This window comes from Falco rusticolus, chromosome 7 (genome assembly GCF_015220075.1).
Source record: "Falco rusticolus isolate bFalRus1 chromosome 7, bFalRus1.pri, whole genome shotgun sequence".
Classification (NCBI taxonomy): Eukaryota; Metazoa; Chordata; class Aves; order Falconiformes; family Falconidae; genus Falco; species Falco rusticolus.
This window is the reverse complement of record NC_051193.1, coordinates 5,024,503-5,168,312: the sequence shown is the minus strand read 5'-3', so window position 1 is coordinate 5,168,312 and position 143,810 is coordinate 5,024,503. Positions and strand designations below refer to the sequence as shown.

At 44.1% G+C, this 143,810-nt stretch overlaps 1 protein-coding gene across 3 annotated transcripts; it reads left to right on the top strand.

Annotated features, from left to right (window-relative positions):
• Nucleotides 1-61,652: 61,652 nt before the first annotated feature.
• On the top strand, nucleotides 61,653-141,511 carry SMAD3 (SMAD family member 3). 3 transcript variants are annotated; one of them, XM_037393390.1, is made up of 10 exons: nucleotides 111,211-111,225; nucleotides 111,946-112,036; nucleotides 118,572-118,765; nucleotides 119,621-119,755; nucleotides 120,446-120,520; nucleotides 122,339-122,389; nucleotides 129,016-129,228; nucleotides 130,604-130,741; nucleotides 133,087-133,231; nucleotides 136,542-136,665. In XM_037393390.1, exons 3-10 carry the CDS (start codon nucleotides 118,681-118,683, stop codon nucleotides 136,663-136,665), a joined length of 966 nt encoding a protein of 321 aa, XP_037249287.1. In that variant the 5' UTR covers nucleotides 111,211-111,225; nucleotides 111,946-112,036; nucleotides 118,572-118,680. The 3 variants fall into 3 exon arrangements, with proteins under 3 accessions (XP_037249285.1, XP_037249286.1, XP_037249287.1); XM_037393388.1 differs by lacking the exons at nucleotides 111,211-111,225; nucleotides 111,946-112,036 and adding an exon at nucleotides 61,653-61,858 and having other exon boundaries at nucleotides 136,542-141,511; XM_037393389.1 differs by lacking the exon at nucleotides 111,946-112,036 and having other exon boundaries at nucleotides 111,162-111,225.
• Nucleotides 141,512-143,810: the final 2,299 nt, after the last annotated feature.

Below are 143,810 nucleotides of genomic sequence, written 5' to 3'. Positions count from 1 at the left end.
CTCCTGAGCAGAGGAACCCTTCCCAACCCTCCACACTGATACTTCCCAGGTCGAGCTTAGCCACGATGTGGCCTGGATGGCAAGAATTGCCCCTTAAAAAGGAAAAGTGAGCAAATGGCAGCCAGGACCAAGGGGGAGATGCCCAGAACCGCTGTCAGCAGCATCAGGGAGCTCATTTCATCTCCAAGCAAAAAGGAGCTGCAATTAGCTTTGCATAAAAGATTGCTCTGAGGGGGGAAAACTTACTAATTAATTTGATTTTCGTTTGGAAAAGGGGCGGTGGTTTGAGAACTGAAATTGCCTGATTATTGCCAGCACATAAATTTATCCTAGAAATGTGGCTGCAGTTTATCCTAATCATATTCAACTTTAGGCAATGAAAATACTTCTTGCTATTTGTTTTGGCTTCTCTTGCTGTTACAGCGTCTGCAAAAATATGTCATGCGTGAAATGCTCCCCTATAGTTTGACAAGTTATTCCTTATGCTCACTAATTTTTCATTAAGAAAAATGACAGAAACACCAGATACCCAGTAAGGTCTCCATAATAGCTGTGCATCAAGATTAAAGACTGAGAAGTGTGGGTTTGCTGGAATTGCTTCGCCTCCATTATTTTAGTGTATTTGTTAAAAAGAAAGTCTCCCGACCCGTTCCTGCACTTCTCGGCTATGACAGCTGGAATTTTGCCTCTGTAAAACATGCACGATAGGTTGTAATGTATAGTTTGTACAAGGCAAAGCTGCTGGCGAGCCTGAGCTGTTACAGGCATGTTCAGCCAAAAACTGCCTCTAGCTGGCTTTGGGTGCTGCTGGTGGTTGAAGGGGGGCAATTAGTGTTATTATAGCAGAAAGCGCTGGTTCCAACCAAAACAAAGGGGTTGGTGGATTAGGCAGTCTAGAAAAAGTTGAACACAGACAGTCTCTGCCCCAGCTCCAAATAACTTCTTGACCGAGGTCGTGCGCTGGGTGCAAGGGACCACAAGGTACCCAGGCAGGTTGCCGGGGGATGCAGGCAGAGGATGGTCCACGCCAATGTCTTAAGGAAGAGCAGGAGCGATGCTCTAAAGGTTCAATTCGAGGCTGAGGCCTCCACGGATACGTTCTCTAAATTCCTGCAAGACCTGGGGAGGTCTGAGGTGGGCAGAGGACCCAGAGTGTTGATGAGATGATGGAAGTGAGAGGGAGGATTTAGGCATGTGAAGATCCCAGGAGCTGAGGCTGGATAAACCGCTGCGAGAAAGTAGGTCAGGTGTTTTGAGTGCGATAAATGGTGCTTTTAACAATGACCAGTGTTATAACCCGCTGGAAAGAATGTCACTGAGCAGCGAGCACGTGGGGTTTGATGCAGTGGTGGCAAACAGCAAGGCAGGTCCCTCTGCAGAAAGGGAACGTGCAGCAATGAAGTAGCTGGTATTTTGGGGTATCTTTAAGGCTGCATTGCACATTGGCCTCCGTACCCCTACCACCCTCTGCCTAGTACAGTCAGCTTCCTAAAGCACAGGGAAATCTTTTATAAAACCCATTAAACGTGATTTTAGAACCCAAGCGCGCCGCTTAACTGAGCAGTGTCTGACAGATGGTTTGAAGCTCCTACAACGAAGCAGCAGTAGTTGAGAAAATCGGTGTTTGGGTACCCGAAGTAGCTGTCCCCCCGTACAGAGCAGCACGTGCCTTAAAGCACGGAGCAAACTTGGAGATGCGGCTGCAGAGGGCTGTGTACCAGCTTCCCGGACGGCTTGCGAGAACTGGGGCGGGGGGTTGTGTGTGAGGCTTTGCACAGAGTCATTTACATGGTAATTAATAGCGTCTGTGCATGCGGAGGAGCGAGGGCGGGTGTCTCCCCAGGGAGCTGCCTCGTCCCTGTGCGCTCGCGGGGAGCCCTCATCCCCAAGAGCAGGGAAGGAAGCGAAGCCCCCGAATAGCTTCATTTCCTCAAGGACTTTCCCAAACAGATGGGATAAAATTGCTATAAAAAAAGGAATCCCAAGACAGAAAAATATAATGAGCTATGGGCAAGGGGAAAAATAAATGCTGAGGGATATTTATGCAGCGTGGGGAGTAGATAGATCAAATCAGAAATTCCAATTAAGTCCATAATTTATTTCAACGGAAATAATAAAATTAGAGATGGGCCCAAGTGGAAAAATTCAGACTGGGGTCCCGATCCAAACGGCGTGTTTGGGCAAGGTTCGTGTCTGGCAGCCTCCATCCTGACAGAACGGGGAGCACAGACCTGCACCCAGTGGCAGGCCTTCCAGAAGTTACGCTGGAACCTGGTTAGATAGAGTAACAGGCATTTGGAAGCCATCGTACATGGTAGATATTGTGAGACAGAGTCATTTTTAAAAAATATATAAATATCCCCCAGCATAAAATTTGCAAGAAGGAAGGATACATGATGCAAAGACAAATATATACATTGGATACAAGGAGAAGGGTTGGTTTCCTAATGCATTGACTAGAAAAAGAGGTATTTATCAGACCTAACAGCAATTGCAGTCATTGCTGAAAAGTCCTGCTGGCAAAAATGAAAAATCCCCTTGATCTTTCTCTTCTTTAATCTAGCTAACTGGACTGGAGTCCTGGCAAAAGCAGATGTGCATCCTTGCTAGGGAACCAAGGCAGACTCCAAAGAGGGTTTGGGAGAGACAGAGAAATGTGTTTTGGGTTTTTTTCCCTGTGTGTCCAGGTGTCTGCAGCCACAGGGCACAGCTGGTACATGGGTACACTGGCACTGGTTTGTGATGGGAAGCTGCAGTTGTGAAGCTGTGGCCAAGGAGCTGCCCTGCTTGCTGCAGAATCGCTCTTTGTGGTACCCGTCTGCCCCACTTTAATTCAGCATCAGAATCACTGCGAGTGGCGCAGACACAAACATTTCCCCAAGCTCGAAGAGGGGTAGGGGCTGGACAAATTTTTTTGACACCCCCCCAACAGCAAGTGACAGAATCCCTTGAAACACAAAGGAATGACGAAGACAGATCGTTGTCTTCAGCTCTCGCGTTCCAGCAGCCCGTGGCGAGCCCGAGGAGGACACAGCAGTAATCAATCATCTGCAAAGTGCATGAACTGGGGCTCCTCCACCTTGAGACCCGATCAAGAAATAGCACGTAACACCCTGCCCAAACAGCCCTGATTAAGCAAGTGGGAATTAGCACTGGGGAATGCTTGGGACAAAGAACGAGCAGTTCCCCTTTCACATGGTTTGGCTCATGGTGCGAGGAATTAAAAGGCTGGTAAAAGCCACTGCAGGTTTATAAAAGGATGAGAGTGCAGCGCTTTTAATCCCATTTCAGCAGGGCTCCGCGTTGCAAATAGTTACTTATTATAAAAAAATTCTCAGTGCTTGACCTGAAATTACTCGGGGTTTGGTGCATGGCTCCGTCACTGCTGGGAGTAGCATCTGGGCAGCGGCCCCAGCGGCACGCAGCTGGTCCCGGTACCCTGCGCGTGGCCAGGTGGTGATTGGGGCATCCCCACTGCCTTTGACACCCGTACCGGTACCGCCGATATGGCAGTCTGGAGGAATTACAAGGGAAAAGCTTCATTTTCTCCTGTAAGAGTGACACCTTGGTGGCTAACTCTGCAGCTTGCATTAAAAATAATAATAATAGGTAGCAAGGAGTGGGTCTGTATGGTTTCTTTCTGCCTGGGGTGCTCACTGAGCATCTGTACCTGGGTGTGTGTTATGATGCTGTCTGGGATCCTCATCCCATGACTTCTGTGCTCTGAGTGGATGGGGCAGAGGGATCGCACCACTGCGGATGCAACCAGGGTCACCGAAGCATCAACAGTAGCAGCCCAAACTCTTCTGCAGGCCACCAGGTCAACCCCGCACGGCCAGCCCTGCCCACGCTGCCGCCCCAGCTGCTGGGCTTTCGTTTCAAAGCTTCACATCTCCTCGGGAGGCTGGTGTTAGCATTTCATTTTAGCCTTCCAAGTGCTATACATCCACAGCTTGTGAGTCATGTTTTCCACCCCCTATTATTTAACATCGCGCTTTCAGCCAACATATTTTATGGACCGAAGTTGTCGTGATTAGAAATGTATGTTTTCAATAATGACAATGTACTTTCTCTCTCTCTACCCCATTCAAACCCTCAATTTACAAAATGGAGAAAAGTATTTTAAACATGTAGATCAAAATTACACACCAGCTTAAATGTGTCACTTCTTGGCACCACCGTCTCATTTCTCAGCCAAGACTTGCAACTAAGATTTTTGCTCCTCTGTTTTATTGATTTCTATTTTCTTTCCAAGAGCACAAATAGCCACTTAGCAAAAAAAAAAAATAAAAAAAAAATTAACCCCTAACCAGTTTTGCCATCTGCTTTCTTGGGGGTTGTTTTTTGTGCTAATCCACAGTGTTTCCCAGTGCCAGTGGCTGCTCATTGACCATGTGAAGTTTCTCGGCTGCTCTAGATTGTCTCAGGTCCTTCACCTTTGGCTGAGACCAGCTGATGGCTGCTCCACCTGAGGTGTCCTTCAGCAGTCATGGGTTTTTCCAGGTGCAGATATGGGTTTCTTAAATGGAAAGGTCTGAATCCCCTGTAAATGGAGGCTAATTTATAGCCTAGCATCTTATTTCAAAGGACCTCTGAGTTTCTCAGATGTTGTAGCCTTCTATGCAGCATGTAACTAAAAGGGGGATCGTAGCCGCAAACATGAATGGCTGCATTTGCAGCTGGGAAAAGAAAAAAAAAAGAGAGACTATGAAACAGTATTTTGCACTGTATTTGTGCAAGGCTGTTGCAATGGGAAGATCCCACCAGGCAAAGGGGGTTGAGATGTTGAGGTTGGAAATGGAGTTAGTTCAGTGACATGGTGCGCAGAGAACATACGTTTTTGTCTCCCGGCACATGCAATATAAAACACAACCCCGTTGTGCCGTTAAGGGGGGTTCCAGGCTTCTCTGCTGTATTTTGAACTCTGTGGCCTCAGGTACTAAATATGTGTGTACGCACACTCACACTCATTGCTGTCCCAGACTAGGAATAAACCAAAACAGAGAAACTGCATCCTCGGTTGAGTTCAGTTACCAAAGCTGTGCTGGAGCCGCCTGGTTAAACCTGAGCAAGGGCTTTGAGCAGCAAGAACAAAGGGGACAGTGTTTGTCCTCCTGGGTTTGCATCTCTGGGTGGCTGCAGGGCATGATTTGGGGACATCCAGGAGTATGGGGGTTGTCCCCTGCACATGCCTGACGCCAGCAGAGCAGACCTGAGCTGCCCTTTCACAGCACAGCTGGAAACAGTGGTCCTTACCCTGCAAACCAGTGAGCAAATCTTCTCTTCCACATCTCCGCGGTGACAGCTGCACACACTTCCCAGGCTGATGGTATATGACAGGTCTGATGTGAGCAAGGATTTTCATTTACACTATGTAGCAGTTAGCAACAGATGGAACCATAAGATCAATATATAGTCCAAATAATTAAGAATCGTGTTTTTAATTGTGCCTTTTCAACAAGCATTTCAAATGCTCCTTAAATCAGCCACGCGGTTGTTGATATAGGGAACAGTTGCAATATATTGCGTTTTGAAAGACGTATTGAAACTGCAGAGACTGATCTAAACTAGACGAGCGAGTGCCTTGTGAAAGGGTTTTTGCAGCTCCGGGGGGTCACTGCAAACCATCACTGTGCAGATGGGTTGTGATACCCAAGAGATTAACCTGGCCAGTAAAGTAAAGCACAATTGATTTTAGCCTTTTGAAGGCTTTGGGATTTATCCTTCAAAATGCTATGCTTTCAGATGAATCAAACTGTTTTAAACTCTCATAGTTCCCGTCTGAGAACATAGTTCTCGTCTGGTATTTGGGTAAACTGAGGCACGCAGGTGCTATGGGCCAGGGTAAGTGAGGGGAGCAGGAGCACTGGGCTCTCCTTGCATCCTTCTGCTTTGCTCAAGCGTTTGACCTAGTAGGACTAAAAGCCTTCCCAAAAGCGATGTTATTTAGCAAGCGTTACAGCACAGTACGATCCAAGCAGCCTGGTTTCAAACTCAGATGAGCTGGGTGTTCCCTAACATCAGTGTTCTTGCTTGAAAAGCTGAAATGAAAGATTTTGCACCCTTTGGAAAAATTATCCTATTTGGCTATTCTTTTAGGCACTTAACCAAAGTAACTGGCTGAAGGTCAAACCTGATGAAGTGGTGGCTTGGAAGCTATGCTGTCACCTGCCGCCCTCTCCCAGACGCGCAGCAGGATGCTCAGATAGGCAAAATCCTCACTTGCCTCTGGGAAGGGGCTGTGACCCCCAGCTGCAAGTAGCCTGGTGCCAGTGCTTGCATGAGTGGTGGGAAAGGTGCTTTTATTGGGGAAGGCTGGAAAAACATTCCCCTTAGCAGCTGGGGCCATTGCCCCCCAGCAGCCTTCTGCATGATGCTGCTCTGATGCTGCGCTCCTGTGCATTAAAGGTGTTGATTTGGGGAGAGTAGGTGCCATGCAGCTATCATAAAACCATGGAATGGTTTGGGTTGGAAGGGACCTTTAAAGGTTATCTAGCCCACCCCCCCTGCAATGAACAGGGACACCCCAGCTTCCCACCAGCACCGTATGGACCTTGAGACCAGCCAGGCATAGTTGTGATGGTCAGCAGAGCCCAGGGTGCTGTGGGAAGCGCTGCAGCTCTGCGCTGCCTTTGCAAACGCAGGGGAAGATGAAGTCATGCCTCCTGTATTTTGTATTTTTGGATGTGTCTTAGAAGGTCATTTGGTGTCTTCTCTTGTTCTAAGGGGTTTCAGCATCACAGCAAGGTGCTTTTGGGGTTGTTTCCATTCACTAATGTAATTTTGGGAGGTCATTTGTTTATCCTCTGGTTGGAACAGAACAGAAAGCCACATCCAGATACAGCCAGTGCAGATGACGTGCCTGGGTTTGCCACCGGCCCTGTGGGTCAGGTCCCCTGGGACCCTTGGCCGTGCCACCCGGCCAGGCTCAGCCCCAGCTCCAGCCCTGCCCTGTGGGTGCTCGCAGGCTCAGAGGGCCGTGCCTCCATCATCAGGGGATGGAGGGGGGATCAAGGGAGGCATCCAAGCTTCACCATCCCCAGCACCTACCGGTGTGAGTCGGACCACGAGCACTGCCTGCGCGTGGTTACTCCCCAGCTTAATTTATATTAAAAGTGGCCACATCATTCAAGCAATCTCCACGCTCTTCTGTTTGTGCAGGTAATGATGATATAGACTCATTTATGCAAGATTATCCTTTTATCACATTTCCAGACTCATTTATGAGGCTCATGTTTTTCCCCCAAGGGCATCATCAAGTGAGTTAAGTTGTACTATTTGCCTCCCGCAGTGAACTGGCAGGAGCCTACTTCATTGACTGATGAGGGCTGCTGCCTTCGCCAAATAGGGTCTGTGTGATGGATATTTTACTTGTGAATATTATAGCTGGAAATTAGCATGTTTATTGAGGTAGAATGCGTTTGTTTACATTCTGCTACCCATGGTATTACCTTTTATGACCTGAGTTATTTAGCTGAAGATAAGCATAAGTGCTTCCCATCTGGGGGAGGGGAGAGAGGAAAAAAAAAATTAATGAACTACTAGATATCAAATTATTCCTTAAGTAAGTGACAGAGACACCTCGCTGGGAGCTGCCCCAGTCCCCTCACCTGGGCTGGACCAGCTCGAGCACAGAGGGGTGGGAGGGAGCGACGCGGCTCGGTTTTACCTACAACTTTAGCTATTTTTGCCAATCCGGAAGGAGTCTTTCCAGGGAGGAAACCATCCCATCTCTCTTGAAGCATCCAACAGTAATTGGATACCCACTAGTGGGGATGGCAGGTGGGAAGAGCTCGGGATCCGAGCCCGCCCCACAGGGCAGCCCCTGCAGTCTTCCCCTTTCCAGGTTTGTTCACCATCCCATTGCCTTGACTGCATGGTGAGAGCCAGGGCAGAGCTTGGCTAAAAGATTAGGAGAAGACCGATTAACTTCATAGTCTTAAGTTGACAGCAGCTTAATGAACCGTTCACAGCTGTTGAAAGGTTAAAAAATAAAAAAGGTTAAAAAAACCAGTGTGGCTTTCAGCATTACAGAAGCACACACAGCACAGCGTGGTGGGTTTGTGCCATGCCTGCAGCTATGGGCAGGTAGATGCCATCTTTCCCCATTTGTTTCTACTTTTAATTTTTCTTGTGGATGCCATCGATCCTTTTTGGCATCGCCTACCTCCGCAAGGTCTGACCAGCACACAGGCGTGACTCTTATTCCCTCCATGATGTGTGATTGCTCCTCCACGATGATGATGGCAGTTCATTGATGAGTGACAAACTCCCATGGGATGCTTAGGGCTGCAGGGAGCCTGACCAGCACTTTTCAGAGAGGCTGTGCTTTCCCTAGCAAGGGAAAGCTTTGACCTATGAGATAACATATAAAGTTACCCTGATTGTGTCAAATTTTCCTTAAAAGAGTCATTCTTTACCTACTTAAAATGACGATGGTACGTTCATTATGTGAATTACCTGGATGCAGAGCCGACTGCCATCTGATGCAATGCAGCCCTGCAGTCAGTTGGGTCTGGAAAATAACACAAAATAACTACAAAATGGATGTTGAGAAACGTGCTTAAATCCATACATCAAATGCTTGGGAACACATGGTTTAGTGGTGGACTTGGCAGTGCTAGGTTAACGGTTGGACTCAGTGATCTTAAAGGCCTTTTCCAACCTAAACAATTCTGTGATTCTGTGTTCTCTCCATATTCAGAAATGCCTCTGTGGAGTAGGGGATTTGCCTGGGCAAATAGGGGACTGGGTGCGGGACTGGGCACCGTGCTCTTGGGCAGGAGCTGTTTGTGGAATTACAGACACAGCCTGTCCTGTAGCCTGTGTCACGACTTAGTTTCATTTTAAAAGGTGCCTGCCAAGCTCTCTTCTACTTGGTGCACATCTGCAGACAAAAACGTGTTTTATATCAAGTCAAAAGCATGCTCTTTTCCTCTTTCAGCAAGATTTGGCTCTAAATTTTACGGCCTTTAAATATATATTATCACATGTGAGCAAAAGAGAAGGGAATTAGTGTCGTGTCAGCCAGAGAGCAAAGACGAGGCTTCAGCGATGGGCAGTGCCAGTGCCAAAGCTCCCACTGTGCCAGCTCATGGAGGACAAATGGGGGCTGGGAAATCCTCCTGCTGCCCAGAGTCTCATGAGCCTTTCCCTGGGCTGCCCTGGGCTGTGGGTTGAGACTGAACTGGCGCCCACATCCCCATCTCCATGCAGCGGGCATGGGCCCCTGCGTGTGGGTGATGCGGTGGCCTCGAAGAACCTGCAGCTGGCACCAGCAATGCCACCGCTTCGTCTGCAAGAAGTGACACCTTGGGAGCGCCACGATAGCGTTACCCCATCAGCATCTGCCTATCTTGCTTTGCTTACCATGTTAATTTGCTGCTGCGTGACTCTCCAGGGTGAAATGGAGACAAATATGACTTCACTGTTACAATAACTAGTAATAAAAAATATGATTGCCAATATCTGGGAGGCACGCACTTGTGAGTTGTAAGATGAAGTGAATTAACAGCTTGAAAAATTGTTGGCCCTGCTAGAAAGCAAAGCTGTAAATGTTGGGATTATTTCCCCTGTGACACTGCTGTCAGCAGGGGATGGTGCAAGTGGGGATGTTCTCTGGCCCCCACAAGAAATCATTTCCCTTTTCCCTCGGCCGTGCAAAGCCCGTCGTCACAGGCGTCTGTGGGGCTTGGTTGGCATGCTTAACGTATGGCATGATGCATTTTGCACAGGGATAGCTGTGCGTGTGTAGATCTGCTTTTACTGGTCAGGTGTGGGAGCATCCCTGGGCCACGCATGCATGACAGTGGCCACAGCGGGTTTGTACCCATAAAGTCATTTCTTCGTGACCTCTTCCCCAGCTGTCAGGCCAACACGATGATTTATCCTGGGTCTGTGCCTCTTCCTGCTCTGCAAAAGAGCTCTCGATGCTCTCATTATCCACGTTGACTTCCCCTCCTCATCCTGCTTTTGGCCTTTAAGATATCATGATGTAATAAATTCTTGGGGCTAATTGTGCGTTATGTAGCAAATATCCAAAGCAAACAGTTCGCCCAATGGGCTAAAATACATTTGCCTGAAGCGTTCGTTGAGCAATTATGAATAACCTACAAGTTTTAAAAACAGCCTCTTTGTGGATAATTTGAATGTTTGCTGCAAAGTGCAGCATTTGCTGAATTAATGAGTTGTTACAGATATTTCACTGAGCTCTGGTGGCACTGCCTGCTGCTGCATGAAGGGGTTTTTTTCTTCCATTGCACCTGTACTATTTCAGTGACATGCAATGCTTAATTTCTGCAAATTACTCCTGCTAGAGCAATATGAAATACAACTAACTTGGGGGAAGGAGAGGTATACTTTAATTAAATCACCTTGCAATTAGTCCTTGAGTGATGAGATAAGGTGTTTTATCTCTGTGCAAGTGGTACCAAACCACCAAGGAGATGCACGGAGAGGGAATTCCAGAATTGGACATCACAGTCAGATGAGTTGTTCAACCATCTGAGATTTCTTAAAAGCGGCCAGCCAGCTATTTGGGCATTACTTTTGCTGTTTGCTTGGGACCATCCATATTTACAGCATTAGAACAACCGACTCAAAATCAATATTTTCTGGAAGTGCCTTTAGGCCTAAGGACTGTGGCAAAATACACAGACAAATTAAAATACACCATTGGTCAGATACTTTGTGATGAGCAGGATGCGCAACATTGCATCCCTTGTGTATAGATACAGGACCTGGTCCTTTGCCATCTCCTCAGCTGTGGGAGGCTGGCTCCGCTCCTCTGCGCTCTGCAGCGCTTTTGGGGACCATTGCTTGGGGAGCACAGAGTGAGAGGCTATTTGCACTAAATGTGGGTGCGATGGTCCCATTTGTACCTTCTATGGTGACACTTGCACCCTCAGAAGTCAGAGATATAGGCACCATCTGAAGCATCTCCAAGGGGGGATAGAGATTTCACCATCCACTCCCCTTTGGATTCTTTCCTGGAGAAAGAGATGAATGGCTGAATGCTTCTGAATATTTAATTCCCCCAGCAGCATTTAGCATGGTGTAACATTTTCTTAATGATTTATTGCCCCTAGTGTTTTAGACAGACGAAATATGTTTGCAGTCTGTCCTGCCTGACACTGGAAACCTGGGCTGGTGTATTGACCCCTCCAAAAGAGACAAACATCTTGTTTGAAGCCATCTAAGAGCCCCTCGGGAAGCAAATGGGAATTCCTCTATGCCTGCAGTCTAAGTGTTTGTGGCTGTTTGTGCAACCCAGGACCAAGCCCTGCGTGCTCCTGCAGCACAGCAGAGTCATTATGTACATCCGAGGCCGAGAGGCGTCTCATACGCGAGCACTGCGCCAACCTCTGCGCCTGGGCGTTGGACCGAGTTCAGCCGAGGTCCAAGAAGTCCATTTCATTGACTCTGGCAATTGCTCGGTCTGGCCTGTCATACAGATGGAGTCATCTTTCCGCTGTCAGGTCGTGCTCAGGGAAACTTGGTTTCAAGGAGAAGAGCAGGCAGTGGCACTGGAGAGGTCTGTCCCAAATTGAAGAGCAAGCGTTGAACAAGAGTATGCACGGGATAAACCTATCCTTCAGATCACTGTTGTCCAGCTATAAGAAAAATAAATTTAGTCAAAAAAAAAAGAAACACCACCAAACCCTAAGTGCAGTTTAGTAGCAGGATTTGGAATAAAATCATCAAAAGCAAGGAAATTCAAAGTGGCAGCAGCAATTTCTCCCTCTCCTCTCAGCAGACCTAAGTATTACAAGAACCAGTGGGATGCAATCTGGGGACCTGCACAGGGGTAGTTTCATGCAAAATGTAATTTCTTTGAAGTTTAGAAAACTGCATGTGTAATAACATAGCATCGAGTTATTTCCTCTGTGAAGCCAATAGCTAGCGCGCTCATGAGTACACGTATACGTACAATGGAGACAACAATAAGCAAAGAGTCCAGCTTGAATTTAGATTTTTGGTTTGTATTAGGTTGCATAACAACCTTAATGTTACTTAAATGTAGGTGTTTTGTGTGTGGGTGCACGCGCCTATGTGTGTATGTGCATTAATAGCAATTTGTGATAGATGCCTTTGGGGCCCACACATTCAATAAGAAAAAAGGAGTTTTTATGGGAGATAACATAACTGTTTGCAATTTGGCTATTCATTGTATCTTTGGCATTTTATGTACCGCATTAGCTGAGGCAATTTCATGCATATGGATATAATGCATTAAGTAGAAGCATTTAAATATAGTGAAACTAATTTTATGATGATTAGTTGAAGGAAAACATTGCATTCGTATCATCTATATAGGAGCCAATTTGCATGAAAATGCCCAAAGTTGCTATGCCAACATTTTCTGTGTTGTCGGTCGGGGTCGTCTCTGTGTCAAGACTTTGTATTAAAAATCGGTCTCCAGTGCCCATGTCTTTTAATTCATTGCAAGCTGTAGGCCATTTGCTCACAAAGCGCTTGCAGTAAAACAAATGAATAGCTAAAATACTCATTTGCATGATTCCCATTTGAAAACGATTCCCCTGAAATTAAGGAAGCGTGTTACTCGGTTGTGAAGATGGATGGGCAGATGAGCCATGCAATTAATATTTTTCGGCATTCTCTTTTAAAGCCCTCCTAAGACTAAAAGCAACACATGCTGCCTTCCAGACAAATTGGGTCCCGCAACAGTTCCAGGGCTGCCATGGCAGCAGCTTGTTCCCACTCTCTCCCCTTTATTGTCTCACTTACATTATGCAGTAATTAAAACTATTTACCATTCCTACTTATCTGCCATCTGCTGCCATTGAAGTTTCCTCTTCTTTATAAAGCCATCTTAAGCAGCAACAAGAAAAGTAACGGATTCAAGGACAGGCAGGGGGAGGGAGAAAATTCTCCTGCTTTTTACTAATAGGTAGCGGACCAGGACGAGGGTTGAGTATTATAAACGACTGGGTACTTCCGTGTAGCGTGGCATTTTCTGCGATTTACAACCCAGCCACTGTGGTAAGGAGGACAAGCATGGGCACACGACAGAGGGAAATAGGTACAACAGATGTATATAGTGCTATAGGCGCACCGATGGGATACTCCTCTATTTACACCGGGGCGAGTGGGAAGGAGGATTGTGCTGATGGTTTCGTTCGCTCCTGAGCCAAGTCATGGGGAATGAATGAAAGATTTTGATTTGAACGGACACTGGTTTCGAAGAACAGATGAGTTTGAGCAGACCCTTGAATGGGACCTCAGTTCAGGCTGGGTTAAATCCTGTGGGATGCACAAATTGCACTCAGGCGTGGATGTTAGGCAGAGGCAGAACTTCATGTCAATGCATCGGAGAAATGGGGATGAAAATACCCAGAGATCTCCAGCCAAACGATGGTGCTTGCAGGTCTTACTATGGAAAATACGGTTAGTGCTCATGGCCTGAAGAGTGCTTAAATCATCCCGGGTGCTGGCGGGACGGGAAGCGATGACAGCCAGGTAAACGGAGCCTGCGGGGGACTCCGGAGAGCCCAGCCCCGAAGGCAGATTTAGGGAGGGCAAGACGTACCCCAGCAGGGCTGTTATACACTCAAATGGGCCAATAAAACAGCTCCCAGTGTGCTGTTGGTAATAAAAAGTGAAGAAGCCGGCAATTACTGTCGCCCTCGTGGCATAACTCATGCTCCATATTATTTACAGTGACTCTAAAATTTTAAAAATCCAGTTAGCTTAATTGCCTTTTCTACTGCACGGGCATCAGTGAGGGAGGGCGGCACGAGCCGGCTGCTCCGGCTGCAGAACCCATGGACGGCTCCCAGGGACCCGCTTGCCCCGTGCTGCGTCTGGAAGGGGTAGTTGGTAGCAATCCATAGAAACATCCAACTTTGCTGGGTAACTGCTAAAAAGCAGTTTCGGTAGTATATCCTCCTTTATTAAAACTCCGGCAGTCTGAGTTACTGCTGCATAAACCCAGCCATGGCACAAAGGACTCTGGCGGAGTTGGGTTTTTTCTTAGAAAGCTGTGGCAGTTTCATTAGTTTTCCATCGTTTGACTACAATTGATTTTTCTCAGTATTTTTTTTTTAATATATAAACACTCAGTTCCATGTTTCAGCTATTTTTCATGAGAGTCTGTGTTTTTGCCACCATCTCCTGGCCTGAGTAAAAAGTCAAAGAAAAGAAAGATGAGAAAATGTTTAGTTTTGGGTTTTGGTGTTTTTTTTAACCCCGAAGTCTTAAACATCAGTGATGATGGTGTAAAGCATCATCCAAAAAACTCTGGCAGAAATATTCCCAAACCTATAAAACTATGCAACACAGAGCAAATTACATGTTCACGTTACAAACAATGCTGGCAAAGAGCTGGCTGTTCGCTGGGGTGGCTTATTCTGTTTTACAGATATTTCATTCTCCCCACATCTGGAAGGATTTAATGGTTAGGTGAGAAACAGCATCCAGTTTTTCAGCACTTTGTGCAATTTCTCAAATACAGTGGAAAGCCCCATGTTCAAAAGGACAGTCATTTTCCAATCCATTGAATTCTTTTGTTAACGTGCAAATACTTTTCATTCCTTGTGAAGTACAGTAGAGCAGGCATTGTTGCACCAAATTATTTACAGACACACAGCTGAAACCTAAAAACACAGGCTCTTTCTAGTCTTTTTTTCATAACCACAGTGGGCTTCTCCCCAGATCAAACACCCTTCAAACACAGGGAGGCTGGAGCATCTCACATGCATCCCAGTCCGTTCCCGCAGGATGGGACCACCCTGCTCTCCCATCATGATATTTCTGCATGGTGCAGAAACATCATCCAGATATGGCTGATATCAGTGGGAGGGTGCAAATTGGCCCCAGAGTGGCGTAATTAGCTTTTTGCTTGGTGCTGGGCTCCTTACAGCCCCCAAGCAGCCGTGGTGCAGTTGGGTTCCTAGAGGTGCCCAGCCATTGTCACCCCTTGAGTGAAGCATCTCTTGCAGCACTGGAAAACTATCAAATATTCCCTTCGTCCAAAGTTGAAAAACTGGCTGAGGTTCTTTTTACACCATACAGCACTCCCATCCCTTTTAGTAAATGATTTTGCATCACAACCCTGCAAAAAAAATTACCATAGAGATCCCATTTAAGGCAAGGAAAAAAAAAATGTAAAAGGAAATATTTTAGGTAGGAGTTGAACAGCAAATGCTTTTTGGTCTCTGTGGGGAGTAATGATCCACAACAAGGACACAATTCTATATGCATGTAATATTATCACATGCTTCAAAAAGCTTTTAAATCACATAAATGCAGTTATGGACCATTGTACAAAATAAACATTCCACTTGTGTTTAGGCTGTTTTTAGTTCTTTGATCTAAAGGGATGCTTGCAGATTTTATTGCTTTGTAAATTAAAGCAGCTTTGATTTGATTGAACTAAATTAATAAGACTTCTGCCTTGTTGCAAGATAACAGCTACAGTATATTTTGGCTGCACTGCACATAAGAAAACTGCAGTCTGTAACAATTCCACTGAAGCTTCATGGAGGATTTCAATACCTATTTTAATTAAAACAAAAGCCTATGTAGCACTAATGCGTTCCTTAAAGAGAAAAAACTTAAAGTGTCCTTTTAAATCTATTTTAATATGTCTTAAGGACTAGAAGATAAATGGCAGGAGAAGGGGGCTCTGACAAGGTACTTTTTCACTGTCTTTTGAATTTTCTTCTTGCATGTCTAAGGCATGTCTCCTTTTAAATAATAAATCTCGCATGGAAAAGCAAGCGGCTTTCAGGTGTCCTCTCAGGCGCTGAACAATGGCAGAGCTCTCAACCCCCACTCAAGGACCACAAAAATCATCCACGTCCATGGGCAGAGCTGGTGATGGGTTCAGCCCCCAGGACCACCCCACAGGGCTCCACTGTCAGGTCGGCTCCCACCGTGCTGGCAAGGTCCTCAGCCCGTTAGCCAACGTGTAATTACACTTTCCTAGCTAATACCTCATCTGTGGCTCTTTTTAGATCTGGGGCCTCTTGGGGTGGCTGTGCATCGCTGGGAGAAAGGGGAGCCCTGACCCAGCTGTCTTTTCGATGCCCTGAAGAGACTCCAATAGTTCACAGCAGGGCCTGTGACGGGCAGTTGTGGGACGAGGCTGTTTTAAACCTGCTGATGGTTCTAAATGTTTGTTGCTTGTGGGTCTCGGTGGCTTTTTTTTTCCCCTTGAGCAGACTTGGGAAGTTTGAAACCAGCAACGGTTTTTACTTAATTCCATTTACCAAAAATCCTTAAACAAGAGCAGCTTATTGAAATCTGTAACAATAAAAAGCCAGCAAGTGCCAAAAAAATGGAGCTGCCTCATCCCGACCGCAGGGGCACTGTGGGAGGAGCGGGAGAGCTGCTTCCAACAGGGAAACACAAGGGGCACAGGGGCTGTGCCCCTCCACCAGCAGCTCCCTGGCAGGAGCCAGGGCATCCCCGCATCTAGTAGGGTCCCTGGGCACAACCGCAGCCAGATCTCGAGCTACAGCTCTCCCTGCACATCTCCAGGGCTCCAGAATGGGAACAGCCAAAGCAAGTGTAGGAGCAACATCTCCCTCAAAACCTTCCTCTCCGCATCCCTCCAGCCCCTGGTTCAATGCTGCTGCATAAAGCAGACCCACAGTGTGGTGCCGAAACTACGCCGGGGTTTCTGCCCTGGCTGAGCAGGGATCTGGACAATGTAGGACAGCAGGGCTTCTTTGCATCCACTGTTTGTCCTGCAGTTTGTCTCCTTCAAATAGAAAAGAAAAAAAAGAAAATGTTTTAGCTGCAGGCACTGCAAACTTTGCCTGGAGTCAAGAGATCAGCAAACACGTCAAAGGGACAGGGTTTGCTCGTTGACCACCATGTGCTTGTGGGCTTCATCCCTTTTGTCCCAGAAGTTCAGATTCATCTGATCTTCTCTCTCTCACCATGACGGTGGATCTGCCTCACACAATAGTGCTGGGAGATTCTGGGATCCTTCCCAGTGCCTTGCTAGCTGGGTTGGAGGGACAGATGCTGACCCAACCTTTGCATGAGCAGGTGACCCGTGGTCCTGCGGCTGAGACCTGGCTCAGCATCCCAGCCCCTGACATGCTGCAAGCTCAGTGGCAGGATGAAAAAATTCCCCCAGGCTGATCTCCCCCAACAGCAGCCCCGGCTCCCCATGCTTCCCCTCCTTCTTACCCTTTTCATAAATAATTTTAATATAGTACAGAGTGGCTCAAAACAGGAAACTCTGCTGTTTTAGTTTGGTCTGGAGTCAATTTTCCTAATCCCTGTGGTGGAGTTGCTAAGTTACCCTATCCCAAGGCCCTCACTGCTGTTTTCATGTGGAAAAAAAAAATTAAAAAAAAAATATCTGTTCTTCACTAAAGTACTGGGGTTTGAAAAAGCCGTGGCTCATTACTGCGTGAAAGGTCCAGCACGCTGGGCATTTACAGCGCTGTCATTTAGAAATCGCATTTCCCGCAGCTGAAATCCGGCCAGCAAAAAGCAAAGTCTTTGCTGGCTTCGCCGAGGTCAGGCGGGTCAGACATGAGATGAAATGAAAGACAAACAGTGGCCGTGGAAAGCTTTCACTGCCATCTCCTCCGGCGTAATGAGCCCTGGCTGCGCGCTTGGACAGAGGCCAAACATTCATTTACCACAAATCTTCTGTAAATGATTACATTACCTTACATTAGTTTCTGTAGTACCCCCAACTGTTCCTTCCAAAGCAAGTTAAGCAGAAGCAAAGCTGCCACTTCCCTGTAATTATTCTCCCTCGGCCAACAGGCCACGTTCCTCCTGTCCCCCCTGCCCGGAATGGAGAAGGGACAAACCTGCCTTCCCGTGGTGGCTCGTTGGATGCTGTCACCTCGGATGAAGGAACAGTGGTACCCACCACGGACAGGGGAGCGTGATGAGCACAGATGCAGCCAGAGGCGCAGAAGCTCCCTGGCACCGCAGCTGGGGACACAGGCAGATGCCCGATGTTGCTTCATGACCGTGGGTGACGGTTTGCACTTATGCTCCTGGGTATCTCCTTCACTGCTGGAGGTCCATTGGGTTGAAATCTGGACCTCAGCAAGCGTGACCTTGACTCATGCCAAGGGAGACTGTGGCATTTCTGGTCCTGCTGCAGTCCAAGCAGCGTGTAAAGCCAGTGCTTTGGATCAGATAACTCTCTGGCTTGCAAGTAAGTGTCATCCCAGAATCCAACATGTTTTAGAGAAGCTTCGTATCTCCCTAAGCAATTCCTCTTTCCTCCCACTCTACCCCCTGCTTTCCCTAAAGTAGGCTAAAGCAAAAATGCTTGACATAACCCCTCATCTTTACCCACACTGATATCCTCTGCTCATTTGTTGAAGCCGCATTTGAATTCTGGGGGCTACTTCTTAAAATTCACCCATATGCACATGGGTGATGAAAGAACAACGGGGCCGTTACAGCCTGGTGTAAACTCACAGTCTGCTGGTGTGAACTAGTTTTCCCAGATGGGAGTGACAACCACGTGGTGATTTCTCCCCTCTCCAGTGCTCCTCGGATGACAAATTCCTGTGGCTTGCAATACGGGGCCAGTTTATTTATTTTTTCCAGTCCTACATGTGCAGCCCATGTTGCAAAGAGGCAGCGCGATCCCTATCCCGTCAGCTTTCCATTTCTCCGAGGCACAGGAAACAGCATCGCCTCACTGGCCAAGACCTACAGTTATGCTGGAGGCTGCTGTTGGGGGAGCACGCTGCTCAAAAAGTCCTTGCAAAGATGCTGTGAGATGAGCAGCAACAAAAAAACACAAAAACAAAACCAAAAACAAACCAAAAAAAACAACCCTGGGAGTTAAACCCTGCTTAAGTTAAGCCAGGGAGCACCGGCGCTTTCTGACATTCCCAGGTGTGCTCCCCTGCACACCCCTCCCCATGTCCTCCCTCCCTCTTTCAGCCTTTTCCCAAGGCCTTCTGCAAAACTGCCATTTGTTATCGATTTCATTTAAGCTGCAGCAGTTTGTTATTATTATTAATTCCAGGCACATTTTTAATAGCACCAATAGGTTGAAAGAGAGTAATGCTCTCATTTGCACACCCTTTCTTCAGGCTGGCTGTAGCTGATTTAAGTGCATGCATCTCCACAGCACAAGAACAAATGGGAAAGGAAGATATAGGCTGTTAACAGTATTTTTAAAGTGTTGGAGTATGAGTGTGAGGGAGTGAGGCAATACCAGGAGGTGTTTAATTATCATCCTGTACCAGCTCGGGGTGTTAAAAAGGACTGAGTTTGTGCTAGACTGGCAGGCTTTTGCAATATCACCCTAAAGGCAATTTCCCTAATTGCCAAATACTGTCCTAAAGCGTTGCAATTTGGCCACAAGTTAGCAACTTGCTCTTGAATTTGTCCTTGTGCTGAAACGCATAGGCTTCATCCCATGGACAAGTGATGGAGAGAGTGTTTCCATTCCTCATAGTTACATCTGTTATCTCACCGCTGAAGTTTTGTCTCTGCTCCGATGCAGAGGATTTTCCCAGGAAGGGAGAATGCATTTGTTGGTGTGAATTTTGGAGTAAATAGCTCCTGATGTGTGCTTGGCAAGCATTGGCTTGCATGGAGACAATGTGCAAAGTACAAGTGTGCCCTTGGGGCTCCTGCCCTTAAACCAGCGGGATTTTTCTCTGTCAGCATCACCCCCTTCACCTCCTGGAGTGCAGGAGCCTCCGGCCAGGGACAAGGGAAGGTCACTGCTTGCCATGAAAGACCTTGCACAGGGCAGGAGCCGTTTCCAAGTCCCCACGGGTGATGCAGAGCCACAGCCGTGCATCCTCCCGATGCCATCATTGCCATTGCTTCTGGGCATGCAACTCCGCTGTCCCCCAGGCTGGCGAACCGGGAGCCCTCTGGGTCTGCTGTAGATTAAAACAATCAGATTAACAGTGGGACATAAGATGTGCGTAGGAAAAACCCAATTTTAAGGCATCACAAAGGGGCCCTGGTTTGAACCAAAGCTTCTGCTACCAGAAGTTTGCCTTTTGTTTGATCTATTTTGCACATCCCTATTAAATAACTAATTATTTAACATCTTTTAAAGCTTTGCTATATATTACAGCAGGCAGGACACAAATGGCTGCTTTCAATAATATAAAAGCCCATTAGCTTCATTTACTGTTAATGTTAAAATAAACATGAGGCAATTTAGATATACTATTCCAATTTCACGGAAACTTTGATGTTTTTCTTCTCCACTCACATAATTAAGGGAAAAAACTACTAATGATATTAAGTTTGTACAGTGTTAATGACAGAAACAAGCTGCAGTAGAAATTGCAGCCATTAATATGGAAAAATAAAATATTTAACACAGGAGATAAATGAAAGCAATTTTAATAAAGTAAAATGAAGAAAATTAATTTTAGAAACTTTCAGCATTCTTAAAATGCTATCGGTTTATGACACATCTCGTGTATTTTTCTGGTTGGGATTACTTATAGGTGGTATGGAAATTTATCATTATTACTTTTAACACCTACCTGGTTTCTTTTTCTACTGCCCATTGTTTTCTCTGAAGGCCAAATTCTGCCCCGATTTACACCCCACAGTCTGACAGCAGCTAAAGGTCGGCTTATCCCTATGAGATGCTTTATCGCAAGGTTTTTTGGGAGGCAGGAGCCCTTTAAGCACCTCAAACACCTAAACGCCACGCCAGGATGCAGGATGGCACTATCCCATCTGATGGGGCTTTATGGTTGCTCATCCCAGGCGTCATCAGCAGCTTTCCAGCACGGATGTGCGGTGTTGGAAGGCAGCAGCAGCGCTGTGTGGAGGGTCTATGCCCCTTGGGGGGGTTGCGGTTGGGAGTCAAGTGATGCTGTGGTAGCGCTGGGTGGGTTGAGGGCTGAGTATCAGTAATGCAGAAAGCAGCTAATAGGGCTCTGCTGCAGGTGGATCTGGACTGAGATCCACGATATGGTGCAAATTTGAGTCCTCAGAGCAACCTGGAGCTTGAAGAGGAACAAAAGAGTCTGTAGCAAGGTAGGTTAGAGCAGAGATAGCCCAGCGGGTCTGGTAGCTGAGCACCAACCTGTGCTGGTGTACCCACGGGAGCCCTGGGGCTCTGCTGTGGTGGAGATGAGACCCGTGAGGAACATCTCACAGGTTCTCCATTAAACGTGCTTCCCCCCGGAGAGAGGCAGGGAGGGCTCGTACCCAAGGAGAGAGCCTCTTGCTACGTGGCTCCGCAGCCCAGTCCCCAGCATCTCGCTCGCTTCGGAGCCCCTCAGCGGCTACAGCAAGTCCCTTCCCTATGAAAATTCCCCCGTTTCCAAAGCTCAAGGAAGGATGACTGGCATCCACTTAATATTTCAACCTCTCTGGTGCCTCTTCCACACCACCAGCTCCATCATGCTAACATGTGGCAGCCTTTTGCAGCAAACCATTTTTAGAAACAACGCAGTGATTTATTTTATTCTGATGCATTTATTTACAGGAAATGATTAATTAAATGAATTCTTTTCCTCGCCATTAATTGTTCTGCAGACAACCCGAAGAGATAATCATCACATGCTGACAATCACTTGCCATCAATTATCCACACGCCACTGCTGTCAATGAATGACAGCCCCTACCTGGTGGGAGAGTCACTGCTGGTGCCGCTGAGGCATTTCGCCAGTAATGTATAACGGGGGAGGATATTAGACGCTATTTTCAGACAGGCTGAGAGATTGATATGCAAGCCAAAGGGAAATGCATTAAACTATTTAACTGCCTGGAAATCCAGCGTAATGAACATCCAAAGGTATCTTATTACTAGGTCACTGTAGCTTGCCTTTATTTATTTGTTAGCATTTAAATTTTGTTCAAATTAGTTCTTGTGTTGGAAACACTCTTGCTGCCAGGGTAGGTCCCGCTCTCGCTCTGCTGAGGGCCATGGCTGAAGACCCTCCCTCCTCCGTTTGCACAGGTCACTGCAGCAGGGGGTGGAAGGGAGAGGGATGGGGGTGGCAGACCCTGAGCACCGGCGGGTCGAGGACGATGGCAGCACTTGCGTGGGCAAAGGGTGGTGGCACTTGGGTGGGTGTGCGTGAGCAAGTCCCTGCCTCTGAGCGCAGTCGCCCCTTGAAGCTGCACTGCCCAAGATGCTGCGTTTGATGCTGGGGCAGCATCCGCGGTGCTGCGGCTCAGGGCTTACAGCAAAGACGTGCTAGGCAGTGTGATCCTAGCGCCCAGGTAGTATTTCTTATTGCCACTCAGGGCTGGCAGGAGGAAAGAAAGCGTCCTGTTTCCCCATGCTGTCACATCCCCATCAAAGGCTCCACGTGCCCAGCTGGGGCTCGTTGAATTTGTCTTGCTGGTGCTGCCCACCACTGCCTCTAGCATCGCACCTGTTAGATGTTTCAGAAAGAAAACCAAAACTTTTCTCCCTCAGCCATCCAGGGCTGTGCGGCACCCTGGCTGGGCGAGGGGATACTGGGGACACTGGTGGCCTCCAGCTCTCCCCAAACCTCCCACAGCTGGGAAGAGCATCCAGTAAGCAAAGTTTGTCTGAAACCGGACCAATGTGCTCAACAATGACTGAGCTGCTTAAACATGCCAGAAGGACATTAAATTGAATGTATTCAGTGCTAAGAATTATGGTATCTTTAGAACTTAAAGTGTATAATTAAATTATAGCATCTGAGATTGGAATTGCTTTTTCACTTGTAGGGGAAAAAAATAAGACGTTTTAATAACATGTCATAAGTTTTACAGTTATTGGATTTTCAAATTGTTTACAAAAGCAATATTGTTAAATTGCATAGTTGGGGTTTTTTTTTCTTAAGTCTTTTGATAAAAAGAATAAACTAACAATAATGTTCCCAGGAGGTAAAACAAAATTGCATTTCACTTTTGTTATTTGTTTAATTATCCATTCAGCCAGTCAGTATATAAAACTCATTTTCAGCAGATTCGTTCTGAAAGTCTCTGGCTCCAGCTGTAACTGCAAAGAGCATTCGACTTTTATTTAACATTAATAAACCAAGGCAAAGCCTGGTGGTGCCGGTGCTGCCAGCACCTTGCCTGCAATTCCAGCAGCCCGTAACAGGGACACGGGTGGGAGGAGACATCAGGCTCGTGATTCCCAATTTTTAGGAGTGGGGCGGGGGGGGGGGGGGGGGGGGAGGGGAACTCTGGGCCATAGTGTCCTGTTTATTTTAAATAAGGAACCACTGGGACTCCTTCCTAAAAATCAACAGTCCCCCATGGCCTAATACCAGCGCAGTTTTACAAACCACGGTGTCAATTAAAGCTGGGTAAATCTTGAGCAGTTTGAAGGGGTTTGTGAACTCCCTGGCTGTTGTTTCTTGTAAGTCTGGTGGGGTATTTTTCCTGGCTGTTTCTCCCCGTTGTTGGTGGGAGAAGGGAGCCTGTCCAGCAGCAGGCAGGTCCCCCGTGCCATAACCTGGGCGAGGTTCGCGTTTGACAGGTGACTTGGCGCGATGGTAAGACAGGAGCTGGTCCCATGGCTGGTTTGGTTGGTTGTGTCTTGGTTTTCAGGAGATTTAATCAATGGATTTAATCGATAGCTTTCTGCCTCCATCAAAATTCTGGCATTTCTATGCAACCGTCCCTAGCCAAGTGTGTATTTTTAGCAAAGGTAGTTTCCATAGCTTTTAAACCCATGATTTCCTTGACAAGGAGAGGTTTTGCATAGCAGGAAACCTACCAAAGCCCTCAGTAACCACCCTGTGTAGATGCTACAGGATTACTACACACTGCATGATACTTCTGTAGATGCTTTCTCTTCTTCTTTTTCAGCATCTTATTCCAAAGGCTGATCTCTGCTGTGCTTGAAGCACCAATGCTGATACGCAAGATCACCTTCCAACCTCACACGATACCAGAGAGCTGTTTTCAGGCAGCAGCAGGATCCTAATTGTTCCCAGTAGCTTTGCAGGACACCCCACTGGAATGAGCTTGCTCTTTTGGACTTCCTGCCACATAACCCCCACCCCGAGCAGTGCTGAGCTGGAGGCTGGGGCGGGAAAAAAAAAGAAACAGGTTATAAAGAGGCATAAAACGGAGCCACCTTCCTTCACTGCCCTCAGCCAGAGGGATGCAACAGAAGAAGAAAGTATTTCATTCTTCTGGATGACCAGCCTGCTCCTCCTGACAAAGTGCATTGGCTGTTAAATGCTTACCCAACAGTGAGAGGGAGGTTATTAAGAACAGTGAATTCCTTCCATAAGTTCTCAAGTCATAAAGATGTTTGACTCCTCATTTGCACGTTTTGCTCAGAATCAATCAAAGCGGAAAAGCTTGAGGATAAAAATCAATAAAGGAAAACAAGTCTGTGCAAGGCATGGGAAGACATACAGCTACAGATGCGTAGGTGCGAGGCAGTCATTTAGTCATTGCTAATAGACGGGAAGATCATAATTCTGAATTGATCAGATGCTGCCTAAGCTGATGCAACTCAGCGGCTCCAGAAGTCCTGGTCTGGAAGATCTCGCAAAGGGATGCTTGGATTAGCTGCACCGTTCCCAGCCCACTCGGCTGCAGGTATTGGCAGGTATATTTATAGCACAGGGGAAAAGCAAAATGAGACTTGCTCTGGGTTAAATACCTAATAAACCAGAACTTTGCTAATAAGTGCTCTCACTACTCCAGTAGATATTCGTTGCCCACTCCATCTTGCACGGTATGGATTCAGAGGCTGTCACCGCACCCGTGCGTGACCCACAGCCTGCTCCTCCTCTGAAAACTGTTCTGTCAGCTGATGGCGAGCTTTGCCTTCCACCAGAGCACCACAGGACATTAATTAATCCTCCCAACACCCTTATGGGCTGAAACCAGCTCTGTCCAAAAGTCCCAGTGGGGAAACTGAGGCACAGGGAAAGTGAAGCATCTCAGTCTCATCCAGAGGATGGAGAAGACCTGGTTGCTCTTGAGACTCACCATGAGAGGAGATCAGAAATGTGCACCACAGCTGTTCCCTGCAGGTTGCACATTTTTTGCAGGGTGGTCCCAGGCATGAAGCACTGCTGTTGTAGGATGAGACACGAGTCTTCCTGCCCAAGGCTGCCCTCGAAGGCACAGATTTGACATTCCCAGTAAGTATTTCTGGATGAAACTTAGCTTGAATGTCGGAGGGAAGCCTATGGACCCATATTTATTTTGGAAGGCGTGCAATAGGATAAACCAGATCCATACCACTTGTGTGTACCCTCCATGGAATTTTGTGGCAGGGCTGTGGGCCAGACTGTGCTCTGATTCCTCCCTGGGTAACTCTGCTGCTGGATGGCACCATCCCTGCAGTTCCTTGAAACAAATTACACTTTGAGGATAATTTCTGGAAGATCGGCCCTTAACCTGAATGGGAAGAAGCTTTCAGCACCCAGGAGTCCACAAAAAAAGCCACCTCTGCTGCACGGCTCCAGCAGGGACCCCGCAACTGGAGAATGGAATACCCACCAGCTTCCAGCACTGGAAATTTTGAAGACCAGGTCGGGAAAACGTGTCCAGGAGAGTTTAGACAGGGCTGAGCCCTGGGGCAAAGGAGGTGGTAGGTGACCAGGCAAGGTCCTCCCAGGCCTGAGCCCCTTCCTCGCTGCAGGGTGCTGCCCAGAAAGGGGCTTTGCAGGTTCCCAGGTACCTTGGGCTTCTCCTCTGCCCTGCAGCCAAAAAAAGGAAAGGAAAACCAAATTTCTTGGTAACAGCTGTGTTTCCTTAACAAACAAATGTTCACTTAAAACATCCAGGATGACGAGTTGACAGTAATGAAGTAACATCTGTCCAATCAGTGCACTTTTTGGCAGCTCCGGAGCCTCCGAGTGAATGTTCCCTAATGTTCACCAGACACTCGCAGCACCTGCTCTTCACCCCCAGCCTCGTACCACTGCCTCCAAATGCAGAACAGATGTGAGGGCTGAGATAAAAAGCTTCCCCAAACAATCTATCAGTTTAATAGCATTGATCAAACAAAACAATCTCGGAACATCACTTGTTTTGCTCCGGGCACCTTGCATGTTGCTGGGGCATGAACCCTGCCGTTAACCCTTGCAGGGATGCCAGGAGGGAGGATGGGGCTCTTGGGACCTGGCAGGGCTCATGAATGGTGCCTATTACAGACTATAGCTAGCTCTGGGACTGCAGCACTTATGGACGTGTGAGAGTCACTACAACAGTCTGCTGTGAGTAATAGAGGGGCAGAAAGACCATCGAAAGCTCCAGCGTGGCTCTGAGCCTGCTAGCGGCTGAGAAAATGCAGAGCAAGGACACGTCGAGAGAGGCCTTTCCCATGGAGGCAGGGGAATGTTGTTGGCATTGCACATGGTGCTGGGGAGACCTGGCATATCCAGTGCAATTCTGGTTGCTCGTGCCCAAGACCAGTGAAACCAGCACAGAAGGGCAGCTTGGACACATGGGCAGCTGCGCAGTTCATCTCCTGAGAGGCAGCTTGTCCTGTCTGGCCCAGTGCAGGTAAGATCAGGGGTGTAAGGCTGTGCTTTGCAGATCTGGAGGGAGGGAAGGAGCTATCTACGGTGTATGACTGCTACTGCCTGGCTGTCTGCATCATGTGCTGTGTGGGCAAAGCAAAGTGTTCACCTTGGCTGCCTGCGTTTGGCTTCTTGGCTCATGCCTGCTCCACTTCACTCTGTACCAACCATTTTTTTACACCCGAATTCAATCCATAAACACACACTGAGAGTGCATGAGCCATGAACCCAGAGCCAGGGCGGTTGTCCTCCCCATGGCCAGCCATGCATGGCATCAGCACCAACCCCCTGTCTCCTGTATGGTCCCATTTTTTGGCACATGAGCCGGCATGGGCCAGTCTCCACGCGGGCAGCCAGCCTGCCTGGGCAAGTGGCACTTCAGGGTTGTTTGTTTTCTGTTTAATTAGCTCAGCTCCAGCCTCAGCTCAGAGGTCAGCAGGTCCCAGCCCTGAAAGATGCTGCCATTGCTGGTTTGTTGCTATTCAGTTCTCAAAAGCCTCTTTCATCCCTTTGGCTCAGCGCACTAAACCCCCCCTGAGAGGGGTCCCTCTGGGCTGTCCTCCTCTTTAATGGGGCTGTGTTTATAGGCCTGCAGAGTGACAAAAAGAGCAGCTAATCTCCTTGCTTCTTCCTCTGGTCTCGTCTTGAAAGGTAAGAGCAACCTTGTGCTCCTTCTGAATGGGGGATGTGTGAAAGAGCTTCAAGTGTGATGCTGAGAGGGCCCCAAGGACATGCCATGGGACACCCTGTCCCTGGGATGGAGCTGGTCCCATTTGCCCAAGCCCCATGGCATGGCACAGCACCACCAACGTGGAGCATCGGGGCGGGGGGCTGAGCAGGGCATGGCCAGAGCTGGTATAAAAACGTGTCCCACATTGATTGCAGCGCAGGTTAAGTAAGTGGAAGCCTTATTAGTCATAAAAGATGTGATATGGAAACACTTAAGGCGACCACTCAGATAGAAAGAGCCAATTTAGAAATCTATTAGGTGCAAAAAGCACAACATATGTGGTGCAATAAGGGAGAGCGATGCAATCACCAAAGCATATGGACACCTTCCCATGTCTAAACCTATCTATTAGCTTGGCGTATCAGCTCCTGCGAGCGCTGTCGCTCAGGGTTATTAATGTGCTGTCTGAGCACTTGCAGGGAACAGCCACCGGCTCTTCTCAGGGTCACAGCCCCAGCTCACATCTCTAACCAGCCTGGCCCCAAACTCCAGAGGGGTGGCTGAGGTCAGAGAGCTCTCGGGCACTGCTTGCTGCTGGCTGGCACAGGCTGATTTCCCTGCCACATGCGCCGAGGGTGACCCAGCCACCAGTACAGGCTGAATGGCATCTGTGCGCTTCGGGAGCCGTCCCCCAGGCACCTGCGGGTGGGCAAGACTGAGCTGCTCCGCGCGGTTTTCCAGAGATTGGCCTGCAAAATGGTAACAGCAGCTGTAGCCAGTGGGTTGTTGTACCCACCAGCCACTCACACTGTGTTATTGGGCCTCTTTTATTTACTGGGCTGTGAGAAATAGAGGTTGACACAGATACCTGGTGATACAGGCTCTGTCCAGCAATTAGATGGGATCCCTTCCTGCAGTCCCAGTGCCGGGGGGCAGAGGGATGGTGCTGTCTTTGGGGGGAACATGCGCTCCAAAGTCTTTCCAATCCTGTAATCTGCTGCCTGTGATGGGACTTGGCAGCGCAGCACAACACAAACACATCCAGGAGCATGAGAACAGCAGAGCCCACAGCCACAGCACGTCAGTCCACTGCATCGTTCTGTGCAGTTGATGGCCCTGGCTGCCTAGAAGGGCTCTAATCTGGAAATAAACTGCTGCTGCCTGCTGCAGCAGCTGCTGGGAAGGGCTGTACACAAGCGTCCACCACACTAGGGCCAGAAGCCTCCCACTGCTGTGCTGCCCCAGGGCTGCCTCTGCAGCGGCATCTCAGCCCCGCTTGCTTTCGGGGTGGTGGGTGCAGCCCAGGAGGCAGCCAGCTGCAGGGACCCCGCCGCAGGTCAGCATTGCCCCTGGCCCACCCCTCCCCAGGCCACCAAGCAGTGCTCCTGGTTGTCCTGCCCCGCAGCACTGTGCAGGGTCAGCGAGCAGCGTCAGCTGTGGGTGCTGGAGAAGCACCCAACTGGACCCACAGCTGGGAGACATGGGTCCCCAGAAAAGCAGGGAGCAGGAGAGGTGCTTTTCATCTTGCAGGGGCTCATGCCCAGGCAGAAGCATGCACAGGTGGGGGCAGAGACCCCACATCATGGACTTGGGGTCAGGGAAATGCCCAGAAGGGCTTTGCACAGTGGGCTGTGCACTGCACCATGTAGTATATGCTGTGTAATGTGTGCTGTGCAACATGTGCTGTACGGCGTGTGCTGTGCACCATGTACTTTGCACTGTGTACTGTATGCTTTGCACTGTGCAGCGTGTGCTGTGCACTATGCAGCATGTACTTTGCACTGTGCTTGTGCGCTGTGCAGCATGTGCTTTGCACTGTGTGCCATGTGCTTTGCACTGCAGCATGTGCTGTGCGGCGTGTGCTCTACACTGTGTAGCGTGTGCTTTGCACTGTGCAGCGTGTAATGTGCGGCGTGTGCTTTGCACTGTGCGGTGTGTGCTCTACACTGTGTAAAACGTGCTTTGTGTTGTGCAGCGCATGTTTTGCACTGTGCAGCGTCCTTTACGCTGTGCAGCGTGTGCTGTGCGGCATGTACTTTTCACTGTGCTTGTGTGCTGTGCAGCATGTGTTGTGCGGCGTGTGCTGTGCACTGCGCAGCATGTGCTTTGCTCTGTGCAGTTTGTGCTGTGCAGCGTGTACTTTGCACTATGCTTGTGCGCTGTGCACCGTGCAGCACGTACCGTGTGCAGCGTGCGCGGTGCCGCGAGCGCCCTGCGCTGCCCGAAAATGCCACCAGAGGGCGCCCGCGCACCGAGCACGGTGCCGGCACGGGCAGGACCGGCCGGGCTGCTGCAGGCTCGGGCGCTGCGGTCACCGGGGGGGGGGGGGGGGGGCTGGCAGCATCAGGTCGATTTGAGTACCTGGAGGGATGCGGTGGCTTGGAAGCGTTTGGTGTGAGTTGGTGTCACTTCACACGTTGGAATACGGTCTAGGAGCAGAAAATGAAGTATTTTCTTGTTACGTAGAAGATACTTCAAGACGTTGTGCTTTGAATGCAATCTTTTCAGGTAGTACTTGGTGCTGAGGTCCTTCCTCTAAGGAAAGCGAGACATCTCCTCTGGCCCTTTCCTACAATAACTATTTCTCATTATTTATATAATCTATCTATTTATAAAATCTATCTTTTTTTAAAAGAAAATGTAATTGTCACTCTAATTTGAGCTCTGCTCCCCAGATTAATCTTCCCACCAATTAAATATTTTTGTAGCTTTTTTTTTTTTTTCCTTCTTTTTCAGTTTTAACAAATAACCCACCAGTAATTTGGCATATCCTCATGCAGAGTCACTTCATGGAGTTCGTGGAGTTCCTGAGTTCCCGTGTGCGGTGCAGAGGCTGGCTGCAGAGCAGGACTCATCCTGCTGCCCTGGCTCCTCTCTAACCGCCATCTTCCTGCTCACGGCTCCTTCTAACAAACATAATAGCTTATTTAAACCTGAGCAACTCATAAAGTGAAACACATGAATTAGAGGCCATAGCATTAATGAATACAATTGTCCTTTAAAAGCCATTGCAGCCACACGGGTTTATTCCAGCTGAGGGTCTGGCTCAGAGCACATGTGTGGAGATACCGCAGTATCTTTTGGGCTGGAAGGAAATTTAATATCAAAGTAAAATATCCTGCCAAAACCTTCTGAGATTTTGCGATAGAGATTGCCTTCCCCAGGCTGACTGCGGAGCATGGCAGGGCACCCTGCCTCTCCCCTGCCTGCAGTGATTAGATCTATTCTGAGGACTAAAAGCTGAATTTGTTGTCCCATTAACACAAAGCGAAGATGAATTAGCAAAGGTGGAAGGTGAAAGGTCTGTCTGCAGGCTCGCCTGGAGTCAAATAGAGGGGTCTCAGCTCATTTTGCATGAAGCGCAGCAAACTAAAGGCTCAGCCTTGGGGCTTATGGCCATTGAGTTTATGTATATTGATTTCACACCTTCACTCATTTGCTTCAGCTTTCCATAGTGCTTTCATGCGGACAAATTTAAGGCCCAGCAGAGAAGGAACATCCTTAGCTGGAAAAATCAACTGTGGCAAATTCGCGATAAAAGTCAATCTTCCATGCACCTTTGTTTTACTATGTGTTGTAAGAGATTAGACATTTATTTTATCCAGCTGGATTTTCACCCTGAGCACGCTGAGCTTTCCCTTGGTATGGATGAAACGGGAGGGAGGTTGCTGTGCTTTGCTCTCCTGCGAGCCCAGCCCAGCCGGCAGCCTCCCCAGAGCATGCTGAAAGTACAGACCCTTCTGAGAGGATGCTGGGGAGGAGGCAGGGGGTGTTTTGTTCTTTTGAGGCAAATTGCAAGGGGCTGTGGTTTCCAATTGACTTTAATTTTAGGAAAATCTAATTAGCCATGTAGGCACACTTTGCTGAAGTGGGTGATATTGGTCCAATGTCGCAGCAATGAGGGGGTCGCCTCTCCCCCCATTTCTGGTGCTGTTTCCAGAGCTGTGGCCCTTTTCCTTTCCAGTTCGGTTGGATCTGAGCATCCCTGGAGCTCTCCACTGTGAACACCAGCTCATAGCTAGTTTACTCGTTCTTCCTGTCTTATGCTGCAACCTGAAACAAGTCATAGCTCTTAACACAGAACAAAATAAAGTCTATTCCTGCATCCCCTCCAGTCTCCATCCTCTTTCTCCACACCAAAGAAGCTAAATCCAGTTTATTAATTTGGCAAATGCACTTCAGGGCACTTCTGACATCAAAACTGAGATGGTTTGATCGGCACTGGTGCGGTCCTGGGCATATTTTGCAAGAAGCACCTCTCAACACTGAAAGCTGCAGGTCCCAAGGTGGGTGCTGCGGGCGTGAGCTGGGTCCTGTCTTCGGGGAAAAGCATTTACCTGCCCTTGCAGAGGGACCCGCTCCTTCTGCAGGAGAGCTAGGGACCACCCTCGGCTTTGCTGGGCGTTCATCCTGCTGAATGCGTGCAGCTGCAGCGTGCAAGGCATGGAGCTCAAGCTGGCTGAGGCATCTCTGTCCAGCGCTGTTGTTTGGATTAAGCAGCACCGCTCCCAGCTGCAGCCTGTTTGATCTTTTCCCAGGATTGAGGAGATAAGAGTAAGATTATCATGGAGTTAGGAAATCCTCCCTGCTTGCCGGAGCTGAGGGTGAGGCGAGCGCTCTGCGCAGGGTTGGTTTTCTCACAGTCCCGTAAATCAGTATTACAGGCTGCTCTGTCCCCGGTGCAGAGCAGGAGAGGAGGGTCAGCGGAGCAGGTTTTAATCCTGGATCTCCTCTGAGAGCCGCAATTGTGCACCGGAGAGGCAGAGCTTGGTCCAGGTCTGGGGCTGTGTGTGCCAGCATGGGAGCTGGGCCGCTCTGCTGTGTGCTTTCACTTATAATTGGCAATTAAGAACAGAGAAGGTCATGGAAAAATGCCTACAGAGTCATCATGCCTTCACCCACAACAAATACAGCTGGGCAGAAAGGGAGAAGGAAGAGGTGACTAAGGGGGGAAGGAGGTCAGTTAATCCAGAGTAAGGAATGACCAGGCTGGCACCGCGGTGAGCCCCGTAGGGGATGCAGTAGAGCATCCTTCTCATTCACAAGCATCAGCACTGGGGATAGCTATAGGGAAAGTGACCAAAACTCTTTCTTCAGACATTACATGGGCTTTGTTATATGTATCCCACAAAAATGTGCTTTAATCCTGGAGTAATGGGGGAGAAAGTCTGTGGTTTCATCCCTAGCATCTAGACAAGGGATTAAAAAAAAAAAAACCAACCCCAATCTCCACGTACCCATAACTGGCTAATTTTATTAGGCAGGGCTGCAGGAACAGGGTGGCCTCGTTAGGGGTGATTCATGCTCGCCGGGGCAGTAGGCATTCCTTGTTAAAGGTGTCTTTCCCTCAATCTGCTTTGTCGCTGTGTGAGTAACAGGGAACCTCGGCTCTCTGTTATTAATATGCCATCGGACCATATGTTCTCAGCCTCAGCCCATATGTATTTTTGAAAAGAACCACCTGTGAGTAATTCTGCCTCCTCAGAGTAGTGAGTAAAATCTGCTTCGGTGTGTGCGTGCGCCGCACGGGGAAGGGGGGCTTCAGGCTTTTCCTGAATTTGTAGGAATGTCACTGTCTTTGGGTCCTCCTTGTTGCGGCTCAGGGGTTACCCTGGCCCCAGTGCCATCAGTCGTGCCACCACAGCCACCTCACTTCTGCAGGCACCAGCCCCAAAGAAGAGTCTGCTGCTGTTTTCCAGGCAATTGATGGTTCTGTTCGTCTCAGGTTATTTTAACAGCTGTCGTGAGCGGTTCAGTTAGGAGCTGGTATTTCAGCCGGCACTGAGGCGCTGCCAGTGAGTCACCTCCACTGCCAAGGACGAAACACAGACCTGCTCGGGGATGCCAAGGACAAAAGGATGACCTGCTCGGGGATGCTGGCAGTGCTCAGTCACCCCAAATAGGCAGACGTGTCTGCCTCACCCTCGTCATAGGCTCCCTTTTTTTCCCCTGTACTTCATTTTTGAAGGATCTTGGATGGACCAAGGCCCTTTTTGGAGCTGTCGGAGTCTCTCATCCACTGCAGCCCCGGGATGTGCTGCCGAAGGCTGTCCCAAGACAGCTATGACTCCCATTTTCAGAGGGCACCAGTGCAGAGGGTTAAATCTCAGCCCCTCTGAGCTGATGGGGATAGTGCACTCCCAGCCCCAGCCGGGAAGCAGGAGCAAGGCAGAGCCATTTGGAGGGGCAGCTGTCACTCAGAAAGAAACCACCTTTTTGGTTTTGGGGGCGCTAACACATTTAGCAGCAGCAATCACGGGCCAGTGAAAGTCTGGAAGTAGCTATTGTTTGCAGATGCAGGAGAAAATGTTTGCTAAACACGTTATGAATCAGTGTTTGAATGGATTGAAACCACATGCTTGTGTGGCTGATGTGTATATTTTTTCATGGTAAAATGTTAATGAAAAACTTTCGGGCAAGCCAGTTCCAGTAAGCAATATAGCCCGTGTCTGTGCAGTGCTAGGAATGCAGGAGAAAGAGGGGCAGATTTACTGCTCCATCAGAGTAAAAAAAAAAAAAAGTGCTGTACAAGAAAGTGTGAATACAACAGAAGAGTTGTTTTGCATCCCTTTCATGCCTCACTCGTGCTATCCTCACTCTCCTGGCACACACGTGGCGAATTATCCCAGCACCTGGGATAATTAATGTCACTTCCAGGGTATTGCGGAGAGAAGTCTGTGCATGTGGAAAGCCAGCACCTTGGATCACTCCCCTCTGTCTGAGCAGGCTGGCTGGAACTCACAGAGACTTTTTTTCCCCTTGCAGACGGAAAATATTCCTCAGTGGAGCCTCAGTATTTGACTGACAAAACAATAATATTCACTTTGAGCGTGTCAGGCAGCCAGGTAAACAGAGGCTTTGCTGGCATCGCCAGGGATGCGCTGACGCCGACTCCTGGCCCCAACTGAAGGCTTCGAAGCACAGCGTGATGCTTTCCAACACGAGCCCTTAGCAAGCGGGGTTGCACCTGAAGATTTACACCTTGCCTGGAGTGCAAGGAGTGAGCAGGACAAGAGTGCCTTGCTGAAACCACGCTGTAGCCAGTGCCCAGGTATTTTTCCATTACAGTGTGCGTGGGCTAAAACCACCTGAACTTCACACCTCGGCTTTTCCTGGTGCTGGAAATTTGGGTCTAGAAAAAAAAAACAAACCAAAAACATGCTTTTGGGCAAGTTGTTAGATTTCAGTGCTCACTGCAGCTGACGAATGGAGCTGTTCAGAAACGCCCACTGCAAAGCCCCTCTCTCTGGGGATAGAGGGGCCCTGGATCTGCTCCCGGCACGCAGCCCCGGTTCGATGGAGGAACACCTTGGCCAGGGGGTCACCCTCAGCGTACAGACAGCAACAGCACCGGCAGGCAGCAAGCTCCCAGGCACCCACCAAAGGCCATTCTGAGCAGGAATAAGGCCAATTGCTGCTTCTCTGTGTCATCCAGGGCACTGAGTCAGCACAGTCCTTCAGCGTATGCTTAACATCAAGCCCATTCAAGATCCAGTTAAGTACATTTACTTATTTTAGTGCCTAGATGTGGCTCAGACACCAGATACTTTTGCAGTATGTGCTTATTCGCTTTCTGGACTGCTTTCCTTTCTGTATCACTCAGGCAGCAAGTGCTTGCTCATCCCCATTCTGCTTCAGCTGTGGAGTTTCACTCTTGTTTTGAAGAAAAATTAGGAAGTTGTAAACTCTGCAAATAGACTGTGCATGTGTGGTGCGAGAGGTTCATTTGTTTAAAAGAAAGAAAGAAAAAGAGCCCCATGCAACTCAGCAAGTGGAAAGGAGGGAAATAATCTGAGTGAAGATGCATTTCAGACCCACCAGTGTTACATATTGCATGCTGCGGTCTGGAAGAAGAAGGGGTTTATCAGATCCTTTACCTTTCTTTTATCTCCTGGCGTTGCAGTGGCACGTGCTCACAAGGGAACTCACTGCAGTGGCTAGCAGCACCTTTTCCCAATCCTGGCATTATACTTCTGGTCTCAAACGAAGCTTCAGACTCACTGAGGTCTTGTCCTCACTAGTAGCTTCCAGTGTGTGGTACCAGCAAACCATCCCGTGAGATGGAAAGGGTTTGTACTGGTGAGGGAGGTGTTTCCCTATGTGAGAATACCGTAAGGTATGGCACCAAAGTCTTCCTTGGCCTGGCGGCAGTAGGTGTGGGGCTTTGGCTGGTCCATACATGTGGTGAAAAGCCATACTCCTAAGCAGGGAAGCTGTGGAAGGGAAAGTTTCCAGAGCAGACCTGGCCTTTGTTTACGAATCATTTGAATCATCCATTTAATGTAATGCAGAAGGATTAACCCACTACAGATTTTTGAAAGGAAGCTTTAGAAAGATCACTCTCCTACATCGTAGGAGGTTTTTTTAGAGCAATGACTCAATTTAATCTTTCTGGAAGCTATTGTTTAAGCCTGTTAAATTCCAGAGGATTTCTCATGGGGTTGAGGATGAGAGAGAGGTAGACAGAGAGCTGATGACCAACACTGACTATTCCAGCTGCTGTTTTCTGTTCAAGGACTCTCTTTAGTAGGGGTAATCTTAAATGTCATGCCCGAACAAGAAACAGAGATATTTCAAGGTCCCCTTTCCTGGTGATCTCATGTCTACACCAGGGAAACCTTAATTATAAATCATAGTAACACCAACAGGGATGTATCATAGCCATCCCTGCAGCCCCTCCTTGCAGCCGGAGCCCCGTTCCCAGCTTGTCCTCCCTATCTGCTCCCTCCTCAGACGATGTTTACAGCAGCCTCCCAGCACTGGCCATCAGAGCAAAGGGAGGAGCGGGGTTTTGGCTTTAGGGATTAGGACCAAAAATAAAACCCTCTGCTGCAAGCCACGCAGCGCTTGGAATCTTGAGAAACACTCCCGCCCAAACACGCAGACGGGCTTCCTTGGGTGGAAAATTAGAGATGGGTATTGGAGCAGGCGTGGGCGGCAGGTCGCGTATATAGAATGTGCAGAAACCGATGCTGCCTTGACACAGACATGTCCGGGACTCAAATAACCAGTGACTTACACTGGTGTAAGCGAGAGCAGATCCTGATGGGCTGCCCAAGCCTAGGTAGTTCAGGAGGAAGCCCTGAAGTCACCAGGGATGACCGTGTGTGGGTGCGGAAGCTGGGCCAGTGCTGCTCAGTTGAAGATTTCCACCAGTATTTGATTTTCAAACTGAGTTAGTTCAGATGTCTTCAAAGCAGAAGCTTTGATTCTGCTCTTTCTTGAACTGGTCTAAGAAAAGAAGGAGTCCCCTGAAGTTAATGAGTAGCTGCTGCAGATCATGCGTCCCGGTGGTCCTACTTGGTGCACTTACATTTCCAAGATAAGCCTCGAGCCACTGCCCCCACCTCAAAGGGACAGTTTTGTGAAAAGGCTTAAAATGCTAGATTGCTGCCAGGCACAGCTGTCACTAACCAGGCTGGTTAGTCACAACTTCATCCTGGCACCGTCACGACAAAGTGTGTGAGTACTGCCTCTTACCGCCCCGCAGCACCTGTGTTTAACAGGGCTGGTCTAAGTCAGAGGAGGTTCAGTCGGTGGTAACTAGGGTTTGGAAGCCAGAAAGGAATCGGTGCCAGGCAGTTATCTGTTTATTCTTTCTCACAGTGTGACTTAAAACATCCTGTCTGGATAGTTTTGCATAAAATTAATCCAATTTCATTCCATACTGCTGAATACATTGGATTAATTCTTTAACCTTAATTATTAATCTTAGCCCACCGATCTGTTCCTATACAAAATGCAGCTGGAGGTTTAGAGGACTGAGTGGGAAATCAAGGAGCAAACTAGCGGTGTGTTTGTATAGGTTAAGATTGAAACTGTGGAAGAAAGGCTTCTCAGCTAGGACTGGCCAGCAGGCAGCTGTGTGCCAGTGCTGGAACCCTTTTGCCAGAAACTCTAAGCCTCATGGATCTAAAAATCTCCTGATCTTGCAAAACTATGTCTCTAAAATTAATGAATCACTTACATTCACCGTGCACGAGCAGCACGGCTGTTCCTCTGATCGGGGCAGCTCCAGCACAGCCAGGCAGTGTTTTTTCCACCCGTGATTCAGATACTCACCTGCAGAATGGGTGGGTGTACCATGCCCTGAACTACTGTGTCTCCAGGTGGGTACTGACCCCAGGACCACTGTGTTGGCTGATCTGCTTTTTCATATTTTGAAGTTTTTCCTAGAGACACTGTTCAGGCAGCTATGAAGCCCCTCACTGCCTGCAGGGCCAAACATCTCCCATAGCCTCAGGTAGGCTCGTGCAGTGTGTAGCCCAACTAGGGCCAACCTCTTGTCTCCAAAGATAATTTTCCCATTAATGATATGGATACCTATCGTTTTGGCTCTGGCTTCTGGCCTTTGTTACCTATGCTTGAAAATGCCTGGTACTACAAGACCATTTTGTGTCACCAGCTTAACAGGTAACACCAGGCTCTGGTGTGTCTCTCCATTCAGATGTGTCCCCAAGACTTTGCTCCTGCATCTAACTCTTCTGGTACACTAGGAAATACCTATGGCTTTTGAAAGCCCATAGGGTGAATCTCCAAATTCATATTTGCAGAAAAACATTAATGTTTGCATGTGGTGTCAGAACAAGATAAGTGCCTTTGCAATTAAGAAACAGCTGTTGCTGGCAGTCTGCCCCAACCAGTCTCAACAAGGAGCAAGACAGGTAGCCCGCTTTCATCAGACCCTGGAATCCCTTTCAAACCACCCCAGCATATTCACACCGCGAGAAAATAAAATAAGCATTTTTATTAGCCTGTAGGAATGGCACATTGGTTTGGGTCCAAAACACAAGATTAAGTTGTTCTGAGACATAATGCGCTGCGGCGAGGACAGCATGTTTCCACAAACAACACCTGGCAGAAAGAATTAAAAACAATGCTGAAATCACGCCAATCTAAAGATTTTCTGAAGTTGATAGCGATGCGAAACGAGGACAGGTGTGGCCATATTTTCAAAATCGCCCAGAGCCAGTGTTTCAGGAACTTGGCAGCAACTGGCAGGGCCAGATTTTCTAAGGAGGTCAGCATCCAAGATGCGAAGCTCGCTTGAAAGCCTGTCCCATTATATCTAGCAGAGAAATACATACCTTGAGGGTGTCACAAATGTTTCCGCACTGCACCAAATGCAAGGAGACCTGAGACCCTTCTCCAGACCCCTGGACACAGCCTGGCCATGCTAACTACCTCTCCTACTGCCATTCAGAAGTGAATGAGGAATCCCTTGGATTTATCTGGCAGCTTGTGGCTTGAAAGCAGCTACTGTCGTTTTTCAAATACAGTCTGTGCAATTCCCTTCCTTTTGCTTTCTCTCCTTACCTCTTCTCTTTCACTCTTGATTTTTTCTGTAGTTGGCTGTAATTTGCAAAGCATTATGATTTGCTGTTGTGATTCATTAATCGTATTATAGCAGGGAGCGTTCCCAGCGTGGTGCTGGGAGCTGTACAGACACCTCCGTCTGTCCTGCTTTCCCTGCCCAGGGCTGGGGCAGGGTGGAAGCAAGCCAGCTCCTCTGGGCCAGAGCGGGATGCTCCCCCCGCCTGCCAGGGCTGATGCTCTGTATGAAGAGGTGTCTCCAAACCATCTCTGTCTGGCCTCGGGAGAGGTGGGAGTTGGATCTCAGCTCCTGGCATGCTTCATACTGGGCTGAACCAAACCCAGACAGGGACACCCATAAAGTTGGGGAAAGTCTGGTTCTGAACTCTGTGGCTTGGACTCCTCTTTAATTACAGGTCACTGGTAAAGCCGGTTGGAAAATGTTATATATATTCTCTGCAAAAATGGTTGTTCAGTTAAAAAATTTTCACATATTTCATTCCTTGATTATTCTATCTTTTTAATGAGGCCTCACATCAATTTAGGTGTCGTTTTTTTCTTTAGCTTCCATTTTTCCATTAGAAGAGCAGATTAAGTGATAGAAAATCAAAACCTTTCCTTATGTGCAGTTTTGTCCAAAACCTAGGAAAATTCCAACCAAAACAAAGAAGTACTTCAGCCAAGAGCCATTTTTGTCAATGAAGTGCTCAGTGAAAAACAAAATTGAAACCAGCCCTGGTCACAAAGCTGAACTGGCTGCCACCGCATCCACGAAGTGCTGTGGGAAGAAGTTACCCAAGCGCTCACCCACCCGCTGCTCCCTAGCCCGATACCCAGGGCTGTTGTCCTCTGCTGAGAAACCCCACCGCCCAGCTGGAGGTGGCACAAGCTCTGCTGACCCACCAGCTTGTGCCTCTGTGTGGTATCTCTGCTCCTTCCTTGTCTTCAGGGCTGGAGAAAGCCGTATTTGCTGCAAATGCAGTGTCTGTGCACAGTGTGCAAGCCGTGCCGTGCTCGGGAGGATGATCCAAGCAGGCAGATGTTCCCGGGAAGTGCAGGGTGTGGAAAGAGAATTTCTGCAGCACGTCAGTGGAAAAAAATAAAATAAAATAAAAAATAATGAAGGCCAAGTGTCTTAAGCAATGGTGCTTCCTGCAGAGGCAAACAACAGTGAGGACAGCCACCTTTGGGAATTGATGATGTAGAAGTGCTCTTCTACCGGAGGAGGAAGCGAGGAAGTGGGAGGAAGCAAGTCAGCAAGAAAGGCCAACGCTTCTGAGCGGCGTGACCCACATCCCATTGAAGTTCGCATTTTATTATTAGAATCATTATTATTTGTACTGTGGTAGCATCAAGTGGCCCCAACTGGAAGAGAGCCTCATTGTGCTAGGCACTAAACAAACACAGAAGAAGAGACACTCCCTTCCCCATGGGATTTGCTGGCAGAGAAGACACACAGAGGGCTGCAGAGGACAGGAAATTATCCTTTACTGGCATTCATCGTAAATATAACGGCACTTCTGTGCTAATGAGACTGTCTCCCACTACCCTTATTCCCATCTAGGGCCTGATCCAAAACCTGGTGGAGTCAGTGGAAACGTGGACTCGAGCACAGCACAAACCAACACGTTTATTATGCTCCCTTCCTGTATGTCTGTCCACACAGCTCCTAAACATGCAAGAATTCTGGTTTCCAACCACCACTGGCTGAATAAAGATGCAGCCTCAAGGCAGAGGAGAGATGAAGAGATATGCTTACACTCCTCCCAGAGCTGGTAAATCTAATTCTGGGTTTATCAGCCTTGATTAAGTCCTTCTAAAGATTGACCCAGGAGGGAAAAGCTAACTATGCAGCTGGGCAGAGACCACGCACAAGGATCACAAGTCTCTCTGATTCCCCTGGCCTTCAGCTTTGTAAGCTGGAGATTACTACAGCAACCTCAGAAGGGAAACCCAAGATAGATCCAAGGTTGACAGGTCTCCCTGTCATCCCTGGATTAAGGTCACTTGCTTTAAAAATTATTTATTTCCACATTCAACATTTTGTATCTAAGTGGCTGTGAATCACTGCGTACATCTCCAGGGAAAGTAGGGCAGGAAAGTATATTCTCCAGGGACCCAAATACCAAAAGACAGCCCTTGTGCTGCCAGATACGTGACAAATAATACTTCTGAATTACACTGTTTTTTCTCCTTCTGTTTTATTCAACTGACTAGTACCATTAGTTCAAGTCTGGCAGGTGATGATCACTTCGAAATCCATTTGAAATGAAGGGAGCGGTGGAAGAAACTTGGAATCACAGAGTTGCAGTGGACAGTGCTCTACGTGAGGCATCACTCTCTGCTTCAAAGGCAAGGTCCAAAACCTTACAGTGGGTCATAGTAGGCATACCCATATGCAGTCTGCTCAGGGACTGACACACAAGACTCTATATTCCCAATGCTTTTGCTGAGCCTGACAAAAAGTCTTTGCACAACTCAGCTGAAAAAAAGCTCCTGCTCCAACACAGCTCCCTCTGCAACACGTGGGAGTTCTGCCATTTGCCATGGGTGTGATCAAGGCTGTTGTTGATGGAGGTGGAACAGAGCTACTCCAGTCCCAAGCAGAAAAAATCGAATGTGGTGCTAGTGAACTCCAACCTGTGTCGCTGCATTGCTGATTGAGAAGCTGTGAGTCTTTTCGTTCATGTGTCTGGTGAGCAGCAGTGTGCTGTTGGGGCTTGCTGGCATAGTAGAGCAAGGACTCCAGCCTTAATCTGGTGTTAAGATGAGTGTGGATGCACATTCCCACTGTCCATGCAGGACTGTTATTTGACTCCAGCTTGTGAGCCCAGTTTCAGACACAAGCAACCCACCACCTGCTCTCCCCAGCATACAGGTCTGTGGCGCAGAAGAAAAACCCTACCACCACAGTGCCAAGCCTGAGCCACAGCCGTGGGGTCTGTGCTGGAAGAGGTCAGTGAACAGTATTTAATCGGTCACTGGGAGAGCTGCATCATCTGGCAGATGCTCCCCTAAGTCTTTAGGGATGTTCTAGCAAGGGCTGAGACCAGGCAGCTCCCCGCAGCCTTCCCAGAAGTGGCACGGGTGTCTACCTGCTGGTGTCCCAAGAAAGGTGACATGAGTGCAGGCGAGCACAGCAGCTTCTGCCCGTTTGTGGTGGCTCTGAGAACAGGAAACTCTCTAGACAATTGTTCGGAGAGGTGTGGGCAGGGAACCATTTGTGGGCAGAGACCAAAAGCCAAAAAATCCTTTCCAGCCCAAAGTGACCTCTAACCCTCTTCATTGTGCACAAGGTATCTACCTCCTCTCTGACTTGAACGATGCTTTTTTTTCACAGGAAGACTTATTTTGGTACTCGAGCATCAAAATCAAGCACTGAAATGGTGACAAACTCAAGTACTCAAAAGGTAGGAAATGCCACTAACAAAGAATGATGCTCACTGAATCTACTTGAATGTATATGTGCTCTTGTGTTACGATGTTGTCTTCTACTGTATGACTATGCACAATTTTCCTCGTAGGGCTCTGTCTCCTTCCATGTACAAACTTGCTTAGTGAACCATTATTCAACCTCTTGTTCTTTCTTGTTGTGCAATGTGGGGACCCATGCCTTATTTGCTGCAGACTCGTCAAATCCTGCTATGAAGACAGAATTATTCATTTCCTTATGAGCTCTCTTAGGGCACTGATGACAAGTGTTGGCAAATGTATTTTTCACCATTCCCCTGTGAGATGTGGGGGTGGCATTATGCTTGGTTTATAGATGACATTTGAGGCAGAGAGAAATCAAGTTCAAGAGTATTCACCAACTCTGATTTTGGACACACTATGTCTGTGATCGTAGTCCCGTGCAGCACTGCAGCTTCTCGAAGCCCAGCTGTCTTCAGGTCCAGTCAGGAGCCAGGAACACAGCGAATGAAGAATGTACATTTAGTGACCATCTGGGAATATTTTATGTAAGTGACTTGCCTAATTCTGCTCAACAATTCTGTGGCAGAGGCACAGATTTTACAGGTATTTTTTCCAGGTTGGTTATCAGCTGCATTAAAGGGTTCTCCTTCTAGTTTCCTCCTTAATTTGGTACATGCTTCCCACCTCCTGCAACAAGTGGTGTAGGGGCCCACCAGGTGACAGCCTCCATCCCTTGCAATCCTAATTCACCCCTTAATAGGGTCTTGCCTGTCTGCTGATAGAAACTGAGGGGAAAACAAGGATGTGGTAATACAATCTGTAATAGATGGTTTTGTGGGGGCCACAGTAGAATGACACAGACAGATCATCGGGTCTGTGTCTTCTCTGGTTCCTTCCACAACTCCTACTCATTTCCAGTTCTGTCTTCCTCCCCACTCCCCTTCTGCACATATCTCCTGTTCCGTCCTCTAATGCATAGCCAAGATCTCTGCCCTCTCTCCTCTCCTGCACTGGCATCAATTCCCAGTTTAATTGACCAAACTTTATTCTGCAAGATCATGACAGCTTCCAGCTCCTCTCCACATGTAGCACACGAGGCCACTGGACCTGCATCGCCCGCAGCACCCACGAGCTGTGGTGGCAAACTAGGTCTGCCAGACCAGGCCATCCACAGAGCACAAGTGGATGCTTATCCAGCAGGTCCCTTCTGAGCCTTCCCAAACTGCAGTGCTTCGTAGTTTTGTAACTTGGGCAAATTTGAGTGGGTTTTGAGGGGTTTTTTTCCCCAAAAATACTCCCCTTCCCTTGCCAAATTTCCACTTTCTCTTCTGGACAGAAAGGATGTTTCTCAGAGGAAAATTCAACAGAGTTATTGTAAGAAAGGCAAAATAACCTATTTTACTCTGTCCTCATTTCAGAAATGGCTGAATTGTTTCACTTCATTTCATTTAAATCAAAAAAGCAAATAAAAGCTCAAGGCAAACCAGACCATGGCAAGCCTTTGACATGAAATTTTCAACCCAAGTGACAAAAGTTTGGCAAAGGTTTCAGCAAGCCTTAGCATCGAGGCCGAGCTGTAGCATCAACTGTAATAGCTGCATTTTACTCAAGGAGACTGTAGTGACCTCATGCTGTTTTGCAACTAAAGAAAGTGAGACGAGACGGTGATATTAAAGGTATTAAACCATTGAAGATTGCAGAGGCGGTAATCTTTGGTTCAAAGAGTTTGCATGCTCTTGTGGTGTCAGGTAAAGACGGTTGAAGACAGGGCTGAGCACTGCATCCATCAGCAGGGAGACCACCATCCCTGGAGGGCTGTCCTTCACAGTGGCTGTGCTGAGATTCTCAGGGAGAAAGCTTGACCAAGTCTTCGTAGCTCTTTCATTTTTTATGGTGGATTTCTGGGTGTGGCAGTAGTTACAACAAAAACTGAATCACTCCCATGTATCTTCAATAAATACAAAGGCTTTAAAGGGGAAAGCTCTTTTGCAAGAGCAGGGATGACTTGAGTCAGGGACCCATGAGATGCAATGGAAGTCAGGGCAGAGGGTACATTATATCTGAAGTTTTAACCTGGTGGATGGAGCCATGGCAAGGGGAGCATTCCAATAAAGTACGATCCATCTGGCTTATCCAGGTGACCCTTTCTGAAACCAGCCTCAGGTGCAGGAGGGGAGGGGTGGTTCCTTAAAACTCTGATAGGGACCTACTTACTGTTCAAGACAGCCAGCGATGAACTTTGGCTGTGTGAACCTGCGTAAATCAGAGATCAATCAGGACACAAAATTCAGATGTGATAAGCAGGCAAAGGGTCTCTAGCTTCAGGATTTACCAGCATGGGCCTGAATTCATCACCAAGGCCTAAAGCAATGACTCTTTTTTCTAATGGCAGATGCTAATGACAGAAATCCTTGATCCCGCAGGTTCCAAAAAAATGGAATAAACCTTTCAAGGCTATTCTGTGCTCTTCTCTTGATGTTAATACATGTTGCTTCGTTCAGCTTTGCATCAGCACAGCTCTTCCCCCATGGCACCTGCTTTGGGACAGGTAGCATTAGTGTCCAGCAGTTCTTTTTAAGTGCTGTATGGTTAAGGAAATTTTCACAAGTGGCCATATATTGCTTACAAACTTTTCCTCTAAAAAGTCTTCTGTTTAGAGAACAGAGTAACAACCATCCCTTAATATAATATATTTAAACATCATGATAAAAATCCTCTCTGGAGAATCTGACAACACACTATTCCACCAGCATTATAATGGATGGTTTTCTTCTTTTAAATGCCTTGCCATTAAAGTTTAACGAGCAATACTTACTTTCATTCTAAACTTATTTTTCTCCTTGACAGATTGGATACTTAGTTTGGATTTGTTAACACAGCTAGTCATAAAAATGTCTGCTTCGAAGAAACTGATAGATACTGTCTTTAGGAAATTGGACTTTGATGCCTTATTTGATTTCCATGGCAAAATAAGTTCATATTTTCTTGTTTGGAAGAAATGAACATGAAGTGCTATACAGAGCAAGCTAATAAGCTCATGCCCCTTTTTATTTGCCTGGAATTTAAGTTTATATCAAGCATAACAGATTGTGTAGCTCAGAAATGTCCTAACTCAGGACTGTACCTTTTAACAATAGGGGAGCTGATTTGCAGAATTTCTGGTCTAGTTTTAGATGTTTGCAGGACTTTCCACCTTCTAATCCTTTACTTTAAAAATATGTAGTGGTACAAGGAGTAAGTAGAAATGAAATTGCAACTAAGGCTCACATTTTTATGTAGAGGTTATTTATGGCATCACATATCTTAACCAAGTGTCTGGTAAATGTTCTTGGTAGTGTTTCCAGTTCTCACGGTTTTACTTTGACTCTCACAATATTCATATTTCTCTTAACCTTTCGGTTTCCTTCCAAAAATGATTTCTGTCCTTAAATTTGGAAAGGGAAGATTCAGCTTGTGAATTCTCATGCTCCAAGACAAGTATACATTTATTTTTGAACCATAAAACAAAACAAGCTGCAAGGAAGGAGAGATGAGTCTGACTCATGATTCTTCTTACATTCTTTTTGTCCTTCCTCTGATATACTTAGGCTCTCTTAGAACAGTCTCTGTGATCTTGCCAAGCTTTGTGCTTCAAGAACAAACATTTGAGGAAAAATCGCCTTGACCCCCTTAGTGCTTTGGTGCCTAATGGGTTAGTATGTTGTCAAGAGTTGCAGTAGAGAAACAAAGTGAGTGATTCAAAGACTTGCAAAAAATTTCACAGGGAAAAAATGCTGAGCAAGGACATTCAGAATTTCTTTAGCATCATTTTCTTACAACAGCTGCCATCATTACCTTCTTCCCCAAAGCCGAGCTATAGCACCTACTGATGAGCCTTTTCCTAGCTCAGACAAGGGCAACAGGCAACTGCTTGATATCTGAAGACAGTAAGATCCGCTGGAAAAGAAAAGAACACACCACAAATAGATCATCTACACAAATACAACATCGCAGCAAACATTTCCTAATTTACTGCAATGCCAGAAGATGATTCACCCCAGTGTTCCTGTTGCATAATCTTCCCCACAGCTCAGGAGAGTGAAACTAGAAAACCAAAGGTCTCACTGGGCTTTCAGTGGCATTTATGTTTAGACTGAACTTTCAGTTAGGAAACTGTGAGTTTTTCTCTCATGACAAAGGAGGGGGAACTGATATAGTAAGGTGTTGTTTCAGAAATGATAAACTACTGAGTGTACCAGATTGCCATCTCCCTTGGCCTGGCGTAAACCCCAAACCAGACCACAGGCTTCATGTGCCCTTCCTGAATTTCACACAGGTCTCATTGCAATGACATTCTGGCCCATTCAGCCTGCCTGGTCCCTGGGAGATCACAGCTGGACCCTGAGAGCTGTAAAACCCCTCCAGATAAACATGCCAGGGTCCCTCAGGGCTGGGTTGTCAGGGTGGAAGGTATCGTGGGGGATCCCCCGCCACGGACCTTTCAGCAGGAGGTCTGGAAACTCCAGGCACATGTTTGCTCTGCCCAAGCATCGTGCACATGGTAGGTCTAACGCTTTCCAAAAGCACCAGGCTTGCCGCACGCCTGCAGGATCTCCCAGGCATGCAGGGAGCCCCGGGCATAAGCACAGCTGCCAACTGCCTGTGTAGTCACTGGGGAAATTCCACCCCGGCAGCCACTTGCCAGAGAGAATGGGGAGAAGGGAGTAAGACAGCAGCAAGCAGCAAGGATCACTGCTTCAGAGCCTCTAAGAGGTGTCGTGCATATACAGCTATGTACTTTAGGGGCCCTATCTACTTTTTTATTGCTTAAAATCAAGTAAAATCAAGTCACGTGAATTAGTGAATGCTGCACATCTTCAAAGGAATGTCAGGCTGAAGACTACATTCTTGTTAGGCTATGTTGTCTTGGGTTAGTGACTGGGTGCCAGGCATTTTTCTGTGCTGATTTGGTGAATATTGTTTCAGAAGAGCCAGCGTGAGCAGCATGTGAGCCCTCCACACCTCAGCAACTTTTTGCTCTCTGTTACACCAGAGTGAACCAGGTTAGTTCCTCCTTCAGGGCAGCATTACTACAGGCGATGTAATTTCTTCCCCTGTCTGCTGAGAGTAGAAAAATTTCCTTTATTCAGAGAGGGGGAAAAAAAAAGTTAAGTATTCTGAGGGTAGCTTTGTTTTTCTCAGCATTTCTGTGGGATTTCCAGTGTCACCATATTTCACATCTCCTCCCTCCAGCTGATATGTGGCATGGTCTAAATGAGCTGACACTTGCCAATTTGTGGGGTAGATAAGATATGTGCTGAGCACTTGTCTTGAGCAAATGCCCTTTTCGATAGGGACAGCTGCTGTTCAGCACAGCCTTGGCTCTGCAGGTGCGTGGCCCTGACTCACGAGGCAAGGCTGTCTCTTTCCTGCAGCAGGGAAATTCTCCTGCTGGCTCTCTGCCCCGTGCTCTGCCCTCTTGCCAGGTCTGGATGCGCTGTCTGCATCTGAGGCTGTATCTAAAGCATCCATGGACCCTGCCTCGAGGAGGAAAGTGGGTGATCTCCAGGCGATCAGCAACACCTGCTGTCAAAAACAATGGGGAATCCCGAAACTAAAGAGGCTTTAAGGGTTTGAAAACAAAAGGACGGACTGAGGGCAACCTCAGTGAAATGGAGAACACTGTAAGCCTTGTGTTAAGGTTAGTGAAATGAAGGTTCCTCGCGTTTTGCCGGCGGAGACCACAAACCCAACAGGCAGCTGCCTGTGGGTGAGAAAGGGCTGCCTGACTCACCACCTCTGAACACTTCTTCATGCCACCATGGGATGAAAGTGGAGAGCTCAAGCAGAGCTTTATCCCTACCAGCTAGGGTGAAGCTGAAGTAGGAGCATATGCCAAAAAGGGAACAAAAACTCATCAAGTCAACCACAGCTGTGGCCAGAGAAGGGAAGATGGGGTTTCACAGCCTCTCTCCTCTCACATCAGGACTGCATACCATAGGGGAGGAGGGGTAACCCACATCGCTCCCACCCAGGCATCGCCTCTCTGTAGCTGGGAGACAGAGCCTTGCAAGCACGATTCCCCCATCCTGCTAGGATCGCTGCCCTCGGCAGCTGTGTAGCCAAACGGTTGTGGCATTTGGATGAGGTTGGGGATGAAGAGCCCTGCCAGCAGGCAAAGACATCAAGGTGTGTGTGCCTCCCACCTCCCTAAAACTGTTACATTAACTGGAAAGTCATCCATAAGCAGTAAGCAGAAAAAGAACAAACTGGGTGCATTGGTGGAAATACAGGTCATAGCTGATAGCCTGAGCAGAGAGATAAAAAGCTGGGCCTGTGTTAGTAAAGATGATGCCAAGAGAGCACACAGGGCTTACAGATCAGAGGTCCTCAGCTGCATGGTACAGCAAAAGGGAAAAAACAAATATGTGTGTATTTAGAAACTAACTGGGAGGCCATAATTCCTACCATAACCTATTTGTATGTCATGTTCTGTACACTGAAGATTTCACCTGAAGAGTCAGTCAGCTTTCCCTTGCACTGATGAACAGGATGGTGTCACAGTTCACTCAGAGATACGAAGATGTTTTGAAATGACAGGAATACTTACCCAAAAGGAAACTTTATAAATCACAGATATTCTGCATTAAAGTACTTGTGGAATTTTCAAGACTCGGGAGAAGGGAAATGTCTTCATAACTGCTGAAGAACTGATAATTTTCGATGCCAAGTCTCAGCATGAAGTAAGTATTTATGGCCAAGGTATTAAATGGTGTCTATAAGGTTTCTAATGGAAAGGCTGGCACCACCTTAGCTGTAGTTACACTGGAGGGGCTGCTATGATTCTGATACTGACATCAGCCATGGCTGCAGAAATGGGAAACGGCCTCTTGTTTGTTCCTCATTCTGAAGCAGGGAGAGCATATGTGCCTCTCATGGCACATCTCTTCCTCTTCTGTCCTCTAATTTTTAATCTCCTGTTTTAACTGGAAATTAATATTTTAGCTTCATAATGCTGCCCACACACTAGGAGCATGAAACTGAAGCACGGCATTGACTGCACATTAACTTCAAAGTCCTGTAAAAAAGATATATGTTTAACTATTTACTCAAATCCATTCTAAATCAGGAAAAATAATATAAAGATGTTTCAGTATTTTGATGAACAAAGGCAGATTTAAGCACACGTCCTGACTTATATTTGTGCCCAAGGCCAGTTCCAGGAGTATTACGAGATGTTCCCTTTTACAGATGGTCTTTTAGAGCGTTCCCTTCCCAGAGTCTAATGTTATTATTCTATCTTATTCATTACAGGCTAGACATTGCCACTTCCATTAATGTGAAACCATCCCTTCACAGTGAACTGAAAATAGCTAAAAGTAAAAACCTAATTTAACTCTTAAAATGAAAAAAATGTTTGGAAGGATATGTTACCAGAGAGTGTAGGCTTTGCAGCACTTGTTTTCTATTTTATCTGTGTTAACTGCTGTAGCATTCAGGCCTTTGACATGCATTGTTCACTGGAAATGAAATTGCACACTGTCATAACAGTCTATTAACAGCACTGAATTTCTGCAGAACTTCACCTCTTTTCTGGAAGATAACATTTCTCTTTCCTTCCAAGGATAAAATAGCTTCCTTTCTTGCAATGGTACATATAATAGTGCTATTGCTTGACGGGGATGTCAACTTCCCTTGACTATTAAGGAGAGGGGAAATGTTTTTGTTACACATTTCTATTCTCCTTTTATCCTCTTCAGAGAGGCCCCCAGCTCAATCTAAACAAAATAAAGCCAGGGTATCATTTAAAAACAAAACCATTTTGAAAACCCTTTGATCTCCCTGACTTCCTGTTAAATACACAATCGACTGTTTCTCTACATCCTCGACCTCTACAGATCTGATTTTCTCTACCGTTTATATTGTCCTTGGCACTACACAGAATTAACATAGCATTGGCTATAAAATCTCTTAAAGACAAAGAAATCCAACCCCTCCTTAGCTTCATCTTTGCCTTTCTGTGTACCCATCTTTTCACCCTTGCCACCCACCTTTCTGTTTACGTACAAGGACCTTGAGGTTGGTCCGGCTCTTTTGTTGAACCCCTACTTTCCAACTCTCCTGTCAGTCCATCTTTACCTTTCCCCAGTCCAGTGAAGATCCTTTATGCATGCTAGCCCTGGAAAAACTCAGCATCTCTTTTCCTCTGTATCTACACACTGTTCTGTTGTGGGTTTGGGTTTGGTTTTGTTTTTTTTTTTCCCCTGAGAAGCTTCTCCAGGCCTGCTCCACCAGCACTGCTACCAGGTCACTCTATTGACTTTGGTCTTCTTCTCCACCATGGTGACTCTTTGCTCCACTCCTGCCCAAGGCCTGCACCGTCCTCTGGGTGGGGAAAAGCATCATTTATCCCGTCCCCTGCCTCACCACTGCTCCTGCATGGTTGGGCCCTGACCTCCCTTGTCCTTCCCTTTCTCCTCACCTCTGACTCTTCACATAGCTCAGCACTCAGCTGCCTCTCAGCCCTGCCCTTACCTCTTTTCAAAATTTAACCTTTTCCAGTCTATTAATAATGCTATTTCTTCTCTCTCAAATGCCTTTATGCCTTCATTCTCACTCCAGTGTAGTTTGAAAAACTGATTGCCTTTTCTCTTCTTGTCCTTTTTTTCCTTTTTTTTTTTTTTTTTCTGAGGAGGTGAGATTGGGTGGATGAGAATGAGACAGTTTGCTATCAACTTTCTACTCCTTAAGCCTATCTCTTAACTGTCTAGTGTTCATCAGTTCTGGTGCGTTAATGACTCAGGCAACATATATTAATTATTTAGGCTGAGAAGGGAGTTATATCTGATATAGGTGAATAGATGGTAAGGTATTTAGGTCTTAGTGTATTTGTGCAAAGCACTGCACATCATCTATTGAGCTATACAAGTAGCAACAAGAAGTTTAATCCTCTGTACTGGCAAATTGTTGACTTGGTCTCCTCCAGATTTAATTACATTGAAGAAAAACAAAACATTGTAGTTCTAAGGACTAACTGCTTCATTAAGTGTAACGTTTTAAGCAAGAGAAATGTTTGCATGCAATGGAAAGACAAATAATGTCGCTCCATGCACAAATCAGATAAATTGTTCTCTAGCTTCAGTGACAGCAGAGACAAAAGGCTCTGTCTCCCACATTGCAGCTGCAACATCTGGGTGGCTGCCTTCAAATTTCTCCCCTTACTTGAGGCCTCTCTGTGTTCAAATAGCAGGAGAAAGAACATTGTTTCACGTACCTCAGGTAGCACCAAAATCGGCCAAGGCATGGAGCAGGCTGTAAGAGCATGATGGATGCAAGTTTTAACATGACAGTGCAAAAGTGAGAATTGAGTTTGCATGCCCCATGGGGAGATTTGCTGCCAGAATAATAGATTTCATAGGCCTTTGAGTGGCTGATCAGAGAATTATTTTCCAGCTTTCTTGGTTTCCCTTCTAGCCTCAGAGGTATTTTATAAAATTAAACCTATATTTCATTAAATAAAGGGCCCAGAATATCAAAACAGATTGCTACATAGCACAGTCACTCAGGTGACCAAGTCTCATAACCCCAGAAAGCAATGGCCCTTTTCAGGATTCTCCTCCCACAGAAGCACAAACCAATGATGAAGAAATGACACTGAGATTGGATCCTCTTCTTCTTCCCTGCTCACAGCACCCTTGTAGCCTGCTCCTCTGTGCTCCCCAGCACCCGTTTTAATAACCAATGGGAACTATTGACAACTGAGCAGCGTGTAAAAGCCACCCTCCCCCAGGATGCCAGGCTCTAGACCCAAGAGATCCTCGGGTTACAACTCAATAATCTTTGAGGGAAACTCGTAACTCTCAGAATTGGCAGAAGATATAAAAAATGACCTGATAATTTCAAATGTGCCTCAATCTCTACCTTGGCAAGCTTGGTTAAGTTTTTAAAAAACAAGCCAGAAAACACAAGCAAAACCAAAACCAGAAATCAGAGTTGAAAAAAACCATCTTTGTACCCTTTCATTGCAAACTTAGTTTCTAGCCTGGCTTCCTTTCTTTTAGGAATAGTGCATCTCTCTGGAAACAGTCAGTTCTGTTAACCTTTGTACCTCTGGTTTGTCATGACTGCATCTGGTCAGAAAGAGTGATAGTACAGGAGATGAGTTAACCACTTCTCTTTTACTGAGGCAGCTTCACTAAAATAAAGGTCAGCCAGGAGGTCACTCCCTATAAACTAGAGCAGAGATATGGGCCCATTTACTAAACATATGCTTTATCTAGCAGTACATTCAGTACCCTGTAAGGATATGGCATAGTGAAATTTCTGCCTAAAGTGATTGCTACTAATATTTTCTGTACCTCTTGTTACAAAAATATTCTTATTTTCAGCAGTTTGTCTACGTGACTAAAGGTCAAGTGTTCTGAGCTTAGGCCATAATTTATGCAGCGCTACAAACGATACTGAAATGTATATGCATTTTTAAATGTGAATGTATATGAGAAAGCAAGGAATCAATGGGCATTTAATAACTGAGTTACAGCACTTTGTCTTTTTTAACCCAGGGATCTTCAGACTCTTTACAAACCCTGTTTTTTTGACTGTAATGGATTTTGGATCAGGCCCCCCAAAATAAAGAAGCCAGTTCTCTTTTACCCAGCTCCTTCTCTGCACTGTAGGCGTAAATTACATTTTACTTTCTCTAAGTGGGGAGCTGCAAACAACTCTGGTGCCTTTAGGGTAGGCGGGGAAAAGAACTATGGCTGATTCTAAATAAAAGTTACTTGTCAGATCAATCTTGATAGCAGAGATAATGAGGGTGATCACATGGGAATATAGATTCAGGGTTTAGTTTAATCATCGTTCCATATCAGCTGCACTGATCCAGTTCTGTGTGACTAAGTCAAATAAATGCTAGGTAACTGAAATTATCTCTAGCCTTCTTATTTTTCACTCCCCCCTCCACTGCCCACAGCATTTGTTTCAGTGACTTTAAAACAGGTAGATCTCTAAAGGACATCTGTAAGTGCTGATAAATAAACAGAGGACAGACTTTTCATGAAAAGGTATCTGAAGTTAAGCTACGGAAGAGGTTTCTAAAGGCAAAAAATACTAGTAAGGTCATAAAAGTCACATGTGCTTTTGAAAATCTCTATCAAGACTGTACCCAGGTGCCTAAATTGGCTTCCATTAACTTCACAGGGACTCTCTGAGTGCTGAAGCATGTGATTTTCAATTCTGCTTCCAACTCCATGGGGGGAAAAGACCATCAATATTGAAAATATAGCTCTTTGATACATTACAAAAAGGCTCATAAAATAAATTCCCAAAATCTCATATCAAAAACAACAAGAAGCCTTACATAGGCAGCCTTGAGCTTTGGTTTGAAAACTTGATACAGATCCAAATTATGCTGGTTAGCTCACACTAAAAGAAAGAATAAATAGTGTAGGATCCCAACATGTTACAGTAAAGCAGTGTTTGAGGTTTCCTTAATTTGTTCAGTATCTCAGGTAAATTTAGAATTAATTGCATTTTCTCCTCAGCTCTGGTTTCTTTTGCACTGTTTCTACCCCTCACAGGTTCACTGCAAGACTCACACAGGTGATGTTTCTTAAAGCCCATAGCTCCTGGAAACATGTAATTGCATTAGAACCTCAGCCTTTGTTTCATTTCACCTCCTACGTGGGCCAAGACAAGGTAGGAAACATGAACCCTTTGAGATGCAGAAAAAAGGAAACAACATTATTATTTTAATTTAATTGCTACAATTTCAAGCCCATTTGATGATATGCTAGGATCTTAAGTCAGGAGTTTTGAATGCTTGAGTTGGTAAGTCTGCCTTTAGCCTTCATGGCAAGTACTACACTGTCTGCTTAAACTGAATTTGATTTGAGTTCAGTTTTAATTTAGGGCAGTCTGCCCAGATTTCTTTCCTCTCTCCTGACAGACTTGGCAATGCTTTAGCAGGGCCCTGAGAGTGTTTCAGCCTCACTAGCAAAGAGCCCTCACACAAAGCACTTTATTTCCCCCCAGAATAAATAAACAACGAGTAAACATCCCTCCTCTCACACACACAGAGCAGGAGCGTTTCTTTGTGATTCGCTTCCCCTTCTGTGCCATTCCTATGGCCTAAATAGGGCTCAAGCTTTATGAAAACTTCATGAAAAAGCAAAGCTGCATTTTTGCAGTAGTAAGAACACAGAATAAGACTTAAAGAAAAAAGCAAACCTGGGGGGGTGGGGTGGGGGGGGTGTATGTGTGTGCATGCACAGCTTGTAGACTCTCCAGTTGAGCTGTGTTTGAGGATCCCCATGTTAATGTGGCTGGGCTCTCTTCAAAATGTAGCAAAATCCCCAGCAGAAAAGATGAGCAGGCAGATTGTAGTGGTTTAACATTTTTTTTTCCTTTGTAATTTTTTTTTTTTTTTTACCCTGAAGAATGCACTTTCTTGGGTTACACATTAAACTGTCAGGAGGCAAAATCAACACTTGGGATACTACATGGAGCTTGAAAAGTTGCTCCACAAAGCATGGCCATACAGAGCTTCTCCCATAAATCTTCAAGTTGTTTTTCTTATCTAAGCAAGCTATGTATAAATATTAACATATTATTCATGGGCAAATAATTCCACGCCACTCCTTGCTGCTGCTGCCTTAAAGAGGATTCTTTGATGGATGAGAATGACAGTCCCTTTGTGGGGCCTCAACTGCGTTTCAGGTTAAAAGAATTAAAACAAAAAAGAGGGTAATGGCAAGTCTTAATTAAGTAAACCTCAAAAATGAAGGAGTAAGCAGCCTTTAAATTTTGGTTTTAATATAGAGGGAGCCACCACATAAAAACTACTGGCTCAACTCTGCAGTAATCGAAATTAGTAAACTCCTACTTGACTTTGGTGAGGCAGGGCTGGGATCCAAAGCATTTGTTCTGTGATGTGTCTGTGCATGGATGTATGTTACAAGCAGCCTCAAGCTCTACCCAGGCTCAGCACAAATGTTATAGCAAGCAGGCGGTGTCTGAGACACACAGTTCGAATCTGGATCAGGATCTCCCTATAGTGCTGAGTGTGTGTGTGTGTGTCAGTTCTAGCGCATTGGCCAGGGTCGTTTCTGCTACCCAAGACTGCAGCACAATTGTGGGATTTCCCCCTGCACTACAGGTGATTTTTTTCATTAAAATGTTCTTTGAGAATCTCCCTTGTGCACAGCAAGTGTATTCCTCCAGAACTGCATTCTTCCTGTAGGGGGTTTGACATGCCAGCAGTTGTGGACAAGAGGCCGTTGCAAATGGAACATGTGAAAACAGGGGCCTATTCATAAAAATAATATATTTATATTTACTTGTTAAAAGCCTTTGCTCAGGATCTTTCTAAAGTTCAGCTGGATATAAAATGCCCACTTCAAAAGCCAAAATGAAGACTTTTAACAGATGTGCCCTGGCAAAGGGTGTAGACACAGCAAGGAATTCAGAAGGGACAGACAGTCATATATGGACATAGGAAAAGAATCTCAAATAAAATGCTTGTGGCTGGGAGCTGGAGTTTTTGTGTTACCTTGTAACGAGCCTGTGTTTGGGGCTTTGGGGCCTGGCCTATTCCCTTCTTTTTTTCTGACTGCAGCTTTTTTACTGGTGCTTTTTGGACCACAAGAGACTATCCACGTAATTTTACGTGGACCTCAGTCACTCTAGCAACCAGAGGAGAGAAATGTCTTGTAAGGAGAAAATTCCTGTAACTGAGAATTTGGATCTTATTTGAATGACATAGCATACTTTAAAAAAATAAAATATTTCAGGTTTCAAGTCTTCGAACAGGCAAGTGTTTGTATGTGTGTGCACATGCAGCCACATTGAACAACAGCCTGACGGCGGCTACTTGTATGCAAAGTCTAGGCAGTGCTGAGCGTTTGCAGGTGCTGCCTCCTCCCAGACCCGGGTGTTGAAAATACTTCACTCCGTGCCGTCAGGATATCTGCACAGCCTCGTGGATGGCTATACTAGTAGACAGTTTTATCTCCAGGTTAATTGAAAGCATATTAATTTCAGGCTGTTAACGCATTTGTAAAGATTAGATCGTGCCTTATCCAAGCGATTGTGGTTCAACTAAGGGCTCAGCCTCAGGAGGCTTTTGTGTCCCTGTGTGCACTTCTCCTGTCTTCCGAGAGCTGTGTAGGGGAAGGTGCCATAGCGTCCCCAGCAAGATGCTTTATTGTCTCTCATGAAACAAAAAGAACAAACCAAAGAACTACCCTCCGTGCTATTGACTGCCATCTCCCATCACTTACTGGACACATGTAAACCATGTTAAGAGTTATCATATAATAAGGTATTTCAAAGCCAAGCCTTCAATGACCAGGGAAACCCAGAATTAAGATTGCCATTTGCAAAACCCTGCTAGATGTGTGTTTTTAAGGAGGTCCTTCAGGACCCTGACCACCACGACGTCCCGCTTTATTGAAGCAAAGCTCTCAGCAGCTTCCCGTGCAGCTGTGTGCACCCTGCTGCAGACACGACCCCAGGGGAGCAGCCAGACCTCCTGAGAGTGCGGTGCACATAAAAAATATGCACCGTTTTGGCTGAAAGTTGCCTCATATCACACGGGATCATTGTGATGGGGAGGGGAATATTCCAGTTTCCCAGCAAAGCACTCACCTGCCCTAACCACAACACTGCTCTTTCTCTTCCTGGGTGGTCACCAAGTACTGTCCAGTCTGTAAAATAAATAACAAGGGAATCTTATAGGTAATATATTTTCACTGGACAATTTCAGTTCTTCTTTAGAGTAGCTCTGTTCTGTGTTCCAGATGGGACATGGGGGTCTAGTGAAGGCCACTTGTAAACCTGTCAGAAGCAGAGAGGTCTTGGAGTGCAGGAATGGCCTATCCGTGGCTCTCCGGGGAGGTCAACTCCAGTTCAGGAGTGCCTACACAAACGATTGCCAAAAATGTGGAAAGTACGTTAGAACAAAGATCGCTCTGGACATGCTGCTGCCTCATATTTTTTCCTTAGGCAAGAGGTACTGCCACAGGCATAGACAGGATTAACTCAACCCTTGGTTAGAGGTGGTCATGTGATTTTTATGCTACCAAGCCTCTTGGAACATGCAGGTGAATCAGCTTGTGGGTATTAAGTATCATGAATTTTCAACAAAGCAACTTTTTATTGTATGTTTTCTCATATGTAGAGAAGAATAATTGCTGTACCCTGAAAGTATTTGCCTGAACTGTGTATTTCACAGCGTTGAAGTTAACTCTGAAGACATTAACTTAGAATGACCTTGCTTTTTTCGTGACTCACACCAAAAGTTATTTTCCTGTAGGTTTGTTCTGAGTGATTAAGATAGGTTTGCTTGCATATAAATGCTGTTCTACATATATATATATATATATATTACCTTAACCAAGGAAAGCTCCCACACTTTCCCTTGTTTATGCATATTATACGTGACATAGATTCAGAGTTAAATGTCATAGCCCTTATTTACAAGTTAGCATATGAATATAACCGAATTTAAAATTATCTCGTTTTCACTGCTGCCTATCTCACCCTTCAGTGGGGCTGCTACTTGCGTAATGCAGAACAAATGGAATTGAGGAGGTCACAGCTCTTTTAGCTGTTCTAGTAAATCCCTGTCTGCTGTGAACTTCACAGGTTGCCCACCTGCTGCTCTGCTGTCTCGGCCAGTGCCATTGTGAAATGCTCTTCAGCATACGGGTAATGACCACACAGGAAATTATACTTAATATTTCAGTCAGTGAGCGAAAGAGGGATGGGGGCTGTACGTTAGAAGCTGGTTCTCAACCACTCCCTGATTTTCAAACTAGCCACAATTGCATGTTAAGACAGCCTGGGAGCTGTTTCAGCAGGCACCAGGCTCCCTGAAGAACCGCCTGTTGGCTGAGCATAGCCAGAGAACAGTGTGCTCTGGCCACGCTTCCTCCAGCCCGCCTGTTCCAGCACGCCCCTGCACAAGGGGTGTCAGGGAGAGCGGCGGGAGCTGATGGAACCGGCTTCGTGCCTGCCTGAAAATCCCTCGCTCCCTTCTCACTACTTGAAAGATATAAAAGGAACATAGACTGAAGCATAGAAGCTATTCTTCAGTCTCTGAAGCTGTTAAAAATATTTCTAATGAAGGCACACACATGTGTGTGTGAGCTTCAGTGAACACCTTCTTGTTTCTCATGCTAATTTTATATTGTTCCTGAATCAGACCCCAATTTTTCTCTTTGTGGAAGTAAAGTTTAAATTCTGTTCCTAGTCATTGATTGATCCTATTAATAAACAAGGTATTTAAAGATTATTTCTTTAGTAATTGTTAAGGTGCTAGTGTATTAGTAAAAGGTTAAGAAATGCAAGATAGCTGTAAAAGGTATGGTTTTTTTTCTTCAAGTATATGAACCAAGTATATGGTTTCCTCATGTTGCTGCAGACTATGTATGTCTTTATTTTTCAGTAAGAGCAACCTACAGTAAGTGAAATCCCTGAACCTGTACTATGCCACAAACACAAACAAAGATGATGATTTTTTAAAAGAAAAGAAAAAAAATATCACAACAAAATGAATAAACTTACTCTGCCTAGAGGTGGCTTGCAAGACGTCAGGCATTTTGTAAACCAGCAAATGGATCCAGACCATGCAAAACTGGGATGGTCCTGTCTTTTCCTGTCTGTTAATTTTTCCACTATGAGAGTGTCCAAAACTCTCTGAAATAAAGGATTACTGTCTAGGGGTTCATAAAGTCATATTTTCATAGAACAGTTCATTCTGACAGGTAACTCCAGCAGGCATACAAGCTGTTCCATAAAATGTGATGTCCCTAATCTTAAAAACTTATTCTACATCCCAAAACCAAATGTTTATTTGTTTTTAGTAATGTTCTCAGTGCTGCTGTGGCCTAGAGTTTAGATCTGCTGCCTACCTCATTTATGAGATTGTAAACAAGTGAGACCCAGTTTGGTTTAGTGTTTAGCAAATTCTACTCAACCTTTTGCCACTAAATCACTGTACAAGTGTGAGCAAAACACTCACCTCTTCCTCTCCTTCTCCTTATTCAAATTTACCCAGCTGATCACTTGCAATATGACTGTAACAGAGTGAAGATTAGCCCATTAATATGTACAGAAAATTCTGGAAGCCTTGCTGAATGGAGGTCAGAGCATGAATTCTGAGTGTAGAGATGAGATTTGAGTATTATTGCAAACTTTCTGGATGAAAAAAGTATGGAACGGTCCCCACGATTTTCTAGCCAGAGCAGCTAGAAAGAAATGGGTATGGTCCCCACAGAAATCTGCATGGAGGTCACCCTGATGTAGTACTGATTTGCCAGGTCTGAGACAGATCCTTCTGGCTTTCTTCTGGGCTTCTTTTAATTGTGAAATATGCTGGGAAAATTAGGAAAATAGAAAAAATTACTTTCAACTTCACATTTAAAATTATAATAAGTCGTCATTTCTACATTAAAAATGCGTTTAACTTCACCATCTCTATTTCACTTGGTTCACATATTCAGGTTATTCCCTAAAGTTGTGAAAAAAAATGTTTTTAAATGAAAGTTCAGATTCTTAACTAATGATCAGCTACCAGGAACTAGGCCTTTTCAGAAAAACACAAATATACGTCAAGTCAATGCCACTAGCAAGAGTCAGTAATTTAGGCACCCTGACTTCAGTGTAATTAGTATCAAAAATTTTTTTGCATTGTTTCAGAGATATTGAAGAACTATTTCCTCAAATGATGTTCGGACCATCAACAGAGGTTCCACATCTCTCTACTTCAGGCATCTCAACCGAGGGAGCCAAAAACTGGGTCAGGGCAACAGTCCAAAATTTCAGTGGTGAGCCTCCAAAATTCAAGACACTCAGGGAATGCATGTTGGGGAATAATGTAAGAATGCTGGGAGGGGGGAAGTAAAGAGAAGGGAGTATTTAATTTGTATCCAATATTGAGATTTCAAAATTTGGTACTGTCAATTTGGAATTACACATGCTGTTTGTTTTAAATCCCTGTGAAAGCCAAGCCAGTTGCCTCTGAGCCTCAGACACTGTCTGAACCCATAGGTTCCTAACTTGCCACAAGGCAATCTGTATGCCTGGCTGCTTCGAATCTGCAGGCATGGGAAGTTTTTGGATGCCGGCTTTCGAGGAGTCTCCTCACTGGGTTACACTGGAACCTGGAATATGAGAATGTGGGTTGGCAAGAACCTGCGTGTCTGGGAGCTGCCAAGCAGCCCCGGAGGCTTCCCAAACTTGGGCTCACCATCATCCCTTCTGATAGGATGGAGAAAACTGGGAAGCATATCTCAGCTCAAACCCTGAGAGTTTGGGAGCCAGGTCCCCTGAAACGTTCAGCCCTTGTTCCTGGGCAGCTGCTGTCAGGAGCTGTGAAGCAGCTGAGAGTTCAGAAACTCGAACTAGCCTCGGTGGAGGCACCTGGGGACTCTGCAGGTGGCCCCAGCCTCCGGCTGTGTGCCAGGCTGCCATTTGAGAGTAGTTTATCACACAGAAGTGGAGCCCTGAGGAGCTGTGCCTTGTATTTACATGGTTTTTAGGGCCTGGGCTCCTTGTCAGTGTGGAGGGGGGGCAATGGTAGAGGCCGAGAAGTGTGACAGCCAAGTCTGTCCAGTGATGGAAAGTGAGAAACTAGAAATTTACCTGGATGCCACCCTGAGTCAGCCAAATACGAAGCATCTCTACAAAGTACCTAGATGTGAACAAACTGCTGTCCTCTGACAAAAATATTCTGAGAATTTCTGACCAGGTCTGGTAGTAAACATCTCCAGGGTGTTACTTGTGCCTGATACAGGGCAAAAATTATTTGGGTACCTACCTGGTGCTCAGGGTGGAAAGATGAGGGAATGGAATAGTAAATTAAAGGGGTTGAAACAAAAGCTGCTGATGGTCTGAGTAGGGCTGACCAGGTCGAGTTAAACTGTCTCCGTGTGGAAACACGCCTTTCCACAGCGCAAACGGCAGCGGCAAGGGCCGCATGCACCCCACCCTGCCCCAGGGCCCTCCGTCCCTTCCCCTCGCCGAGGGGCACTCTGTCACTCGTGTTTATTTTTGCGGCCTCCCCCTCGCTGGGCTGTATCCTGGGCACAGCTCTTTATCTTGCTTCTGGGCTCTCCCGCCCGCGCTAACCCTCCCTGCGAGCCCCCGGCCCCGCGGAGGACGAGCCCCCCGCGCTGCGGGGAGAGCGAGGGCCCAGGCGCGGGCGGGCAGAGCCGCGCCGCAGGGGGAGGACGCGCCTTCCCGCCGCGGCGGCCCTGAGGGGACCTTCCCGCCCTGCGCTGAGGGGGCTCGCGGCGGGAAGGCCGCGCGGAGGGAGGGAGGGAGGGAGATTGAAAAGGGAGAGAGCGAGCGAGCGCCCCGTCCCGCCCGGGCAGCGGGGGCCTCTGTCGGGAGCGCGGGGGCCGCCGGCGGCGGGGAGGAGGGGGAGCGGAGTTCCCGGCGGGCCGGCCGCCTCCCCGCCCTCCCTCGGCGGCGTGAGTGAGCGTGTTTGGGAGGGAAGGAGGGGGTGGAAGCCGGGCCGGGGCAGCCAGCAGGCAATTTGCATGAGAGACAGACTGGGAATGAGCTGGAGTGGGTGCCTCTCCGCGCACACAGAGCGGGGCAGGAGGGGGAGGAGGGAGCTGCCGCCGCCGCCGCTGGGGAGAGGCGGCGAACTCCGGGCAAAGTTTGGTGCCGCGGGCCCGAGGCGCTGAGGCTCCGGCGGAGCAGCGCGGCGCCGGGCCAGGCCAGGCCACCGCCGCCCGGGGCCGGGCTTTGTGCTGCCCGCGGCGCGGCGGGGCCTGCGCGGAGCGGCGCGGGGGGCGGCGGGGCGAGCGCGGAGCCAGCGGCGGGGCCCTGCCGGGCGAGCCAGCATGTCCTCCATCCTGCCTTTCACTCCCCCCATCGTCAAGCGGCTCCTGGGCTGGAAGAAGGGGGAGCAGAACGGGCAGGAGGAGAAATGGTGCGAGAAGGCGGTGAAGAGCCTGGTGAAGAAGCTGAAGAAGACGGGGCAGCTGGACGAGCTGGAGAAGGCGATCACCACGCAGAACATCAACACCAAGTGCATCACCATCCCCAGGTAGAGCGGGTGCGCGGCGGCGGGGAGCACACAGAACGAAGGGCACAGCAGCCCCCCGCCCGCCTACCCCCGCGGCAGGGGGCGGCCGCGGGGTTCTCGGAGGCCCCTCGGTAGCAGCCCCCTGCCCGGGGGCTCGGCGTGCTCTGGCACAGCCTGCTAGAGGACTTGTTTTGCTTTCCAGCCCCGCTGCACTTCGGTGCAGTGTTAGTCCGCTCCTGCATGCTCTATCCTGGCTCTATATATAGTTAAAAAAAACCAAACCCCAACAAACTGGCTACAGATCTGGATTACTGTCTAGTAAGAGAGAAAGAAAGTAAGAGGGGAATGTAGGGGAGAAATATGTCTCCAGCCGAGATTAAAAAAAAAAAAAAAAGTTGGAAACGCTCTGGATTACAGTTATACTTACTGTGGACACTCATTGTCAAAACTTTCAGCGTGTTCTCTAGTACTGCTACATTAAGATTTTCTTTTGATTAATGTGTCAGGAAAATGGTTTTGTTTGGGTTGCTTGGTTTCTTCCATATTAGCTAGACAGATACTACTGTGAAGAGGTGATTTAGAGCCCTGCTGTGCATATGTTTTCAAATTACTTTTTAAATCGGGAATGCAAATGGCATAGCTGAAGGGGATTGTTTGGAGTGCAAAAAAAGCATGTGAGTGTGAATATAACTGATTTTTCCCCCCAGTTTTTGAATTAACGTAGATTTTATTTTTAGCCTCCGTTCTGAGATCGAACCATAAGACCATTATAAATCATAAAAGACGTGTATGTAAGTGGCCCATCTAAGAAAAATTTTCTGAGTAACTTCCAGATAGCTGGCCACAAGTGGTGTTTTATTACTGAAGATCTGTTGATTTCTGTGAGCTCAGCCAGATGACTGCTGATTCTATTACTGATTGTTGTTTGAGGATACTTTTTTTTTTAAAAACAAAGGCCAAAGTTCATCCCAAATATTTGAATGCTCCATAATTGTATGCTTCTGCGTGAGAAGATATCTCTGTGTGTGTGTATTCATGCTTCTCTCTTGCGCAAACAAATGTATGCTTTCTTGGTTGTCAGAATGATTTAATATGCAGTAGCTAATACAAAGCAGCATCTGTTGGATGAAAAAGTGAAGCAAGTAGCGTAGAAATGTGGATATTTGGAACTCCTAAAATTTTCTTCCACCAACTATTGTGTTTCTTTAAAGGAAAAATAAAGTCTCCTTATCTTTTTGGTGGTTGAATGACTGTGGCAAAGATTTTGGCCAGTAATACAAATAGACACCTCAGCCTTTGTTAGTTACTCTGGCTTTGCCTATTTGAAACAGCAATCAAAAACTGTAGAGCTACCACCCGATAAACATGCCTTAAAACATTTATTTTAAAATTCTTGGTAAGTGGTAAGCAGTGTGCTTTCCACATACATGATACCTTATTTAAACCGCTTCCCTGAAATACTTAACCATTTCAAAAGAAGAAAATTTGCTTGAGCAGCCCTGCTGATGGGACCTGGGTATTGTGTCTAGCTGATGCTGACCTGTTAGGGAGCAGAGTGTGAAGCTTCTTGGTACTTCTTTTACTAGTAACAGGGTGGTTTAGATAGGGGAGGAAGGTTCTTATATTTTATAATTCAAAGGAAGCAAAGAGATGGCTGGAGTAACAGTGCTTTAATTTAGAAAAAGAACTTTAAAGCTTGGAAATAAGTGACAGCACAAGCAGATATCACAAGTCATAAATATTATCATGTCCAAAGACTGCCCTGGCTGTTCCTGCCATACAGAAGTGAGTTTCTGTTTCTCCTAGACCTTGCTCACTTAAAGAAAATCTGTACAAAAATTAAAACATTTCATGTTCATTTATGACACAGAGCTTGGAGCCTGCAGATCTTAAACCTTGGTGTGGGCGAAGTGTCAGCATATTTTGATGGTAGCTCCTTATGCCTTGGTACTAAGTTTTTAAACATGACACTTTATATGTACTTTTATTGTTGTTTAGTATGTATATTACAGAGATCCAAATGAGTGTGGTTAGGTTAGTCTGTGCTGGACCTTCTGCAGCAGTATACTGAGAGGTTAATATCTATATATCGGAGATTGGGGAATGGTGTGGAAATGTGAAACAGCTTGTGTAGAAGTGGCAGAGCTGGAACTATAACCAGGCCTTGTGACTTTAAGAGCTGTGTCTTCTCAGGACTATGCTGTTTGTCCTAATGTATCTGTGAATCTGATTATCATGTCACTTGAAATTAGTGTTATCAAGACAATTTTAGTGTGGTTTTTAGTTAGTTTGTTTGTTCTTTTTGAATAATTCTACTTATATCATTTTACTTTTTAGTGAAGTATGTTGGGAGGGGGAAAAAGGGGGGAAAATCATCATTAAGGATTAGATCATGTTGTGCATTGTCTGTAATGCATCAGTAGACTGAATTACAGTGGAGCTATGCCAGTGATGACTCTGGCCCAGCAGGAGTAGGGTAAGTCCAAAATTAGCTGTTGTATCCATGAGACGAAGCAAGTTTCAGATGTAAAAGTGCTTGAGCTTTGCAGAAACATTGCTCATGGGAATAAGGGCTACACAGCAAATTCCTGTAGTGATCAGGTGGGATTGTTTTTAGAAAGAACAAGAAAAAATTTTTTTTGTTGTAGGGCTAAGGAATTAGAATACCAAATTTATTCCTGCTGTCACTTTTATCTACTTGGAACTGGAAATATACATACTACATTCTATCACATGATGGATTATTAAACAATGAATAGTTTTATTTGCTTGTATACTTGTTCAGCGTGTATTACTTTTCTGAGTTCGCCATTTGTAAGATATGTGACAGACACCTCATGCCCCAGGTTTTCTGTTGGAAGGACCTGTGGCAGACAACAGAAGGCTGGAGAGACCTTCCAGTGTAACACTCTGCTGGCAGGATTTTTACTTCTTGTTTTTTTTCTGCTGGAGCAGAAAGTAATTTCCACCTGAAAAACCTACCAGTCTCAGACCATATGATTGTTTCTTGTGCCACAGTTACTAGTGCTCAACAGAATGGCTTGTTCAGAGGACCTTCCTCCCTCCCTCATCTGATGCATGGCTGCCAAAGTCCGTCCTGCTCCAGAAGGGAGCTGCCGTTAAACCTCTGAGCACTAAGCTGGTGAGCTTCAGTGTCAGGAGCTGACCTAAGTGTGTTGTAGCAAGCTGAGTCTGCATGGCAGTAAGACCGTTTTTCATGCTGTATTCAGAGATAGAAGTTGAAAACACACATTCTTTCGCCCATTAGGATACATCCTTTGTAGCAGCTATGTTGATTTTGAAAACCCATCTTTAAGGATGGGCATTTTTACCACTTTCCAGACAAGCTTGAGGGTAGTGTGCCATTAGCACATACCCCAGCACAGCCAGGTGTCTGAGTTTGCAGCCTCTCTGCTTTGCTGTGACAGCAAGCTTAGGTCTACTCCAGCTGCCATCAGGTTTTTTTTTAATTTTTGATGGCTCTATTCACTTCTGAGACCAAAAAGCATGGTAAGCATGGAATCTGATGGCAGCAAAGTCTGCAGCTGACATTACTACATACCTGCAGAACCCCATGGACTTCATCCTTGGGATAAAAGCAGTGAGTTTCTAATACCATTCCTGATCTGAAGAGAGGCCGTACTGTGCACCTCACAAACCGTCGGCATTTTACTCTAGAAATTAATTGCATTAGGCTGAACTGTGATGAGTGTTTAACTCTTAACCTATATAGGGGTCCGAACTGCAGAAGCCAGGAATGTTTGATGAGCACCTAGTAATTTCTAAAAGCTGTGCAATACAGGATAAGATAGTAAATGCTTTGTTTCGAGAGCTTTAGTGGTACTACATATATTAAGACATAAATCTCATGACATTTTGTAATATATTTTCATATGCATATGCATATTTCTCTTTTGAACCTACTACTGTATTTATTTTTTTTGTATCGCCAGTGGTTTTAGGGGAGCCAGGATTCTTGTATGTAAGGAACACCTTCTTTTAAGTGGTGTTTTTTTTAATTTAGAAAATAGTTTTGAAGAGAAGTGGGTGTTATTTCTTCTGGAACTCATCTGATAAGGACAGAACGTACCAACTGCAATGGAAACATGGCACATACACTTCTTAAAAGCAGCTGAACAAGGTGTTCTTTACATGATTTACATTTTGGTCGGGAAAACCAGGGATAATACATAAGTGATTTCAGGAACATCTTGGGTGTAAGCATACCATTTGTTGTGTTACTAGTTGACCACACACTAGAATTGACCATGTTCTTAGGATTGCCTTGATACCAGGGAAATATGAAAAACATAAATATAGTAAGTGTCAGAGGCTGTCTGCAAGACCATGAACTATATTCTTCTTTTGAGACTGGTGGCCATCTGTTTCAGAACTAAGCAAAGGGCCAATCATGGTTTTGTGTGTCCATGCACATAGTTGTATATTTTTTAATGCCATTTTTAAACTACCTTGTTTTCAGTTTGTCCTGTCCCTGTGTGTGAGGAGCTTTAATATTGCATAGCTTTGTTTAAGAGTGTCTGCACTTTAAATTGACCTAACAGTAGCGCACTGGAGATGGTTACAGTACCATCCCTGTGTGCAAACAGTCTAGCGGCCATTATACTTGTTAGCTCCCCGTTGCCAGCAATTTTACTGCTACAAAACTGTGTCTGCTAACCTCAGTACTGACCTAGCTTTGTGGGCAGTCCTGTCCTAACCTTTGTGCTGGCACAAATGTGCTGCTAGCTGTACCCACATGAGCTAGTTTAGCTGTTGCGGTGATAGCTGCAGGATAGGCATGGCTTTACAAGCCTCTTTGTAACTAGCTTTTGTGGTTGTATGACTTTGCAGATCGAGTCTAAAGGTGAAAATACAGTTAGCATATGTAGGCCTTCAATCAGGTGTCCTTTCTGCTTGCAGTCCCACCTGACCGGCAGTACCTTTCTCATCTTCCCCCTTTCCATCTCCCCAAAGGTCAGCCCCCACCCTCTTCAGACACAGAGGTTTCTCCTCCCCACAGCCCCTCCAAATTCTTCTCCCCACCCTTGCATCAGAGTTACTGCCTCTTACATTCACCTGGATAATAGCGTGTGTAGTTGACTTTTAGTCCACACTATGCCATTTTAAGCAACAAAAAGCTACTGTTCAGATAATGATACTGATACAACAGTGAGGGAGCAACTATGCATTCAGTTATGTTGGCAGAGATGAAGGAACTGATGAAAGGACGGAGGTTGGGAGAAAGCATTGCCCAGCATTGCAGCCTCTTCCTTCAAAGTAGCTGCTGCTGGATCAGCACGGCAGACCCAGCCCTTAGTAAGATGTCTTGTCAAATTTGTAATCTGTCTGTCAGCAGCCAATACAAATCAAAACCTTTTGTCAATATATATAATTATCTTTTTTACTGAGATGGGCGGGCCAGCTAACATTTTGCATTAGAACAGTGGTAAAACTCCTCTTGACTTGAAAGACAACACAGCAGTGTTTGTATAGAACATTGATGGGCTAAGGGGAAAATATGTATTTTACCATTTGTTGAGATGTTTTCAAATATTCATAGAGCTTGTCTTTATTTTTTCTTCTCCCCTTTCCCAAGAGACTAAAATATTTAAAATAGTTTCTGAAAGGACTCATGAGATTCTCATTATATTGTGTAGTAAGTGTTGAATCTTTGTGAAATAAAATGTTTAAAATGGTTGCTTAACTTTTATAGTATTAGGAAAAGACCCTGAACATTGCAGTCATTTAAATATAATGAGAAATAAATGCAAAAAAATGATGAAATCAAGAAATACATACTGTACAGGATTATCACATCAGGGATCCAATTAAAATGAGTTCTTCTAATAAATATTGGTTTAATAATGTAAACTTGTGATTGCTATATTATTGCAACAAAAATAAAATTAACAAGATTTAATGGACTGAGCAGCTATTAATTTTCACTTGTTAATTTATTAGGAGCTTCTAATGCTGTTAGATGCACAGTAATGCTGTTATCCTGGATGAACTACTTCTTGCAATAAATAGGGCCAAACAGTGCTTGAATTAAATTGAAATCAGATTTTATTCCCAAATTATCTTTTTCCATTTTTTATTTTTTGTATTATTATTATTATTTCTAGCTTTCCTCTATTGAGTGCAATTAAATTTTCAGGGATGGGATGCCGCACTCTCTTCCAGTAAAGCTTATGAATAGTCCTAATTAACTTTTGTCCTTGTCTGCCTTGATGTGTTGTGTAAAAAGCTTTTTCCAGTCCAAAGCTGATTGTGTTGATTGGCAGTGAAGAGAGCAGACAGGAGCTAGGGGAATAAAGACAGGGCAGAGGTTCTTGTCCAGACACTCTAGTTCTAGTAGGCCGACTCCACCAAGCTTAGCAAATGTTTGCTAATTACGTTTTGTTACATGCGACTAGAGTCCAAGCATAAAGACAAGGAAGTTGTTAATAATTGGGCTCTTGTACTTGTCACTGTTAGCACAACTTTCTGTGTAACTGAAGAGACAATAATGTGTCAATTGTTGCAGTTAATACTGCTTTTAAAGATGTTTTGAAGCCTTTTAGACCTGATCCTCATTTGCGCACTCATCTAGCACTCATCTCTTTACCATAGCTGTCAGAACGGTGGGACTTGCCCTTAGGCAAGCAGGAGAGTTTGATTGCTACTGGTGCTGTGGCTCTGTAGAAACAGAATAAAAAGCCAGAGCTCACTCTTTCTGTATTAAAGGCTTGATCCTTTAGAAACATAGGTCACAAATGTGAGCAGGAACTTATGCATAGTAAGAGGAGCCTCATTAAAAACAAAAGAAAGAAAAGAAAAAAGAAAAAGGTAACCCTTCTCTTCAGAAGAGCCCAGCCAAGTAAGAAACAGTAACCCCTTGCTTTTTAGAGGATCACCCAGAAATCGTGTGAGCTCCAGGATGGGAAATCTTCATCGTCAGCTAAGAAGCCTGTTAAACATAAGCTGCTGTAGCTACACTGTTTTGGATATCCAGATTTGCTCATTTAGTGAGAAGATAGGGTTCTCTATCATACATGGCTATGTGCGGGGCAGACATACTTCAGGTCATTCAAAATGAGTAGGTCAGGAAATCTGTGGGATTGAGTGCCCCAGCAGTTGCTCCAAGTATTGAACTGTCATTCCTTTCTTGGCAGTGGGGAATCTCCACATGAGTGCTGATACTGGCCTTGCTTACATCAAGAGTGTGCTTCTGAAGTAGCAGATGTCAGCTGATAGGAGCACTGCAGAAAGGCCACTGGGAAGCATGGGGAAAAAATGGTAGTTGTTTTGATTTTCAACCTACTTGTGTTTGGAATTTTGCTATTCTATGAGGATTGAATTTGATTGCATTTTTAAAGTATTAGGAGCTGCTGTTGCTGTGGAAGACGTGATGAAATTATAAATCTCATTGGTAAGCCTGAGAGAATGTGTTTAAAAATCCAGTAAAACCTACCTATTTAGAAATGTAACCTGTGTAAGTCTAGGAAAGGTGACTAAGTGATCTTGATGTATTTCATTTGTCACTAGACACACCTTTTCAGTTCAGCACTGAGGGTATGAGGGCAAAGAAGCTGCAGGTTTTGGTTAGCCGTGTGACTGGGCTCTGTGTGTGCCTGCCTTGCCTTAGGGCATTTGCACACTCACAACAGATGGTCTGTGTGCCTGACCCCGTGAATGGGAGCATTAGCTTTTCTATCTGCGGAGGAATATGCATCAGTTTATGAAAAGTCAGGTGTGTGAATCCTGGAGAGAAGATTGCAGGGGACAAGGTGTCAGGAGAGTCAGTCTGTCGGCCTGGGGCCCTTGCTTCCTCCAGGCTTTGGGGTCCTCAGGAAGGAAAGTTTCAGGGTCAAGGTATTAAGTGGACTATCCTTAGCTCTCTTTGTAATTTTTAGTTATCTGGTCTGAAAAATTTATTAAGCTTTTGCTTAGGAAATAGCTTATTAAGCTTTTGCTTAGGAAAAGCTGGAGAGTATCTTTGAATTGGTGCTGTTCATTAATCATAATGTAATCTTTTTACAAAAGGAAGTCAAAACAAAAATTTCCTCCTTTGTGGTGAAGTAGCAGCCATCATTGGTTGAATGATGGATACCGATACTGACTCTTCTTTTTTTCACATTAAAAGAGGAAAAACTTTGTCCTTCCTGTTCTAGTTGCTTGAACATGAAAAGAGAAATTCACTTACTCTTCACAGATGTAGAACAGTTAAAGTTCACAAAAATATTGGGCTTAGTAGAAGACATCTATGGAACATGAGAATGCCTCTTTGTTTTTGTGTTGAATGTGCAACTGTTGTTACTTTATCTACTTAACAGCTAGAGAACACCATCTTCCCCAGATTTCCTCTCCCTTAATAACTGGATTTAAGTGTTGCTGTGTGGGAAGACAAAGACCCAACTACAAGCACCTTTAGTTTTGTTATACTCGGAAAGACCAAATGTGGGTTTTTTCATAGGGATGCAAAGTCTGTGGTTTCCATACATGTGGAACTATACAGGAAGGTCCTTTTCTTATCATTATTTGTTGAACAAATTGTTGTTCCCCTTCAGTCAGATGCATAGTCAATTTGTAGCAGACATGTAACAGTATCTGAAAAATTTTATCAGAGTTTAAAAAGCACTCTTTGCCTAAAAGAAAGGCTAACAAGCAGCTGGAGTCTGGATGTTTTCCCACTCTTTTTGCATTTATGTAATTACATGGATTTTAGTAAATTTACTTTTGATTTACATGCAAGAGAAAGGAGAGCGAGGCCAACACAAGGAAGCAGTGAACTGAAAATGAAAAGTAGAGGTGTTTGTAGGTTGAATATTGTAAATTTTCCCCTTTTAAATTTAGGGGGTTTGGGGCTTCTGTGGGTTCTTCTTTTCAGGACTTGAAGCCTGGCCTCGGAGTCTGTGGGACCAGAGGGCTCCAGTCCCACAGGACTTGTCAGCCCTGGGCTGGAAATCTGGTGGGAAGCCAGGCAGGATCGAGCTGGAAGTTTATTGAAAACGATACTTCTCTGCAAAACATTTTGTTTTTGGAGGAGTTCTCGCTCTTGTTTCATTGAGGGTTTTCTGATGGGCATTGGTGTGGCTTGGCAGAGGCCCTCCATGTTTTGTAGCTGAGATGACACTGGCAGTGGGTTTGCCATTGGCGCTGGCTTCTGATCCTGTGCCTGTGCAGAAGGCGGCATTTGGCTACTCTCACTGTGGATTTTTTGTCTGTCTTTCTCTCTCTTTTTTTAACCAACTTGCATACTGATGGTGAAGCCTTTATAATGTACTAATGTACTTCTCCCTGAGCCCCCTTCCCACCTCCCCTGCTACACAGCTATACAAATACAGGAAGGAGCAGAGTTTCCTCTTGCATGGCCTAGATAAAGCCCACCCACAATTATAGGCCTTGAACGCAGAAGAGCACGAGGTCTGCTAATGACACCTACCCTTTCACAGTCAGCAGCCTGTTGGAGGAAAGGTCTAGAATATTTATTGATCTTGGCCTGGAACCTTCAAGCAAAACTCCAGTGAACTCTGGAGACCCTGGATTAATTACCTGGTGAGAGTTTCATGGGCTTGGAATGGTGAAACTTGCATACAATTTGGGTAATCTTTTTCCATATCTGCTTCTTGGGCCTAAATTTACCTGACTTAACATAAGTTTCACTGTAAGTTAAACCTGTCTTATTGGCCTGTTTAATGTTATTGTTCTCTGTTCAAAATCTTATGGCTTTTTTTTTTTTTTCCCCAGCCAGTGGAGTTTTTGCAGAAAATGACTGTTAGAATGGTAGAAAGTGGAAGTCAGCTGATTTGAAATCACTGCATCAGAAACAAGCATTACAAAATAACTAAATGTATTTTTTTTCCAGAAGTAGATAATTACTGTCTGATTATCAAAGCTAATACTACTTTATAGCTGATTTCTGTCTCCAGTAAAAGTCTGCTGGCGGTCTGCAAACTGTCTTAAGCTTTGCGCTGAATTAGATGCCATAAATAACTTGTGTGTAGGCAGACAGCTGATCATTGAAGCTTTTTCCCAAATCTGGTTTTGCTTGTTTGGTGGAACTATAGGCTGAAAGTTCATCTGTAGAGTTACAATTACATATTTGTTTTTTGCAGTCATAACTGAATTAAGGTGTGTTTTCAGTTGTGGATTACTGCATAAGGAATGTATATCGTGGTTAGGGAAGACTGAAAACATCAGGTTTTGTTCCATACCGCCATGTAACATTGAACAAAATCTTTAACCTGCTTGTACTCTTAACTAACTAGCAAATACAGTACCTGCCTCACAAGGATGTCAGAGAATTTAATAACAGTTGTGAAAAGCTCTTAAATTGAGAGGTAGAATGTTGAAAACCCAATACCTTGGTAGTTTTAATAGGGCTTCTGCTGCTGTTCAGCACCTTGTTGGTACTAAGAAAGCAGTTTCAATTTTTTTTGGAAATGTCTTTGAAAATATGTAGGTGCTACATCAGTGAGAATATTAGAATTCCGTAGAAACTTTAACTGGGTTTGCATAATATTTATCTACTCATCTGTGTGCTGGTGCCTCCTGTACACATGGAATATTTTGACTGGTTGATACACATCATATCACCGCAGTCTGCTACTGAGCTCAAGTTTGAAGTCTGTTAGCACAAGTCCAAGGGAAGCACTATACATGTAGCCTCATGTTTTCATTTAAGTAGTATTATATAACCGTATGTGAATTTAATGCCATCCAAATACAAAATGTTAAATGAAATAAATGTGTCTGTCAAGCAATTGTGATGTTCCTAGTGGACTTTTACAACCATGACTCACAGCAACACAAGTTGGCAAAACGAAACTTTTCAGTGTCTTTTACTGAACATCTTAGCAGCCACTGAGAGTGCTGGGGGGGGTCACATCTATTTGCTTTAAAACTCCTTTGCATCTGAAGAGTTCTGGTGAATTGTTCTGAAAGAGATGACTGAAAACTAATAGTTGGCCATCTGGCTGGAAACAACATCATTAATTAAGCTTTTTCTTTTAAGTCATTTACAAGTTTGAAATAAATGCTCTTTTCAAAGCTATTGAAGCAAGTTGAGTTTGAATTCTTGCTGTGGGGAAACAGTGTGTTTAATGTATCTCCTCAGTAAAATTGAGGATTGAGAAGTAATGCTACTTAGATTTCCTAAGAGCAAAACAACCTCTGGATTAGTCATTGTGTGTTTTAAATGGTTACTTGCTTTGAAGGACAACAATTAAACTCCGATGCTGTCAGCTACTCCCATTTAAAAATAAATTAAAAAAAACCCCTTTACTCTGCAATATTCATTGAGTCCTTTTAAAGACCTTTTCATTGTGGTTTTCCTACAGCCTGTGAAGGGCCCATGCACTATTGAAGGGGGAGCATTTGTGACCTCTCATTTTATACCATAGATCTTAAAGTCCTTTATAGCAGAAGGATTTTTGCCCCCTTTTGCTGATGGGGAGAGTGAAGTCCTGAGAACTCAGTTGACTTACCTGAGGTTCATGGGGGGCAGAGGCAAAGCAACATGTAGGGTGAAGACATCCTAAGGCCTGCTACAGTGTACCATGCTCAAGGTAGAAGTGACATGACTTTTGAGAGTGCATCTTCCCATGCTCTGGGTGGAAAACAGTCATCGTTTTGAAAGCTGCTCTTCCTGCATTATACCAACAATTCATATCATATTCACGGTGTAGCATTGTTAATTATATTCGTAAAACTAATTTTCAATTAAATACAAGAATTGACCTCTAGCATTTTAGAATCATGGGCTGATAGAGTGGTTTGAGTTGGAAGAGACCTTCAAAGATCACCTAGTCCAGCTCCCTGCCATGGCCAGGGACATCTTTTACTAGATCCGATTATGCAGAGCACTGTCCAACCTGACTTTGGACACTTCCATTGATGAAGCATTCACAACTTCTTTGGGCAACTTGCACACAAAGGAGGTATGAAAGTGCTGAGGATACACCTCCTTGGATACTTGAGAGATGGTGTTTCGTTATGTTTGCATGTTTTCCAGACTTAACAGCTCCTTATTGTCTTGATTTTTCAGTACCTTAAGGGTACCTAGTAACTGTTACTGGTATGTCTGAGGGCCAGAAGAACAAGCGTGAATTCAAACCTATCTGTAAGTATTGCAGTTCTTGATGATTGCACTTGGAGAATATATGTCTTAGGATATCAAAAGAACTGTATAGTCATTTAGATACATGGTATGGTGTACAGTCATGAAGGAGAAACCTTAAATTGTGTTCTGGTGTAAAAGAATAGTTTCATGTAAACATCCCCTTAGTTTCCTGCCCTTAGTTCTCCGTTTTTTGCTAATGGTGTCGGCGCTGTGAAACATTGGTGTGCCAGGAACAAATAAACCCATATAAACAAGTGAAGGCCTTGGAAGTGATAGCTTGAAATTGAGTTTTGTAAGTCACTGCTTTGCATGCCAGGCTCTACTGGTTTGAAAGCCCTGTTAAGATAGCTGCTTCTAAACAGGAATAAAAATAGACATTTGTGTGTTCTGATTTTAGAAAAAAAAAAAAAAGCATTTATTGGATTATGATTGGCTGATGACTTTGAAGCTGGAGACAGTTTTATATTACAGAGCTTCTCACTCTGCTTATTCTCTCAGTTCCTGTTCTCCCCTGCCCCCCCCCCCCCCCCCCCTTTTTTTTTTTCCTCTTTTCTTGCTTTCTATTTTAGGATGGCATTTCAGAGTTTCTGCTGTACTGGCAGGCCAGCAATTCCAGAAGAAAAAGAAAGAGGAAAGGTGGGAGGTAGAGCTAATGAGCACTAATAGTCTGTTACTACTTTGGCTTTTGAGTGCTTATGCTCAAAGTTTATGTGTTTCCAATTTATCTGATAGTTGATGAAAGATCTGATTGAGCTTGAAACCATTGATTACATGCATTTTGACAGTCTTTGTGCACTTCAGTAGTAGAGAGGAAAAGTAGGAAGTTTAGGAATGGGGAGAGGCCATTGGAAGTTTTAGGACAATTGTGCATTTTTTTTGTGTGTGTATATATTATTTTTTAAATATGTGTATATATATATAAATAAAGACTTAGTAGAATTAGCTTCAGGTGGAAAATAGTATTCTAATTAATCATTCTGTGGAGAAAATAAAAGTATTGTAACTTCATTAAAAAAAAAGCTAATAGTCTATTAACATTTGAACAAAATACGACTAGCCCTTGTTTAGTATGTACATGTGCCTACATAAATGAAATAATGGGATAATGTTTTTCCAGTCAGCTCTACTGCTGATCAGAGATTTGAGTTGCTTCAGAGGCATAAAAACAGGGAGAGGGAATTCCACAGGGATGGAGCAGTTAGTGTATATGGATGTGAAATTCCTCCACCCCTTCTGGTGAAGGGGCTGTGATGTTGTGTGGCCCTGCGAAAACTGTCCTGTGAGATGCAGCTGACCATAGACTCTGCGCTAATTTGTGACTTGTGTTCTCCTGTGTGTGTATGTGGTTTTCTTTGTTTGTTATGGAGTTGGGGTGTTTTTTTTTGTTTAAATACTATTTTTCTTCCTTGTGCTGCATCTGGGAACCTTAGACAACAGGGGAAGGTGGTTGGAGGGGAAAGAAAATGACAAAAATGTTCTTTTTTATGAAAGCAAAACAGGCATTACTTGGTGTGACAATGTGTAAAACAATCCAGGCATAGGTGTTCTTGGTTTTGAAGCCTGAGTTGGATTTGATTTTTGTTATTAGTTCAGAAAATCACATGGTTTTTTCACCTGTGTGAGTTCAGGGCTGTCATTTTTGCGTGTGCAGAGAATTTACATCACTTTGAGGGAATAACTGGGGAAGTGTAAAATACTTTCTTGCACTTTTGCTTTAGAATCACATCTTGATTTTACAAATCATATCGTATTTCATCATTTAGGTTTGCAGTCACTGTGCTACTTGGAGCTATGGAATATTTTTCTAGGTTCATTTGAGGGTTGAGTGCTGTCAAAAACTGGCTAAAAGTTGGTCCAGTGTAACTGTGTATGTAATGTATTGCTATAAATTAAATCACTGAAGAATTGTTTTTAGAAGACAAGGATTATTTCCAAACACAGGCCATAACTTTTCTACCAGTCATTCAGTAACTTAATTCCTGTTGGTTAAAAATTGTACCTCATATTGAGTTGGATCCAATGCTAGTTTACAGGATTATTTTTTTTTTTTACTTTTTTTCTTTTTACGGCAAGTGAGGTTGTTAGTCAAAGGAACTTAGCTTTTTTAGAAGAAACATGTATTTAGAATAAACAAGAGACAAACATGTTTCTTGTTTAGCAAAAACTGATATGTGTAGTTTGTTTTGTAGCTATCATGGGGACTGAGGTCTGCTGCTTAATCTGAAGTTGGCAGTCCTTTGGGAATGCAGTGTGCAGGCTTGCTCATAGGATAACCTTTCTCCGGTTTTGTTTTCTGCTGTTATCTCCTGGCTCAAAAGACTGGAGGAGGAGTAAGCGAAGTGTTTAAAATTTGCATAGGTTTGTATCTACTGTAGTGGTTTTCAGGGACTGTAGAAGAGGTGACTAAGGAAAATATGTGTGTGTGGTGCTGCAGTGTACAGGGATGAAACTGCTCATGCAGTCTTGTCTTTTGGGAATTTTTAAGTTTTCCACAGGGTGAAGAACCTGAAAGCCACTGTGAATACATGCAGTTGGCTGGCAGATGCATCCAAGCCAGCTGTTGTAGCAAGTGGCATTATGTTGGTGGAAGGTGAGATAGCAATAACCCCCACTTTTATTTGTCAGTAATTTTTTTGTCTTGTAACCCCAGATATTTTCTTAATGTGCCAATAAATGGCAGAGTGGATTTGGATAGATTAGACATCTCAGGCTGTGCTTCTGTGTCTCATTAACATTGTTGGGAAGCCAAGTTAATTTTGACAGAAATGACAACTCCAAATATTCTCATTTCCATGTAATTTTATGCTGTCATATCTCTACATATTATGGTAATGATATATCAGTAACATAATTTTATTCTTGGTTTCTACTTCTACAAGCATAGTTCATGTTACCTACACACCACTGCAGGTCTGTTACTCACTGGATGAACTGCTTGACTTTGCAGAACGTGACTGTGAAGAAGTGTGGTGTTCTCTCACATCCTACACCACTGAGTGGTAGTTTCTTGTCACTGTTGCTACCAGGGACTGTTCAATACAAGTTTGTGGCTTTACTAGCAGATAGGTATGTTGTGATTCCTTATTGAACAGGCATCTAACCACATGCAAAGCCATTACAGTTGGCCATTTGGTAACTGTGGTTACAAGGTGTCTCTGAAGTAACTAGAGCTGAAGATGCAGACTCCTTTATGCCTTTTGATGTCCCCTTCAAAGAGAAGACTAAATGATGTCTTATTGTGTAAGGTAGGTGGCCTGTTGGTGGTCATGTCCTCTAATGAAGAACTTGAGCTCTGGAGATATTCTTAGTCTAGCACTTTTCCTGAGAGTTGAAAGCATTTTTCAGGCTCGAACAAGGTGTTACAACAAAGTGAATGTGGGTGCAAAACTGTCTGGGCATTGCTGGACTCCGCAGGGGTTTGGCATTCATCATGTGGAACGTGAGTAGCCGCGTGACCCTTATGCAACAAGTAAATGAGCAACCTTTGAAATATTCCTCCATCGTCTTAGCTGAGTCTGTCTCTGCAATTTGAGCATTTGTTAGCACACAGATAAGCTAATTGTACAAGAGACAACGTTACCTGGCAATTGCCTAATCTTCCCATGTGCAATAGTCTGCTACCCAGATATGATGGACAATGCAGATGTGAAGTGTAACAACTTAATGGGACTCTTTACTGAAAATTAGCTAGATCACCGCTGTGCATTTTGTCGGACACAAAAATATTTCAGAATATGGATGTGTAAATGTCGATGACAGTAATTGTGCCTAGAGTGTACTGAGTGAAAATATGCTTCTTAAAATCTATTTACTTTAAGTTACATCAAATCAAAATAATCTTGTATAATTTTAACATATTGTTGCCATCAGGTGGTGGTGTTCATATACATCTCTAATCAATGTAGCATTACTTTCCTTTTCTATTTGCCTTAGTTGAAGCCCTTCATGAGATTATTTTAGCTAAAATATCTCAGTCTGGCATTTTGTCTCTTCCTCTGCAGTGCACTAGCAATACTTAAAGTGATAGATCAGCACCTAATAAAAGTGGGATTATCTCTAAGCTGAAAATAAGTAGAAGGAGCCTACTGTGGAAATTACAGGGTTTGCTTGTCATTACTGATTCATTTTGTAATACTCGTAGTAACTTTCAATGCAGTAATCAGCAAGGTGAGGGTCTGCAGAGAACTTTGTCACTGTTTTTTACTATTTGTAAACTATTTAGACTTTGGCTGTTCAGACTGTTCAGATGATCTCTCCCTAATCATGCAAATATCACAAGCTGTTCAACTTGTTCATTTATTCTGTTGGAAAGGCAGAGGGGAAAAAACAGCCTTGTCTTGCACCCTGGAGGGATGCTATGCAAAATCAGTCTAAGGTTTCTGGGGCGGGAGCTGTGGAGTTTTCTATTCTTTTGTTTATTATACTTTGCTTTCTGTCATCTCTTAGCAAATAATGAATAACAGTAATAGTATGCTGCGAGACATGAAATCTGGAAGTGTTTATTACAATGTGTGTGAACCATAGTCATCACCAGAACTTATTTTCTCACGGACTGGTCTAGTAACTGCCTGGGGGAAGAAGCTTATGGCTATCTTTGTAATAAGGTCTCTGGGACTCTGGTATTTCTGCTTCCCAGGTTCCCTCTGCACAGCAATTACTGTCCATTCTGCAGTCAACACCTGTCTCTAATTTCCATTAGTAACAAAGGACTCTGCCTGCTGTATAAAGCCCTTTGCCATTTCTGTATGGAGTACTTTGCTTTTGCAGTCAAGGGCTAGGAAACACCATAAAAACAGATAAAAGCTAAATAAAGCAGTTGCTGCAGTAGGCCTAAAGCAAGCATAAAAAATAGTGAGGTTTTTGCTTCTTTCCCTTTGTGTTTTATTTTTGTCTTTATTTTTGATATGGGAGAGGGGAGGGGTATGAGTGGGGAAGATTAATCTCTAAGCATGAACACTGAAGTTTTGTTGGTGTTTGTGCATGCTGTTTGTTGTAATTTGTATTGGGGTTTTGTTTGTTTTTTTTCATCTTCCCCTCCTTTACGAACGTCTTTCTTTAAATTAAGATTTCCATTATCTCAGTCCTGCAGTGAGCTTCCCATGGTCGGCCCTGTGTCCATGTAGAGCTGTAGGAAGCCCTTTTGTCCTATGAACACTTAAGATGAGTAGTAGCAGTCCCACCAAATCCACACGTGCTCAAGGTCGGACATGTTCTGAAGAGTCTTGCCAGATTTGAGTCTCATCTTAAGTCAGTGGAACTAATCACACATCTAAGTCTAACCATACAATTCCCTTGCTAAAATCTGCAGCTGCTTGTTCGTGGCTATGGTTTTGCCTGGGGTGTTGCCAGATGCATGCGTTTCTGAAGGACCTGCTTTGCCTGCAGTAGTATTTCTTTATTTTTCACTTCTCATAGCAGATCTGTTTAACAGTGCTGCTACATTGGCCTCTAAAGGCATGTTGGAGGGGATTGCTTGTAAAGTGATTTTTTCAGCTTGCAGTGACTGCAGTCTGCTTACTAAATATATATCTAGTATTATTCTTTGGGGTTTTAGGGAAAATGGAGCATGAGATAATTAGTTGAGCCTCCTTGTTTCTAGAAATCACATCTCTACTGCCAAGCAAGTGTAGAACAAAAGGGAGCATTCTGGGACTGAGTAAGTATGCAGGTTCATGTTATACCTCTGATTAGTCTAGTGGTAGATTGCCATTAAAAGGCATAATCCCATTTCTGTCTGTCTCTCTGTGAGTCTGCTACTTGCTCGTGCAGAGTTTACTGTAGTTCTCAAAGTGTTTTACTGTCTTTTTGGCAGCAAGATCACCCAGTCTAATATCTTGTAAGTTGTGCACTTCTAAATCAGATTTGTGGGTAGGGTTTTGACCTCTGTATTGAAATTAGTAATCTGTGCCTCCAAGAAATGCATCCTGTCTTCATTTAAAGATACGAAGACAGAGATTCCACTATGTTCTCAATTTTTTTTCAACAGCTAATAATCTCCTCACGTTAGGGGGGGGGAAAAAAAAAGGTACCATATTTCAGCTGCAGTTGGCCTGGTGTCAGTGTACACCATTCCTGCATTATACCTCTCTTGGCTAGACTGAAGTATCCTTCAGTATTTATTCACTTTTTCCCCTTCAACAAACATACTCTTAACACTGCTGTGATTCAGTTGTCACTCGGCCATTGTTTTAATAAAAACACTGAACTGAAATTCTCACATCTTTTATTTTAAAACCTTTTCTTTTGCCCTGAACTGGTTTTGCAGCTATATTTTTACCAAGATGTGCATAGCTAATTGCCTTATTGAAGTCTAAATGTACTGTTTTTAGAAAATTACCTTTTATCAACAAAAATTCTCCTCTAATAATGGAGTCAAACTAAATTTGAGAAGACCTTAAAACTAGACTGCCCAGAGTTGTGGTAGTCTTTCATTCTGCTGTGGTCTTCAAATTTTTTTCACTGTAGATACAGTTTACCCTGTACCTGCCTCTAGAAGTCCTCCACACCTCAGATGATGTTAAATTTTGTCCCGTGGTGGGTTTTTTATTTTGTTCTGTGTGCCCTTATAGCTTGTACAGTTCTTCAAAGAAGCTTTCTGAAGAGAAGTTGTCCCCAGAAGCACAGCTTTTGGGTCTGCTTGCTTCAAGAGGGTAAAGGTGCTGACTCAAGACTGAATTAGTCTGTGGTTTGCCCCATGATTTGAGAGGGATAGGAGAGAGCATGTTGGAACATGGGTGTCCCCATGGCCTGACACTTCTGACTCTCTGGAAACAACTTCACAAATTCCTCTGTACAGGCAGTGGGAGGTGAGGCAGCTTGCCATGGACCTGACATCTGACTCAAGAGGCTTGATTCATTCCACCTGGAGAAGCCCTGCAATTATTTTTAATACTTCTGATTTTGCTTAGAAATAGTTTTGAATAGTATGGACTGTTGTAGGAAGGTGGGCAATTTGCCCAGGAAGATACCTGACAAAGTTTCATTAAAAACCCATCACCTCTTGGAGTGGAACAGTGCCAGGTAGTGAACAAGCTCATGTGTGCTGTGCTTATGAACAACAGTGAAGCAAGTCAGAGTTTGGATTTGAGTGTGATTTCCATAATTTTATGAAAAATGGAAATCTAAGATCTATACTCTTTCCAATTTGTCTTTGTTTTTATTTCAAATGCTAGTATGATTTTACAGTTTCAGGAGGGGTGTGGGAATGGCATATATTAACAACAATACTTCAAGTATTTCTTTTATGGGTAAACTCAGGACAAAACAGTATCGTGTTGTTTCAAGCTATGCTTAGCATTTCTGCCCTGAGGAGAAGAATATGATTACACAGCATATAAGGCTTGCTTGGACAAGCTGTAATGAATGTTAAATAACTGTTTGGTAGCAGTGCACGTGCTTTTAACTTAATAAATATACATTGTGGTAATGTTAGAGAAGACCTCAAGATTATAATTATTTGAAATACGCTTTGCAAGTGCTTAGCAAAGCAAACTAGTTTGTAGTCTCAGTGAGGAGCATACGCTCTAAGGAGATGCAAGGAATTTTCATTCACCCCATGTGGTTAAAACCAGCAGAAGACATCTGCCTGTCTTTTGGCATTAGCTACTTTGCAAGGGCTGTGTAGCGCTCACAGATGAGCACACTGAAAGTTGTTAAATACTTGCCCAAACTGGGACTTATGGTGGTATACTGATCTTCAGGTGGTTTAGGAATCCAAAGTTGGAGACCATTTGAGCAATGAGTCACCAGAATGGTGCTGAACCGAGACTGGTGTCCTGAGCTTCCTGCACCTGAAAAACTGCAATTCCAGGGAATAATCTGAAAGATACGTTTTGACTGATAGATAGCTGATGCTGTTGCAAAGCTTAGAGACTTGGTGGGGTGATAGGGGGCTGTTTGGCTGTAAGCAAAAGGATGCGTAATTAGCATTCACCTTGAGTGGTTCTGAGGTGCAAAAGAAGCCTCCTGTGCCTGTTATTTCTTTCGGTTTTATAAAAGCTGAAGGGTCCCCCTCCAGTGTTATCAGTTTGGGTAGGAAAAAAGGGCTCTTAGTACTGAGCTGTGCGATGAAGGGTAATTGCCATTTTGTGGAATTTTTTCTTTGGTTTATTCTTGGTTTTAATCCAGTGCAGAATGAACTTTGACACTTTTGGGAAATTAAAAAGCAGATAGGATTATAAACTGTTGTGGTGGAAATTGTCAAAATGTGATTAATACTAGAAGATTTTTTTGGTATTGTGTGGACAGTCTCCAATGTAGAGCTGCAGTGTTAATTGTTGTAATGCAAACACTAGGCAAAATTTAAGGCTGTTCTAGTTCTGTTCAGGATTTCTTGGATAGAAAGATGCATGAATCTGTAGTACTATACACACAGAGTAAGATTGCAGTTTTGGAAAATCGTTAGACCCATTGTAATGGGCTGCTCGGATGGTCTCACAGTCTGTGAATTGACTACAAAATGTGTGGTAGCTGAGATGCCTTTTCAAAGTGTCAGACTCGGACTTCCTGGTCCTACTACCACCTGTAGCTTTGACCAGGCTTCATTCAGTAGGTCTAGAAAGCATGAAGAAATGTAGAAAATCGTCAAGCTCTGCCTAAACACTTTTTTCCTTTTTTTTTCTCCTTTTTTTCCCTTTTTTCCCCTTTTTCCTTTTTTCTTTCTCTTTTTTCTTTTTTCTTTCTTTTCCTTCTTTCTTTCTCCTTTTTTTTTCCCTTTTTTTTTTCCCCCCCTTTTTTTCTCTTTTTCTTTTTTTTTTATATGAAAAAGAGCTGATGGCCCTGGGGAAACCTGGAAACACATTAGCTGGAGGAAAGCTGTTTAAAATGGCAATGTGATTAATTTCCACTTCATTTCTTCAGCTAGAGTCAATACTTGGACAAGAGTTGCACCCTGGGAACCAAGCATTCAAATGCAGGCTGAGAAAAAAGGAGATTGCTTGCATACCTTTTGGCTTGTTTCTGCTCAAAATAGCACATACAAATGGAAATTGGTGCCCAGCTTCTGCTAACTGGGCCCTAAGTGGGCCCTGTTCTTTCTCTCAGTGGTGGGAGGACTGTTAAGGCCCCTTCTTAGGTAAACCTATAGTATGTTGTACATTTAGTCATGTTTCATTTCTCTGGGGAAATTTTTGGGTTGTCCTGTTTCTGTTCAGGGTCTTTCAGACGGAAATGAGAGCACACCCAGGGTATAATACATGGACAAGGAGGAAGCGCTCAAGCGTTTTCTGAAGCTCTGAATTTCCTGGGCATACGTATGCCGTAGCTTGTGGGAGCACCAGTGCTTTGTGGGAGCATATTCCTTACTATTAATTCTCTGTATAGCACATGAGCCCGTTTCCTGTCGGCAGGCTGTTCCCCGCAGGGAAAAGATGTGGTTTAAAAGCAGCCTGCCATTGCATTCCAGGGCAATATTCAGCCAGCTCCCAGCTGCCCTCTTTCCCAGACACTCTTCAGATCTAAGCAGGGGATAGGATGCAAACGGGATGAATTGCATTTGTGGTAGCAATAGGCCATTTCCAGCCACCATCTTTCCTAGAGAAAGTTTGCCCTCTGCCGCATGAAAGGGAAGGAGGGTGGTGAGGTTTGGGCCACTTGGGTCTTGGTTGAGCAGCCTGGGGTGGGAAGCACAATGTGTGTGTCAGCTTCCTCTTCAAGAGAATGTCCAGACTCATCATGTGCTGTGGCAAATTTATGGGATACTCAGATGTACAGGTTTTTTGGTTTTTGAAAGAAGGATCAGCTTGCAAAACATTAGATGTTGATGCCAGATGTATTTGGATGTGGTTTGCTTTGTTCTTAAACAATAGACAGTTTTAAAGAAAGAGGAGTATTACTTGTGCCCATATGTCCCATTGTTTCCATCATGGGTATAATCCTGGCTACAGAGTTCAGCATTATCATGCTGATTCTGGTTTTAGCAACTCATATTGTCATGCAGTTTGTGGAATCTTTGATCTTTTTGCTTCTTTTCTGATCAAATCTAAAATCTGCATCCTGTGCATGTTTTTGTGAAGCAGTTCTGAAGGAGTAAATTCCATCACTGCACACCTACTAGGTGTTGGGTATAAGCATTTAGTTAGTTCTGCATATTTCTGTCATAGTTTTCCATGGCCCTGTATTTTACCCACAGTGATTTCAAAGGGAAACAATATGCAGGTTTTTTAAAAAACATGTCTAACGGCAGACCAACAGCATGTTTAAAAATAATATTCTGAATACTCTGTTGGAAAAGAATCAAGAAATCCTCCTGAGTGACTCTGGCTGTTAGTATAAGCTAAGCATCTTTTTCTTCCATGAGGCTAGTTAAGAGGTACTTTGAAAATGCTAGCAAGCATTCAGGAGATCATGCAGATGAGGGTCATTTAGCGTTCTTTTATTTGGAATTCTCAGGTCTTAATTTAACAGATATCAATTAGTATCTTTCACCTCTCTCTGAAAAGCAGGGCTGACTGCTGAATTTAAATAAACAGATACTGTAACACAATTTCCTGGCTGTGTGAACAAAGCTTGAAAAACTAAGAATAATGAAACCATAATTGGATTAAATATATTCTTTTACTGTTGGGAATATGGATAAAATTTGTCTTTCAATAGTTTTGTTTTGACCATGCTAGTTAAAGATCCTAGGCTGATGTCTTGTGTTACAATGGGTTGAATAGCAGATGGCAACTATGGATGTGTAAATTAGCTAGCAGCTGACATTACTTGGAGAGCTATTGATTGTGTTGGTAGCATTATATGAGGGTAAGTGCTAGATACTCAGTCAATCAATAAGGGGAGAATAGAATTTACTTGGAATCATTTCATTAAGTTAACCCATCAAGAGTTCTTACAGCTATCCAGTTACACAGCAAAACTTTTTTTCAGGTTGTTTATTTTGGGTTTTGTTTAGTTCCTTGCCCCCAGCCCCCCACCCCAGCTTGTTGTTTTGAAAACTAGACTCTGATTCTTTATGGACAAAAATTCCTAGGCTTTACAGTAGTAGCAAAGACTTTTATTTTTAATTATTTTGTCCTTATTTCCTGGACTATTCACATTCAGGCGCACAAAAGTGAGGGATGGAGAGTGGGCCAAACATTCCCATCAGAAGATTCCTCCCATCTTTCTTTCTCTTGAGCAATTTTTCAGTGACTTGGGAGTGGTGGTGACAGGTTTTGCAGAAAGTAACATCCGGTTTCCTTGGCCAACAGAGTACTAAATGTGATTCAAGGTTTTTCAGGGAAACAATGGATTTAGCAATACAGGATTATCATATTGGCTCAATAACTTGGGTACCTGCCTTGGATCATAGCTGACGTGATGCATCATAGGAGTTTCCAGTCCTTCCCGTAAAGATCTTGGCAAAGCTAGCAGCAAAAGAAAATAAAGTCTGTGCCTTGATACAGTGCACAGCCTAGGATGATTGACTACCTTCTACAGCAAAAAAATGACTTGATTTTTTAGTAATTTTTTTACTCAATTACCTAAAATGGCCATCCCATTTTTAAATCTATCTTTAGTATTGGAGTTACTGGGCTATTTTTTTTTTTTTTTTTTTTTAATCCTCAGAATTATGGACGTCCACTCAAGGTAAGGCATATCATGAGTGGAGTAGAGCAGCAAACCCAAAGCACTGGTCTCTTTTCCCCAGCCTACTAAATAAATAGATGTGCAGCTTGTGGTCCAACAGTATTTGGATGGTGATGCTTTACTCTGTGACTGCTCCACAGCTGGAAATGTTGCATTAATACTGGACAAAAGGAAAATACAGGACTTAAGTTCAAAAGAGATATCAGGCTTCCTGAGAAAGATCTTCAAATCCAACTGCTGCCAGATAGGTGACCAACCTGCAAATTACTGTTGTGTGGTTTAAAACTTTTCTACCAGGTGCTCCCTGTTCAACCCTGGGAAATCTGGAGGGTAAGCATTGTGCAGAATATTAACATTTGCAAGACACTGAGGTGAGGCTTTTGTTACCATCTCCGTCCCATGTCACAGGTTCAACTGTCTCTGCTGGCTTGCAGCTGAATGAAGCAAATGGAAGTTGAGACTGGACTCTGGACTTCCATGTTAGGTCAAGAAGTGATTTTAAACATAAGCAATTTATCTGCATATTGTTGAGAATTTATTTGTGGCTTGATTTTATTGTTTGGAAATATTTCTGGTTTCACTCCAAGGGAACTGGTTTCCTGGGGGTCCTTTGCTTTCTGTGGTTCCACTGTCCAAAATTGCTTCTGCAGCTGCCAGAGGCTGTGTGAGCCTTCCATGCTCTCCAGCCAGAGATGCTATTCCTTTCTCAGGGTATTTCTCCAGTTTTAGCCTGGAGCAGCTGTGTGTGCTGCCCCATTCCCTAGAGCCGTATTATATCTAGCAGTGCAAGGAGGCCTCGCTGGGGTAGATGGGCAAAGCAGTGAGAAATGGGATCAGTACCGCAAGAAAACTGCTGCAGACGTGGCGACTGGGTTCCGCTCCCTCCTGCACAAGCAGGGGCCCCAAGCCTGGCACAGCAGACTGAAGTTTCTCCTGGTACAGCAGCCCAAATCCAGCCTGTCTGGGGTTTGCATACCCTCTAGTATAAGGTGCCTTTTTCCTCTTGAGCGAAGAAATGAGTTCTGGGTAGGTCTCATTCTTTGACCAGACTGATTTCATCTTTGGCTTTCATGCCTGAATCAGCGAGGATGCATGTGGCATCATCTTTGGCATCATTTTTGAACAGAATCACCCAGGAGTTGCATCTCAGGCCTCATCCTACTTTCAGTGATTCCAAGGCAGAGCTAGGACTCCCCCATAGCTGATAGGACTTGTTCTTTTGTACTTTCTTTCTCTCTCTCTTTCTCTTTCTCTCTCTCTTTCTCTTTCTCTCTCTCTTTCTCTTTCTCTCTCTCTTTCTCTTTCTCTCTCTCTTTCTCTTTCTCTCTCTCTTTCTCTTTCTCTCTCTCTCTCTCTTTCTCTCTCTCTTTCTCTTTCTCTCTCTCTCTTTCTCTCTCTCTTTCTCTCTCTCTTTCTCTTTCTCTCTCTCTTTTTCTCTCTCTCTTTCTCTTTCTCTCTCTCTTTCTCTTTCTCTCTCTCTTTCTCTTTCTCTCTCTCTTTCTCTCTCTCTCTCTCATAAACCTGACACTTTTCTTTTTTCTTCCTTGTTGAAGTCAGGGGCATCTTGTTTTTAAGCTACCCTTAAAAAGGGGTTAAACTGAATGCGTGAGATGTGACAGGAGCTGCCATTCCAACATTGATTCTGCAATAGAGGAAGGTCTCTCTTCAGGCTTTGAGGAGCAGCAAGAAAGCGCAGCATGGACTCAAAGAGGCTCCTGTTATTCAGCGCTCAGGAATGCAGAGGCATGCTCCAGCCGGGGTGTGGGCGGCTGTTTGGTTTGCGGTTCTTGCTAGGGGGTGGGTGATTTTGAAAAGCACTTGCTGAATTCGCATTTGGTTGAATAATGGCTACTTTATATACAAATGATAAATGTTAGTCACAGCGGAGCAAAAGAAGTTTCTTGTGTTGGTCATGGATTTGGCATATCAAAAAAAGAGAGAGGGGGGGGAAGGAAAAAAAAGAGAGTAAGCCTAGGGTTTCACTGTTTCAGAAACTGCAAAGTTAAACAGAGCTGCATTTATGTTATGTGACATCTTTAAGCCTTTGGCTCTCTCAGCTTAATGCCAGATATCTAATTTGGAAATATTTATTGTAACTGGCATATCTTTTTAGAAGCCTGTCATCACAGAAAAACTGTCATCAAACTGTCATTGCTAACTTGTTTCTGTTAAGTGGTATTTTTTTTTTCTCCTCACTGCTTCAAGTTAGATGAATCATTTCTGCTTTCCTATGGCAAGTTGTGGCTGCTACAGAAAAGCTTGTAGGATCTTAACTGGATTTGTGTGATGTGTTGATTTTTTTGTTGGGGTTTGTTGTTTGTTTTTTTTTTTTTTTTCATTCTAGAATCAAAGATTCTGCAAAATTAGATGCCTGGAGGTATATTCCTGGATTTTTAAAAGTATGTCTGACTGACCACTTTGATACTCAATTTATTTTTTCCCCAAGTGCTGGAGGCTCACCAACCTCTTGGAGTCACGCTTTGCTGATCTGATTTTTTCAGGTTACTTTAGTGCATTAATATGGAATGAGGATGGAGTTCTACATGAAAAAAGAACAGGTTAGGCTTAGAACTTGTTTAAGAATGGAATTTTATTTTCCAGCTGACTTCGTTTTTTCAAACTATTCACTTACTTGCTATTATTGCTTATTTTGAAAAAGCAAAGCTCAGTGCTCCACATTTGGGTGAGGTTAATCACATTGTTTGGGCTGCTGAGATACTTCCTGGGAAATGACCTTCTGGATCCTGTATTTTTGCACCCCTCTGTATTGGCCCTGTTCTCAGCCAGGCGCCCAGAATTTCCAGCTGTAGTGCCTGTCTTAACTTGGTGTCAGATCCCAAAAAGAAGTACCACACAGTAGATCCTAGGATGTAGAATCCAATAATGAACATTGCCTTTAGGAAAAAATTAGGCTTATAACAAACAACATCATTATAGCAATTCCCAGGAGGGTATGCAATGTTTTAGGTGGGTACAGATGATGTTGATTTAAAGCAGAATGTTGCAAAGCTTTGCTAGCCTGGTTTGTCACTGCTCTGCTCCTGGGGTTAACATGGAGACTTGTTTAAAACTCAGCTTTGCTCTGCTTATTTTAAATTACCCATGTGTCAAGCACTTACATTCAGACCCAAAAGGAACCAGTTCAAAACACTCTTGATGAAGCCAAACGCTGACTTCTTGCTCTGCTAAACTGCAAAGCCCTTCCTGGGAAGAGTGGATTATAGAAATCCTGGTTCCACTGAAGGAAAAAGGATTTCTTCTATTGACTTCTGTGCAGCAAAGGCCTAATAGAGCAGCTAAAGAAGGTTGCAGGCAAGTTTTTAATTAATGGAGGGGGGAGGAATCCACAAATATTTCCATGCTTTCTGAAAGATGAATAGGGGACTGCGTATCACTTTTAACGTCAATAATGTTAATAATGCAAAGCCACAAAAAGGAAATTAAACTTTAAAAACCATGTTAAAATAACACTGAGGATTTGACTATAGCACGCAGAGGCAAGAAAGTTCAAAGGCAAGACTGAACTTTATCTGACCCTGATGTGCCTAGGCATTGCAACACAGTTTCTCTGTAATATTATCCAATTTTTAGAGTCTTTACCAGAGCAGGAAGAGGAAGGTCAGTGGCACCCTATTGAAACTTGAAGTTGTTCCCTGACTAGTTTGTACAGCACTAAAAAGACTTCAAAATTGCAACTTAATACATCCAAACTATCAAATTTCTATATATGTGTCTATTTATATGATACCTGTCATTAAAGTAGAAATCTCCTTAAACATACTAGATTTCTCTATTTTTGTTTTTCCTAGAGAGGGCATATGAGCAAATGTCTTCCCCCTTGGAATTAATACTCTGTTGTTCATCTAAACCTTTAAAGTTGTAAATCACTTCACTTGATACGTGCTTCTTATTAAAAACTAAACTTTTCTGTTTTATCTCCCTGGCTGATGGTTATTTCTTTTTCCCTTTTTCTTTTCCTCCCCCACGCCACTCTTGTGCTACAGGTATCTTGGGTTTGTTATGCATATGTGTGTGGGGAGCTTTTTTAGTGTTTTTGTGCTAGTTTGGAGTTTGTTACAAGTGTTGGTATTTTTCAGCCTTGCAGTTGAAATACTGTCAAGAAATGTAAGACTGAAGAAACAGGGAAATTCTTGAATTAATTAGTGCTGCCTTTCACACAGGTGTTACAACTGTTTCACTTTTGGCTTCAAGAAGAGTTTTTAATCAGAGGTTGGAGTGTTTGCTTGTGACTTGGCAACCTACAGAAGAGATGTATGCCAGCTGCCTTCCTCACAACATGCTTGTATAAACTGTTATTGCAAAGGAGAGATTAACTTTATGCCATTACTTCGGTTTTATACTAGTCTAATGAGATGAGACTGTTTGAAGTAACAATTCCTCGTGGTATTGTGGTATTCACCCTTGAGCTCTGAGCAGAGGTGGTATGTCCCTACCAGAGCCCATTCTCTGTGCCAGCAGCTTCACACTGTGGGGCTAGATATATCCTTTGTTCTGGCCATCAGCCACAAGCCTCATGTCACTTTCCTTCCTTCCCTACTGTAATGGTTTCCATTCTGTCTACCTCTGGAGCTCTCTGCAATTCTCTGTCACCATTTTTCCATTTCTCCTGGATGCTCATGTCCATCACTTTTTGTCTCTTAGCTAGTTTTGTCCTTCACCAGTGAGTCCATCCCTGATCTCTGTTTTTTATTGCAATGTGGCAGATACTCAGCATGGCATTCTCCCTTGCCCATGGCATGGGCACCCTGTATGTTTCCATTTCCTTCTGCCTCACTGTTTTACACTTTTTATTTTCCACTTCACTTTGAAGGTACCAGGTATTGGACCCACAGACAGAGTCAACATGTGTAGATATTTTGCTGTAGTGTGGTGGCATGCTGTTAGCTTGCGCTATGATCTACAGATTGTTACAGATCTCCTTTAAGCCACTGGCAAGTTGCCTTCTGCTTTTGGTAGTCTGTCACTTCCAGTGGGTGTTTTCATTTTCACCAGAATTGGTAGGGGGGTTTCTCACCAATACTCTTAAAAGTTGCTGTATTACAGCCAAATGCTTTTTAGAGAAAGGCCGGCAAGTTGTGCACACAGCTTTCTGTACTTGGCTGACCAAAATAAACCAAAAACCAGAGTAGCCCAAAAGATGTAGAGGTGTTTGTGGCCTAGGCTGGAATTTGCAAATGAGTAATACGGTGTGCAACAGTAGTGTGAAGCTGCTCTTACGGACCTCTATGTCATGGTTGGGTAGTTTAGAGTAACTGAATCTAAGAGGAGGGAAGTCCCCAGAAGATCCCCGCTTTCATTGGGGAAGCTGTGGTGAGAGAAAGCGCAGTACAGAGCCTCACCGTCTGCCAGCTGGGTGCCTGCCATGGGTGCCTTCGAAGGCTGTGTAAGGGACTCTGCTCAGGTGGGGTGAAAAGGTTGGTGAGTAGAGGTTTTTCCCTAGCTTGTCTGCTTTAACGTCTGTGCAGATCTATGAACTCCTCAGTTTCAGTAATACCATTTGGAGAGGGTTGTTAAACTCCTGTGGTTTTACTGTGTGTGTGCTTCACATGTGTATTTTATTGATACCTCAGAGGGTGAATTTTGCTGTTTTGTCAGTGTAAGGGGGAGGGGTTTTGGGTGAAGTGTGAAGTCTGCAATGTGGGTACTTGAATTTGGTTTTGTATTTACTTTTTTTGGAGACACTCCAGTGAATCTCTTCTCCTGTGAGTAACGCTGGAGGCCTCCTGCACAGACTGAGCAAATGGAATTCCCACAAGAGACACTCCAAATTTTTTTTTTTTTAAATAACAGCCAATTAATGAAAGACTGCTGCTGTGTATACTCACTGCATACTCATTCAAAATGTATTTGATTATACCAAACCACATAGTATAGATGGAACAAAGACATGAAAGTTTGCAAGGAAAGGGTCATTATTTCATTTTTACAGTGACCTGTGAGAGACCCGGAGAGGGTGAGTGGTAAAGGGCAATCCACAGAATTCACTGTTGAAGCAACATGGGAATGACGTGTAAGCCCTGGACTGTGAGAAGATTTTTTAATAGATTTTTTTAAAGTTGTACTAAGCAAATATATACACAGGCATGACTGGCCCGACCCAAAACCCGTGTGCATTTCACAAACTCTTCCTGAGCTTTGGATTAAGTCCTAAGTCTCTGAAGAGGAACAAGGGAGTTGCTTATTAGGATTGTGTCTGGCTTTCCTGGGCTCTGCCTAATAAAGCAGGGGTGACTGTTCTATAAAGAAGATTGCAAGGAGGGCATGCATGATAGCAAGGTAGATGGCACCATTGCTTCCCCCTTCTACAGAAGCACGCTTTTAGAAGTTTTTAGGCAAGAGGACTGTAACAAGTAGGGAAGCTATTAGAAATATCTATTTTAGAATAGCATGTGTGTAGTAAATGCTACTCTTTACTGTTGTAAATTATTGTGAAGAATTTCCTGTGTTGCCACTGTGAGATATAAGATAAAGTTTATTATTTCTTGTTGCAGTTACTTTCTGCAAAGAACATTTACACACGTACGTAATATGGAAACAGTATTGCACATTAGGCACAACAGAGAACTGGTAGACTTGCACTTCTGTTCTTGTAATAACTTCAGATCTGTTGGTGTCCCTTTGCCTCAGTGTCCTTTCTTTGAAATGGAGCAGATAATTCTTTTGGGCACTGAGACAAGTATTTGAAAGTGTATGAGACGCTTGGATGCTAAGGTAATGGGGACCATATGATTGCATAATTACACATAAAACGCAGTTTTCTCTTTCAGGTTATTGTAAACACTTTGTTGTGTAATGATGTAATGAATGAAAACTTAAAGCTCTTGAAAACCGTGTAGAATTTCAGTGTTGTGAGCAATGTTTCTACTTCAAGATAGAGTATGGTGTAAAGGCTGCATCGCAGCATCCTTTTATTAATGAGTAAAGATAATCTTTGCAGCCCACAGGTTTTGCCCCAGTGCTGCAAGGGAAGGCAGATGCTGTGGTGGCAGGCAATCAACAAAGTGTGACTCTTTGTAACCCTTGCCCGCTATGTGACCACAACCAGGAAGGGAAATCAAGTTGCCTACCAGTGCTGTCATGCGTGAAATGCAGCTGATGTAGCACTCAAATACCCTTTCTGGGGACTTTTGAGCTCTGCAGGGCAGTAGGCACAGTCATCTTCTCCGGTTACCCTTTCTCATAGCTTTGCTTTTTTTAGGGTAAGAGAAGACTTAGCCATTTGCAGGCCTAACTTCTTATTCAGCAGTAGTTTCATCCAGCTTGAACTGGATTTCTGTGATGAGATAAGGACTCTTTCAAGTTGCCTCGTATATCTCCCCTCTCCTTTCCTCCCTCCTTTTGAGGAATAACAAAATGGATCCCTGCCTCAGACAAGGGAGGGGTGGACTTAGTTCATAGAGAAAGCTGATGTAAAACCTAAACTGGTTCCTGAAGTGGCTAGGTTAGGCTTGTTCAGGTGCAGAATATCTCCTGATCCCATACAGAGTCCTAATGGGTCAGTATGTGCCAGAAGGGATGCTAGCAGTCAGAAAAGCATTAGATATCTCTTGCAGGTTGCATGAGGACAACGAAGTGCAATTTTCAACTTGAACTTCTAAATTACTTTTTTTAAAAAAAGACTGACCCCAATTGTCAGGAGAAATGGAATCAAAACTTGACTTGCCAAGAGTCATGAGCAGATTAAGAGGAGGAAAAGAGCAGTAAGTAAACATGCTAATTGAGCAAGGTATTTTTAAGGCAAATAAACATAGCCAATGAGTTATATTTTGGAATCTTTAATATTTTTAAGATTTTATTGGTGAAACATTTGGTGTCTCAATGACTTCACTCAGATAATTTTGGTCAATTATTTTGTATAACTCTGTCTCATGGGAGGGTGCCCTTTTACAGCACAGAGGATCTTTTATCAGTATGTATCCTGATTTGCCACTAAATTTTCTGAGAGTTTGAACAGAGGCATTTGCAGCAAAGATGTTTTGACTGTATATCTGCTAGTGAAGATCTGGCATTTCAGATGGCTTTTTGTCTTGCACAAATATAGAGAACCACATTGTGACAGCAAAAGGCAGTGGAAGGAAGATGGTAGAACTTGAAAAGGAGGACCCCGCTGAACTTGAGCATTTTGCAGCCCCTTCTGGACTGTGTTCTTCCTCAAGTTGACAGTGACTGATGGAGACATGAAATGTCTCTGCCAGCTGGTTACCACTAAGACCATATGCAGCCATACTCAGTGCTGGACTGGTGAAGAAACCAGGGTGAGTTCTCACTCCTTGCAGAGCCAGAGGCTCCAGCAGAAGCCTTGTTCTTGATCCCTTTTCCCTCTGTCAGAAAGGTGAATGAGAGAATAATTCCTAGGGGGCAGCTGACAGAAGAGAAGAGGCTCTTGCTCAGCAACCTGGGAGGGAGAACTTGGATATTTGGTGTCAATTGCATTGCTATTAGCTCTAGGTCCCTACTGAAAAGGAGATTAATGGAATCAAGGATGTTCCCTACAAAGCTGGTGCTTTGTTACTACTCTTGCAATCAAGTCTGCCTTAAGAATTGAACTAAAGTTGGAGATTTCACAAAAAGGTTAAGTTTTACTGTGCAGTATAGTGCCTTAGTAATATTCTCCAAGGTAACTATAAACAGTCTGATAGTATAATTTTATATCAGTTATAAATGTTAAATAATTTATAATGGTAAAAAAAGCCATCTCTTACTGATACCGCTGCATCAACAGTAGGGCTTTGGTAAAAAAACCCCTATATTACAAGAATCACACTTCATTTCACATTGCTGTGCCAATGAAGATTTCAGGCCTGGGTTGGTGAAAACAGAAGATAAAGGAGCTGAGGTTTCCCCTTCTGAGTTTTCATCTAAGAGTTAGAGCTGTGCAAAACCAGGCTGGAGCAAAACAGAACTGCACAATGATGAGATGTTCTACCACATGCAGGCCTGAAATGTGTCTCTGTTCATGTGCCTTGTCAGCAGAAATACCTTGCTGGGGGAAAAGGAGAATCACGGAGTTCTGTATGGGATTACTGCCAATTTGAAATACAGTCTTGTGCTTGCTCGCCTACAGTGTATAATGCAAAGCCCATGTGTTGGTTAGAGCTGTAGTTAGATCATGGTTAAGAGTGAAAGGACTTGATCGCATAAATGGGAACAAAACATGGGTAACAATTGGTGGTAGGAAGAACAAGGAGAATAAAAAATGTCTTCCTAAATTGTTTTAATTGGTAGCATTCCACATGAAGGAGGGCTTGTTCTTTGGGAATGTAGTCCCACAAGGAGTGGTGAATACATGCTGCCCACAAGTTTGATGAGGTCAAACCATCGTTTTTTAGCAAGGCTTATTATTTCTTTGTTGTTTTCGGGCCTTAGGGGGTGGGGTTTTTTGGCAATGCAGGTTACTTTTACTTTGTGATCTTTGGAATGACCTTTGAGCATCATTACTGGGAAGTGTGCATTTTCAATCAGTGAAGAACATACGCTTTGATATGTGCCACCTCTTGGTACCAGTCCAGCTAATGGTGATACTGGCCTTCATTTATCATCCTTCATACTCAGTCATTAAGATTTTAATGTCTGGTAATCTATCATGAAATGCCATTAAAAAAGCAATTCATAATGTAAATTAAACAAACGGTGGTTATTTAATAGTGTGCTATCTTTCTGCATAGTGTGTGGAAGCTGTTCCCGTGAAAAATATTAGGCATTACCTGCAAAAGTAAAGACAAGTTGTGGATAACTGGCTAGCTGAAAAGGGTCACATAGACATAGTCCAGCTGGCTGGACAAAAATGCACATAGCTCTCAGCTTATCTGAAGTAAAGCAAAATACACTGTCTTTGGCTGTCCTTGTTACACAGTAACAGGAAGATTTTGGTGGAAAAAGAATGTTGCAGGTGGGAACAGAAAACTACAGAAGAGAAACTAGGGGTGGGCTTGGTATTTAGGCAACTAACCAATAATGAGCTTAACTTTTGTAATATGTATGAGCTAATTATAAGAAGGCATAAAAGGTGACTGTAAGAGACAATAAAGGAAGTTTGCTGATCACTCATATTGAGTGACTGTGTCTTCCCTCCGTCGCAACAACAAGTATTAAAGAGAACCTATGGACAGAAAACAGGGAGTGGAGTCCAGTGGGACCCAGCTGCCTCCTGCATTTGCAGACTGATCCTTTCACACTTAAGTCAGTGCCAAGGTAGCTTTCCCTGTGCCCAATATGTGACTATCACTGGTAGCTGTACCTTCTCTGGTTAGTCTCTCTCAAGTTAATGGAGCTATTTGTGGATACACTGTTGTAAAGTCAGAATCCAGCCTGTGATTTTTAATTCCGCTTTTTTTTTTTAAGTGAGTGAAAATTGGTTATGACCCCACAGTTGCATTGTTAATTTCACAGAAGCCTAAAGAATAAAGAAGAAGTTCTATATAATGCCAACATAGATTCTCTGTAGCATACCCATCAGTGCTTTTGGATTTGTGCTGCAGTTGTTCATATCACAGTAGATGGGTATGTGCCTCAGCAAACAAGCTTTTCATTAAGTAGACCATGTGGAGGGCCCTGGGTCAGGGGGAGTGTCTGTTCGCTGCAGAAATAAAAGAGTATGAAGTTTTAAGGTATCTCCTGAAGTGGCACAGCCAGATGGAGGCTGGTTTCCCATTAGGCACTCTGGTTGCTGTGCCAAGAAGGCTGTATGTTCTGCTGCCTGGGTTTTCTGAAGCCCACACCTTCTCTGTTACTGAGGCACCTACATAAAGCTGCCAGTCAACACCTGTAATACAGGCCTGTGCAGTTGGTGCCAATTGTTTTTTACTGGCTTTAAAAGTACCTCACTAAACATGGCTTCGAGTTTTTGTTTTGAACAATTAATTGTTCTAAAAATGTTGAGGTCCAGGCTATAACTAACACAAGTGAGGAGGGTGCCAAGCAGTGGTTCAGTGAGGAAATTCACTGCCCCTGCAGCCTGTGTACAGAGACAACACCAGCAGCAAGGTAGCTGAGCCCTCCTTCCCATCAGGCAGCCAAGCCAATGTCCTTGCTGGGCAGCTTGCTTTCAAGGTACCTCTGATTTGATCATCTCTAAAACTTCTGTCTTCACTAGAACCTGCTTCCCCAGCGCAGATAGACGGGCTCATTCCTTCTTGCTCCTTTTGTGCCGGCACAAGTGCTTTATCTCACCACCTTTAAAAAGAGCCTATTGTACCTCTCGCCTTCCTGTCTCTGTTTCTTTGTGCCTTTTTCCGTTTCTAGATTTCATATTAGAGGGCTCGTTTCGTTCATTTCAGGGAACTGCATGCTCCACTGGGGTTTAGTTTCTTTTTCTGGGGACAAATTGGGACATGCAGCCATTTTTTCTCAAGCCGCTGCCACCAATGGCACAGGAAAGCTGCAGCCTCCCTCCCTGCAACGCTTCTGGGGTGTCCAGTGCCACTGCACATTTGCGCTCTCCTGGTTGCCCATACAGTTCTGCAGTATCAGTCTCACCTGTTACTGGCCTGTGTTGAAAAACAGGAGCATACTGGAGATGGGAATCTGTGTCTGGACAACGGAGTATTTTGGGTTTTAACTTTGCCTCTGCCATATCATGTCACTCTTGTGTGTGATTAATTAATCACACTGAGAAGTGAAAATTAATCTACTGAGAAGTGAAAATTGTCATATCTGCTTCTTGAGAAATGTTTCATTTGTTGTAAGTGGAGGCTTCCAGGTCTGATCAGAACCTCTTACCTTTTGTGCTTTTGATAGAAGCCAGAACACTGATGCAATGGGAATTTTTTTCAGTATAGCAGTGAACATAGAGATTTGTTTTATGAAGCCTGATTATTGCTATGTTCTGGAAGGTGGATTCTGGACAACCATACTGCTAAGGTAAACACACTGCTGAAGGAAATCAGCTTGTGGTTAATTAGCAGCACAGAGAATGAGTATGTATCAGTGTTCAGATGTTTGAATTGGAGGTTCTTTATGTGACTTTACAGGCTTGGATGCACTAGCGTTTTTTCAAATGCTGAAGAGCCACCGAAAATGTATTTTTAAAAGCTTCTTTGAAGGCAGCTTTCTGTATTAGGCTGATTGAACTGAGGGCTGGTGATGTCATTTCCCTCAAACTTGCTGCAAAACTCTCCTATAAAAGCATAATGTTAGGAAAACCACAGCAAAATGAGAGAAGCAAAGGCATGTGCCCAAGGAATAATGCCATGGTAACAGCACCAGGCTTGCACCACCAACTGGAAAGAGCCCAGGCGGCATTTCACTAAGGAGGTGGCTGACAATCTCCCTTCCTTCTTGGAGCCTGTTTGTGCAGTGCTGACACTTTTCAGGAAGGGTGTCTTGAGATTCTTGTGATCCTCCAAGAAGAAAACAGCCTTGTTGTAAAACAGCCTTTAAAAACAGAATGTTCCATCTAGAGCAAGTTGGCAGCACCATTGTGTGCTTTCTTTGAAATGTCTACTAACTTAAAGTAAGGCGCTTCTGGTTTGCCTTGTCTGTGAGCTCCTTTTGTGTATTTTCTTTCATGGCTTCCCTTGGTGGTTTTTTCAGGTGTGTGTTCTCCTCAAGTACGACTTGAAGCAATGCAGGGAAGCTTAATGCCATTGCTCATATGCATTAAGACCTGCCAGGAATGCCATTCTTGAGCATTAGTGCATATGGAAAGTCCTGGCATTTTTACTGTGAAAGGAACCGTATGTATAGAGTAACTCCGACTCTGTGTGTGTGGGGGAGAGTTACCAAGTGTAAAAAATATATGTTGCTAAATTTGCCCACATGTCTTGTAAACATTCTGTGTAAAATGTAAGTCAAAGTGGTTTAATGTTGCAACAAATGCCAAGTAGAATAAAATAATCTTAAAGAAGAAATGTAATGAATGTATGTAGCAGTCTCCATTCCTATGTTCCCTCCCCAAAATATCCAGCAGACTGTTTCTAGAATGATATGGTAGAAATAACCTTGTGCATTTCCTGCAGTCTGCCATGCTGAATTTTGGGCAGGGTATGCACTGAGATTTCACTAGTGATGCCGAAGCACAAATCCAGATGGGTTTGGGAAGCTGCGGCCCAGGACTGCTTAAATAGATGTACAATCAAATTACATCTGTTGAAGCATGAGGATAAGTGGCCTGATGGGAGTTTGTTGAGCACCCAGCAACTTCCACAGAGCACAAGCCTCATTTTCTCTTACCATAGGCTTTTTGTAATGATTTCCACTACCAAGGCAGGAATTCGCACTCACCCAGCAGCAGTGTTTCATATACACTCTTGCACTTGCTGGCCCAGCTGTGGAGGAAACATGAAGAAGCTGTAGGCCTCCGAGCAGTGCTGCAGTCCTCACATGGCTGCAGCAGACTGCCGAGAGCTTTCCAGAGCTGCTCCGGCCTCTTTCAGCTGCCCACATGCTCGGGTGCATCCCTTGTACTTGGGAGAGCACTGGCATAGGGCTGGCTTTCCTTCCTCGGGAAATGTCAGGCGGAGGAATTGTTAGTTATACCTTCCTAAGCTTGCTTTGCATCTTCTGTTGGCTGAGCTGTCTAAAAGCACAGGATGGTGCTGAGCATCTCGTCTGCTTTGTGTGGTGGCTGCACGTGGTGCTGGGTGGTACAAAACCAAGTGAGCTCTTGCTGACTTAAGATTGTTGGATTTGGCCCCAAAAGAATGTGCCTTTTGGATGAAGGAAAAAACGGGAGAACTACTGGCTAAGAAATCCTTTGTAGAGCACAGTAGACTGGAGTGATGTTAACCTCGTATCACATGTAGATGAGTTACAGAACTGTATAAGAGGAACAGAACTGGTCCTTCACATAGGCTGGTGTAACTTCATCATTTATTTTTAGGGGAAAGACTTTTGAAGTTGCCTTTTCCATTCAGTGAAGTTTGGCTTCAAGTTTTTTCAACTGTTCCAAGAAAGAAAACGAAATGTTGACTTTAAGCACCTCGGTTAAATACTCCCAAGCTGTGAAAGTGCATATTTCATAGGGGAAAGTTCTGTTTTTAATGCAGTAGTTTGCATTTATAGGAAGGATAAACCTAGTCTGAAGTAACATTCCTCTAAGCCTTTTTTGGTAGAATTTGATCAGTGGTTTAAGCAACTGTAACTGATTCCAGGAACACTTCAAAGCAGGCACTTCTCATTGGCCTTTTGCAAAATCACCTTCTGAGACTGAGGCTCTGGAAATGCATTTATTCACAGAATATGTCTTGCGTTAGTCCTCAGCTGGCCAACAAAATTATCTAAGGCATGTCTGAGGCAGCTACTAAAAAGAAAGTTAAAAAGTATTACTGTTCTAGTGAAGATGATGCAATACACCGGTGCTATTATCAGTCTCACAGTAAAATTAAATACATTCAAATGAACTTGTTCTGAAGGGATTTGATTAATAGAGAGCTGTAAAGAAAAGCTGGTTTGAATTAAGGCCCATCCTTAATTTATTGTGCATGAAAGCTTAGGTAAAAGGCAAGTGCCTTTACCTGTCCCTGTTGTTTATCCCAGGTTTGCATGCGATGAAAATGAAGTGACACATGATATTCCATGTTGGTTTTCCTCATCTCACAGGCAAGGCCTACAGTTGTTGAATCTTTACAGCAGGAAGCAAAATGCTGAGTATGTTGGCTTTTATTCAGATAGGAGTTTAGAACAGAGTGGGGGTTGAATATTCTCTTTAAATAAGCATTCATAGTTGTTGCCTTGAGGTACATTAGACAGTATTGCCTGCTGGGGTTGAAATAATAGGTGCTCGCAAAAGTAATTATTGAAGGCCTTTAGTTTTATTTTTTTATAACACTTCATTATCTAAGAATACAGCAGCGTTTTAAGATTTCAAAGTCTCTTTCATCCTGAGCAAAGCATCTAAGTTCTTCCTCAATCCATCTCCTTTCTGCAGGGCCCTCTAAGTATATGCTTAGATTTAAGCAGTTAAATTAACGGAGCTGATGCACAAAGCCTACCAAATGCTTCAACGTAACATCGATGGGGCGTTTCTGGAGTGCCAACTTGGGTAATGAGAAATTGTTCGCTGGGGACCGCACTTAGAGCTTTCTAAACACATCAGCAGGTGAGAATGTCAGAGACGCAGACGGGAAGCAGGTGGTTGGTTTGCTCTACACCTGCTCATAAGAAATGGCACACTGTCTTCCAAATTTCTGGCTTCATAGCCCTCTGGAGAATGTGTCATGGCTGTCAGAAAACAATTAAGAAGCCATTATGAGGGAATGCTTTTGCCAATCAAGCACCTGACACAGCCACCAGATGCACCTTAGTTGATGAGTCAGGAATGCACCACCCACAGCCTTGGTCACAAAAAGGCTTCTCCTGCTGCTGGTATGCACCCTGGCCCTTCTCCAGCCCTTCCTTGTCTTTGACTTTTTTTTTTTTTTTTTAAACATCTGAAGGATTTGGCTCAAGAAAATCCAGTGCCACCATTTTGCATGGTTTCCATATTATTGCTATATATTTGTTGAGAAATAAATGCCTTAAAACTGTATCATTATTCATGCATCAACTGTGTTTATTTGCAGTGCTGCTGAGTCTCAGGTGCTGGTCCTGCCCACACAGCCACATGCAGGGCTCCTGCTCCTCCCACCCGTGGCAAAGTTAAAAAGGTTTCGTATAAGCAAATGCGTGCTGTGTGGTATGCAGGCACACCACTCAGCCCTCAGTGGCTTCTGGGGGCAAGTCATTTGTAAGTTATGTTTTTGTCTTCTTTACAGTGTGCATCCAGGAGCATTACAGGGTCTTAGTGCCTCTTGTAGTGGTTCATGTTGCTTTTTTTATTGCACCAGAGCTACTAAGTAGTAGCTGGCTGAGCAGCCAGAGCTTTTATAGCAGTGAAATTCTTCTGTGTGGGAGTGTGTGGCCCTTGTTGAAGTTTCAAAAGCAGAGACAACCTTATCTCCCTTAAAAATGGGAGTAATAATAAAAAACAGATTTAAAAAATCCCTAAGAGAGTCATGATAATTTATTAAGGGTGATCTGCAGAGGAAAGCAAAAAGGGTTGGTGCTCTATGCTTTACTGATATACATGTTTCCCCACAGCCTCCTCTTCCTGATGCCACTCTGTGATTTTCAGAAAAATAAGTATTTTTCAGTTTTGTGCATGCCTTTTGCCCTCTTTTCTTCCCCTGCATGTAAAAAGAAAAAAATGCTTCCCAGATTTGCCCACCTGGACTTTTAGCACGCAGTTTTTGAAAGTAAAATCTGATTAATTGCTGGAAGAAGAATGTGGTGGTGATATTTTTAATTTTTTTCCCCATGGAGCCCATTCACACTTCTGGTATATAATAGCTGCTTCTGTGATAACTGCTCCTTCCTGTTTGTCCATTTCATTTACCTGTTGTATCCTGTTGTAAATGGAAATCACATTCTCTTTGGGTCAGGGACTTTCTCTTTTGTGCTGGTTGTGTATAAGCCTTGATATTTGATTGGGGTTTAGTGGGGATTAGTGGTTACTACCATAAAACAATTAGTATCCTCCCAAGTCAGTGAACTAGAGGTCCGGAATGGAATTTACTGAATTCATTGCATGTGCAAATGAGCCCACACCATTCAGCTGGAGGGCTCTGCTCATTTGCTTCCTGGAAGGTAACTAAACTTCCAGATTTTGGGAGCCTGTGTTTGTTTGCCTTTCTAAATATTCTTTTATATCTTAAACTTTGCTTTACATAGCTCTGGGAACATTGGTGGTTCTGAGAAAAGATTAGGCTCTCTGAATGGTCACGTATATTGTTATACCCAAGGATCGTTTATGGCTTTTGTATGCATGACTGCATGTAATGCTTTTAAAGTTTGATATCCATTCTTGTTGTATCAAAACTCTGGAGTGTTTCCAGTGTCCTTGCGTACTTCCACAAGAGAGACCTATCACATGTATTTTATAGAAAAGCACTGAGACCAGTGGGGGTGGGTGGGTGTAATTTTGGTAAGAATAAAAGATGTAAAAGGAGTCTGAAGGTTTTGAGAACTTGGGACTAAACCACCCAAATCTAGCTAAACTGCATCCACTAGAACAAGAAATGAATCTTACTTTACTCTGGTGGAGAACTGTGCCCCCAGTGCGTCACTTTTTTTCAGTCTGGTACGGCTTTTACCATTCTCTCATGTATGCTAAACAGAGTACTTTCCCCTTCAAGCCCAGAATTTGCAAATGGGAACAAGAAATGCAGGATATAATGTCTTCTAGTTTACCCGGGGCACTTCTGTTTTTTCTTTGATTTCTGTGTAGAGAAAGGAGATGGCAACAGTCCTTCAGTTGCAGGGAAGAGGAGTGTTCTTAGAAGACTGAAAAACCACTACCAACTGCAGGGAACCACGCTACAGTGAGTCAGCACATCTCAAGGCTGGTTTTCCTGCTGTGGGCAGGTGCTGTCCTTGTCAGAAAATGGATGGTAACACCGTCTCCTCTTTCTCCTCCCTGTGCCCTCAGCAGGCATGTGCTGCTGCTGCCGGTGCTGGAGGCTGAGGCAGCCCAGCCATGCTCCCACCAGGTTTCTTGTTCTTCCAATATAGAACAAGATATCTGGGACAAGGAGTGTCACGGCTCTGGGATGAAGGCTGCAGTTTATTACAAACTACTGTCCTACTTTTTGTATGGGTGGCCTGATTTGTACAATAGTGCCAATTCGCATTGTGGTGTTTACAGAGTAAAGACAGGATGTGCGCCGGCCTGTCTCAATGCATTATCTGTTCGTGTTGTATTTTTAGGCTCTTGCTTCCATGACAAAATATTCAGTGACAGTATATTTGCCTACAAGCCTTTGAAGGTCTGTTTTTGCCTCATGTAGGCGTTCCCATTGTTTGGGATTCACCAGCATTTAAGCAGCAATGCTGTGTTTTACATGTCATCTCCATAATGTTTTTAGAAACAAACTTTGTGTTGCTTTCAATAAAGCCACGGGTCCTGCCTTAAAAAGGTTGAGTTTGTGGCAAGCTGGCTGCTGATCAGTTCTTCATGCCAAACAAATTGTGGCGAGTGTTATGAAAGCAATGGGATGTGTGTGGTGCTGTTAATTATAATAAACATAACAGCCTGTGGAGTAGCTGTACTCAGGGGCCGCTCCTCAAGCTGGTGTTACAAGTAAGCCCGAATTCATAGGAGGGCCAAGAACTACGCAGTGATCCTCAGATCATTCAGTAAAACAGGAGCAAAAATTACTGTTGCTGGTATTGGAGCTGAAATGTGAGAACGCAGTGCTTGGAGAAGGAGGACGACATATACTTCTGGTGTGAAGAGTTGGGTCAGAACTGTGGAACTTTCCACCAGCAGAGAGAGCGCTAGATCCCCAAGCTCAGCATATTCAAAACCTGAATGCAAAACTCATCTTTTCCTTGAGTTTGTTTGTTTGGTCTTTTCACAAGCTCACAATGGATAAAAATAAACGTGAAGAACTAATCCAGTTAAGCTTTTTCTTGCCATGGAGAGGAGAGACAGAACAATAAACACTTTGTTTCTCTTTTGCAGTATCTGGTCAGTGTTCAGATACAACAGAGGTAAAGAGGTCATGTAAACACAGATAATTTGGAGCTGCCTTATGGGTCTGGGTGGGAGACTGAAGTTTTGATGGGGACAGAACCAGGACAAAGCATGTGGGCATGATGACTTGGATGATTGAAGAAGACAAATCATGTCTTTTGGGCTCATCTATGAATCAATTACAGTTTTTTCCTTATTAATAATTTAGCTGCCAAGAATGTGCTTATTGCTTTGGGGGCGTGGGGGCGGGAAATACAGACTGTCCCTGTACCGAGTAGCTGGCAGTCTAAAAGACACAAGACAGTACTCTCAGGAGTATCCAGAGAAAACTGTAACTGTGGTCTATATTAATAACTTTAATATTTTTGTACCATCTCCTCCCTGTAAACCTTTTTGTCCGCTTGCATCATGTTGATAGGGTGTGGCACACTTGGTTTAACTGGCCTTTCCAAAGAAATGAGATGGTGGAGGATCATCCTTCCATCTCATCAGGACTGGAAGGTTTTTCTCTGCCCCAGTGTTATGCTGAAAGCTACACGAGGCAGGGAAAGGGGCTGAGGTGGAGAGGGAAGGAGAAGCCAAGGGGAAGCATGTGGTTGATGTCCAGTCTAGGCAAGGAATTTGGGAGGAGGAGGGAGACGCTGCGGTTGGGATGAGTCGCAAATGTGACATAAAGAGGGCTGGAGTGCTCTGAGGACTGTAGGCTGTTTGAACTTAATACCTTGTAGAAGATACCAGACCGATTAAGAAGGAAGTGTGATTGATGGGTCGGAATGATAATTTTAGCAGCTGGGTTTTTTGATGGGTTAGAGGAACAAGGTATTTATTTGATGTGCCAGAGATTAGTTGGGATGGCATAAGGACAGGCATGTTGTTTTGGTTGCTAAAAGGAAAAAGGAGTAGATTTTATTTTGCGTTGGGGGCTTGTTTTTTGTTTGTTTTTTCTTAAATTTTGTGCAGGAAAATGTATTGAGGCACAAGTAGTGAACAAAACAGAAAATGGCTGGGAAGGCTGCTAGAGGTGGTGTGGAGCAGTGGTTCCAGATGGTGAGTAGGTTTCTAGAACAAAGTTTAATACCATTTTTATGCAGTAGGTCTGTGCCAGGATGGGGATGAGATCTGGGTTTTCTGCCTCCACTGGCAGGCAGTGTCCTTGCCATTACACCAGCAGTGCATCAAAGGTAAGGCATGGCACAAAGCCTAAGTTAATAAGCTCAGCGGGATGTTGGGAGGCAGTGAGGCATGGAGTGCTGCCAGTGCCTGCCCTTAGCGAAAGGCAAGAACCTCTGTGACACAGCCCACTGCTCTCATTTCCGTGCCGTACTTTTGAGCCCTGGTGGTTTAGGATCAATTCTGATCTGTGGCACACTGGGCACTGCAGTGTCCTCTCCCTGGAAGCAGCTAGGAGTGATTTCAGAAGGTTTGTCTGGGTGGACGATGTTGTCTGCAGACTCAGAGGTTTGGGAATGGGATAAGAAAAATGGAGATGAGTTGGACTTGCTAGTGTTTAATGTCTGGTTGAGAGAGGGAGTTGGATCCTGTTACATACAAAGTAGACAGTTGGTGCAGACTCTTAGTAAATAGACTTAGTGCTGTGAGGAGGAGGTGTGATTGGTCATTGCCTGTGCGTATTTTAGAGCAATCAAATTTGTTTCATGGAGATGTTTTTTGAGGATGGAGTGGGTGTGTGGACCAAAGGCTTAGTCACGAGGGGAGGGGAAAGAAAACTGTCTTGACTTGTGAAATCAAATATTTGTGACTTACCCTATTGTTTCCCTATCTTTGTGTGGCTTATGCCCGTATTCACGTGCTGTAGGAGTGAGCACTGCTGCTAGATTTGCGTGTGGCTTGTATTCCTTTCCACAGCATTCAGGTATTCAGAGAGGATTGCTGACTCTTTTGCACCCTTGATAGTATGCTCTCTCTCACTCTCACTCATGCTTGGACAGCCCAGTAAATATTTAGGGAAGGTGTAGGTAGTGAGACATCTCCCAATCAACAAAACCTGGAGGGTGCTTAAAAATGTGTGGATGATTCACTGGAAGGCCCTCTGTTCTGAGTCACTGTTGACCCAGGGACCTAGCAAGTGCTTTGGGCTGCTAAAGAGGAGACATAAAAAGAAGGTCATAATTGACTGTTACCTCTATATGCCTCATTGTGGTGTTTTAGAGAAGCTGGGTGGTGTTCCTGGGTCTCCTGTCTGCATTTCATCTTGAGTAGTTACTATGGTTTGCTTCTAAAGTTCCCTCAAGCTTTGATTTGGAATGAGTGGTGGTGGTCTTCATGTTGGCCATGAAAGTGCTGTAGTGTTGCTGTGAGCTGTTAAGTAACGTTTTAGTGTTACTCTTGTCTTGGCTATACCACAAGATGGACATATCTGTTTGTACACTTCTGTGGTTTTGAAAACACTTCAGGATTTGAAGAACTGAAAAAAGTTTTGTCTTCTGTGGATTCCCTTTTCAGGTCACAGCAGAGCGATGCTGGTCTACTGCTGCAGGCCAGGAGGGATCTCTCCTGTGGCTTTAAAGAGCTTCCAGTCTTTATCTAGTGTTATTGCTCAGGCCAGTACTCATGAAGTTGCCAGATGGCAAGGTGATATGATGCCTGGGAAAGGGAGGCCTGTGTGGTTACGGGAGGAGAGCTGTGCTCCCAAACAGCATTCTTTGCCTCTTTTGTGAGTGCCAAAACCACACACAAAAGTCCAGCCAAACTCCTGTGTGGCTGGCATTAAAGGCACCCACCAAGAGGGGCCAGAGAGAAAATAAGGAAGAAAAACATCCCTTGTTTCTGGAATTCTGCTGATCATTTTCCATAATTTAGCTGATAATGACTGGCAGCGTCACTGTCACCCTGGACCAGCTGCCAAAGACGACACGAGGTGCTTATTCCCCCTGTGCTACCCTGCCCTACCAACATTTGACAGAGAACGATGTGAAGTTGGCTTGAAAATCAAAAACAGCTTTAAAATATACTCTGGCTTTTTCAAGTACAAACTAATATTTATATGTGACTCTGCTTCCCTCCTTGTTCCCCTCTCCTTGGCAAGCTCTAGATCAGCTTCTAGTTTAACCTTAATGTTTAAGCATCTATCCAGTGAGGTTCCCAGGACATGAATATTAAATATTTTTTTTAGTTCAGGGAGATGACAACAGGAAAACTACTTGAAATGGTGCTGTCTTACTTAAATGTGAGTTTTGATGCAGTTGGTATTTTCAGCTATTCGTTATGGACGCCTCATGGAAAACTTTTGAAAAACATCTCATTTGGGAACAGTTCTGTCTCCTGTGGTGGTTGAAGGGTGACCTGTTTTCGTGTTGTTTTTTTCTGGACCATTCTTTAATCACTTCTTGCCTCAAGTTTTTATTACTGCTGAAATTTACATGAAAATAAGGTATTTGTTTATGTTGATTTCAGCTACTTGCCTTTTCCTGCTCCTTTTTGTGTCATACCAGCTGGATTTCCATACAAGCAATAGTAATGATAAGACCTTTACAGGAAAGGTACTGTGCACACACATGCTTGAGATCCTGTTTGGATGATAAGAATGACTTAGTGTGGTACTGATACGTGCTTTATAGAGCTGTTATTCATGCCGCTGGGTTGCTCTCCCACACATCCTGCATTAGTCAGAGTTAAGCATTGAAATTATACATCCTTGCTCCCAGCCGTATCACCAGTGCAGAGCTGGTGTAGTTTACAGCAGGGGAGAGTGAAGGAGAGAGGGAAAACATCTGTGCTTGTGTTGGTGCTGCTTTCCTTCAGATAGATAGCGAGTGCTGCACATATTGAGAAAATGGTGCATCCTGATTCAGGGAGCTACAACATGTTAAAGTCTGGTGAGCAAGGGAATTCCTTGTGCCTTGCAGCGTCGGGAAAATACTGTTCTCCCCTCCTGTTCTCAAAGTTTTTCAGTGTGGTTTATTTATTTATTTCTTAACATAAACTGTAATTTAGGAAAGCAGAATTGGGCTTCCATGAAGAAGGTAATTATCTTGGCCAGAGGGGATGGCTGAGGGAGTGACTTTCTCTTGCTGCATGGCACGTCTGCTGTGCTGTTAGGCTTCTAGTGGTAGCCTGAAAGAAAACCCTTTCAACTGATCTGTAGATTTACTAAAAGAAAGGAGGCTTTCAGGTAGGCCACATACATAGCTTCCCTTTTTGCTGCTAAGAGTTTTTCGTGGGGAAAAAAAAACATTTCAGCTGAAGCATTTTCCACCTCTCTGGTATAAGAAACCCTCTTCTCTTATTGTATAGAAACAGTCCCTCAAAATAAAACTAACCAACCGAAAACCTATAACACCACCTCCTCTCATCCCTCCCTTCCTCAGATGTGTTGTAAAACCTGATTATGAGACAGAGAAGTTTACAAAGGTGTTATTCCAAACACACACGAACTCTTGCAGAGTCTTGAGTCTCTGATTTCACTAGTAATTACAGACATAAGAGACTGTAAAATATTAACTTCTGTGGGCTTTTAATGAGGCATTTCATCTTAAATCTGCAGCATTCCCCTAAGACATCACACTCTTTTAGGTTTACTTTTTAATCTGGATTTCTCCTGCATTGCTGGTGACTCATAATTAAGGAAGTCAGAGTTGTAAAATTAACACAGCCTTCTTCCACTACCCTTTTCACCTCTCTCACACACCTTCTGTTAACTCCTTGTGGAAACTTCAAGGCTTGTTTTGGTAGCGGAGGTAGTTCTTTGTCATCGGGACCAAGGAGGAAAGTCTGTGAGAATCTGCTCTGTGATGAAATACGCAGTCTGCACATGGGAAATGATTCATGCAGAACTGATTCATTAACAACTCGCAGGATGCCAGAGTGGGTCGGAGGCTGGGAAAGCTCGATTGGAAAAGAGAGGTGGTTAATTGTTTGAGAGAATGGGAGAGGCTGAAGGCTAAGGAACACAGACTAAAGTTTTTGTAAGCAAGCTGCATTTCATTTCAAGTTGATCACCCTTAATGAAGAACAGGTCCTCATCACAGAGCCATCTGAGCACATGTGTAGCTCTGCTGCTGAACGGATCCCAAAGGATGTCCCTGCGGAGGGGCTTGGGGTGGGGGTGGATGTTGGACGGAAGTGTGAGCGTCTGTGGGACCGGGTCCCCTGGTTTGTGGTATGCTGTTAATTAGTACTGGTTGTGCAAATAAGTATATATCTGAATTGCTGTTAAACCAGCTTGAAAAGCAATATAACGTAGAGCCAGTGGAATTAATGAAAGACTTTAAAGGCCTACGTAATTCAAGGAAAGTATCGATCTGTGTCTTAAGTAGCAGAGTTGCTTTCAAAAATAGGAGATGGGCACTCTGGAAAATTTCACTCTGGATTTTGTTATCCGTGCGTGGGAGGTACAAACACAGATGTCAAATCTTGAAATAGCTGCTTTTCAAATTACAGGAAAAGCAGCAACTTTTTCACTATATAATAAAGAAAATAACAACAAGGAACCTTGAGTAGCCTCAAACTATTCCAAACAAGATAATTGGAGGCTGTAACACAGTGTATTTTTAGTTATATCTGCTATACAGTAAACATGTTCTTTGCCCAGGACCACCAAAAATGTTTCCATAAGAAATGTTGGCTTTGCCCCAACTTGATAAAATGCACAAACATTTCTCTGAGGTCAGTTCCGACTCCTGGTATTTATATGAAGTTTCTGTTGAAGGCGCTGGGAATTGTGTATATTATGAAGGAGAGTCCAAGGTCTTAAAACTGTCATTTTTCAACACTCACTATGATAATCACTTTTGCTTTTGTTAGCAGACATATATTTGGGGCAGTAGTTCTTGGTGTGAGACTTCTGTCTAAACATTGAGCAGTACGTTAGTTTATTTTCTCTTTCAGCAATTAAGAAGCATATTCTTTTCTTGGTTCTTTTGCTCTGGTTTTATTTGGACTGTATCAACAGCTGATGCTAATTTGCAAAGCTCTCCTGACTTCAGTGAAAATAGGAAGATTTTTTTTCCCCTACAGTATCAAGAAGATGCATGTTGAAGCTAGATATTAAATGTAAATCAGCATAAGTACCATGGAAGCTAACAGAATAACTGAGAAAAGAGCTTTCTTTTCTCTTTCGTGTGGTTTTTTTTTTTTGGTTGTTGTTGTTGTTGTGGTGTTTTTTGATTGCTAACAGGACCATGTGCTCCAGTTATTCAGTCTTTCTTGAAATGCCTTTGTTTTGAATGCACTCTGTGTTATGAAAGATTATCTGAATCTCTTCGGCATTTCCATCCATCCATTTTCTCCTTATGAAACTCTTCTGAACATACAAATACACAGACCCATCAGTATGCCTGGAATCTCCTCGGAGAGAGGAAGTTGCTGGTTTGGTTGGATGGAAGTGTGTTGGGTTTTGGATTTCATGATTGGAGTTAAACACAGGATTCTGGGAAGAAATGACGAGCTCATATGATAAATGGCTTTTCAGAAAGGCACGCTCCTTTTGAGAGGCTGATTTTCTTATTGTGTCTGTTTCCTCCACCCCCAGTCCCCTTAAGGATCAAGCACAAATAAATTTAGATGAGTCTGACAGAGATTTGGACAAATAAACTTCGCTGAAATAAATGAAAGGACTAGAACTGCGTAGAAAAACTGGATTTCAAATTTAGAGGGGTTATGAAAATCAATCAAAAAGTCACATTTGCTCCACAAAAGGTAACTGGGAAAGGGCTTGGATGCAATACCTTCAGATTCCACTTACATCTCTTATTTGCTACCAATTTCTATTCATGGTAGATCAGTAGTAGTCAATTACCACATTGCTACAAAAATACAGCTTGCCCTATCTGCCTCTTGCAGTAGTAACAAGGATAGTTGGGGGGTGGGTTACCGGTTTTTTGGGTTTTTTTTAATTTTTGCTGACAGCTGTGAGCTTCTGAAGGGTAGAGGGGTACCACTGGAGACATTTTAACTGCGTAATTTTTGCTGCAGCTACTAGTAACGGTGTGTCTTCGGGATTGTGCCTTGCTGGGTAATTCATTGCTTTCCTTTGAAATGTCAGTAAAAGAGTGCCTTTTCTGAGAACTGCCATCTGCCTTGCAGGTCCAAGTGCAGTTGGACAAGTGTAGATGGCAGAAATATTGGGATGTATATTAGGAAGTTTAGCAATGGGTTTATGATTAAGCCTTAGTTAAACATTAGGATATATTATGTCCATTCTAGGGTAGGAGGGTGAAGGACATGCATGGCTGGGCCTCTGAAGTACCTAGCTGCTGTGCCACTGGCTATCAGAAAGAGGAGGAGGTGAGAGGGATGCAGGGGCGGATAATTACAAAATGGCCAAAAATAAAGGAAAGAGAGCTGGATTTGATAGCCAGTAGCCAATATTCTGTAGCTGTGGCATGAGCAGGAGTGGTGTAAATAACAGAGATTAGTAAAAAGTGCGGAGGAAAAAACAGTTAGATTGTGATGCTACATGACAAAACAAGATCTATCTGTAGCTTTAAAGAAATCTAAATTAAACTAAGGTGTTATTTGCATGCCAGCAGGGAGTAGAAGTGGACACAGCTCGGAGAAGTTAGAGCTGTGGGGTACAGGACAAGCAGAAGGCAGCTTTAGAGAAGCAACAATGGACAGACAGTTTATGGTAAACCAATAAAATGTACTTATGTCTGAATCTGAAATTAGACTCTGAAAAATATGGTCTCAAGGCACCTGCTAAAGAGCTTAGCATTACTGGAATCTTAATAAATGACTCATGCTGTCATAATCTGATCCTGACATCAACTCTCTGTGCTGTATTTCTTCAGCTTTTGAGTGGGGGAAGGGGAAGTCTGCAAACCTTAGTAAAGACCAAGAGATGTAAATAGGTAGTTAGAAGCCCACACAAGAGATATTGGTAATTTCTGTATTGTCAGCTACTTTTCAAACCCAGAACAAATGAGACTTGAGTACCAGAATTGTGCAGCATCAGAAGAAAGAGGAATTGCTCTTAACCTTTAAAATCTTTACCCGATGCTGCAGGCTGTAGGTTCTATCTGTCTCTGTTCAAGACTTCATGGCTAGCAGATGCATGGAGCTGTGCCACCCACTGGCTGTGATCCTGTGCTTACCTGTAAGTACACACGCAGCGGTCTGCTCAGAGGGCGTGATAACCTTTGCATGGGTTTCCAGGCTTTGCCCATTGCTTCCTCTTCATGTGTTTGCCACAGTCCTCCTGCTCCTGTTAGCAACTCCTTGCAAAGGTCAGAAGCATCTGAAGTCAGCTACCATCTGCAGATGTAAAGGATGTGTTTTACTTCTAAATCCAAAGGAGGACTTTAGTGGGAAGAATAAGCAATGCGGATGAGAGAAATACCAGTGCAAAATAGCAGTGATCTTTGATAGCATCAAGGGAGTGATGAACTCCTTACTCCTGGTGTTGGCTCTGACACAAACTTTTCTTTTGCTTTGGGAGAATCGTTTACCTTCATTGTTTTGGGGGTAGTGAAAAGTTACCCTCTTCATAGAGATGTGTTGCAAAGTAGAAGTTTGTTAAAACTTTTAATCTTCTATAAATTTAAGTGCTAAGTAGAAGTATTAATTATTAGTTTCCTCCATGGCAGTGTGATAACATGTATTGCAAGCCTCAGTTCGACACAGTTACTTCTATTTCTAGAACTTGAATGACAGTACTGTTAAAACTGCACCAGAAATTGGAAAGTTTAGTGATGCTGAGCAAATTGAGGGGAAAGAGATGGCAAAGGATCAGCTTTTGAATTACAGATGTGCTGCATCAGTCTTTTTTTGTATTCAGTGTTGTTTGTTTGGCCAGTATGCAGGGAAAGTTGAGATATTATCCAACTTTTCAGTGAAGCCCTGTGGATATTGCAGTGCTCTGCACACAAAAGCCAGATTCTGCTACAAGAATAAATGCTTATTTTCCTGGTGTAGACCAGATGCAGGGCCGGTAAGGAGCTACTAATCATGTTTTGTGCTTAAGAGAAAATCACAGCCTGTGGCCATAGTTCTTGGTGCATTTTAGAGCATGCTGCCAACTTATTTATCATGGTTTTTAAAACCAGCTTCTGCTCATGGTTTTTAATAAGAACCTCTTGGAAATGCATAACTTGAACTTTTTCTTCCTGATTGTTTTTCTCTTTTCCTAACCGTTTTTTTGCACATGCTGGTGTTACTGGATACTTGAGCTTTCAGCTATTTTGCTTTCTTGGAAGATTAATGACAGGGATATAAAACTGATGGGCTTTGCAAACAGGGGTGTACGTGTCTGAGTGGTAAGGGAAGGGAGTGGCTCTCTGATAGAGTTTATCTGAAGATTTCCAACTTGACAAAAAAACTTGTAACAATTTATTGCTTATATCACTTTGCTTAATTTGCACTACTGCATTCCATGGATTTCAACTTTACTTTTAAAGAAGGCGATTGGGTGCAAGGAAGAGTTCCATTATCCATCTAGAGGAAAGACAGCTGCAGAATACTCAAAGACGAAAATAGAAAATAACAAGTACATCTTTCAAAGTGTGGAGTGGTTTTTGGTTTTTGTTCTTTCCCAGTTCAGGATCTTACAAATTAAATTAGGTTAAAAAAAAACACAACCAAACACCACGAACCAAACCCAACAAAACACCACCACCCCCAACAACAACAAGAAAAAAACCCTAATGAGGCCCAGAAATCAAATTCCTCTTATGCAGTGTAACATTCTCCTATTTACTCCTCATTTTTTTTCAGGCAGGCACAGAGGATTTTTTTTTTATAAAAAGCTTGTCAGTGTTTCTGTCCTTTTTTCCTCCCTTCTCTGTTTTTGCTGTTAAGTCACTGTTGCCCTTTGTTCTTTGAGCAGCAGTAGTCTGGACAGTTTGGAGTAGCAGTTTCATGTGTTAAATATTCCTAGTAAATGGCTTGTAACAAAATATAAGCATGGACTAATCCTAAAGGTGTTCAGCCTGAGAGGTTTTTTTGTTTGTTTCCTATGGACACTGCAAATGGTGTCCTGACCATGCCTTACACTGTTGTGCAAGCAATTAAGTGACCTGATTGCATTCCTGGAGTCTTGGTGTCTCTTTCTTCATTCAGTACTTTTTAATCTCTGGTTATAACCGCCCAAGGTGTGGAGTAACCACTCCACTGGGTACCTCTTGATCGTGTTTGAATGCCCTGTATCGGAACCCTCAAGCCTTTGGCTGGCTTCTCCTTGGGCATCTTTTGCCAAGCACTGAGTCTTCTGAGCTGTATCCTACATGCAGGATAAGGGTGCACAGTTACTGTCTGTATTGCTACCACCCACAGCACAGGCTGGGACAAACGTACTGCGAGGCATTAGCCAGTTCTCCCACCCCGGCACAGCTGCCTCAGGGGTCTGCTGGCCACCTAGTCATCATTCAGGTGGCTGATCTTTGACATTGCTGAGCCTCTGTGTTCCTCCTTGCTGCTGCTTCTTTGTCTTGTCATGTCAGGCCTTTGTTTTTCTGAATCATTGTTGAATTTATTTGTTTGTTATAAACCACTGCTAAGTGGTATCAGCTCAGGAATCTTGCTATGTTCTGGTGTTGTTTTTACCTTATCTTGCAGGCTGTCATAGCCTACGTGCTCTTACACTTGCAGGCGGTGATAACTACACTCATCGTATTTCCCTTAGTAAAGCAGGCTTGTGGATCACAATATTTTCTCATTTTTTCTTGCAAGTTCAGGACACGTGCTAGTTACGAAAGATGCACTAGAACACCCTCTGGCAGTGAGTCTGCATCACCCGCTCCGTCTAAACATTGACACTGTGCAAAGAAAAGCTCTTTACAACTTCTGCTATTTAAGCCCACCATGCAGTACAGAGACACTTTGAAAACATAGTGTTGCATCAAAATAAACGGTGCTGATTTTAGAGAGAACCATCCAATACTGAATTTTTGGCCGAAGAAAGATATTAAAAGAAATCCTGTTAGGTAGTATGGAATAATAAATGTACCAAGTCTGTTGTACAGGGAGATCTGCTCAACACAGGCTGATTAAAAGAAAGGTAAGAGGCAGGGTTCAGTAACCCAGCGGAAATCTTAGTGCTTAAATTCTGCTAATTTTAGTGAAGCCTGGATATGCTGAGCTCGTGGGTGATTTGGGGAATACTTCAGCCTTCAAGATCAGACTGTGCTTCAGAACAGGACCAAGAAAGGGTGGAAGTTGTGTGTCCTATGGAGCTTATTGTCAGATTACTCTGCATATGGATGTGTGAGACACATGCTCGGGTCATCCCTGAGGGCGGTAGACTCCAGAGATGGTGAGCCAGTCAAACGCATCCTCAGCTGTAGTACATGCTAACAGAAGTACATACTAGCTTAACTCACATCAGCTTTTGGCTTTCATCAGGTTCCTCCAAGAATGATCACAGCCTGCTAACCCGTGAAAAAGTGGATAGCCTTCTGCCAAGTTAGAGACCTGAGCCAGCTTGTGGTATGATGCTGAGGGGACAAGAGCCGATGAACCAAGGGAGATGAGATATGACAGGGCTGTGGGAATGGGAATGTGTTGGGCAGGAGGAAGACCATCTTACCAAGGTCGTGCTAGTCCTGTAGCTTGGCACATCTGCACTTAAGACTGCAGCTTGCCAGGCTGATGGTTGGATTCGATGATTTTAAAGGTCTTTTCCAATCTAAATGATTCTGTGATTCATAAGTGAGATGACTGGGTGCTCAAGACGGTTCTTGTGGTCCATCAAGTGTTTGCATCAATGAATGCACATTCAGTTAGCTAATAAAGACATGGCAATTGACTGGAGTAATTGGGGTGCTATATCTACATAAAAAGCTGCCTTTAGAAGAGCACAGTCTTTCTTCATCTAATCTTGTGTCCCATCTCAGCCATACCAGCTATTTGTTGCATTGGAGAAAATACTTGGGGGTTGAGGCAGGACAGCTGAAAGAAATAAAGCTGCCCTGTTGCTTAGCCACGTTCTTCCCAAGAACATGCAGACAATGTTGTTTTGTCCCAAGTCCCTTAACAGAGAGGAGGGATTTCACAATCATAAAAATGTAATTAGCCCCCAGGGCTTTGGGGAAATAGAATTTATTTTACCTTATCTTCATATTAAGGGGAGAGGGGAGAAGGGGAGGTTATTATATTTGAGAATAAAACATATGGCTCTGTCATTTTAAAAAGTCTTCTTAGATAAGATTATAGAGAAGTCCATCTCTTCTGCCTTGTAGAGAGCATTCATGCTGTGAGCAGTGGTAGATAGCAAGCCCAACACATTTTTTGCAGTGTGCAGTCTCTGGTAACAAAAATGAGTAGCTGTGTTACTGGTGCTCGAGAGCTGTGTTATGCTTTTAGGCTGGTTTTGTTTTAGATAACTGCTGGAGCTGTTCAGGATTTGGGGGCTGGTCAGACATCAGTGACTTGGTGACTGTCTCCTGCAAGACCTTTGTCAGCGGAAGGGCTCCATCAGCCTGGGTGGCGAGGGCCACTGCATCCAGAGAGTGAGCCAGGCATGTGGACATGCTGGCTCTTCTTCTGTAAAGACTTCATAGCTTTTACCAGGAGTCCTGGGGTGGTAGTGAGAAGTGCACTTCACCGTCTAGCTGACTGAGAAATTTGTTGTAAGTATAAGAGTTTCTTCTATCCTGGGAAATGTAGGGAGAGACCCATCCCTGCAAGCAATCCCAAAGTCATGCAGACTTTGTATTAGTCCCCCCATCTCAGCTGCTAATGTCAACCCGAATCTGTCTGTGCTGCTGATGGTGAATGGGAACAGTGTAAGAACACTTGCCAAAGTTGTGTCTCCTGCGGGACACTTGGAATAATCTTGAAGTCATTTTTTTTTCCTTTACTCTTACTTAGATGTAAGATATCCTTCTAAGTGGGCAAAGATGTTTGAAAGGGGAACAGAAAAGCAGTCCTATTTTCTTCCTTCTTTCAGCCTACTCTCTTCTTGTTAAATTTAGTTAATATTTTCATGCTTTTGGTGTATTTTTTTTTTTATTTATTTTCCAAACTGACAAGTTTTGAGGTCACGTAAGTCAAGTCTTGGCCCCATTGAAATCAGTACCAAGATTCCCACCTTCCACAGAAGATCAGTTCTAGACGATTCCACTTGGGAAGACACAATTTCTGCTTTCCTGTCCTTGGAAGGAGCTTGGGATAAGAACATGCTTGGAAAATATGCCAGATACTCAGCTGGCTGATTACCCCATAACAGAGCAGTCTGAAGAGAATGCATGATCCATAAATAACAGGCACAATATGAAGAAATGCATACTATAAGTGCGTACTGTAAATAATAACTGTGGGCGTTGTGCATTTTTTAGGGCTGTAATATACTTGCAGGTTTTAGATGTTTTGTAACCAGTACCAGCAAGTCCCTCAGTGATGGCATAGCCTCTTTACATACTTCATAGTTAACAGTTAAATGACATGTTTTCTTGCTCCCTTAAATCAAGTGCTTGCTGGTAATAGCTTGAATTGTTTGCGTTTTGCCTTCCTTGTTGTTGTAACAGTGTTTACAGGAGGTGTGCGTGTTACCACGCTCTGCCAGAGAAGCTTTTGGAAAAACTCTTTTACGGCAGCCAAGACTGGCGCAACCACTGTTAGAATAATTGTTTGTGTGTTTTGGTTTGGTTTGCTTTTGGTTTTCTGGAGTGGCTGCCAACACGAAGAACCAAGGGAAATAATTCCGAGTTAATTTTTTTTTTCTTTCCTTGACAAATTAAAAGTAGAAATATTTAATTTCACCAAACCCCTGAAGTGTTTCATTTTGGTCATTAAGAAAAGCAAGGGAAATGAAGGGTTAGACTTCAAAGAAAGTGCCTGGGGGTAGTTGCCATTTAGCAGCTCAGGAAGTGGAGCCCTCATTCAGGGTGGAGGAGACCCTCCTACAACTCTTTCCTCTGCTGGAGAGGATTTGAACATGCTTGTCTTGCTTCCCAGGAAGGTTTGCTAGGAACAGGCTGTTCTGGGGTGAGGATAGGATTAGGTGAAAAATAAGTCGGAGGAGACATGGGCTAGATGTAAAAACAAAAGTCAAGCAATGCTGAAAAAAAAATTTCTCTCGTTTTCAGGCTGCGATTTGGAAAACGAAACTGGAAGCCTTTCTTGTTTGTAATGTTTGTGAATACTTACAGAAAAGGAATCTGTATCAATTTTGGATTATTTTGTCACAATGGAAATTCATGTCTCTGTTTTAAAAGTCTAGTTTTATTGGCACATATTTTAAGATATGATACCTTTACATGCACAGCACAAATTGATGAGAGCTGTGCAAATGGCCTGTTTGTTAGGACACACACAAATACTTCAGATGTACCGCTGATTCAATGTATTCTTACTTACTGTAGCTCTTGTTTCTGCCTCCAAATTAACCTCTTCTCAGAAAATTAGTAAATCCTATGTAAACCAAACATTTTACAGTTTTCAGAGATGACTCCTTGGCCTGAAGACTGGGACCAGAATACCTCCTTGCAGCACTGTCCCCGTGGGTTTTGGTGACTAGCACCTTTTGGGATTGTGTCAAGGTTGACTGAGTTGGCTGGGCAGCCTGTGCTTTGAGCCTCCTGCCGGTCTGCAGTCTTCACATTAGGTTCCCCTGTGCAGTGTTTGATGGGATGTCGTCAATACTACACATGTATTAACGCCATTAAATTGCTGTCATTTGCATATTCTGGCTGCAGATCACTAGATGGCCGGCTGCAAGTGTCTCACCGGAAGGGTCTTCCCCATGTGATCTACTGCCGGCTGTGGCGGTGGCCAGACCTTCATAGCCACCATGAGCTGCGTGCCATGGAGATGTGCGAGTATGCCTTTAACATGAAGAAGGATGAAGTCTGTGTGAATCCTTATCATTACCAAAGAGTGGAAACCCCAGGTACTGCTGGCCCTGTGTGCAGATGCCTCAGCTTCTCAGTGCCAGCATAAGGGATTTATAAGTGCATTTCAAAATTGAATAAAGCAGCAGGCGTAGGGTTTTAAAACCAAAGGGTATCTATTATTGATGATAATCTCTTACTGTATGCAGTAGAATAATTTATGAATCTGCACTCGGGGGGAAAATACTATTTTAAATCGATAAAATCCAAGTCGGGCAGGTTGCGTTGTTGCCAGGTCCCTAATACGGCATTGTGTGCACGTAAACAATTCACACACATAGTGGATACAACTATGAACTATGGCAGTGTTCTGTGCATCCCTAATTCTTGGTATTAAGTTAAGGATAAACTTACTGTTAAGTTGAAGTGGATCTAAGAATAGCTCCCAACACAACTGAACTTCCTGTTCTGAAGTCTCCTCCTGCCTCTAAAAGAGACTTTCATCTGGAACTGCAAATACTTCTGCTGCTTGTCAGTACAAATCTGCAGAACCAGTCTGGATGTTTATGCTAATCCTACCTTACTGTTTCATTTTATGTGAAATTTATTCCTTTTGAATCATGTGGTATAACTTCTCTTAAATGGTTTTTCAGGATGACCTGTTTCTTTGCCTTAGAAGGGGCAGACAGGCTGGGTGTGTTCAGATAAGCACTTATCCTGTCCCCAGCTGAGATGTGTTAAGAATAACTGCTGCTGTTATTTCAGAAGCAAGTATCGAATTGTGTCCCTTAATAAGTGACTTTGGTGTTGCATGTATTTAAGGGTGTTAGTCCAGACTAGTTTCTCTTCATTTTCTAGGGTTTCAGTCATTTTATTTTAAAGCTGTTCTATTTTTTTCCTTTCCATTTGTGCAGTGTTACCTCCAGTGCTGGTGCCTCGGCACACAGAGATCCCAGCTGAGTTCCCGCCATTAGATGATTATAGTCATTCTATTCCAGAGAACACTAACTTCCCAGCGGGTATCGAGCCACAGAGCAACTACATTCCAGGTACCATATATCTTCCATACAGCGAGTGGAGGGAAAAGGGTCACATTGCACAGAGAATTGTGTCTATGTATGCTAAGCTTGAGGACTGGAAAGTCTTTTTTCCATTGTTGCTACAAAGCTAAGGAGTGGGAATCTATACAAAAATAGATGAAAGCTGTAAATGTAGGCACATGACAGTGCTGTTTATAGTTTTGTTTTGTTTTCATTAAACTCACCTCTTCCCTTCAGTAGTGCATACTCAGTTTATTGTGAAATCTAAAGCTGAATGTTCCCTTAGCAAGTTTAGATTTGAGTGAAATTCAGCCATTTTGATTTGAGTAAAACTCTCTACATTTCTGATGAAATTGAGCTCTTCTATTTATGTGTCTCTTTTACAAGCAATTTACACCTTATTTGCATGGACAAGCTATGCAGCTGCACACCAGGAGAGGAAAAATATGCGGACAGAAAACTGTCTACATGGCTTAAAGGTTTATGGGACTGAAAATCCAGATTTTTTTGTTTCCCCTTCCTCTGTTGTTCACAAATACCATCCTGATTGTGCCAGCTCCTCCTTTCAGCAGCTTGAGGAAGAAAAGTAATGAAAAAGAAATTCAGCTCCTTGTGCATAACAGAGTATATGTTTTTGGCATCTAAAATCCAGACTTTGCATCTAGTTGCAATGACAGTATGATCATTTTATGCTTCTAGAGACACCTCCTCCAGGCTATTTGAGTGAGGATGGAGAAACTAGTGACCACCAGATGAACCCCAGCATGGATGCGGGTAAGTCATCTTGTGCCATTTGCTGCAGCTTTCTAGGTCATATCAGAGACACTTTTAAAGTTTTTCTTTGCGACAATGAAGATCAGATGGTGGTTTCAGGTATTTTATCCCTGTAGGAGTGCAAGTGTAGCCTGACATCTCATGCAAAGCACGAGTTGGTGTGTTTTGGAGCTGCTGGTGAAAGGTACAGCATGTTCCTGTTCTCCGCAATATTCATCATTAGATACTACTAATGATACAGGAGCCTGCAACAGTGGAGACACATCTAAGGATGATAGTTTGTGTTGTATTTGTGTCCTTGCATCTGTACACACTTGAAAATTTAGCACATAACTGGCACTTTTCTACAGAGGCATTTTCCTTATCGCTTGGTTGTTTACATACTTAAACATCCAGTTTTATTATATTTGAAATGACCACTAGCAGATTTTTTTTTAAATGGGTTTATCATTTAGTGGCTATGTCTCAAAGGAAGTTGAAAGCCTGGGTTCTCTTTCATTTCCAAGAAAACCAGTAACCAGGTTTAGAATGAGCAGCCTTAGTGTTCACGCTAACCTGTATCAACACTTTAAACCAAAACATGCAGCTCTCATCTTTCTGGGAGTAACTGTTTAGGGCATCTTGTTGATCTGAGTGGTGTCACTGCTTATAAGAAGCACTGAATCAGACTCCGAATTCATAAAACTTTTGCTTGAAGAGCAAAAACACATCCTTGGTTAGAAGGGCTGATGCTTTGCAAGAGTGTTATGCAAATCCATGGCACTTACATACAGGTAGACATGCAGAACCTAATTAATGCAAATACTGCACATAAATATCCTGGTTTCTTGCATGCCTTCAGCCGTAGAGCGTACGTGGGATTCTAAAAGAGGGATGACTGATTTGCAGTCTTTCACCACAGTTATACAGATGGAGGAAGGCAGCGTGGGTTGGTTTGTCTACACCAAGTGTAAGCCTATTGACACGATCCATTTTAGTGCATACAATTATTGGCAGTGTGGTTGACATGTGGAATGTATGTATGGCTTTTTGGAAAGTGGACTGGAATAGGATCGGCCTGGAAGATGCTATAAATACCCAATTTATGTTCAAATGCTATATCCCTTCCTTCAAGTATTGTGGACTTCCCCCTTTCTAGAAAAACAAGTTTTAAAGAAACCAGCCAAACTCAGTGTAGAGATGAAAAGAAAAAATGGACTGTGCTACCTGTCTGCATCCTTGTGGCATCCAGAGACTGTGGAAATTGCTCTGGACATCCAAGTGCAGATATTTGAAATATATGCACAGAATATGTGGACCAAATTGAAATGATTTGGGATAAAATTCTGACAGTTGTTTGGTCAGATCTGTATAGCTTGATCCAATGCTTCATTGTCCTGAAACCAGTAAGATTTGTTGATACAAAGTGGTATGGTTTTGACTGTTCCGAGTATGTTTTGTGCCTAGCGATGTAAAATCAAGCTCTTAAATGCCCAGCTAGCTAGCTGTCATGATGGTACCTGGAGTTTTGATAACTGGAAGTGAAAGTAAAACAGCCAACTGCATGCTCAGTTTTGAAAATTAATGGGCTCAGCTTAAGTGAATGCATTATGAAGATGCTTAGCAGTATTGCAGATGCAGCAAGATGATATAAGTAATAGCATTTGGAAATGTATGTAAAGAGTGATCAACATCAGAGAAGCTGCTGGTGTCACAAAGTGAGACTTCAGCGAGAAATGGGTTATCCCTCCAACAAGCCTGGGCAGCACTGAACTTTTTGGGCAAGGGTTTGTCCTTGTGCAGGTGCCACATTAACAGTTATAATGTCTTGATTTTCAGGTTCTCCAAACTTATCACCAAACCCTATGTCTCCAGCACACAATAATCTGGGTAAGCATGTGATCTTGAGAACTGTATGCAATTATAGTCAAGATAGTGACATATTAATGATGATGTTATTGCTTGAGGTTGTGCACTTTTGATGAGGTGGAGAGCACTGTTGACATTCCTTTCTGCTAATCCTCTTTACTGTGATGATGGTGGTTCATAGTAACTCTGTGTGAAATAAAAGACATCTGAACTCTGAACTTACATCAGAGAATTAAATAAAACCAGGAAATGTTGGCAGACAAATAGCAAAAAGGATGAGTGGAGGACTGCGGAAAAAACACACTTGTTGGATTACATGAATTTGCAAGGAATATGTCCCGTACCTGTTCTGCTGATGGGTTTGTGTTCTTATATTTTTAAAGGACACAGACTGGGGTAAAGTTTTGTCTCCTGGAATTTACTTCGTAAATTTGTAGTGTTTACTGGTCTCTTTTACAGCATACCAGAGCAACTTGCAATTTTTTGGTATTTATTAACTTGGTGTTACATTCATTATAGGGCAGATGCTGTTATCCACATATTGTGGACAGGGGGCTGAGGTTCAGAGTGACAGTTCTGCCTGCACCCCTTTGCCAGCTCGCGCAATCAACTGCTTTGGTGAAGGGCAGCCAAGGCATTACATTCTCACATAAACCCAGTGCAGGAGCAAGCCCAGGTCCCCAGCAGAGCAAGTATGCCGTTACGCAGCACGGATGGGCATGGCCTTGAGGGTTTAGGTGGCAGTGGCTGGGGACTCCTAACAAAACTGGGTGCTGGGATGTGTCAGACCACAAGGTAACTCTACCTGCAGGGCATCCCTAGACCACATAGCAGTAAAGCAGCCCAGAGCCCTTGTGTCCCAGTGCCCTAAACCACTGGAAAAACTGATGTTGCAGGAGTTTAAGTTACTAAGGTATGAAATTGAGCAGGGTAAAATGGAGGCGGCAGCTGGTTGGTGGTTGTGTGGTTGGAGAGTCCAAATCAATGGAGAGAGGGCAGGAATGCTAAGGTATGGAGAGGTGCAGAAGTCACAGGCAGCCTTACTTGAACATCAGAGGTGTTTGTGGGGTCTTAGGTTCAAATGAGCCTGGAGGAATGTTGTAGGTGAGATGCACAAACCACAGACGCACTGTGGGATTTTTCTGACCGACAGCCAGTTGGTTTTCATCAAGCAAACTCAAGTTACAGTGCAGTCTTGAGTTGTCTTTCCCCCACCTAACCCCATGCTGAGCGCCAGGGAGATAGTCCAGCCTTAAGTGCTATACCAGACCACTGAGGTCACTGATTCACTCCATAACCTGTAGACAGTAAATAGGAGCAAAGCTGAAGAAGAAGGAATAGCAGCTGAACAGGGTCTTTACCTTTGAGATACTGTTAGAGGTTGTGTGGCTATCTCTGAACCTCTGTTGTCTTCTGAAATGGCTCTGCCCTTGATTTTCATACCTACAGACATAAAAGGTCTGATCTTCATCAGTTTGAGCTCTTAGCCTGTTTGAAATTGCTCTCAATGGTCTGTCATAAAAAGCACTCATAGCTCTGGCTAGGTGCAGGATCAGTTCTCTAAATGTTCATTAAGCCAGCAGACAGAGGCCACTTGAGATTACTCTTGAATAACCATAGCCATAAAGTTTACATATGCTTTTAATCCTGGCACAGAGCACTTTGACACTGCTCCAAAATTTGTCAGTCATTGGCTGACTTGTGGATATCTTGGGGCTGTTGAAGAGGGGATTTCTTTTCTCTTTTTTTTGCCCCCCTTTTTTTTGGTAAAGCATGAGATATATTGCCACAGTGCCACTAGATTTTTATTTGCTTTAACTGTTAAAGCCTAAGAAGAGAGTGCATAGCTGACTTATTTTTATTCCCGCTTTTCTTTTTTTGTTTGTATCCGTTATACTCCAGTGTGCTGCCTAGGAGTTGATGAGAATTTCTAGCAATTTTTTTCAACCTAAAAATAAAAAGGCAATTACATGTAACAAACCCAACCTGGCAAGTTGACTGTGGCATCTGCCTTACATAAGGAAGAAAGGAGTTTCTAGGAAAGAGGCCCCAGTGCATATTCTTTCTAACAAGAATGCTGGTTATTAACACATGCTGCTCAGCTGATGGGCCTCTCAGATGTCTAATGTGCTGTCTGGTGACAAAATCTAAGTAGGAGCAGGTGAAGCTGGTTAACCACAAGGAATCTTTTTGTAGTCTAAGGAGCAGACATCAGAAAAGCATTTTAGCTTACCAATATTAGAAGATACCTTTAAGTTTTGCAAGCCAAATGTTTATTCCTCTTAGGCAAGAACTTCCACAAATTAAGAATGTCTTGTCTCTTCTAAAAAAATTTACTGTAAATTTTTGCATCTGAGGAAGTTACAAAATAAAAAAATGAAGTGGCATGTAGCTGAGCAACTCTTAAAACTGCCAAATGGCAAAATTGTCATCAGCTGTACTTGTAGATAGGCCTGTAGATGTCATGTCTGAAGGAAGGAGCTGCTTACAGCAGGGTAGGTGAAAACACCAGCAGCCCAGCTGACCTTCAGCCTGATGGTCTCTGCAGCCCAGAAGGGGGTTGCATGGGCTGGGAGAGCAGAACTTCTCATCTCTGCAGGTTCTCTCTCCACCTGGATGTTAGTTGGTGGCTGGTGGCCTGCAGTGCTCCGGCTTTTGCTGTGCTATAGAATTGTGTGGACAAGTAGAACACTCCCATGTCTGGAGCTGTACTTTGATCTGCAGAAGTTTAATCTGGCTTTCTCGGTATGTTTGTTAAGGAGATTGAATAGAAATTAAAAAAAACCACAACAGTACGCAATGAGGAAAATTATCAGCAAGTTCTCAGTGGCAAAATGTGGTGAGCTTTTGCAGTTTTGCCATTGAGAAAATAATGTCACAGTATTGATGTCTGTTTATTTAACCAGAACTACCTGAAGCTTTTAAGACAGTTTACTTTGTGTAAGCTGAATTTTGGACTTAAATCCCATGGCCGTATTCCAGAGAATTACAAAGGTAATAAATTAGCATGAAGCAAACCAACTGGGACAATAGAAGTAAGGTTTGTTTGAGGTGCAATGTATGTATTTCAGCAGAAAGCTGTAAGACTGTGCTATGGGATTGAGGGAGTTTAGGGAGTTTCATCTTTCCGTTCACAGGCACAAAAGCGTTGCAAGGTAACATATTGGGATTTTATTTTTTCCTTCATTCAGCTTGGGTGTTTGATTTGGAAGCATTCTCATTTTGGTCCAGAATTTCAGTTGTCACATTTTCAGTTGTCAGACATAGGCTTTAAATGGAAACTATAGCTATCCAATGATCTCTTCTGTATTACTGAAATATGAACTGGAGAAAATACAGAAAAGAACCAAAATGAAAGGAGATTTGCCAGCATTATGTGGACATTCGGAATGAAGTCAGGGAGTTTACACTGGCTGAGGGCCAGGCCTGCGGTTGCATGCATATTGTTATTTTGGAGCGAGGCAGTCCCTTGGTGTACAGGAAATCCATTGTCAGTGTTTGCTCCGCAAAAGACTTGACGCAAAAGCTGTAAGTGAAATAAGCACATACCCTACGGTCAAATCCATCAGGAACATAAGCCTCTGTTACTCTCTGTGTTGAAACGCTGTTTCCCAAAGGAGTGAAAAGGCAGCCCTTCTCAAAGTACAGAGGGGAAGGGAGCATGCACGCCTATTTATCTTTCTGTTTCTGAGGAAGGAGTCAGAATTAATGTGGCTGCAACTAATACCACTGGAAAACATGTATCAGTAATTTCTGATATACATTGTGAATCAAATGCATTAACTGAAAGTAAGCTAACAGCTGTTCTTAGGCGTAGAGGGCACGTTGTTGAGAGTGCAAAGCAGCCAGCAGATCTTTTTTCCTCCACAGCTGGACAGAGAGTACTCTCATGTTGTAGGGAAGATGCAGTATGGGTAGCATCCCAACACTCGGTGGACATTTGTGAAAGCGAAGCTGTAGTGAGTCAAGGTTGAAATTGTATAGAGATGATTCAGGCAGGATTTGCTTGGGTTTAGTGCATCATGTTTTAGTTGATTGTGTACCCCCTCAGGATTCTTTGGCTTTAGTGGAGCTACGTTCTCTTACTTTTCCCCAAACAGTAAATCCATGAATTGAAAATGAATTTTCAGTACTGATCTAACGCAAGAGGAGGCTTGCCCATCCCATGACAGCTTAAGCTGAAGCCTAAGACCACAAATCACTGGAGAAAGCAGCATTGTTAAGAGCTTGGTTGCATTTTTTAGAGACAAGTTTTTCTTCAAAATAGGATTTGTTGGTTTGTGTCTTTCCTCAAGTTGCAAATAAGCCGGAAATAAGATTTCCGTACATCCTTCAGTGGGGAATCCACAGTTCCCTTGAGTCGCAACCAAACGGAGGTGGTTTCTGAAGGAAAGGACCACGAAACCATAGAGAGCAATACAAGCTCTGGTGTTTTTATAACTCGAATAGTACCCATCTGAGGACATTACTTAAGGATCAAGAAAAGTTGATTTGTTTTTTCTGGAGCTGAGCAGCCTTACAATTAGAAAGGCACTGGCTGTGGAGTAAGAGCACAGTCATGTGGAGCACAGTCTGTTTTCTTAAGTCGGTGGGCACACCTGAAGAGACTCTGGTTAGTGCTGGTATTTGCTGTACCTCTATACAAATGGCACTGGTGTCGTGAAGCCCAGAGTCAGTTGTGACGTGTACAGACTGCTGCTGCAGGCCACAGCCGCTAATTGATGAAATGAGGCTGGTATGGGAGAAATATGCCTGATGTGGCAGTTTCCAGTGGGAAAACCAAGTATGTCATAGAAGAAAAAAAGGCAGAGACAGTAAACCTGTGTGGCTCCTGGTTGTGTTTGATATCATCTGTGCATCTCAGGAGAGGGGCTTGCTTTAAGCTATAAAATTATTTAAAATGTGACGAAACAGCAGCTATGCTTACCAGATCTCTTAAGCTGATGCAGCAACCCCTGTCCTGTTGAGCTGCCTTCTGTTAGCTTTTGCTTTGAACATTATGTCCTTTTCCTTAAGAGGAGGATACGCTTTTGCTTTGTGGGTGTAATGTGTGGAGGAGAGCAGGAACATTGAGCTTTGCTTGTGATAGAGCATTTTTCTTTCTGATGATACAATTAAGGAAAGAGAGAGACTGAAAGAAGCTGGGAATGGGTGTAAGGTCCAAAATTCACAGACTTTGAAAATCTACTAAGGATTACAGAGTTCCCCAGATTCACTTTTACTCAATTCCTTATTTGCTGTCAGCAAAGTTTGTAACAAAGCAGAAACCGAAGTTTTCTCATTGTTAGCTACTTCGGGAACTCATACACCACAGTAATAAAGAGGAAACCAGCATGTCTTTTGGCTAGAGCCAGGCTCTTCAACCAGTTTTTAAAGGTTACAGAGTAACAGCAGGTACCAGATGAGAAATTACTCTCAAACCTCTGTGGAGACACTCTCTTCAGTGTGAGAGGAAGCTGGGATGCTAAAAACCTATCTTTGACTTTTGGAGCTGATCTGTTAAGCCCCAGATTTGCTGAAGCCTTGCAGGAGCAACAGATGGGAAAGCCTATGGAAAAAGCTGGGGTTTGCTGCTTGATATTAACTCTTTGCCCAGATGGGAAGCTCTGTGTTCCGCTTTTAAGTACCATTTGAGTGAGGATGAAGTGATAAACTGGGGGGAGGACTGGAGGGAATTCTTCTCTCGCTTTTAATTCTTGCATTGAATGTGGGGAATAGAGCACTTATCAATTAGCTTCGTCTGCTTTTCACTTCCTCTGCTCAGCAGATTCTTGGCTCACAGCAGGGCTGGGCACCATCTAGTGCATTATTTCCTGGAAATTTGACCTGAGCCTTCCTCTGCTGAAATCTCATTGGATTTAGTGCGAGCAATTAAATCATTTGATGCCATTTGAATGTCCTACCTTTCTTGTGTATGAAGTATTGTCTTCCTGAGATTGCCTCAGCCTGCTCATGAACTTTGGTCCTTTCACTTCGCTCCACAGGTTGAGTCAAACTATAACCCCAATAAAAAAGGCGTGCCATCATCTACTGGGGAACTGTATTTCTTTTAATAATTTGAGATCAAGTGCACTGGAAGAAAGTATCTAATTTTCAAATCACTTTGATGCCAGTCTTACATACAATTTGATGCATATTTCAGACAGCTGTACTGTTTTCATCAGTGCCAGAGAAACTGTGACAGAGTCAGTAAGAACAAAAGTTGGACTTGGTGTAAGTGCACAGCATTAGGGTTCTGGAGACCTGTGTTACTGAAAGCAGATTTGTGGTCTGCTCTTTCTGTTTCTTCCTTTTCTCTCCTTTTCTCCTTCTTAGGGTACTGGCTACCTAAAAGTGATCCCACATTTCATAGTAAAGCTAAGGTTATTTTTTAAAATTTTCTGCAAGTATGAAGATAGTTAAGTGACACCCCGCTTGCTAAGTGACTAATATCTTCGCCTGTTTGTGATTGTTCCATGTGCCAAAAGCTTCAGGAGTGATGTAACTTTCTAGCTGCAGTCCATTAAAATCTGTCAAGTAATTAAAGTTTGGTGGTTAAAGTGAGCCCAAGGAATGAAGCAGAACAATATTTCAAAACAGTCGGGTTTTTTCATCCCACTTTCCCCGCCTGAGGGCCTGTGATTCATTTTGCTTTTTATTTTGTGCAGATCTGCAGCCTGTTACCTACTGCGAGCCAGCTTTCTGGTGCTCGATATCCTACTATGAACTCAACCAGCGAGTGGGAGAGACTTTCCATGCCTCTCAGCCCTCTATGACCGTGGATGGTTTCACTGACCCATCTAATTCTGAACGCTTCTGCCTTGGTTTACTGTCTAATGTGAACAGAAATGCGGCAGTGGAACTCACAAGACGACACATTGGTAATTTCTGTTTCCTTGGTTTAGTCAGTGTCTTTCAAGGTGGAAGGTGGAGACCTGTGTGTAAAGCTTTTTATCTAGCTGATCGGCATGCAGCTCCGTCAGTTTCAGAACACTGCAATGTTTTAATAGCCATGGTGTTTTAGCAGGCTAATCTTCCATAAAGGAACACTAATTGTGGTTTTTCATAAAAGTATAATTAAAACAATGCACTGAGGAACACTAAAATTGCTGCATGTAATAGAGACAGAATTCAAACTTCTGCATGCACTCTTCTGTATTTGGATGGATGTTAGTGATAATCTGCTGTATTCATTTTCCCTCCTGCACTGTTTTGTTTTCTAACTGACCGTTAGTTTATAAATGGAAACTTATTTCCTTGATTTTCATCTCAGTTTCCACTTTTCCTGCTTATACTGCAAAGTAATGTTCAGGGAGTTTTTCAGTTAAACTTGGGCTAAATAGACTATCTCAAATTTATGCAGTTTTAATAAAAAGCAAAATTGCTTATGCTTTGCTGTGTTTTCTGCTGACTTCTATAAAAAATGAACGTGGGTTTTGTCCTAATTTTTCTCCCCTTTATACCCTTTCCTGAGCAGTAAACTTCATACAGGAGCATCTTTCTTTGCTTGTTTCTAATATGATTTCTAGGACCAAAAAAACCCAACCCCCAACACCTAACCAAGATTCAGAAATCAGACTTTAAATTCAGCAGGCTCCTTATGCTCTATGGAAGGATGAAAGCAATATTCAGCTAGGAATGTGAGACCGCAGCAAGTCTTTATTTGAGCAACAAGGATGTATTCCCAAAATTGGTTTCTTTATTAACTGAGATTTTAATAATTTGTGTAAACTCCTGTGGGAAACACATGTTTGTCCTTGTATACAATATGATCTGAAGCAAAAGGCAATGATTTGAAAATGTTGTATAGTTTAATTCCAAATCACTAAGTAAGTAAACAAACACATTGTATCCAGCTGCGATGACTTTCAGAAAAGGTTGAAAACCATACGTTAACTGATAGAATGTTCGTATGGAAAATGTCAGACGTGCATGTTAGAGTAAGCAGTCTGTGAGGTGGTGAATGGATGCAGTCCAGGCCGTGATTTACAGTGGGACCGGGGAGTGCAATTCTGACTTTATAAATTGATCCTCCCACCTCCCTCACCTTAACTCGCTCTCAGAGCAACTTTACGGCTCCCCGGTGGGAGTACCCATGGGTCAGAAGAGGTGGTTTTCATTTTCCATCATTCATAGTTCAGCTGCTTTTGGAGAGCTGTCTCGTTCAGAGGTTGCCTACGTCTCTAGCAGCTCCTCTTGCAGACTTTGCAGATGATTGTTCTAAGCTAAACCAAAACTGTGCCATGTGTTTCCTAGGAAGAGGAGTAAGGCTCTACTACATTGGCGGCGAGGTGTTTGCCGAGTGCCTTAGTGACAGTGCCATTTTCGTCCAGTCTCCCAACTGCAACCAACGCTACGGCTGGCACCCAGCAACAGTTTGCAAGATTCCACCAGGTAAGGATGCCTTAGCGGTGATCCTACACAGACTTCGCTTTTGCGAACAGGGACTTGCTGCGGAAAGCTCTACTCCTTGTTGAGGTAGGCATGGGTCTGCTGACCTCTGTTCTGGACCATAATCAGAAACTTTTACCCTGTTATAAGCAACTTGACAATTCAAGCAGGGAATTTTTTATAGCATGAAGATAGCTATAAAGGAAGCTCCAATAATTGTTTGCGCTACATTCATACACGTAGGAAGAAACAGTACTTCAGGATCTAAGCAGAACTAAGAGTAGAATCTGCCACTTGTTCTGTGCCGTGTTTTATCAGTCCATTATTGCATAGTAATTATCTGAAAATCATGTTTATCATTTTGTTTGTACATTTAAGTGAAAGAATATAACGTAAGACTTTTTTCTTAATTTAGCTTCACCCGTAATAGGTTTAAATTGTTACTTTTATCTGTTCTGTAGCAAAACTTTCCCCTACGCTTTGTGAATTAGTTTTATTCTAGGGAAATCGCATTTGCAGGCACCTTGTTGTTCTGGTTACAGCAAACGTATGCTGAAAGATTACAAGGGAGTTTATTGCATCTATCTGGAAAGAAAATGTTTTGCTGTTAGACACATGCAAGAGAGCTAGTATGAAAGGATGCCATTTGAAATGGAATTTACCTAGTTAGCTAGGCTTACAAAAGTTAGGTTTTTTACAGTTAAAAGTATATATGTATTTAAAAAAAACTATTTAATTTAGAAGTAATTGAATAAAGATTGCCTTTCTTTTGAGAAGAGATCTATATGCTGCAAGCTCTGGCCCATCTTAATGGGTTTCCTTTCTCAGATGCTTAGGAAGCAGCTGCCAGTGTTGCAAACATGACTTAATTCTCCAGCCACATCACAAGAGTCCACCCTGGCTGGAGTCAACATCTGAAGACATAAACAACCCACACTTCCGCTGTGGATTCATCTAAGGCACATTTTTTGGACTGCAACTCTCCCCACTTTTGCCACAGTCTTTGGCCGCCTTCTTAGACTCATCATCAAATCTTTGTGGGGTTGAAGCAGTTTCTTCACTCCCTTGTTGACATGATCAAGTCGTACCCGCTCCTCCCAGGCACAGTCGTGGAGAGACCTCTTCCCATCCCGTCCTGAAGTCTGAGCAGCTTGGCAGCCTGATCCTCATCAAGTTTTTTGCTTCCCTTGCCATAGCACTTTCTCTGCTCAACCTGGCGCTGATGCTCTCACCTTTCTTATTTTCCCCCCTTAGACTGCAGTGTGCCTGCCACGGCTTCCCGTCAAACCCTCTGCAAGATGCACAGCTCTTGGGCTGTGCTCTTTTATGGTTACAAAAATGGGTGGCTGCTTCTGCAGCTGATGAGTTGTTGCATGCGGTTATGCTTTGCTATACGCAGCGTGACCCAAAACAGATGACAGTATGAGTCCAGCCCAGGAGAGCAGGCTCGGAAGTGATCTTAGAAAAATACAGTTTGTCGCAGCCCAAGTGGTTGTTTTTCAGACTTGGCCCACACCTAATCCCAAATGAGCATTAGTTGCGTGCCAGGTTTCAGAGCTTCACTTGTTTATGGTTATCCGGGAGGAAGCAAGCATAGTGACACGTTGGTTTTTTTTTTTTTAAAGAGTTGTTCATTTAAGCTATGATGGATGTTGTTGGATTTCACCTTTATCACCTAAAACCAGTGGAATAAGTTGTTCGCAGTCTTAGCTGGGACTAAACATTGTGGAAAAAACTCCAGTTTTAAAGGAAAATTCTTTGGCACGTGATAGTTAAATTTAAGAGAGGATTATAGCAGAAGCAGCTCTGCTAGCAGCCTTTTTAACCCTGATGACTGGTTTCTGGGTTACCAGAGAGGTTTCACTTCAGAGCTTCTCCGTTACTTCCGCTGATGGACACCGTGTAAAGCCAACACCGGAGATTCCGTATTTTTAGCCTGTGCATTCCTTCCTTTCAGGCCCTGTAGTGATTGCCCTTGTGAAGCATTAAGGTCATAGTTGGGCTTTTAAATTGCAATATAAGGGAAATATGTGAAGGAGATAGGAGGAGGTTCTACATGGGGATCCCAGGTCTGGTCTCGCAGATTGCAATCTGCTGTGTGGGCACTAGCATCAATCGTTCTCTGTCCTGTAACACAGTTTTCTTCCTTTTCAGCATATGAGCTGTGGAAGTGTGGCAACCGTGATTCCTTTTTCTGAAATCCTGTGTTTAAACAATCTGTATACAGCGTCGCATGGTCTGAGGATATGGAGAAGCAACACTTGAGTTTCTTTTCATCCTCAGAAAGAAATGGATTTCTTAATCTAGTTAAGCTAATGCCTTGGTCTTGTCATCTTCTTTTTTCACAGGTTGTAACCTGAAGATTTTTAACAACCAGGAATTCGCCGCTCTCTTGGCTCAGTCTGTAAATCAGGGCTTCGAAGCTGTGTACCAGCTGACCAGAATGTGCACGATTCGAATGAGCTTTGTCAAGGGATGGGGAGCAGAATACAGGTCAGGCCTTCTGAATGAAACTTTGCTTGTGCTTGCCATCGTCACCCCTGTATTTCACAGCCTGAGGCGGTGTTCTGCAAAGCTGCTTCAGTCAGCTTTTAAGGTGATGAAGAATTAGCACAGAGTCTCTTCAGGTTGTAGCTGTTGAGAGTGGATTGATCTTGCCTCTCGTTTTTCCCATCCTATTTGTGTAAAACATACATCGTGTGATATACCTGGAAGACCACATGTATTTGGTCGCAGAGCCAAGAGCTTTAGCTGAGAACAGCTGATGAATCCAGATGGCCAGTGTAGGAGCTATGGCTTTTTTTTCTGCTTAAAATTATATGTATATTGGATAGTTTGAGTGTCTTGTGACTACACTGCTATCAGGACAGGATCAGTGGGAGTGCTTCCTAACAGATTTGGGTGGGGTTTGATGCTTCTTTTATCAGGGACTAGTGGGATTCAAATAAAAGCAGATTGGCTTGAAAATCTGTATTTGGAAGAACTGTTAGAGTTGCTTCAAAGTTACAGTTAAATCTCCTCATCCTTTCCTTAGTGCTTGTTGTAGGGCAATTGCTTAAATGTGACTGGAGGTAGCAGGAGAAGCAGGGTTACTGTTTTCTCTGGTGAATATTGATGATATAAAACCGAGGTGCAGTAGGGTCTGATGTTTGGCATCGGTGGTGTGGTTATTCTGACAACACGGGGACAGTGGAGGCAGGGTGAGGGATGGAATGCTTCATAGCTTGCGTTGCTGTTGCTCCACTGCATTAGCAAGCAAATGTCTCTAAGTAGCGAAGGGAATGAAATCAGCGTTTAACAGTACAAGTAGGGGAGATGAAATTCGTTGGAAAATTAAGGTCGTTTTATGAGAGAGAAAGCTGGCAGGGATTTAAGCCAAATGTGATTTTGAAATACTTGACTGTATACCCTTTAAATCTGTGGCCTTATTTGAAAATCTGGGGGCAGTCCCTGCCTCCTGGAGCAGCAAGGCCGTCTGCTGGTGCTCCCCTTTCACAGCTGCCGGCAGCAGACGGGGGAGATGCCATAGTATCAGCTGGAGCCCGGGCCCTGCACGTTACTCTCCCACTTTCTTCATTTCTCCAGATGTTTGGAGTCCATTTTGTTTTGAAATTGTCGTGCACCCAGGCCAGAGCATTTCAGCCCTGGCTTGCAGCCACGGCTCGTAATGAAATCCAGATGAGCATGACTTACGGAAAGTCAACTATCTCATTTAGAGTATTGTAGTCAGTGAAACCCTACACTCACGCTGACCGCACCGAAGCTGCTCTCCTGCTCCTTCATTTCCCTGCCGCAAAATACTACATCTGATTGCCTTTGTCCGAGCACGTTTATTTGTTGAACTGATTCATATATGAAAACGTTACTGGGGGAGCGGCCTCCAGAGCACTGTCCCAGTGATTTCTGGTTCAGCTGCTTAGCCTTTTGAGCAGTCTAGTTGTGGGGTGTTTAGTGCTCAGGAGTGCCAGGGATTTGGTGGAGGGAAGAGGGGAGAAGCCAACTGCATAAGCAGCCTGTGCTGCAGAGGTTCTCCTCTGTCCAGCGGGAGCCTGGTAGAGCAGGCTGAAGGCACGGAGAGCTTTGAGGGTTTGCCTTTCCGAAAGGCCGGAGCCAGCGTGCTGGTCGCCTAGGTGGGAAGGCAGAATGAAGTTTGCCGTGATAGATGTGCAGTGGGCAGAAGCGTGGTAGCCCTGTGGGTCGTGGGTTTCTGTGCAGAGGTGCCAGGGCGGCTGTTGGACCGCGGCGTTAGGCTGGTTTCGGGCAGCAAAGTGCTCTGCGCGGAGGGGGACTGGGTTTTCCTGGGACCCACGAGGTCTGTGTGCTTCTTCCTGACGGAGCGAGAGGTGCTCTGCTCTCCCCGACCGTCCTGTGGTCCTCCTGCCGGAACAGCTCAGGAAACACCCTTTAATGCCAAACACCATGAAGCGGCCGCGTGGGACAGGCCCTGCCCACACGCCCACTCCCGGGCACTGGTGGCCCGCCAGCCCCGGCCGCCTGAGCTGGGGATGGGTGGGGTGCCCGAGGGAGCTGCTGCTCAGAGGGTTTGAGGGATCCGGATTCACCAGCAGAGCGGGCTACAGCCCTTGGCCAAAGCCTTGCAGAGCTGTGCCCTCTCCCTGCTCCTCGACCCCGCCATGAGGGGGCCGGGATGGCGGTGGGAGCGCAGGGCAGCCCCGCGGAGCAGGGGGTCCCCTTTACAGCAGCGGTTTCTCCCTGGGCCCCGCAGGCTTCGGCTTCTCCCTCCCACAAACAGATTCCAAGAACAGCTTCTGTGGGAAATGAGGGTGTAAAACAAAGCTGTTTCCAGGCTATTTCTCTCTCTCCATAATCTTCCTCCTCCACAGCAGCTGTCCCTGCCTCTCTGCCTGGAATAAGGCTTAGGCCACCCCTCAGCAGAGGAGGGAGAGCTCCTTGCCCTGTGTCTCGGGCTCCCTTCCCTCCCCATCTCTTCCTGCTTTACCACCTGAAGACACTGCATGGGGTCTGGCCTCAGGGGCAATACAGAGGCGGATAGGAGAGGAGGAAGGTCTGACCGCAGCCACCAGCTCTTGAGGGATTTTAAAACGACATTTCTGCTTTTCTGATAGGTTTTGCAACTTTTTACGCTCTGCAGCATTTCTGCTTCTTTTGAAGCAGCTGATGAAATGCAAATCTGTTGGACTGCCCCGTACACAGCATGTGTAGGGTAGGGTTCAAGCCTCCCGTGCATCCTCCCAAGCTGTGCGAAAAGGATGCTCAGCGGCAGCTCTGGCCACACAAGGAGAGGGCTCCGCAGGGCTGCGGGAGGGAGCCTGGACAGCTGAGCGGGGATCTCTCTCCATCGCTTCCACATTCTGCTAAAACCTAAAGATACAGTAAAAAAGAGAGTATCCTTGTCTTTTATACATAGAGAAATTTTAACATATTTGGTAAACTGCTTACGTTGCTATTTAATTAGGCAAGGTCTGCAAAATAAAACTGAAGAATTCTGCTTAGATAAACACCTTACTTTCTCTTCAGGGAATCAGATGTTGCCTGTTTTCAGGAATCTGAGTAGTAAACAGGTTATGTAGTGATCCGCTCCCTTGGGATCATAAGAAATGTAAAGAGAAAGGTAGGGTTTTTAAAAGCAGTTGGCAGCATAGGCCAAAAGTGTGTTATAGAGGAGAGAGACATTCCTTTGGCCCCACATGCAAGACTATTGTCTAAGCAGGAAAGAATGCTTCAGTAGCTGTAAAACCTTTTCACATTTGCAAAGTTTTGTAAGTCACATTTATGGTTTTTTTTTTTTCTTCTCTCCCCCCCAACCCCTTCTTTCTTGTAGGCGGCAGACTGTGACCAGTACTCCCTGCTGGATTGAGCTACATCTTAATGGTCCTTTGCAGTGGCTAGACAAGGTCCTTACACAAATGGGCTCCCCGAGTATTCGTTGTTCCAGTGTCTCATAAGGAAACATCTCCTGGGGGTGGGTGGGGGAACAAAGACTCTGGAAAAAGGAATTGGCTTAACCCTTAGCAAAATGCATAGTGCATAGTCAACAAATTCCCAGTTATTGAAGTGATGAGAAAAAAAATCTGCTTTAAAAAAGAAAGTGGTTTTCTTTGTTTCATTTTGTGTTTTTTAAACTAAATGCCCATTTAAGCCACTTCCACTGAAACTGTTAGCACTTTGGTTACAACGCTATGGGCCATTGCAGTTAGAATTTGAAGCTGAAGTTTATAATGATAAAAAAGTGGACTTTGTTTTAGCGGAGAGAAGCCAGTGCTCCGCCTCCAGCCGTGCCGTGCCTGCCTGGCCGGGCGCTCTGTGCTGGTGTGAGCATGCAGGAGGCACCAGCAGCTCAGAGACTTCCCGTTTGCCTCGCACAACTCCAGCGTGTCATGCAGCATCTCTGAAAAGCCAGATACCGTGGGACATTGGGATGACTCTTGCTCTTGCACTCCTGTCGCCATCCACCTGATCCACACCAGTCCTCCCTGGGATTGCAGCAGCAGGGGAAAAGGCAGCATTTAAAGCACACACAAGAGCTAATTCCCCCGGTAACGTTCCCAAAAGGAATTGATTTCCCGCGCTGGACTGCTAACAAGGAGACAGAGTCTTGTTTCATGTCTGAGGGATGCAGCTGATACCCTGATGGGCTCAGGCTGGATTGCCATTGAAGCAAAAGGCCAAACTTAAGGCTTCCTCTGATATTGCTGCAGCAACTTTTGACTTGAGCTGCTCACAGACGGACATTTGTCATGTGGGGAGCTCTGGCTGGATAAATTAAGCCTTTGTTATTGTGCAGTCTATTTGCATTAACTACAGAAAGTTTGTATTCTATTTTATCAGTATTTTGAATGGTATCTGCCACTTCTGAAGTCTTAGGGGCTTAATGAATTCTGTGTCCAGGTCTGTCTAGTAATGGAAGTCAACAGGCCCTTGCTGCCGTTTTCAGAACATGCCATTTAATAGGTTATCCCATGCTGTCACGTGTGACTGCGCATGAACCAGGGCATCTCAGACACAAAACCTCTCTGTTTAAAACTTATTTCAGCTGATTAAAATGCTCTGAGATGTGTTTTTGCCTGGAGAAATTGGGAGAGTGTGTATTTACTTGTATTATAAAATGTTCATTTTAAACATACATGCTCCAGACTGTTCAATATTTTTTTTTCCCTGCAGCAACTTTCATGGCAAACAACTTCTACAACTGGAAAAAACCCTTAGCACTTGTTTTTATGGTTCACATTTGCCAAATAAGTCTCATAACTTTGTCAGTGCTCTCCAATTATCTGTTTCTTTATATCTGCATTGAATATCATATGCATTTGTGCCAAAATATTAGAAGGGGGAGGGGAGAAAGTGATAATCAGTTTCCTATGGAAATCCTTTTTTCTGCCTTTAATTTTTTTTTTATATATATATATATATATATATGAAAGATAAACACACAAGCCTAGATCTGGCTCCGGGAAGGACAGACTCGGATGGACTTTACAATGGTTTGTGTTAAGGCTTTAGCCCTGCAAATTTTTGTGCTCCCAGGTGTGAACGTGAGCGGCCCCACTGAGTTGGGTGGAAGTTTCCCTGCCTGCTGGGTTGAGGTTTGCAGCTTCAGAGCACCTGGGTCCTGTAACGGGGTGCTGGCTTGTAATAGCATTTCCAACGCTTACTGGGAACTCCTGTGTCCCTGCCTTTCTGTGGAGAGGGGCTTTTCCGACGTGCTTGTTCCTTTGAGACCACTCTGTCTGTCAACCCCACCACCTGGGTTGCAAAAAAACCAGCACTTCTGGCCTGCAGCGTCGGCAAGATGGGTACAATGTACCCCTTGCTTGGTGGGCACGGGAACAGCTGACCCAAGAGGCTCGGTGCCCGTCTTCGTTTTGCCAGGTGCGTGAAGGGATGCTTTGGAGAGAGTCTTCTAGAAACAAGACATTGTATTTTGTAGATGAAATCTAAATTCTGAGGAAGACTTTCAGTGGTGGATGTGCTTCTAAACAGTAACAGGCACTTTTCAATATCCTCTTGCGGAATTTTGACTGGAGCTTTCACTGTGCAACACGGCCTGTATCATAGTGCTGGAGGTTTTCTAGGATTTTTAATTCCTATTTTTATTTTTGTTTTTTCAGATATTTGCAATGTGTCTGATTTTAGTTAAATTTCTGATTGCATGACCTTGTGCAATAAGAGGATCTGTATTTTCTGTTTTCTAGCCAGTAGAAATACTTTAAAAAGTATTTTTTAATACTTTAAAAAGTAGATCTATCTGTCATTGCGGATTGATTTGGCGTATATTTCAGATACAGGTTTCTAACATAGTTGCAAACAAAAATTTATCCTGACTTTTGTGGAAGTATTTGACTTGCTGTTTTAGTGAGAGAGGCGAAAAAAATCTGCCATGTAAAATGGCCCCAGGTTTCCTCCCTCAGTGTCTTTAAGTCATATTTGCTTATTTTAGTGAACAAACTGTTTTCATTGCCCGCATAATCACGGAGGAAGTTGGACTCTGTGCTGCCTTGTGCATTAGCAACAATAATGACATCTTGAATTGCAGTGTCAAGAGTTCATTCCACGTGATGGTGTGCGCAGGAGCCCGGCCTGACCCCAAGGCTACAAGCTGGAATAAACCCTGACTTTAATACGAAGTTCGCACACAGATTCACCTCTTCAGCCAGACTAAGAATTGGGCCTGGATTTCTGCTAGGAACCAGATTTCTATCTTCTACCTGATAAAGGATAATTAATTGCTAACAGTTATTAGTAGAGGCCTTTTGAAGAGCAGGATTCAGATGATGCATAAAAACTTGGGTTAATCTCACTTCATCATCCCTGAAGTAAAATGACTTCAAATGGAAAATGTAAGCTGGTCTAGCAGTACAGTCAGATAAAATTGAGAAGATTATCTCCACTAAAGTATTAATTTCCTCTCCTCCCCTCTGTTTGCCTTCTCACTAATTCATAAAAGCTTTCTGGTTTTTCGAGTTACCTTATAAAGTCAAATGGAAAGTCCTGTACCACGCAACAAACGAAAAGCTAAAGGTTGGGGAAGGGGTGTGATCCAAGGGACATCAGGGCTGAGCTTCCTTTTGTGTGGCACGGTCGCAGCGGATCGTAGCGATGAAAGCTTGCTCCCCGACAGAGCTGAGACGCGCTTAATCACGCCGCTCACGTGGACACTAACGAGAGGGAAGAGGTAGCGTTCGGCTGTAGGTCGCTGTAGGCAGCGGTGCCGCAGAGCTGCGCGTTGCTGCTTCTTGGTTTTACTTTTTTCTAAAACTTTATTAAAGTAGCTTTGATATGTAGCACAAATGTATGCGATCGTCCATGCCCTAGCTTAGATTACGTGTGTGTCCTGGAATATCTTCTCATTTAATGGTAGTCTTGGCTAGTTTTACCAGGATTTCATACATTTTTGTTACTAGCAGAGAGTCACTAGCAGGAACTTTGACTCTTTTTAATTGGTGTAGCCATACACAAGGGCCTGGCTGCTGGCAGATGATATTGATGGCCTTGTGGTTTTAAATGACTGTGGTGATTTTTTTTTTATTATTATTAAAGTATTGAACTGATTTGCAGTTTGTATTTTGTGTTAAGCTTGTCTTGGAAGTAATCCAGTGCTGTCCATTTGATTTAATTGCCAGGAATCAGCATGTGTATGTGCAAAAGATGGAGAATCTCATCATAACAAATTTCCCCAAAGCTCTGGCTACCCATATACGCCACGAAAAGGCTGCTGGGGGGTAACCTTTGAGAAAGAGTTAAATCGGTTTCCTCTCCCCTGAAGGATCAGCATAGTTTGAACCATGCAGAGGACTCCTTTGCAGGGCGAAGAATATTCAGGACTCCATCTCAAGCAGCAAGTATTGACATCCGTGCCTTGTGCTGCTTACTAACTGGAAAAGCACAAGGAGCAAGAAGAACACAGCTCAGTGAAGGACTTCAGCCGTATCCCACAGCATCTGTGAGCTCTCCTAGTTCTCTAAGGTACTGGATAGGTAGGAGGAGCGGAATTTCACAAACAAGCTGGTAAGCTAGAACGAGAAATAATTAGTCACTATATAGTAGTTACTTGAGCGGTATGGTTAAGAAGTTCAGTATCCGTTTTTTATTATGTACATGCTCTTGTATTTATGTTGTCTTTCTTGAATATTCAGATGAATCGGAAAGGGCCATTAAAGACTCAAGAGTATTAAATCTTTTGTATGTTCCTTTCTGACGATTGCTAGAAATGAGGCAGTTACTGATGTGAGAACAAGAGGCTCACCTCAGAACTGCACAACAAACCCTCGCCAGTAAAACTGAACAAGGACTTCTCCAGCGGACGCCTTTGCCCGAGTTCCCGTTTTATCTTTTAACAACCAGTCAGGTTCCCAGCTGGGCCTCTGAATTGTGTTCTTCAGGTCTTTTCAGATTTCTGAGGCTTTAAAGAGACAGTAACGTACTACTCCGTAAATGTTTTGGTTCATCTTGCGTTTCCTCTGGTACGTGGATACTGGAGGAATCTGCACCAGTCTCTGCTGCCGAGATGCGTCTCGCTCCCTCTCCCAACGGAGGCAGCCTACTTTCTTCACGCTAGGTCGAACTATCCCCCCCTTGATGGCTATGTACGAGCATGCTTGCATTAGTGTTTAGTTTTTCTTAACCTGAGATTGTATGTTAATGACTGGTGATGTCACCTACATGCTTTAGCTTGTTAAGCATTATTCACCTATTTTGTTACCGAAGGCCTGTACTATGTATGCCCTCTTATTTCGTATGTGAAACTGTAAGTTCTATTTTTGACATTTTAATAAACTTTGATTTGAAAACTGAGGCTTATGAGAAAATAAGGATATTGGCAAAATATATTTAAGGACAAAAACTGGAAGCGTTTGGAGTTGTGAAACCACAAGTAATTCAGAGAGAGCAGCATCTTTAGGTACGTATGATGAAGGCTGTTCCCAGTAATTTGCGTGAGATCCCAGTTACAGGTAAGATCTTTATTCTTCTTACAGTTTGGACAGCTTGGTTTAAGAATTTAAAGCCAGATATAAGAAATGATTAAAAAAAAAAATGCAACTAGTTCTTTTAACTAACGGGCTTCAAAGGTGAGTAGAAGTGGAGCACTGTGGCTTAAAGGATTTATTGTCAAAATGCTGGGGAGGTCAGACGCAGCTAAACGCTCACCCTGCCTGGTACACCGAGCTGGGGCTGTACTTTCACCTTACAGCTGTGAATTGGGAAACTCAGAAGTGCAGGAGCTGCAGGGGAGTATTTACCGCTTTGTCCTCAGTGTCTTGTCACCAGGCAGAACCCTGAAACACCTCTGATGTCTCTGTGTTGAGGAACTGAAGTCCCGTGATGGAGACCCGTTAAACCTCTCCGTTGTTCGCTCCTGCAGAAGGGAGCGAACCGCCCTCCGGCGGGTGGGTGGGCACAAACGTGGGCTCTGGGCCGCAGTGCGTTTGCGAGGAGGTGTGAAGTTAATCTTCTGGTCCAGCTCGGTACGTTCACCCAGTCAGCGTGTGCCGCCTTGCGGAAAGACATGGCCTCTCTCAGGCCTGGTTAGAAGTGCCCCACCGTTCCTTCAGTTCAGAAGAGCGATGGTTGGAAGAGACTACTGGAGGTCTCTAGTCCAACCTTGTGCTTGATCCAAGACTGTTGCGAACACTAGATCAGGTCAGCTGGGCTTTTGTCCAGATAACTCTTCAAGAAAAATCCTACAAAAGAGATTCTGCCCGCCTCCTCCCCAGATAAGCTGTCGCATGGCTGCATCTTGTTCCTAGGGGAAAAGTTTTTCCATCTTAATCTCCCAGGCTGTATTTTTGGCTGTTACTCCTTGCTGCAACAGGTTTCTCAGGTCTATGGTCTCTCTTTGCGCCGGTGATGCCGCTCCTCCCTGCCACTCAAAGAGGCAGAGTTGGAAATTAACAGCAGCCGAGCTTGAAGAGCAGCAGCTGCGCAGCAGTGGAGCCCTTTGCACCCACACTGGTCAGCTGGAGAGAGCCGGACGCCGTAGATGTGTCCCTGCTGCCTCAAGGTGACTCGGCCAGGGAATGTCCAGCGAAGCAGCTGTTCCAGTTGAAGGCGGGCAGGTCAGGTGCTACACTGGGGGGAAAAATACACATATACTGGCGTTCAGCTGGCCTCGGAGCGGGCATTCTCCAAATAGCATTGCGAGCTAAGCCAAGGCACACTATGATCTAATTCTGTGAACTCCTAATGTTCCTCCTAGGGTTTCACTGAAATTCAGATATTTTTTGTTGTTTTTCCTGACAGAGGATTTACGAGAATACTTTTTCCACTCACTTTTCCAACAATGTGGTAATAAAAGGGTCTCGTCCAGGTTTTGTACTGGGGTTGCCAAAACTCAAGTGTGATGTAGTAAATCGGCTCTGAGCTGCGAGTTCTGCTAGTTGTCACCTGAATATATCACGGATTTCAGTATCACAGTCTTCTCATCTGTGGTGAAAATGGGAAGCTGAAGCAAAGTACAGGTTTGATAAATGAAAAATCTCAAAGCCTTAGCAAAAAAAATATATATATATAAAAAAATTGACATTGCATGGCTGTTTTAGTTCAGGCAAAAGTTGGGTAAAAAGCAGTGGGTCTGTACTGGCAGGGAAGTCTCGCCAAGTGTCATCCCAGACCTTCCTGAGGACTGCAGCCTGGCTTGTACAGCCACGCCGGAATGCCGGACCAGAACTGGGAATGCCGGACCAGAACTGGGAATGCCGGACCAGAACTGGGAACGCCGGTGATCGGCTGCCCTGAAGCTAGGGCAGCGGGGCAGGCCTCTGGTTTAACACTGGAGAGGGGTGGCTCTGGACTGAGGTTTCCACCCCACCTGCCTGCCTTCTCCTGGCTCAGAGGAGGGGTTTCTCCTCCCTGGGTTGCACCGGGCAGGCTGCTGGGGGGGAGGGAGGGAAGAAGGTGGAAGCAGTGACAGCGAGCCCCACCAAGGCTGGGAACCAGAGCCTTAACACCACAGCACCCACTTTACAAAGGATATAAACCTTTTTATCTTTTCTTTTTTTTTTTTTCCTTCTTTTTTTCCTATAATCTACTAATTGTGGGTGTTCAGGACAAACGTTCCTGTAGCCTTTAGTCAGAGTTGGAAGTTGACTAGCAA

Excerpts from the sequence above, each read along its gene's own strand:
- SMAD3 (XM_037393388.1), top strand. The coding sequence starts at position 61,653 with ATGTCCTCCATCCTGCCTTTCACTCCCCCCATCGTCAAGCGGCTCCTG. Across the intron at positions 130,742-133,086 it reads AGTTTGCAAGATTCCACCAG|GTTGTAACCTGAAGATTTTT; the intron begins GTAAGGATGCCT and ends CTTTTTTCACAG. Across the intron at positions 133,232-136,541 it reads GGATGGGGAGCAGAATACAG|GCGGCAGACTGTGACCAGTA; the intron begins GTCAGGCCTTCT and ends TCTTTCTTGTAG.